The 106,936-nt window shown below is 43.4% G+C and overlaps 3 protein-coding genes across 7 annotated transcripts; all 3 read left to right on the plus strand.

Moving 5' to 3' along the window:
• The first annotated feature begins 1,350 nt into the window (after window positions 1-1,350).
• ATG16L1 (autophagy related 16 like 1) lies at window positions 1,351-23,102 on the plus strand. Of its 4 annotated transcripts, none has more exons than XM_080349756.1 (18): window positions 1,351-1,732; window positions 2,582-2,675; window positions 4,849-4,954; window positions 6,383-6,456; window positions 6,662-6,913; window positions 7,750-7,815; window positions 10,281-10,370; window positions 11,118-11,174; window positions 12,088-12,190; window positions 14,535-14,640; window positions 14,754-14,824; window positions 16,338-16,409; window positions 18,429-18,549; window positions 19,389-19,494; window positions 20,006-20,155; window positions 20,566-20,613; window positions 20,975-21,076; window positions 21,478-23,102. In XM_080349756.1, exons 1-18 carry the CDS (start codon window positions 1,618-1,620, stop codon window positions 21,569-21,571), a joined length of 1,827 nt encoding a protein of 608 aa, XP_080205882.1. In that variant the 5' UTR covers window positions 1,351-1,617; the 3' UTR covers window positions 21,572-23,102. The 4 variants fall into 4 exon arrangements, with proteins under 4 accessions (XP_080205882.1, XP_080205879.1, XP_080205880.1 ...); XM_080349753.1 differs by having other exon boundaries at window positions 10,284-10,370; XM_080349754.1 differs by lacking the exon at window positions 11,118-11,174.
• A 4,602-nt stretch (window positions 23,103-27,704) lies between these two features.
• SAG (S-antigen visual arrestin) lies at window positions 27,705-42,604 on the plus strand (the record flags this gene model as incomplete). The annotated part of the gene is made up of 14 exons (XM_080349925.1): window positions 27,705-27,803; window positions 28,363-28,423; window positions 28,505-28,549; window positions 28,822-29,015; window positions 30,200-30,259; window positions 31,416-31,483; window positions 31,677-31,812; window positions 32,156-32,240; window positions 33,507-33,579; window positions 34,492-34,629; window positions 34,841-34,918; window positions 35,817-35,840; window positions 36,257-36,321; window positions 42,251-42,604. The coding sequence occupies 14 exons, from the start codon at window positions 27,705-27,707 to the stop codon at window positions 42,346-42,348; spliced, it is 1,224 nt and encodes a 407-aa protein (XP_080206051.1). The 3' UTR covers window positions 42,349-42,604.
• Window positions 42,605-45,695: 3,091 nt separating this feature from the next.
• DGKD (diacylglycerol kinase delta) lies at window positions 45,696-102,413 on the plus strand (the record flags this gene model as incomplete). Of its 2 annotated transcripts, none has more annotated exons than XM_080349421.1 (30): window positions 45,696-45,857; window positions 61,241-61,351; window positions 62,042-62,122; window positions 76,338-76,442; window positions 77,244-77,376; window positions 78,247-78,353; window positions 78,906-79,031; window positions 80,911-81,013; window positions 81,503-81,665; window positions 83,684-83,792; window positions 84,534-84,673; window positions 85,358-85,442; window positions 86,006-86,100; window positions 86,200-86,299; window positions 86,454-86,727; window positions 88,545-88,706; window positions 89,486-89,614; window positions 90,599-90,695; window positions 91,642-91,752; window positions 92,487-92,583; window positions 93,300-93,407; window positions 94,036-94,149; window positions 94,541-94,675; window positions 97,528-97,679; window positions 98,463-98,574; window positions 98,741-98,833; window positions 99,194-99,313; window positions 99,656-99,773; window positions 100,980-101,110; window positions 102,280-102,413. In XM_080349421.1, the coding sequence occupies 30 exons, from the start codon at window positions 45,696-45,698 to the stop codon at window positions 102,367-102,369; spliced, it is 3,663 nt and encodes a 1,220-aa protein (XP_080205547.1). In that variant the 3' UTR covers window positions 102,370-102,413. The 2 variants fall into 2 exon arrangements, with proteins under 2 accessions (XP_080205547.1, XP_080205548.1); XM_080349422.1 differs by lacking the exon at window positions 45,696-45,857 and adding an exon at window positions 58,355-58,381.
• Window positions 102,414-106,936: the final 4,523 nt, after the last annotated feature.

Consider the following 106,936-nt stretch of genomic DNA (forward strand, 5'->3'; position numbering starts at 1 on the left):
TTAAAAGTGAAGCAATGAAGCAAGCTGTTAGGGATTTTTACATTTGCCAGAGAGCGCGTGGTTTGTTCTGATGCTGGACAGGATGTGCTAGTGCAGTGAAGGCTGCCCTTGTAGTTTATATTCCAAATAATTTTTCAAAGTAATTCTAACTAAAACCCCCAAACTGCACTTCGTTTCACAACAACCCTCCCTAAACAGCTGCAGAACTCAGTGAAGCTTCATCACTGATGGTCCGTATGTGCTGCTGGAACTGGAGGTCGTCTTGTGGTGGAGATTTGGGAAAAACAACTACTACAAAACTCACCCGACAAATACTTATTGCAGGTCGCTCTGGTTTAGGCGATGCGGTACATCACCCTTCTGCTAGCTGTGTAGCTTTTAGTAAGTATTTAGTGCTTGTTCACAGTAATTATTATACAAAGGTGTGAACGTCAGTCATGGCTGGCAAGCCAGCACCTGCCCCGAGTGCCACACGTGCACCTTTTGTTTCACTGAAGCCCCATCAAAGTGTCACGTACTTTTTGGCTCTGCCAGGTGACACAACAAGCTTTTGTCATTGTTTGAGGGAAGCTATTTATGTGTATTATGAGTCACGCTTTCTGAAACGGTGTCCTTTTCATCCCCCGTTTTACAACAGGAGATCCTGGTGAACCCCTGGCTCTCTCCACCCTTCCATCACTGGAAAGGAAAAAGCTGTATTAATTGTATCAACTTATTTAATTATAGCATGGAGGGTGTTGGTCTTCCCAGTAAGAAGCAGTAGGATGGGAGGAAATGGCCTCAGGTTTTTCCAGAGGAGGTTTAGGTTGGACATTAGGAAAAAATTCTCCCCAGAAAGGGCTGTGGGGCACTGGAACAGGCTGCCCAGGGCTGAGGTGGAGTCACCATCCCTGGAGGGGTTGGGCAGACCTGTAGATGTGGGCTTAGGGTCATGGGGTAGCGGTGGACTTGGCAGTGTCTGGTTAATGGTTGGACTGGATGATCTTAAAGGTCTTTTCCAAATAAAACATTTCGATGAATCTTTAGCGCTGCGGCCGTCGCCCCAGGGACGACAGGGGCCCCGCGCATGCGCCTCCACAGGGCTGGGCAGCGCCCTCCTAAGATGGCGGCGGGGGCTGGACGGCGGAGCTTGCCGCTCTCAAGATGGCGGCAGCGCCGGGACGCGCTTCCGGGAGGGAACACAAAATGGCGCTGGTGCGAGGTCCCCTCTCCTCAGAAGGGTGCCCTCCCGCCTGCCCGGCGGTGGAGCCCGACCCTGCGCTTGCAGCGCGGCCTCGCCGCGGCGCTGCCCGGTGCGAGGGCGAGGGCCGTGGGGTTAGCGGGGGAGGGAGGGAAGGAGGGCGGCGCCAGGCAGCGGCGGGGCGGCCGCTGTCGCCGTTGCGGTGCGCCGCTGAGGGGCGAGGGCCCCTGACGGAGCGCGGCCGCGGCGCCGTGGCGGGCGTGGGGCGGCGGCTGCGGGCCGGGCCCCGGCTCTGAGGGAGCGCTCCCCGCCGCCGCGCTCGCCCCGCCGGGCACCGGCCTCCCGCCGCCTCCCGCCCGCCTCCCCTCGGCCGCCCCTCGCGGGCTGCGGCCCGGGCGGCGCTCGCCCCCGCTGCCCTTTCCCGCCGCGCCGCGGAGATGGCGTCGGGGCTGCGCGCCGCCGGGTTCCCCCCCTGGAAGCGGCACATCGCGGCGGAGCTGCGGCGGCGGGACCGGCTGCAGCGGCAGGCCTTCGAGGAGATCATCGCGCAGTGTGAGTGGCCGCGGCGGGGCCGCTTCCCTTCCCCCTCCTCTGGGACAGTGCGGGGGAAAGGGCCCGCGAGGCCTCGCGTGTGGCGGCGTCAGGAGACCGGTCGGGACATGTTTGTTAAAACTGAGGGAAACTGGAGGTTTTCCATTATTGAGGAAAATAAGTAATTGCTTCTTTTATTCCCTCACGGGCTAAAATGCGTTTGTGCTCCGGACAGTGATTCAGTGTCTGAATTGTCTTTGCAGTTTCCGCACAGATGTTTGTGGGATTGAGAACAGTAGTGCTATTGATCGTATTCGCGATCTTTTGTAAAAATTGGAGCTGTTCAGGGGCCAGTGCTTTCCCTGCAGCGCTTGCGCGTCCCTCTGCTGCCTGAGCTGTGACAGGAGCGGATGGCAAGAGGGTCACCGGACACTGCTCACGCTGGGGTGCCCCATGTTTTGGGGGGAGAAGCAAGTAAACCTTGGCAGGGCTCAGTGCGGTGCTGGATGTGACCCGTTCTCTGGCAGCCATGGCTTGTTGCTATCACTTGAGGGGCTATAAAGAGTCTGGACTTTGAACTGCTTCTGTTTCAGCAGATAGCAATATGCTCAAGCAGCCTCTCGATTCAGCTTTCCTAAGACCAGTCGCACACAGCAGCCTGGTTAATGAGGAATTCTTAGATTTGTGGCTGAACGCTGCCTTAGCCTGCTGGCGTCAAAGAGGAGCACGCACTAGTGTGGTGGAGGCGCACCTAATGTTTGGTTGTGTCAGAATAACTAAAGATAATGGATCTTAGCTGGTGGAAGAAGAGGACGAGTATCTGGTTTTCCTTTTTGGTTATCTTCTTACTTGTGCTTTTTGCCCTTTCAGATAACAAGCTACTGGAGAAGTCGGACCTTCATGCGGTGCTGGCTGATAAGCTTCAAGCAGAAAAATATGACATGCAGAGCAGACATGAGATCAGGTATTTAAAATTCCTTTTCTGTCAGTCAGCTGTCTGTCACACACACTGTAACCTAAACCAGTTTGATGAATTGCACAAACAACTTCTAGGTTACTACAGTAAAGTGAAATGAAGCAAACTGGGAAATCTGTTGAGCTAAAAATAAATGATAACTAATTCTAAACATGTGATAAAGTTGCAATATGTTTAGGGTACGCAATGCAGAAAGATCAGACCGAGTTGTGGACAGAAATTAATTTATCACAAACTCAGGGTGTGGAGGTGGAGCAGAACGAGCTTCTGCCTCTGATCTGCTTGCCTTGTAATGCTGCTAGTGTTTGCCTGGTGTCAGTTCCTAGTGATTATGATCTGACTCTGAAATTGTCCAATCATATAAGCATTGCAGGGAAGACGCCACATCTTAGTTTCTTCTAATCTATGTTATCACACAGAAGGGAAGAATAGAGAAAATCATAACTGTGAAGCATCAGTTTTAAATAACCACCATATGCTAAAGTGAATGTGCCTTTTGTGTGCTTTCAGCAGGATTTTTTTAGGAAACTTCCTCTCTAATCTGGGAGTAGCACTGTAGTGCAGCAGGGATGGGTCATGCTGCTTATTCTGTTGGTGTTTGGATCCACAGTAGCTCAGAATTTCCTTCTTATGTAGGAATGGCTTCCTCTGTTGAAGCTCTTTTTGTGATATAATGCAAAACTGAATATGCATCTCTAATTTGGATTCAAACCAAATAAATATAGTTAAGGCTATTGTCTACTATTGCTAGTAAGGAAAGAGGAATTCCTGATTTTACAGGAATGTCAGGTAAAGGATCAGCATTTGGCCAGCAGGCTTGAGCTAACACCTGTGTGAAAGTTCTCAACGGCTTTCTTGGTGACTGCAGTTGCCCTGAGGCATCTTTAGTTTGTGGGAATCTGATTCTGGTTGAACACCCACTGTAAGAGATGAGGCCGGAGTAGATGTGAATGCGAAGAAATGCACAGAGACAGCATCTTCAAAGTAAATACTAAGCTGAACTTTGATACTGTCCTCAGTATCTGACAAGTTTTTGAAACAGAATGGATTCCCTAATCCTAGATAGCTGAGAAAATGCTTTTAATTACCTTAAGGCCAAGGAGGAGTATCTAGTTTTGGCTGTAGATGTGTGTATGGCCAGAGTTATTGGACATTACCACAGGACTTGGCTTCCTGTCTGTTGGGACACAGTTTTTCGGATATGCAGTGTCTTCTAGTACAGTGTTAGTTCACTGAGGTGTTGTTCCATTGTTTGTTTTTGAGAAGAACATTAAGTTACTGATACTGATACAAGACCTTTCAGCTTTTGAATGCATTGTCTGTTTCCCACTGGACTACTATAACACAGAATGGCTGCAGAAATGGATGCTTGCAGTTACCTTGTTCTGTCTGGTATAATAGTGATGAACTTAAAATTATTATTTTTAAAAGCTGGAATTCTGTGTGATATGTATACGTGTGTGTATGCTTTAAAAAACTTGACTTCTGTCTCTCTGCTTTCAAAGATGTGATAAATGTTACAGTGGTAGTTGTTTAGGGGGCGATATGTGTGTTCTTCTGGCATGTAGAAATTCCAGATTATGTCACGTATGTGCTGTAAAGCACAATTAAAAAACATCCCCAAACCTTTACACAATAAAGGCTAGAATATATTTGGAACATTGGAGGTGCTTGTAGCACCTAGGACTATAAACCCAAGGGCCTGGGAACATACCTGTTGATTCTTGGCTTTTGGTTCTGTGCTCTGTGTTATTCTGTCTCCAGACATCTGGCATCTTCACGGTCTGCCAGCTCCCACCAAAACAAATTTGAGGTGGTGAAATATTTGTAATTCTTCCAGAATTTGGAGGATGTAATTTTAAGATTCAGCTGTCTTGTGCAAATTTAAGCTAAGACTAGTTATCTTCCATTTGCATTTAGAAAGGTACAGAAAGGTGAATAGAGTCCTCAGTATTTTTCCAGTACTATATAAAGGCATTTTGGTTGGTGAGGAGTGTGTTGTGAGGGAGCTACCTGTGGTTTAGTTCATTAGGAGTAACCTGTATCTCTGATGTCGTATAGGAAATCCAAGGGAGTTTGTCCTGAGACAAAATGGTGAAAGGCACAGGAGCAATTGGCTTCTGGTTTGTGACATCTCTTCTTCCTCTCTCTCCAACTCCAGTCCAGGACATGATGGCACATGGAATGACGCTCAGTTGCAGGAACTGGCACAGCTGAAGATAAAGCATCAAGAAGAGCTGACAGAGCTGCACAAGAAACGTGGCGAGGTCAGAAATTCCTCTTGGGTTCTGGATGGTCCATATGTGACCCTTTGTGAATGTGACCTTAGTTTTACCAAGCTTATTCATCATCATTTGTTCCTCATTTCACGTACATCCTTTTTAAGCTCCTCATGTTGATGATTAAAATAAACCAGAGACAGTTCGTCTTTAAAACTGTCAGCCAGGCGATAAGAGCTTACATTGACAGCATAGTATGATTTTTAGGAAGTTCTTAATTTTGTTTTTCATGAATACGTTTTTAACTGTATTTATTAGAGGAGGAAAGAACTTAACCCGTTTACAGAGCTGTACATCACCACTAGTTCCACATTGAAAAGACTTTGAATGAGTGAGACAATAGGTGGCTGTGTGTGGTTTCATTTGTCTCTCTCAATTTGCAGGACCTCTGCTATAAAAGAGTGAACAAAATAAACAAGCACAAGCAAAAGTTGAAAGTGCCATAGTGTTAGACTGAAATGGGAGTTCTGGTTCTGCTGTGTAGATGCAGGAGGGAGCCCAGGAGTCCTGTAGGTTATGAGACTTGGGCCTGGAAGAGAGGAAAAGCTGCTGTCTGGGGGGTTTTGTTGTTGTCTTTTTTGTTTTGTTTTTCTGGAAGTGTGTGGATTGGCAGAACTGCGTTTTTAAAAACCACAGCAGTGGATTAGATGAGTCCAGGAGCAATTACCTGAATGGTACTGCACACTTTCACAGGGAGATGGTGGGTGTGACCTGGAAAACGTTGTCATTCTCACACCTCGCTGGAGTTGTGGGGAAGCTCCAGCATCAGTAATTCTGAGTTTTTCAAAGAGGAAGCAGCTGTCTATGGGAGGTGTGCACTGAGTAGTCAAAGCAGTGGAAGTTTCTTCTTCCCAGCCTGGTATCCTGAGCCATCCACCCCATCTTCCCACTCCCTGGCAGCCCAGGCTCTGTCCCTCTCTTTCCTACGCTGATAGAGACTCCACCAGCAACTTTCTTTGTGGGGGAACTCTTATTGAAGCCTGTGTTTGCAATATGTGAGCTGCATGCCTCCTGTAACAGCTGTCCTGGGCATAACAGGAGGATTTGGTTGTTAGTGCTTATATGTCTGTTTGCTTAATTGGCAATTTTTAGTTTCTTTATTGATTTTTCCACAACTTTAAAAAATTTTATGTGTTATATGTGTTCTGTTTGATGTGATTTTTATCAAAGAAACCTCTTGAGGGAAGGGAGTGAGATATCGAAGGTCAATATCTTTTTGAACAACTTGTATTTGAAAGTAGATTCCCTGATTTAACGACCTGTGCGATAGGGGCAGTAATCAGATCTGTATAGAAGGCTGTGAAAGACCTGAAAGGCATGTATCCTGCTTGTGATGTTAGATGGGTGGGTACCCTCAGTGCGTGTTATCCAGCTGGCATCTCTGCATTTTGTAATGTCATTTTCTCTTCCCTGTAGCTGGCGCAGTCTGTAATTGATCTGAATAACCAAATGCAGCAGAAGGACAAAGAGATGCAGATGAATGAAGCAAAGTGAGTAGGAACTGTTTCATCTGTGTGATTGATATGAGACTCAGACTTCTGTTTAAGTGGTTCTTTAGTTTTATAATACTCTCTAGGAGTCCAAGCTGTGGGCTAAAAAATTCCTTCACTGGGCATTATACAAATAGCACAATGGTGGATGGTGTAGATCCCAAAGGACATCCTCATTGTTTTGTGTATTTTTGTGCTGTTCTAGGATTGCAGAGTATTTGCAAAAGATCTCTGAACTGGAAACAGAGTGCCAGGAATTGCGTAGCAAACTGCAAGATCTGGAACGAGCTAATCAGACGCTGAAAGATGAGTATGACGCTCTCCAGATCACCTTCAACGCCTTGGAGGAGAAACTGAGGAAAACTACTGAAGACAACCAGGAGCTGGTCTCGCGTTGGATGGCAGAGAAAGCACAAGAAGCCAATCGTTTGAATGCAGAAAATGAAAAGGATTCAAGGTGAGATTGACCTCTAGTTGATAAACTACTTCCCAATGTATTTTTGAATTCTTTTGAGTGCATAGGATAAAACCAGATTTAGTTGTGATCTTGGAGATGTCTGTATTCTTGCACAACACAATGGGAGTCGAGAACTTGGTGTTCCCTCTTTTGGCCAAAACAGACAGATGCTTTGTGAAAACATTCCTGTCTTTTAAATGAATAAAACATGTTCTTTTGTTTCTTGAGCAACATTTAACTATGGCCTAAAGATCATAAATCAGATAGAAACTGGGTTTTTTTGCTGGTACTGGAGCTGGACTTCTCTTGTTCATATCGTGTCTTGATACTGCTCCTAGTTTTGTGCTTTTTTCACTTAACCAATTTAAGTGTATTTTGCATTCTGCTAAAAGGGGAAGCTGCTATGAGACTGAACTGTGTATAACTTGGAAAAAAATTAGTTTGTACTTTTTTTTTCCTTGCAATATAATTATTTTTCTTCTGAATTACTTTGGCTTAACATGCAAACTAACAATACTTGGAGACTAAGAGCTATAAGACAAGTCTCATAGTACTTGCCAGTTTTGCATTATTTTTACTAACATAATAGTTATTTTTAGCAAGTTTTTGCACTTCACGCAAATCCACATTCATATGGGTCATAAAGGGCCATAGGTTCACTTCACCTTATTGTCTCACTTAATTGAGCTTGTCCTTCACTATCCATAGCAAGAAAACTGCCTCTCCTGCACCAAGTATCTTGAAAAGCAGGATAAAATTAGGGAAGTGGTCTGATTTTTTTCAGAATGGCTTTAAGGAAGTTTTTTATTTAAGTAGCCTCATTTTCCTTTTCTTAGGAGACGACAAGCCAGGCTGCAGAAGGAGCTGGCAGAAGCTGCCAAAGAACCCCTGCCTGTTGAACCGTAAGTTGTCTTGATTTACAGTCTACTTCATCACTTCATGCTTCAGTTTTATGCAGATGCATGATAAATAGTGTCTTTGTCATTTCTAAATTTGGTGAAGTAGAGGACTGTTTAAACTTTGTTGTAAAGTCAGAAATGTACAGTAATGCTCCCTGCTCAAACTTCCAGGAGGAGCTGTGTTATGACTAAAAGTAGATGCTTGGACTAAAAGTCCTAAGAATACTTCATATGGTGAATATACTTATCTCAGCATTAAAACATTCGTTATATGGTGCCTTTGGTCTTTAAAGTGGTCCTTTAATCATGGCACAATATACTCTTGAGATGCCTACTTTTTAAGTGTTAGGGTATAAATATGTGTGACCAGAGATTTCCCGTATGAACTTAGTGAGTTAAGGTGGGTAGAAGTGTATTGATCACTTCCATACTGGGAGAGATTTCTATAGGGAAAAAAATAGATAGATGTGGAGTTACTGTCAAGCCTGAGATAAATACCTTTAGTCGTGTGTTCTCTTCAGCAGCAGTACATGGATATTCACTGCGATATTTATTTCTGGGTGATATTTAATCAGCTGACTGAAGCAGGCAGTTGATGGTAGAGGTGCTTTGCACCAGGCTAGTAAGGTTATTGGCGCTTGTGTCAGCCAAATCCAGAAAAACTACACCTGCTGCATTGGAAACAGCTGAGACAGTCCTTGGAGCACAGTGCCAGAGCAGTGTGTGGGCTTTTTCTTGATGTCTGTTATCATCAAATTAGCATCATGGAGTCCCATGAGGTCTCTGCGCTGTGTGTCCTTACACATGATAGGAGCAATGTGTCTGCTCTGGTTATTTGATCTCAGTGCACATGAGATATTTTAGAATATTAAACTCTTCAATAAATAGTGTTGCTCTGAGAGGGGAAACACATGTAATGTCTGTATCCACCTCCCATGTTAAGCTTCTTCCTCCCCATTTCCTAAAATGAGACCTTCCTACCTTGGAGCTGAGCTCAGAGGTGGCTGTAGCACAACAGCTTGAATATTTTGCTTCCTGATTTGATGGGCATGATGGTCTCAGTGTTTCATAAGTACTTGAGACACTGAGAGGTTAAAATCGCTTGTTTTTTTTAAAAAAGTATAAAAAATAATTGCTTCTGTAAATTGCTCGAACTCTGCTTCAGAGGTGTTTTTGATTTGTTCTTTTTGGTTTCGTAGTTTTAGAGGGTTTGTATTGTATAAACATGCTGCTTACTGAAGGGGAAAATTGCAGCATTTCAAGGTGTGTGCTTTGGTGTTTATATTCGCTTCAAAAATATGTTAAGTTCACATGGAAAGTTTTTTTTGCTTCATACAGTTTTAATAGCTCAAACTTTAGATTAAAAAAAAAATATCAGCAAAATTTGAGAGTCTTTTATTGAAGTATCAGCCCTTTACATATATACTGTCCTCCAAAATCTTAGAACTTAAAGTGCAGCTGTATTCTGGAATGAGAGATTAAAAGTGTTCCCATCAATTCTTTTGCAGCTGAGTGTTATCTGATGGCAGGAATTGGTTTATTCCAACTTAAATGCTGAATTTAAACTTTCTGCAGTCAAATGGCATCAGGTTAATAGTGTGTGTTTAAAAATAGTTTATCCTGCAAAATCAGTAGTGGAGGAAAAATCATAATTGAAGGAAAAAATATTAGACTGTCAGAGCCCATGATGACTAATGGGAACAAAACCTTTTAACATTAGCTGAGTAGTTTAGCTGAATTAATTTATGGTGTAGATATTGGAACCTCACACTCCTGCTGTTCAGTTGTTCACCAACACTTGAGAGTGAAATGTAGCAAAACAACATCCCTTGTACTTACGGAGCAGCACCTGAAGTACAACAGTATAGGAAGTACCCAGATGTCTTTGGGGATGACAAAGGAAAATTCAAACTCTTATGCTTTTTTTTTTTTTTCCTAATACTTCCTTGGTTCAGAAGAGCAAAAAAGGTGCTGTGAAAATAGGATATCACCTATATTTGGGGTTGCAATAACTCATGTTTTTGCTGTTCTGTAACTGTTCCAGCACCTGTAGTTCACTCTGTAGCACTGTTTTGCTCACATGTGATAGGTCCTTCTAATGCTCCAAGCTGAAATACAATGCCTGTAGTAAAGGGAATCTAGAAAGGATGCCTGTCAGCATCAGGGGAGAATCCAACCCTGTTGTCAGTGAAGAGTGTAGTTGGCAGCTGGAAAGGAAAAAAATGGAGTTTAGGTGCTGCATTCACTTGTTTTCAGGCATTATATATTGAATGTGGTATCTCTTGCAGTGACAGATCAGTGTTTGTGTTGTCTGGATTTACATACGTTACGACGCCCCTAGATGTGGGTTGGGTGCAGGCACCGACAGACTCTGGAACTGTGTCGGCTGTTCAGTTCATGCACATCAGCGGGTGGTTTCCCTGGGAAGCTCCAGCTCATTGACAACGGTGTGTTTTCTCTCACTTCAGCAGGGATGACGATATCGAAGTGCTGGCAGATGAAACCTCTGACGCAGCTGAGGAGACATCTCCAGTGAGAACCATCAGCCGAACATCCAGGTTTGTAGATCAAGAGATTTTTGTATCATGTCATTGAGAAAGAATGAGAGATGTAAGAGTTGGAACAATGTTGGGAATATTACAGTTTTTACTTGCCTTCAGCTGGAACGCAGTTTAGTGCTTCTACCAGAGCAGTACGAAACTCATGTGCTGGGTTCTCTGTTACAATGCTTTAGATATGCTTTGGTTTTCATTTGCTGTTCTAAATAAATTAAACTAGTGTCTGAAAAATCTGCATCTAGTCATAAAAAAACAAAGGTTTAAAACAAGAGACAATAAAATAGGTATTGCAATGCTTGTTGTATTATATCTGTTACTACACGAGATATCAATGTGATTTTGCAAATGGTTGTGTATTTTGATTTAGCTGAAGTGCTGAAAATGTCTTCACCTAGATTAAATGCATCTTTTCTTCCTCTAAAATAGCAGTGAGTGGAAAGTAAGAGGTAGTTACATGAGAGCATGGATTGAGTTGATTGAAACTTTGGACATGGCACTGTTATATCTAAAACCAGTAATTCAAAGGGTGGAGGTTGAGGGAAATTGAAGAAACTTGACTCACAAATTGTGTTCTGAGTAGTTCTGGTGACTTTTGAACTGATACCTGCATTTGGTGTTTTCTGTCTTCGGGCTGGGTCTGCAGGGGAGGGAGTCTTTCCAGAGACTTGTTGCTATGAAATATGTTTGTGTTGATCTTTGTGTGGAGAAGCTGCTCACAAGGTTTAAACCTGTCCTCCCCTCCTTCAGTAAGCGACTCTCCCAGCCAGCTGGAGGCCTTCTGGACTCTATCACTAATATCTTTGGGTAGGTTAGAACACTTTCGCCTCTTTGTTTTGTATATTAGTTTCAATGTACACCAAAATCTTGGTGATGCAGGGAATACAAACAAATAATTTCAGCCTTTCTTCTAGCTTCTGCCTTTCTTTTTTTTTTCTTTTTTTGTTCTCCTCAACTTCCTGTTTCTTCCATCTTGCCGTGTGCTGGCCTCTGACCTTTCCCTCCAGTCTGTCTGAGTCTCCCCTTTTGGGACATCAATCTTCTGATGCTGCCAGGTGAAAACATTATCCGCGCTTAGTCCGGCACGTGAATGTATTCCATTGAAATAACACGGAACCCAGCTGCGTCATTAGATTTCAAATGTTGATAACACTGGCTAGAAACTGTCTACAGTTAGAGAGGCAATGAGCCCCTCTTTGTGCAGAGCATACCTGGAATTTGCTCTTACTTTCCACTGCACGTCGCTCCTTAAATAGGGTTATTTAAGTTGTTGGGTTCCGTGCTTAGGATCCAGAGTGGAGCCAGACCTTCTAAGTCAAGCCCTGCATTAGGTGGATGATCTTTGCATAAATGGTGCAGCCTGAGCTTTTGAACGAGCATTTTGCTGCTTGGGATGTGGTCTCCCTAGACATAATGATGGAGTTGTAGTCTCTCCAACTGAACTCAGCTGCAATCACTCCCACATTTCTCTTTCCTATTAAAAAAAAATCCTAAGTGAGGTCACTGGTATTCTATCAAATACCTAAAGCCACAAGTGGATGTGGTGCTATATGACAAATGTAATTTTTGAAAGACGAGATAAAAGAAGGTTTAAAAACTCCTTCCCCCATTTTTTAATTGCTGTGCAGTGTAGTGAAGTGACAGGTGCAGATTTGGCTGAGCTGGAGAGAAAGAGCGTTCAATTCTCATTTTAAAATAATTGTACTCTGTTTCATCTCAGGAGGCGTTCTTTGTCTTCGCTGCCTGCTCCCCAGGATAATGTGGAGCCACATCCAGGTGCCAGCAAAGAAGTGCGAGTGCCCACTACTGCCATATGTGTCTTTGTAAGTACAGAAGGAATTTTCAGTGTTACTATTCCTTTTGCTGTCTTTGGAGGAAGCCAGTCCTGGGAACTGAGAACCTGAGACTCTTTCCATTAACGCTGCCAAACAAGAAGGAATTCTGCATTTGGTAACATAGTTCATCCCATTTAATTCTTAGCCCAAAAGCTTCTCAGAGCCAATATGCTTGATGTGTGTCTTGCTGAGGTCAATGATGACAAGTAAAAGGTCTGAGGGCACAGGGGAATTACACTCCATTACCCTCTGGGCTCCCAGCAGTCCCTGTTCTGTCATGCCACAGTAGAGCTATGATTGAGAAAGAGATTGCTGACAATTTGGGATTGATTCAGTTCCAGTTCTCCAGAGTGAAGGGAGTTGTGGCACTGGATGTCATCCAACAGAACTGGTTAAGAGGAGCTCATCGTAGTGGGGTGTCTACATTTGTTGTGTGTGATCTAAAGTTTTCAATCTGAGACCTCCTTTATGTGTTTTTTTGACCTCGCACGGTCCAACTTAAATTTCTATGAAGAACATTGCCTTCTGAATTAAAGATATTGTGGTAAATTGCTTTGTAACGCAGCTACTTGTTTTAACGTTCCTCTTGAGCTTTCTCAGGCATTCCAGTTTGGGATGTGGATATTTCATGGACATAAAATGACTTACATTTTTCATCCAGTGTAATGGAGTCACTCACTGCAGCATGGAGTCAGTCCTGTTATCATCTTCTCTAGTGGAAGTCGTGGGGTGGAGGGAGTAGCAATGTTACTTAAGTGAGAATAGGGTCATAACCTAAGTGAGGGCCTGGAGCTGACTTGAACGGGGCACCAGAGGAGGGGTTGATGGCTGCAGTGTGTGCTGCAACCTCTCTCCTCCTCTGGCTATATACAGCGAGCAAGGTTGAGCAACAGATGGCATACTGGCTAGGTATTACAAGGCTGTATATGGGAGGTTTTAAAGAATGCAGGAGGTTATGTTGGTTTCACCTTTCTCTTGCTCTTCTGTAATGTCTTCTGAACTTCCAAGAACAGCGCAGCCTGTCTTCCCCATGTGGAGGGGCAAACCACAGTAGGCTATGGTGACTCCCAGTCTTGGCAATATGGTGATGTGTGATGAGCCCTGCAGTATGAGAAGGAAAAAGTCCCTACTTGTTTCATGAGAATCCATCTGTTCCTTCTGGAGATGCTCCGTGTTACGTTTTAGCTCCTGTGTTTGGAGCCCAAATGGAGTGTGAGGACGTGTCCAGGTCCAGCAGAGCATTCCAGGAATGAGTGCGGGGACTCTGGGCCAGAGGTTTGGCAGATGTGGGGAGCAGACCAGGCATGCTGCTGGGGAGATGAGTAGAACAGGCTTGGGAAGGCGAAGAAGGCAGTTGCTCCAGCCATTGTTCTTGGGCAGAGTTTCTAGGCAAGGCCTTTGAATGGTTTTGTTCTAAATAGCTCTTCTGAAATGTGATGGCCCCTAAATATGTGCTGGCAGACCAAGTTTAAGCAATAAGTTCCAGAAAAACTGATTTTGAAAGAGCAGTTACTGAAAATACTTAAAAGGAATGCAGCCAATGAATTAAGAATGTGGTATTAATACTGTGTGGGTAAGTAGTAAGTAGTGTGAAATTAACAGAGGAAAAAAAGAGAAGGAATCTTAAAACTCTCATAGCTTTTAAAAAGTTAAGAATCACTATTATGTGGCCAACACAAGCTTTAAAACATGAAGCTGTGAGAAAGCAGGGGTGTCACTGCACCAGTGGGTAGGGACCACAGCTTAAATGCAAGTTCTCTGTGAGAGCAGGCGCCCTCACAACTGTGCTGGTACTACTTAATCACCAATACAAAGTAACATTATTACCATTATAATCTGTTACGCTGTTTTGTAGCAGTCTTTCCTACTCAGGCCTGACTTGAGTGTTCTGTAGTTGTATGAGCCGGTTGGATCATGTTCCATGGCTGGCTCTAGATGGATAAATGAAAAGTTAGTTTCCTCCCACAGCATATCACCTGTCACTGTTTTCTTTTGTTTCCTTTTTTTTTTTTCTGGTGTAACTTAAAAGCCTTACCTTCTAAAGCCTATACTTGTGAAGCATTTTAAGGCTTCTGACAGTTTGAGTCCTTGCTGATGTTTTTCTTTATGTGCTTTTGTTTTTTTCTTTAGATAAGGGTCAGCCTTTTTGCTCTGTTTGTACACCATCAACTGTAGTAGAGTTTCAGTCTGTGGCTTTGTTTCCTATATACTGCTGAAAGATCTACAGCTGTGGTTCTGTATAACCTTTAAGTTCTATAGCTTTCTAATCTGTGTATTTTGGGTCTGTGCTAATTCCATTTTGGGTGGCTGTTCTGTTCCTCCTGCTCCTCAGGACGCACATGATGGGGAGGTGAACGCAGTGCAGTTCAGCCCCGGCTCCCGGTTACTAGCAACAGGAGGCATGGACCGGAGGGTTAAGCTTTGGGAAGTCTTGGGAGGTAAATTTTTTTGCTTTGGGGTATGGTGGGATGCGAAACAAACTCATAGTTCACTTTGTGTCAGCTTCTGTTCTAATCCACTACTTAAGTTTTGTTCGTCTTTCTCTGTGCAGATAGGTGTGAACCTAAAGGTTCCCTCTCGGGTAGTAATGCTGGGATTACAAGCATAGAATTTGATAGTGCGGTGAGTATCTGTGCAACATCCACTGTTTGTGATTGGGAATGAATTAATTGAATTATGTTGTGATCTGCTATCAATTTTCATTCTTACACTTTGAAAAGTTACCGAAGAAATGAGTTAAAAGACTTATGAGAGTAACTGCAAATAGCTAAAAATTGTCCAGAAGATCTTTATTTGATATACTGTAGTCTGTAATTCTCGTTTTCTTTTACAATTCAGAGGATGATATGCAGCTCAGACGTGGGCTGTTACGGGCTATTGTGATAAAATTACAATGAAATATACCAGACTTTGTCTAAAGTAGGAAATTCAGCTTCCCACTAAAGCTGGCATAACAGCACAGAAGACACAAATACACTGAGGCTTTATTTCTGTGAAGTTGTTTTCCTTCTGTGCTCTGCCGAGGTCTGTGATGAACAGTAAAAGGTCTGATTTCCCCAAGACTTGCTCTTCCATGACCCCTTCTCCCAGCAGTTTCTCACCAGTCACAGCACAGCAATGGTGTGGCTGGCAGAGTGTTTGCTGACAGCTCGTGATGTGCTCGGTTCATGTCAACCTCAAGTATTGGAGACGTGACTGGGCTCAGCATCCAACAGCCCTACTTGAAGGAGTCTGGGGTCTTGGACAGTTAAAACTAGACACGTGATCTGACTTTTCTGCTGAGACCTCTCCCATAACACAGTGCTTTACTGCATAGGCAGCAGAGCGAAGCTGTCATCTTTTCTTCCATTTAGTGATTCTATGTGCTAAACTTTATTGATACACACCCAAAAGGATCCCTTCTTTGGACATTGACCAGCTCAGTAAAGATTTGCTGGTGCTGTTAATCTGCAGGAGAAACTATTTCTGATTTTTGGCAACTTGCTTGAACAAATTTGAGGTGAGAACTTCCTGAGGTGAGATGCTAATGGGCTTTAAGGATTTAGGAAAGCTTTTTGAACTGGACAGGTGACCATTCTCCATAATCCATGACTTGGAAGTACCCTCAGCCTAAGGCCATGAACAGGCCAATTTATTTCTCCTTGGACAGGTTTAGTTTTTTGAATCTCGGTTTAAAATGTTAGAATTGTAATGAAAATCACAAGAGTTGGGCTAATTCCACTCTGAGGCCTATCTAAGTAGTGGAGGTAGATGTGAAAAATCAAAAAAAGAGGAAAATACCCTACAATAGGTAAGGGTGAACCCATTTCCTCACTGCAGCAGAAGGGAAAGGCGAATGTCCTTTTTGGCCTGGTTTTTACTAGTACTTTATCTGTAGTTGTGATTCTACAAAAATCACTGTCACATTTTGGTGAGAAGAAAAAGCCGTAGCCTTTTTGAAAGTTGTTATGTTAGCCTAGTTTTCCATACTGGTATATGTTACTGTTTCTTACTGTTTCTTTCCTTTTTTTCCTTTTTTTTTCCCCCCTCCGGCAACATAGCACTAATATGGTTTTAATGATTTACTGGTAATACTTTGAGTTTAATTTGCATATTGACTTGCAGGAGTAGTTTTAAATTAATTTTGTGTTGACAGGGTTCGTACCTCTTAGCAGCTTCAAATGACTTTGCCAGCAGAATCTGGACGGTTGATGACAATCGATTGCGGGTGAGTCTCTTGAAGGCAAAACAGTGCTCTGGCAGTTTGTGTCTTGTATTTCCAATTCTGTCTAGTGGGGACATGGCAATATTGGAAGTTGGGCATTTACAGGATCTTTTTCTCTTAAGGGTCTTTACAGCAAGATTTAAAATACAGTATTGATCTCTGCACAGCCTTGCAGGAAACTCCAGTTACTGCATATTTTCACAATACAGCCCTCCCGTTAGCAGAAGCTTACCATGTAAATCCAATATGCTTTTGCATCCCCCTCTGTGGAAGTTTAAATGCTTCTTAGAGTTTATGGAGAACCACTTCAATGTTTTAGTGCCAGGAGAGGAGTGCTGAAGAAGTTTGTGGAAGACAAAGAGGGATTTGGTTTTAATTTGAGGTGAGCAGCATTCTTGAGGAGTCCTTTGCCTTACTGTGAAAGGCAGCAAGCCTGAAAGTGCTGGACTTCATTCTCAATGTGTTTTGAAAGATTCCTCACAACTCCTTTGTACTCGCATTCGTCTCCAACACTTAGCTCTAGTTTAAAGAAGGATTCACCTCTGACCAAAAGAAAAGTTTCTTTTCAGCTTTCTAAGAGGTCTGTGGATTTTTTTTTTTTATGGTCATTCCTATGTACATTTTTCCTCAACTTCTAATTTTAGGAAGATGCTGCTTTGGTGTTCTGAATCTCCTGACATTCCACATATCGGTTATAACCTACAGTTGCGTTTTAATTCCCTGGGTAGTTCTCAGTGTGGAGATGTCAGGTCTTGTTTAGGGAAGTGAAGAATATCAGTTCTTCTGCAGCTTCTGTTTGGCTGCAAAACCTACTACAGGATGTGAATTATAGTGAATAAAAGTTTAGCAGACTATAGATTACTCACTACAAAAAGTTAGTTATCCCTGCAAACATCCACCTGGCCTCACAATTTCTTCCTGTGATTTTTTGGTGTCTCTGATGGTCACCAGCTTTGAGTGAGTGCATTTAGTGTTTGCTGATATAAAATAGTGCATTCTTTGTTTCAAGTGTATGTGATACAGATTTGTCATATGCAGGAGCCAGTGAAGCTGAAAACACAGTAAATTTTTCCACGAACTCCCTACTTAAATGCAAATATCTGTGTATAATGACTGTGCAACAAGAGTAGGAGAGAGATGTAGAGGGGAAGTTTAGATCCTCCGTTCTGGGATTTGTGTCCTTTCTTAAGATGAAGTGGTCTCTATGGAATTTTTTTGTTTGTTTCAGAGTTTGTGTATCTATTTGCTTTATTTCCAAACTTTGCTCCCATTCCTTTCCATTCTTAAGGGTTTTTGTTCTGTGTTTCCCAAGCCCAGATTGCTTTGGTATATAGTTAGATTTTTTTTATTTTTAAATACTCAAAGGACTATCAAATTACACAAAGATTTTTCTCCTGTTTTTTTCACAATTCTTACTTCAGGCAGTCATTATCTTTTTTGTCATTTAGTATGTAAATATTGAGCAATTTGAAGTGAATGTGGTTCATGTTCTCAGCCCCGCAAAGCCTCCCCCCTTCAGTTATGGAAACTGCTGCAGGGAGTTTTTCTGAAATCTCTGCTCGTCTCAGCTTTCAGGCTTCAAGATGTAACAACAGTTGAGACTAAATGCTCTGTTGTATCCTTGAGAGGCTCATTATAAAAACCTGAAGGCACAGTTTCCATTTCCAGCATGCTTTAACCCCTTCTGCTCATCGTTCATGCAAGGCTGTGTTGCAGTTGCCATCCGTCCATGGAGCAGGAAGGGAACTCACAGGTTCCCCGAGTAGCTTGAGAAGCTGCAGCCAAAGGTGACCTGTGGCTCCCAGCCTCAGGCTGAACTCAGTGCCACTTCACACTCCTACTTGCTGTTAATCTCTGTTTAACAATAACAGATATTTTTTTTTTTTTCTCCAAGCAATGCAGTACACATGTAAATTATGATTTAAGATTGTCTTTGAGTTGTTAAACAGCAGAACTAGGAAGCTGGAAGGGAAGGAGCAAGCGGAACTGTGCAGTTTTACCATGTAAATCTCTTGTCCTCAGCACACCCTGACAGGTCACAGCGGCAAAGTTCTGTCGGCCAAGTTCTTGCTGGACAATGCACGCATTGTTTCGGGAAGTCACGACCGGACTCTCAAGCTCTGGGACCTCCGCAGCAAAGTTTGTAAGGAAACCCAACTTCTGTCTTTTCATCCACGTTCTGTGTTTCTGCTGAATGTAAACGCACGTCTGATGTAAAACAGATTATTACACCTTATTGCTAGTCTCAAAAAGCAAAAGCTAGCAGCCATGCCATCTTCTGTTGTTATTCAAGTAATTGGATTCTTTCTGCCTGTTACCTGGAGTAAGAATAAGAAATCAAGTGCATGCAGGAAGCACTGTTAATGCTATTACATTAACAGCAGCTGTGTTCTGTGAGTGTTCTTTGTTTACCGGTCTGGCGGTGGGTATTTTAGTCTTGCACTAAAAACTTGGAGTTCTAAACCCTGAGGGGGGATGGAAATGTCTCTTGGAAATGTAGTGGAAAATTTCAGCATCTCAAACAAAGGAAACACTAGGATCCAGATTTTTCTTTAAGAATAACACCTTGTTTCCTGGGCTCTTCTGTTGATGGCTCTTAAACCTGCTTGCACTGCCAGAGAAGTTGAGATTCAAGGTTACCTTGATACCTAGACTGCAAACACAGGTCAAGGAGACAGTTTCATGTTGTTTAATAGTAGGAAATTATAGTTGTCTAAATACAAAGTGGAAGTAAAGCAGCTGTTGTGGGGGCATTTAAAGGGATATTAGCCACAGCAAAGGAGATTGAGAAGGACAGAGAGGTTGTGGAAGACTTAAATCAGGATTATTCTAAGACAGAGTTTGTCTGCCCTGTGGTGCTCCTTGGACGCTACTCTGTGGGGCAACTGTATGTGTGTGGTGCAGTGATTATTTTCTGTCTCTATTTTCATCTGTTTGTACAGTATAGATTTCAGTATGTCACCATTGGTTTGTCATTTTTAGGTATAAAAACAGTGTTCGCAGGATCTAGCTGCAATGACATCGTATGTACTGAGCAATGTGTAATGAGTGGACATTTTGATAAGAAAATTCGTTTCTGGGACATCAGGTAAAACTCTTGTAAGAGAGCTTGTAGTGTAGGGATGGTTATGGGATTGCTGTCAAGTACAACCTGAACTGGGGAACTTCCTGAGCTTGGAAGTTAATGAGACTGTTAGAAATGTTGCAGAAGGCTGTTGAAACAGACTTCTGTTATTGCTTTTATTGCTGTTTGGTGTTTGAGATTTTTTTGTGGGGAGGGATCTGGTTTCTTTTCTGAAAAGGCAGTCTGCTTTCTTGTAAGTATTTTGCATTGGTCAGTATTTGCCATTCTAAGTGTTTAGTTTTTCAGAGGGTGGGATTTTGAGGAAAGTAGTATCTAACTATTGGCTGGAAATGTCCACAAAGTGAGATCTAGCTTGGGAAAGAGTTGAAATGTAGGAATATACCAATAATCTTTTTTTCTGTTCTTCCATATTGGGACAAGTCAAAGTTTTGACACAGTAGTTTGGCTTCTGGATCCTGGTTTGCTCTTCATTTTTTTTTTTTTTTTTTTTCTTTCTTTCTTTCTTTGTCTTTAGGACTGAAAGCATCGTAAAAGAACTGGAGCTGCTTGGGAGAATCACAGCTCTGGACCTGAACTCAGAGCGAACAGAGCTTTTGACCTGTTCCCGTGATGATCTGCTAAAGATCATTGATCTGCGGGTTAGTGCTGTCAAGCAGACATTCAGGTGAGTGTGTTCTCCACCAGAACGTTACGAATTTCAGAATTGCGGATTGCAGATCGCTCTTAGTGTTGGAGTGTTTTGCGGTTTTCTCCATGGAGAAAAGTGTCTTCTAACCTTTTTTTTCTACATGGATAGCTAAGTTCTCTGGAGTCTAACAGCAAAGATCTCCTCTGGTGGATCTTTTAGTTACCTCTTTAAAGAAAACAGCTTGACTTAGGAGCCTTTGGCCTAAAGGAAAGAATTTCTTCAACTGTAATTGAGAGGAAGGTGTAAGAGAAATGCAAAGGGAAATTACAAAGGGATACTGGAGCTTATGCCGAACCAAGTAGACATCCTTACCACGCTCTTTAGTGAGAACCTGGAAGTCCATCTTCTTATAAATGAATTTACACTTACATGATTCTTCCTTTCAGTGCCCAGGGATTCAAATGCGGCTCTGACTGGACAAGAGTTGTGTTCAGGTAAGGTCAGATATAAGCAAGATACCTGATAAATCTTTCCCCAGCATGAGTGATTCCTGATGGTTGGCTGCATGGTCCCTGTTTACAGGTAGAAAAATGGGGGCAGAGTTTGTGGTTTGCGCAAGGTCATGTCTGGTTCAAGACAGAGTATATCTGTAGACGTTGATCCAGTGTCTTGGAAGCTTTCCGATTTCAAAGTGCTTTCACGTCTTAGTGTTAGCAGCTGGTAGCACGTAACTCTTAAAAGACTTCAATGCCAAGTTGCTTGCTTAGGAAGTTGCAGGTGGAATGACGTTGTGTGCTGATAAATTGCTGACTTGAAAATTGTTCTCTGCCTTCTGCACCTTCTCTGTTCTCGTAGCCCTGACGGTAACTATGTTGCTGCTGGTTCAGCTGATGGGGCCCTATACATTTGGAATGTGCTCACTGGCAAGCTGGAGAGGATGCTGGCAAAGCATCACAGGTGAGGGGAAGCTGCCCATACAGTCTGAAATGGGGATCTGGGTTGTGAATCTTGCTGAGCTATGAAAGAATTGTACAGCTTTGCAACTTATATATATGAGTGTGTGAGAATTTTTAATATGCACATGCTTTGTGGATTCATGGCAGTATTCCCTCGATTGAATTAAGATTAGGTTATTGTTCAACTTCTTAAGCTGCAATATGATTCTAATAAAGTACAGTCTCCTCAGAATATATTCAATGTATCTCCCTTAGGCTTATTAAAAGCAGGAGTCTCCTGAGGGCTGAGGCTGAAAGTGCTTTTTCTTTGATGGTCGGAGTACTATAATATTTCATTCCAGTGTTGAGTGCTGTTTTGGAATTTAGCTTTTCTGTTAAACTTCTCCCTGACTTCCATTTCAGTTCTCCTATCAATGCGGTCGCGTGGTCGCCAGCGGGTGCCCACGTGGTCAGTGTGGACAAAGGAAACAAGGCTGTCCTGTGGTCTGAATTTTGACCGGCTGGAGGGCGAAAGGCAGAGCATCCTGCGCCCCGTGTGTGGCGGTTCTGGTCCGTGGACGAACAGAACGGAGACTTGAGCCCAGATCCATCCTCAGCGGGGATATTAACAAGTGCATGGGCTTCCCTTTCCAGAGGAAGGTTCTAAAGCAATGGAGAAGGAGCCTGAGTCAGAGACTTCTTGTGGCTGTAGCTGCACTGTGGCACTCAGACTGGGCAAGGGAGTAGCTGTTCTGGATGGAGAATGCTACTTAGTCGCACCTTTACGTGCGATATCTCTGCACCGAGTGGAGCTGAAGATACTAGCAGGATTCCTCACCAGACAGCTGTGCCAAATACCCTGTCACACAAATGTACTTACAGCACTTCTGAGTTGGAAATGTTGGATGGAGGTTACTGTGTATGCTGACTTCATACGTGTCCTGTCTCCTGTGTTCTGTTCTTGTGGCCTAGTTCAGGCTTGGGATGAGAAGATCCTGAAACGTGGACAGGTCCTGGACAGTCTGAAGTGTTGCAACAGCTTTTAAAGAATCTGCCGTGGCTCTGGCAGCTCTGCCTTTGAGTCACCAGCTCAATGCAGATCTGCTCCGATCCTGACCCAGGTTCTCCAGCACTGTCGTGTGAACTCTTTGTATCCGTTTCACCTGTCTGTAAGGAAATGGTCCTTTCTTCAGGACTTCTGCATCCTTTTGTTAAAATGCCCTTCAACAGCTTGGGTATCACAAAATAGGAGATTTTTAATCTTTTTATTCCACAGGCAGTTTGGTTACTGGGTGTGAGGAGAGAGAAGCTCAGCTTCTGGTGTGCTGCTGTGCTAAGGAATGTAGTCATACTGTGACTTCAGTACCAGAATGTAGATGTTTGGTCCCTTTTTCTGTTCATCCGTCCTGTCCTGGCGACTGTCAGTAGAACACAGGGGAGAAGCTGGGTTAAATCCCAAATCCATTCTTTTGGTGCTGGCAATTCCAGGCCACTTGCCCCCTTCTTGAGCACACGTGCAATATTTTTGTTGGCGCTGGAGCCCTCTCTGTGCTACGGAGCAGTGTCTTGGCTCTGTCCCTGTTCAAGCATCTGAAACCACAATATGGCTGGGTATGAGCTACCTGGCAAAACTTCATTCAGCCAAACCTTTCCACATCGTCTGGGCCTCAAGACAAGCCACCAGCGTTTTATTGCCTTTTTATTTGCACTTTATTTTCTTCTTTCCTGGTAGTGTTCTACTGAGGAAGTGTGTTCTTTGGAGGGCCTGGATTAGAGGGCAGCTGCTAGAACAGGTGTCTCTCTAACCTGGCCTTGTGTTCAGACACTTTCTCAGAGGGGAGTTAGAGCATATGGGGCAAAGTTTTTATTTATTCAGCTGCCCATACTTGATTGTAAATAAACCTGTGTTCTGCTTTTAAAACCCCACAATGCTCTGATTCATTTATTTGTGTGTCTGTGTGTGAGATCTTGCTCTGCATGAGCAAAGAAGGGAACCTGAAATGGGGTTTTCTGTGCTCTGTTTTCTTGATGAAGCGTGGATTTGGGTTCAGCCGCACTGTGGGATTTGGTGTAGAGGGGGAAAGAGGATAATGCTCTTAGCTTGAAGCTGGACATCCCACAGGTACAACCTGGTCTTGCCCTGTTTCAGGAATACCACCTTGAGACCGAAGGAAGTCGAACAAGTGCCTCTATCCTAAAAAAGGTTGATGTGTTCTTAGATGTTTTGGATAAATTGCTGAATTGAGGAAATTAGTATCTATATTTCAGGCACTGCTGAAAATAGAAGTCATTTTCTGCTTTGATACTTTACTACCTTGTTAAATATTTGAGCCAGTGACAGGAGTTGCAAGTTCTTGAGAAACACAAAGACCCTTGTTGAAGGTTCCTGCTCTGGTTCCTGCATCAGAATAATGAAGCAACATCTTCAGCTCTTCAGTGTGTGAGAAGGTCCTTGAAAAGGCACCTACCAAGAGTCCAGGTGCCCTTGGTTACTGCGGAAAAGCAGATCGCTGAATGACAAGTCAGCATGATGAAAGATTATTGAGAGATTAACGTAATAAAAACTCTGCAGGCTCTGCTGAGACGGATCAGAGTGGGTTTAGAATGTTTATAATTTAGGCTGCTATACTTCTGTTTTTTCTACATCATGGACACAGATTCTTAAACAAAGGGCTTTGTTTTGCCTGTTGATGCTGTTACAAAGTAGGTTAATAGTACTCGAGGATAATGGCTGGCTAGCCAAGACCTTTAGCATTTTAGATTAAAACTCCTTAGGACCAAGGTATGGAGGAAATTCTAGTGACCAATTTTAGCTTTTTAAAAAATGTTGTGATAGTTTATTTCTTTACTTGTGTTGCCTGCTTTTCTGCTTCAACCTGCGGAGGGAAGAAGAGAAAACAAAGGTACTTGCTGTGCAGGGGTCCTGTCGCGCTGTTCCGCTGCTGAAGGTGGAGCTGCCCTTCAAGTGGGTTAGGGAGGGAGTCGGTGGGTGGGTGTCTTTCTCCGGACACGAGGTGCGGTGCGTTTGGAAGCTCGTGTTATAGAGAAGCTGCTTCCAGCCTGCCCTGAGGGTCTTTGCAATGTGCGTGTACCCTCAGAGGAGCAGCATGTAGCACAGGAATGCTTGCTCCTCTCCAGAAGGACTAATAATCCCCCAGTGGCAGCAGCACAAACTCTTCAAACAACTCGGATTTCTCCTTTTTGCTTTTGCACTGTGTGACTGAATAGAACACGTTGGTTTTGTGGGTTGTGTTCTCTAATTCCCACAATCAGGATCTGTCTTTCCTTCAGCAACACAAGCACATGAGAATTGCTCTGCTTGGGGCTGGCTGGTTTGTGTTTGCCAGAGTCGATTAAACACAGCAGTGATTAAGGTCTCCAAATAATCCACCTCCAGTTAATAAAATGTTGCTGGAAATTGGAAAACACTGAAAGAGCTGTGGAACACTCACTCATTCGTGTTCAATTTTTTTTTTTTAATTATTTGTGTGCCCAGGCCACTATATTCAGGCAAATGTTGACGACTGCAAAAATCAAGCTTTGATTTGTGACTCAAGACTGCCTGAGATGAAGGGTGCTGTTCAGGCCAGCAAGTGGAGAGGATATTGTGTGATCTTTCTAATCAAACTCACAGATGCAGCCTGGAGGAAAGCTACAGCTGTTTGTGCAGCTTGCAAGCCAAAAATTACACACATTTTTGTGCATAATACCAAGACCAAATTCATGGGGTGGGAGCGGAGAGTAGGAAGCTATTCTTGGGACATTCATGAGCAGAAAAGCCAAATTGATTGGAGTCTCTGTTTGTGTGTCTTACATCTTGGATGTTGTGCCTCACTCTCTAAACAAATTAAAGAGGGGAGGTGTAGTAGCTAGGAGCATATTGTTTTGGATCAGCATGCCAATGGGATGCTGGTGAAGCAATAATGGATAAACTGCTTAGTGATTTTGAGAAGAATACATTGTTCTCAATGTTTGGTAGTCCTTCATAATGGCATCTATTTATAGAGAGACTCAGTTTGAGCTTTTATAAGCTTCTTTTTTCATAAATGACTCTTGTCTCTTCAGCTTCTTATTAGGCTGGATGGCTTGCAACCCTAGGAAGGAGAAGATAGAGACAGAGCTTTAGGATAAAGCTGCCTTGAGTAGCTGTCCTGGTATATGTACGTCTCTAGTCCTTACAAAGCATGTGAGCATGACATTGTAGACCTTTTCACTGACGATCTGGGCTTCCTTAGGTAATGCTTCATGTTGCTGACTTAACCACTTTCCAGTTGAATCTTAGCCCAGGTGCAATATTTGCTCTTAGAGGGAGATTAATTCTTGAAATCCTGGATGGACGCAACTGGAGACGTGCTTTCAAATCCCCTACAAATTGTCTTCCTTGCTTGATAAGAGGTTAGTGATTCTCTCTGGTAGATGTGAAGAAACAGAGGACACGGCTGTGTGGAAAATTCATCTTTCTTCAGTGGTTTAGGAATTCACATCTTCGTCCTGTGACAGCTCCTGTGGTGTTTGGAACACAGCAAGGTATTTACTGTTATATGCCGGATTGTTTATTTGGGTCTACAGCGTGATTGAAGTGTCTGTTCAGCAACAAATGCTATTCTGGACTTGAAAAACCTATCTATAGTTCATAAAAATAGAAACGCTTGAATGTATGTAAGGTCTGGCTCTAATCTCTACCTTACATTTTCTTTCAGCTTTCTAAGAGGGAAGTATTTCCTTTCTCTACGGTCTGTTGTCTGCATATAGGCCCTAGAAACTCTTCCTGTTCTTGAAACAGTTTTAAAATGGGAAAGCAAGCAGCAAAATAGAATGGAAGCAAAATGCAAGGATGGTCGTACCCTGCCAGAGCAATGGTCTGGCCAACACAGGGTACTCATTCACACAGGTCCAACAGGAGACGTGTAAGGACAGGGCATGTGTAGCATTGTCCTTTCCTGGGGCTGCTCCTCAGCTTTGGGGTCTTACAGGGTTAAGGTTGCACCTGGGTCATCCTGTCCAACATCTATCAGAAGCCTTTTCCTTGACAACGTGTCTAATCCTGTGAATCAATCAATAATGGTGATTTCTAGAGCCTTCTGCAGCAACACACTGTGCTCTTGGATCTTGTGTTGTATGGAGAAATGCTCCACTTTGTTTTGCATTTGCTGTCTGATCACTTAGTTGGATGGTCCTAGTTTGTGACTTATGACAAAGTGAAAAACGGATCTATCTTTGCTTTTTGTCCTTTTGGTTTTTATTTGTGGGTTGTTTTTTGTTGTTGGTTTTTTTAATTATTATTTTGTGTGTGTGCGTCCCTGAAGATTCTTATTTCATCTTTTTTTTCCTTGGATACAAGATGTTCCCTACTCATGGTTATATTTGTTACCTTTCTGTGCAGGTAGGTGGACTGTTATATTCTTAAGATCCGTTCTGTTTTGAGTTAAATTATACCCTGAAAGTAATGGGTTGCATTTGGTCCTGATTTAGGAAAATGCAGTAGGACAGATGACTTCTCATTTGGGGTTTGGTCTGACTCCTTATACATACCAGCTTTCTAGGTCTTAGACTGAGCATGCCATACTCAAGATGTGTTTAAGGGGTTCTGAAATGCTATAAATGGCATTCTCTGTTCTTGATTTATTTCCTAATAACTTCTCTGCTTATGCCAAGATGTTCTTCCTAAGTGATGACAAGTATAACTCTGCCTGTCAGACTATAGTTGTTTGTTGTTTGAGTGCAATACTTTCCACTTGCTGTCATATAATACACGGTATTTCATCACCTATGCAGTCCACATGGTGAAGAACTCATCAACTTAACACAGAGAGCTTTGGTTTTGGGAATCCAGAATATCTTTGTGTCTGTGGGCAGGCTGTGCACTCCTTACCTGGGCTTCTTCCCATTCTTTCAGGGATACGCTCAACAGCAAATGTCCCGGGACAGGTGACACTGCACTCTTGTGTACTTTTAATGGGGAAAACCAAACAAACCCAAAGGACAACAACCAAAAAAACCCAACCACCAATCAAACAAAACCACACAAAAAAGAAACACAACCAAGTACCAAAACCCACCAACTGCACACACACAAAAAAACAAAACCCAAAGCAATCCAAGCCCTGAAAGTAGCTAAACCCCCTATGTATTTATATTCTTTATGTACTATATTTTATCCCATTATTAATGAGATACCTTCCTTCTTATCCCATGGCAATTTAGAGCCTCTGATGCCAAATCTTGAGGTACCTTTTGAAAACCGAAGTACTTTGTGTTGATCAGATTACCTTTATCTCTACCCTTAGAGATTTCTTCACAAAATTACTCTCTGCAAAGACTGAGCTATGCCTTCCCCTCCAGATTTTTCTATTAATCTACTAATTTTTTAATATGACTTTAAAAGAGTTGTTGGTCATCAGTAATGTTGCAGATGATCTGTTTTTAAGTAGTTTTGTTTTGTTTTGTTTTAATGTGGAACTGCTAGAATTAAAAGAAAGCCTTCTGCGCTATGCCAGAGTATTGATTGAGATAATCTTTGGTAAACTGTACGTGGGAGTTGGAGGGCTTTTCCACTTTTATCTCTTCCACCTATTTTTCTGACATCTCTCCCAGGACCTTTTGGAGCAGAAAAGCTTCATTCATCTCCAGTCACATATTCGTCTTTTGCCATGAGCTGCCCCGAGTCTCAAAAGACAGGGATGAGTGGGAAGAATGCCAGTTCTCCTCCTAAACAAGTTATCTTCAAAAAAAGCACCCGTGACAAAGCTGTAAGTACCATCATAAGGGGTCTGTGTGAGTTTTACTCGTAGTCAGACTGGAGGCTTATTAGAAAGCTCTTTCCTTCATTTCCCTCTGAAGAAGGACCACGAGCTCTATTTCGTGCTAAGTTTGAGGGGATAATGTAAACAGTTTATAGGACAAGCTCCTCATATTTTGTAATACAAAATGAAGGCAACTCCCGTCTCACTCCTTCTGGGTTGTACACCTGCTGCTAAATGTTTAAAACAAAGTTGTTTCACTGTCTCTCCAACCAGATGGCACAAAAAATCTTTAAATCTATAGTTTGTCCCACACACAAGTATTGATGTTGTACTTTTGGGAGTTAATCTACATCAGATCTTCGATTCTGATGTCCTGAAGCATGTGAATAACTCTGAGCCTGGTGGGAATTGCATGCTTGCTAGGAAAAAAAAAAAACAAAACAACCACAAACTTTTAAAATGGAATTGTTTTGTTCCCCACAAGATTTATAGCTCTCTGCTGTAACCCCCCAACACACAACCAGGAATGTTTTGTAGTTCAACCACTGTCATCTTCTCCCTACAGCTCACCATCTATCTGGGAAAGCGGGACTTCATTGATAACGTAGGGAATGTGGAACCTGTAGGTAAGTCCCCAAGGGTATATGCTGCCCTACCTGCTCTCTTAGCCCTGATTATCCTCTGTTAATCTTTATTTTTTGTTTCAGATGGTGTTGTGTTGGTGGATCCTGCAATTATCAAGGGGAAAAAAGGTTTGTGGTTTTATGCAACGTATGTTTCAGAGATTGCTAGTCCTCTTTTGAAGGGAAATGCTGAGATAGAACCTTTTTATTATTTTAAGGGTACAAATATAACTCTCTTCTCCAGCAAGTGGGCTTCTTACTCAATGTAATGTTCTTACATATGGTATGAATACTAACTGGGTTATACAACATTGTTGAAATGGGCTTCCCTGACTCTGTAGTGCAGGAGGATTTTGCATCCCCCTTGCTGCAAGCTTTACCTGTCATCCACTTCTTTCTAGTGTATGTGTCCCTGACCTGTGCTTTCCGGTATGGCCAGGAAGACATTGATGTGATTGGCCTCACCTTCCGACGGGACCTGTTCTTCTCCAGGGTCCAGGTGTACCCGCCTGTTGACAAGCCAGAGACTCTCTCCCACTTGCAGGAATCTCTGCTAAAGAAGCTGGGGAAAAATGCTTATCCCTTTTTCTTTACGGTAAGTATCTCATAAGAGCCTCTGACCCTCTTCTCCTTGTCTGTTATTACTGGTCTGCTGAGATCTGGTGATGGGCTGAAGACAGGGATTAATAGTGAGTTTGTGCTGTATAAATTTCCATTTTTGAGTGGTAGGCAATTTTTTGTTTGTTACCATCCTAAGTGGTAAAGTACAAGAAGATCCTGACTGCACACGAGAAGTGCTTCCCTGGAAAAAGCAAATAAACGTGCAGTGGCTTTCTGCCAGCAACAGCCCCATATATCCTCATCTTCCCCATTCCTGAGGGGCTGGAATACTTTATAGCATTGCCCCAGTGCTCACAGAGGAAGTGCCAAATTCTTTCTCTTAAAAAATTCTATGGATCAAGCAAGCGAATGAAAAGCTCTTTACCAGATGTTGTCAACAAATAACAGCCCATTGCCAAATTCTGATTCTGACAGGATATGCTTCCAGTACTGTCAGTGACACGTCTGCCTCAGCATTCCCTAGGAAGTTCCAGGTTTGAAAAGCATATAGCAACAAATAAATCTTTGGATGATTCTGCTAAATGGGTTGGTACCTTCTGTAATGTTGTTGACCACACAAATACAATCTAGTGATCTTCAAACTGTCGGAGTCTCTAATGGGGTGTTAGTGCTTGGGCTCCATGAACTACTCTGGAGCTTTCCCAGCTGTTGCCTGGAGTTGCTGCCTCTGCCCAGGCGAGGAGTGAACAGACAGCTGGTGCCTGCCTGGTCTTTATGGCCTTAGTTGTGTTTCTGACACAGAGACACTTTGCTCAGGTGTTGAGCCCATGTAACCAGCGAGTAGCACTGCTCAGAGACGCATTGATGGGGAGCCAGATGCTCCAGTTTCTACTCTAAACTCTGCCTCTAGTGCTCTGTTTGGTTTTTAGACCAGCTGATTCATGTGCCTGGACTTGTTACACATTTTCTCTCTTTCTTTCTTTTTCCCTTGGCTATTTTTGGAAGAAGGACTTGTTCATACAAGGCAAGATAAGGCCCTGTGTATTAAGACTCCTGTCTTAGCTAGAGCTTCAAAGAGTTACTGCATTATGCCAAGTGACCTGTTGTCTTCAGGATTGTTTTGTATCTCTTGTGAGCAATACGTTAATGAGAGTATCACAGAGTTGGAAACCTGTGTAATATGGCCTTGGGGTATTTTTTCTCTTCTTCCTCCCACAGTTTCCAGATTACCTGCCTTGTTCAGTCTGTCTGCAGCCTGCACCTCGTGATGTTGATAAGGTGAGACCAATGGGACATTTGCGCTTATCATGACTGAGGAAAGTCAGATGGAAAAAGAAGTCATGCGGATAGATTGAGCTAGCTTGAGAGTAGAATGAGGTGATCCTGGGGACTACTGTGCCATGCCACGAATGTCGGGAACCTGACTGAAGAGCTATGAGTGTGTGTCCTCAGAATAAGAAAGAGAATCTAGTCAAAAGGCAACAAGACTGCTAAATCTGCAATGCTTGTAGTTTTCCTTAATGGTACCACATGATTTGTGGGTTAGCCACACATGAAATGGTTTTCATTGTCAGGCTACATGAGAGAAAATGAGACCAAGTGCCTAAAATCTCACAGATTGCTATAAATAGCATTTGTTAAGACCTGCTTCTGAATTAAAACAAATGCAGGGAATGGCTGGCTCGCACATGTGTTTAAACAAAACAAACACCCTGGAGGAAAAGTCACTAGATAATCAGATGTTTTGGAAAGTTTCTGACACCATTTAAAATATTCCTTTTATACTTCGCTGGGCACTTCTGTAAACAGCTGAGCTAGAGTAACAACCAGGCAAGATGAGATGTGTGTTCTGGCACCCAGTGTCACAAGGACAGGCTGGGTTTTTTTACCAAGGAATGATATTCCAGCAGAATTTCCCATATTACTCTGTAGAGAGTTATCTGGGACTCACACAAATGTCCCATGGTGGTATGAAACTGTTAAAGCAAATGCCATCTTGGCCCAATTGCTCCCAGTCCTTAGACGCTGGGAAGTAAGAAGTTTGGCCCTGAGTCAGGTATTGGCATTACAAAGCCAACTCAGAAATGAAGTTCAGAAGCGCAAGGCAGACTGGAGAGCCTTGCAGGCTTGTCAGCCTGATAACTTGTGGCATCCTGTGACCTCTACAGCACTGCGCTCACAGGAAGACTTTTAGGAGTAGGGATGTCATCTGTCACAGGCTGGGAATTAAGCCTCATATCAGAAGCAGCATGGAGCAGGTGGATGCTGCCACACCACTCACTTGGCAGGGATTTCTATTACAATGGGAGGAGGCCAGAAGAATGTGCAGCTGGCAGGAATCTGCCCGTTTCTGGTGTGCAGAAAGATACTTAAGCATTTGCAGATGTTCTTGGCTTCTGACAGTGATTTCACAGCTGTCTTCTCTCTCTGGCAGAGCTGCGGGGTGGACTTTGAGGTGAAAGCTTTCTCAACAGAGAATGTGGAAGAGAGAATTCACAAGAGGTAACAGAATGTGTGTCTGTCTTCAGCTTTGCCCTTCTTAAAGGGCATGGGTGGTCCGGTAATGCACAGTGGTTGCTTGTTCAGCTTTGCCCCACTTATCAGTGGAATTCTCATGTGTAAGCACATGGGAATGCAGAGCTGCTGCCTCTGCCAAGCACAAAGTACCACCATGTTGTCCTCTGCTGCTTCCCAGGAACTCTGCACGCTTGCTGATTCGTAAGGTGCAATATGCTCCCGAAAAGCCAGGACCCCAACCTTGTGCGGAGACCACCTGGCAGTTCTTCATGTCCAACAAGCCGTTACACCTGAAAGCTTCTCTGAGTAAAGAGGTGAGGAGTTTGCCAAAGGGCTGGGTATGTCACAGGATTGATAGGCCGATATGCATTTTGCTGCCTAAAGCAGCTGATTTGGTTACTGAGATGGGCTCAGCTGAGACTGACTTGACCCAGCACATGAGGACTCTAGTGTAATTTCTGTCGATAACTGCTGCTAGAGGAGGCTGAGACACATTTGAGGCTAAATAAGTCATTGAAGATAGGTCATGAATCATTGTGAATGGTCATCTTGCCTTATCTGGCATCTGTGAGGAGATTTAATCTGGGGGATGGGACTAGAGGAGGTTAGAGCTTGGGACAAACCTGGCTGGATTTCTGAGCATCAAATCCCTTCTAGGTGTACTACCACGGTGAGCCCATTCCAGTCACTATCACCGTCAACAACAGCACAGAGAAAACAGTGAAGAAGATCAAAGTCCAGGGTATGTATTTACTGTTGCTTGGGATTCTTTGAGGGCTAGAGGACTGAACGGTGGGAGGACTGAAAGAGTGCCAGAATTTAATGCTTGCTACAGTTCAAGCAGGCAGCGTGGGACAAGTCAGGAATTTGTCCCTCCACCCTTTGTTGCTGTTTCTTTGCTGTTCAAGTGAAACAGTGCAGCCTTTTTCCTGACTCTCATGGTTACTTATATGGCTTAATTTCAGGCCCCTCTAGGTATGTCCCCTCTAGTAAACAGAAAGGGTCCGGCACCTGCAGTGTGCAAGGCAGGTGCTGTGGGGAAAAATCCCTCTCCTTCAGGAGGCTTGTGGGAAGGGCGCCCCATCAACGTGATGTTCCTGCTAACTGTGAATGTGCCTAGAGTGCGCACAGTATGTTTGGTGTTTCAGAAACATCTGGCGATGTGAGAAACAGCCACTCTGCCAGCAATGGTGTAATTCCTCCTGAGGAAGCTGAGGGCAGGGGCTGAGTTTCAGAGGAGTTTCAGTGTTGTGCCTGTGTTTTATTAGTGGCACTGCACGTTTTCATCCAAATCCCGTTGCACTTGGACCTGCAGAAGACATCTGAGAGACAAAGGATGAGAAAGAGAAGGCAGGGAGGGAATGAGGTTGCTGAGGTTTTACAAAACTGTAGCAGAGAAGGCCAATTCAGTGCTGCTCTTGGATGCACTGGCTAGTGATTCCCAAATATTTTTAGTCTGACACGCCTCTCTCAGGCTTAAAAAGACCTTGTTGGTCCCCAGGTTCTCTCCTCGTCAGTGTTTCAGGCAAAATTACCCTGTTGTTTCTTTGGTGTTTGATTGAAGAGTATAAGCCATTTGTTACCATAGGTTCTTGGCTGCAATTTATATCCAGTCTGCTTGATGGTGATGTCTCCTGAATGCGAATACATTGTCTATAGTTACACAAGAGATACCAGTGACCAGAGATAAAAGCGGACACACTTAGAGAAGAAGAGGGAGATCTTTTTAGTGGAAGGAGCAGGCTTCTGAGGGAAACCAGGTCTTATTGACTTTTTGACGTTGCCAAATCAAGGCTGGATGCCTTCCATGGAAGAGACACTTGGGCCATTTGTGTGCTGTTGGTCTATATCCAGGTCAGGCTGACCTGGTAGTCCCTTCAGGCTCTAGGTGGATGGATTTTCCTGCTGTCCTTGTAATCTCTTCCATTCCTGAGACTCAGGGGGGACTGCTATGTTGTTTCTGATACATACGCACAACTGATTGTTTACTTTCTCCTTTCTTACTCAGTGGAGCAGGTTGCCAATGTAGTTTTGTACTCCAGTGACTACTACACAAAAGTGGTAGCTGTTGAGGAAGCACAGTGAGTAAATCTTCTGCTTACCTCTTCTTGCTCCTTCACATCCTTTCAATTTTCCTCTTCCTCAGTAATGAGAGGTGCTCCTAGCTGTAGTCTGGCAGTTGCCTGCTGTTACAGTCTCTACCCTCTCACCTCGTGTGTGTCCCCCACACTGCCTGTATCCCCGCTTTGCAGCTCATCTCCTATTCACGTAGTCAGCAGGTACCCTGCACCCTTTTTCAGAGAACAGGGGGAGTCTGCAGAAGAAGGGTTTTGTTTGAGCAGTAATTCCCTACTAGAAAAACTTGGCAGGGGCTGTGGAAGGCTCCTGATTGCTTGAAATCTTTAAATAGAGATGCAACCTTTTTCTGAAAGGTGCTCCTGTTGATTGGAAGTCATGGATGCTCTAGCTTGAGATCAATCTTTTTCATGCTGTTTTGTTTGATTCCTTATGGCCTTGGAAGCTCATGAAAGCCTTGAGTCTACCGACAGTGTGGAGAACCACTTGCTGTTTTGCACTGCATTGGCAGTGCAGCATTGACCTCTGCTATGTGAGGAGGACTGGGCACACCCAGACATCTTATATTTTTCTCAAGAGCTTAGGGACATGTTTTCTATTTGAGTACTGGTCTTCTAAACTAGGATTCATTTTGTCCAGATTTAGAGGTCTGCAGCATAGTTTGGACTACTTTAGAAGCTGCTTTAACGTGAAATTAATAATTTTCTGCAAGTGCTTGTCCCCCTGTGCTGATTATAAATGGAATTTTTCTAACTAGTTTAGATACAGACATCTGCATTGTAGACAACTAAATTTGGACAGATAAATTCCTCTGCTTTTGGATGGCTTTGTAATCTATTTTGAAATTGTCTTGGTTGGGTGTGTAATGCAAATCAGAGTGTGTCACCTTCCTTCTCTCACCTGCTGCTTATTTTCAGGGAAAAGGTGCAGCCCAACAGCAGCCTGACCAAGACACTGACACTTTTGCCCTTGCTTGCAAATAACCGGCAGACCCGGGAAATAGCTCTGGATGGAAAGCTAAAGGATGAGGACACCAACTTGGCTTCTAGTACCATGTGAGTGGAGTTTTAAACGGTCTTAGCTAGCAGAGGGTTATAAAGAACGGGGAAGGATGGAGGAGATGTGCATATCAGGAGTTTGTACCTGTAAATGTGCATCCTAATGGGTTGTGTTACTTACCTGTCATACTAATTCAGGGTAAATAGTGATCGCAGATCTGGAGAGTTATTAGCCATCCCTAATGCTGCTGTCTGTTTTCTCTGGTAGTATTAAAGATGGAATAGACAAGACAGTGATGGGGATTCTGGTTTCCTACAAGGTCAAAGTGAAGCTCACTGTTCCAGGGTAAGAATAAGACTTTTTGCTACATCTACATAGAGTTAAGAAAGGGGAGTGTGTGTACTTCATTGATGAGTGGGGAGAGGGCAGGACAGTCCACCTGAAGAGAAAGAACACAGGTTTTGGGGCATCAGGCTCCCTCTGAAGCATAAACTGCCTGGAAATCAGTCTTGACGTATCCAAAGAACTTGTCCTGAGCTAGAGGGGTTGAGTTACCTTCCTCAGATACCATTTGACTTTACAGCTGAAGTATGAACCTCTGTTTTGCATTGCAATTGTTTGTTTCAAAGCCAACCTTATTTTGTGAGAACTGAATTGCAACTTTGTGTGAGCCTTTATGTTGGCATTCTTGTTCTTCCAGAACAGAAGGCAGAGACATCTGCCCACGAGTCAGATCCTGTACGGATTTGCCACTCAGATCCTGTACGGAGCCAACTTTGTGGGAGAAGCTCATGTTACCAACATGAGTTTGTTCCCAGCATACAGTGCAAAAGAGGACAAGGTTAACAACTCTCCATTGGTGATAGTCACTGTTTACATTTGCATTTCACTCATCTGTCCTCCTTTCTAGTATTAAAATGAGCCAGCATTTTACCTAAAGCATGATAAAGGGGCTGCTGCCTTCTACGGTCCCCTAATTGGCCTTTGGCTCTCAGGAAAGCAGCCATGCCCAATACTTGGTCAGGAGTTCAAACACTTAAACTCTTTCTCTATAGGAAGGACATGAAAAATTAAAATTCCCTTTTCTAGAAGTGAGTTTATTTGGATGCTATGCTTTGTGGCAAGTGGGTGATAGATGAGGAAGGCAATTTCAATAGTCCACAAATAGAAAAGCATTTGGTAGATGACTAGAATGGAAAGGCGCTAAATATGCTTATGTTTTTCTCCTTGTTTTCTTCTGTAGCATGCTGGGAGACCTCACTTCCAGGTAAATGTCATCTTCCTTTTCAGACCATGCAGTCAGAGTTGTTAATTTGTCTTTTTATCCTCTTTCCCATTCCTTTTCCTGGCTCTCTAAAAAAAAAAAATGGCTATCCATTATGCTGATAGGAATAAGAAGTCTGTGCATTCAGCTGTGAAAATCAAGCAATTACAAAAATATCTCTGATTTTATGTAAATGCAAGTACATTCAGCACATGATAAGCCTGGTTTATTGAAGTGGATATGCCTGGGATATTTGTGGAGAAAACAGTTTAACTCTTTTTGAGGGGAAAGTTATGGTTAGAAAAGAGGAAAGAAGGGGTGAAGCTGGAGTTTGGGGCTTGGGCTGGCCTGAGGTGGGAGGGGGACTGAAGCAGGCTCAGGCAGAGCTGTGGATCTGATACGTTCTCTCTTCCCCAAAGTGAAGTGGGCACAGAGCTGCCGTTTCGTCTCATGCATCCCAAACCTGAGGAAAAGAACCCAGCAGGTCAGTTACGCCTGGTTTTTACCGTTCTTCATTAGCAGACTGATGTGAAATCTTACCATTGCAAGGCTTACAGTGGTTTGTTCTACAGAGAACTTTTAGAGTCTGCAAGACTGCAGTATGGGGGCTGCTTTGTGTATATACATATATCTGTCTATATATATGTCACAACCTCAAGGCACAAAATAACAGGGAGAAGAAGTGTTGCTAAGATGGGAGAAGGGGGAAATGTGTCATCTTCCCTTTTTGTCTTTCATCTATGGAATTGCAACTCAAAGCACAGGGCTTGAGGAAACACTGCACAGTTAAATCTCATGACTACTGTGCAGAATGTCCTAAATGAAGCTGTCAAGAATTCCCAGCTGCATTCTGATACAGCAGACAATAACCTGTCACAGAAAACACGTGACACGTGAGCACTGTAAAAAGCAAAACAGTTTTAAGCAAAGTTAAGAGATGATAAAACTACTCATGGCTTTGGAGTCCCTGTTATCTTGATCTGGCATTGGCAATGGTGTCTGTGGTATGGGCTTTATGTTCAGTATCTGTGTTCTCTTCCTGCTTCCTCAGGCCCTGGCTGGTTCTGTTCTTTCGTGGTGCACATACAGAAACTGCAAGGTGCTTGTGCTAAATCAGAAGCACCTGGAGCAGCGGAGGAACACAAAACATTTTGCCAGATTTTTGATGCTGGGGTTGGTTTGGATGAGTCATCTTGTCCTGCTGTCTGTGTTTGGACAGAATTGCATGGGCTTCAAACAAAAACTTGTGGCTGCTTCTGCACTGCTTTTCTGTTTCTTTCTTTTTCCTTTGGGCCCAAACTTACCTAAAACTGCTGTATCTAAAACATGACCACCGGAAGAAGATGAAAGAGGCTATGAAAGGGGTTATCCCAAGATAGCTTCTATACTGGAATATATATATTTGATAATTCTATACTGGAAGCATTAGAGAGGGGTGACTTCAGTCCTTATTGTATGAAATCGTTGAAGGAATCAAATATGAGTGATGAGAGACTAGCTATCCTCTCCACACTCAGTTGCTCTGGTTGGGAATCGGTGTTTGCTGATCACAGGTGTGCTGGAGTGGGCAAAGGGAGGTTTCCTCACCCCCCTGTGAGGATTGTGCTGCAGAAGACCCATTTTCCCTGGGAGAAGCTGTGCTGTGGGCTGTGCCACCAGGGCCTCTGGCACAGGGTTGGTGACGGGCTGGGGCTGGTGGTCCCAGGACCACCTGGTGCCCACGGGGATCCTTGCAGGGCAGAGGTGCTGGTGGGGCTGCTCAGGGCTGTGGAATCTGGAGCTTTCGTGGCTACAGAGAAAAGCTCGGAGACTTCGAACAAGGATCATCGATAGACTTAGGCAACTGTAAAGAATTTTGAATTTTTATAATGGTGTGAATCCTTTTACGTGACATCTTTTGGTGTTAACAGTGCTGCAACCCGCCATTTTTGTAACTTACATTTCAGGCAGATAATCCTGGCAGAAGCATTTGTAATATGAGGAAAAATGGAAGCTGGTCAGTTCTCCCTTCTAAGACCAATTCAAAGCACAGCTGATATACTCCTTTATATATTGTGCTCAGGAGGATGTGGGCAGAAGACTTTACAAGGGAAATGGAGAACTGCAATATTTCTCAGATCGCTTCCCCCAACACATCCTCTTACCAAAGGCACAGCCCACGTATTGTTTGTTACATCAAAGTCTTCTCGGAGCTTGCTGTCAGAGGACAGCTGTGCTTTGTGTCTTTCGTACAGATGGAAATCGTGAGTTTCTTACAAAGTTTAAAAAATACAGGTGGTTTCAGGAGCTTGTCCCATGGGAAAGCTCCACAAATGGTTAATCTGAGAAATAAATGCTTTCCCTTAAAAAAAGTTACTGTAACACGACATAAAATTCCTCTGAAGCCTGCATAGCTGACTTGAAAACTGAGTTGGAATGTGGTGCCTGAGCTCATTACAGAGACTAAAAGAGCCTTCCATACGAAGCTGGTGAACTAAATCTCTTTCCAGCTTTATTGGCTGGTAGTTTTCCATGCCCTGTGCCTAATCACTCTTCCCAGTTGTGAGTTCATGCTTTTAGAATCTTTATTCTACCACCTTAGTTCATAAACTCTGAGAAATAAGATGTGTTTCATTAGTGAAATAACATCTAATTTGGAATCAAATGGATCAAGACTTAATTGCAGAGATGGAGCTTCAACAAACAGTGTTTAGGCTCTCAAGGGCCCTGCAAGATGGAATTTTTCTTTGTTGGCTTGTTCGGCAGCCTCTGCAGTGGGTGTAGGCAGGGGTGCATGCACAGGGAATTTTGAGATCACTCCTTATCTTCTTTTTCCGTTCCCTTTTGTTTTTACTGATGAGTCAGTAGTAACCAGTTTGCCTGTTGCACCTCCCTGCTCACTTGACTGTCATTTCATCTCAAGACACAGCTGGGAGAAAGGAAAGAAGTCAAAGCAGCTGTCTTACAGAGTCAAAGCTAAACTGGGACTAAAAACCACCACATGTGATGATTTATTCCTCGCGGTAATATCCTTTTCCCTTCTCTAGCCAAGGTGATTTATGGCAAAAGTAAATAAAATGTGTAGCATCAGTATATTAATCATGCAAGGCTGATTTGAGTGTGGAGAACCTCAGAAAGACAAGCTTCCAAAGAACATGGTTTAATTTTGGGGGGGCAAAATGGGGCAAAGGAGGGCGACTGCTGTGTGCTTTATCTCGCAGCAGATCGCTTTGCCCTTTTTATTTGTCTGTGAGCGAGCTCTGAAGCACTCGGCATTCAGCAGAAAGCAGATCTGTCAGAGCACACGGCTAGTGCAGATAGCTTGATCTTTCTTTTCTGTGCCTGGAGGAGACAGAAAAGGAACAGCTTGCTACCTTTCCTTTCCCATGGTGATTTACAGCTTCCTTGCCTTGGACTTGTTGTAGGCCAGCATTTGCATGTTCCACGTCTGCTGGTTTTGCAACTGCTTTTTGGCCCCATGTGGTTCACAGGTGGTTATTTTTAGGCGAAGCAGCTCCTGTCGCATTGGCAGTCTCTTTTCCGCCTGTTGACAAAAATGGATAGAGATCTGTTTCTTTTAAAGATAGACTCAAACTGGGCTGTGTCTCTTCATGCTTCCAGGACCTTTCCCAGTCAGCAGTTAGACCAGAAGCTCCTGCTGGGTTTTTCTCAAGGCTGTGGTGTCAGCGCAAGTTCTTTGGTCTGGGGTTTTCCTGCCCTTCTCCTGATGTTTTACATTTTGTGGGCTTATATCTTGGAGACTGGCCTTGGTTTTGGCTGTTGTTCAACAAATGGTCCCTTGTTAAACCTGCATGAAAGGGCTGCTTTCAAGCAACCCATAAATGCTTTGTCCTTTTAATAGTAAACCTATACCTGCCCTGTATAGCTATTGTAACTTTCAGAAATTAGTGAATTTTAAAGCACTTGAATGTCTTGAAAATAACACAGCCTACTCCTTTTTTTTTTTTCTTTTTTTCTTCCCTGTAAGAGAGGTTAAAAGCAAGCTTATAATGAAAATTACCATATGCCACAACTTTAATTATATGGAATTATTTCTGTGGGTGCATAATAAAAGCTTACAGAAAACTCTCTGCAGAAAGTATGATGACATTCTGAGGCCTCGTTGATCCTTAAACGCAGCCCCCTCCCAACAATTGCAGGCATGCCACTTAAAAAAAAAGGAAAAGTCTACCCATTTTCAGGTTCCTGAGAAATTTTCAATGTTACAATGTTAAATAAACCACAGGACAGCAAGAGAACTAGGTGCAGTGACCCTAAGTCATGCTAGGGTGGAAATGTAGCCGTGTAGTATAGCAGGTACACTTTGTATGTAATCTTGCACCTGAGGTATATGATAAGTGTTAGTGCCACACTACCGATGTACTGATTCAGTAATCATTTATCTGACAGTAAAGTATGTGCTTAACTGAAACAATATCTGTTTTCCCCCTCAATCCACTTTGTAAAATTGGCTTCAAGCTGCATTGGTGGGTGTCTCAGCATCACCCACATCGTTGATGTTGCTGTTCCCATAGTAATGAGTGTACTTAAAACAGGGGAAAGAGAACAGGCTGTTTAAAAAATATTAATTGGAGGAAAAATGAAATGAGAACAATGCTTTATGTGTTGGAAATTCTTAAAGTTCTAAATTTTTCATTTTAAATCCATTTCAATCAAGCATGCATGCCCTGAGACTTTCCAGACTTCACCTTGGCTCCTGTGAGTAGAGGAAACCATCCTTTCCGAGTCTGGATAGACACTATCATCAATGTCTTTACATAATCCATCCTTTGAGGCCTTCTGGCTAGATTGGCCCTGTTTGGCACACTTTTAACGCTGACTTTTCCAGCAGTGCTAGTTACCACTTGTTGCCCTTGATTTCAGTGCATGTTGTGGGTGGGAATCCTCCAGGCAGCAAGTTACCCAGTCACTGGAGCATCCCAGATCCCTGATGACTCTGTAGAACGATGGCCTAGGTGTGCTTTGCCTTCCAAGTTAAACTCACGAGAAGTAAGCCAGTGAAGCAGCTGTTACTCGCTAAACCGTGAGAACCAAAAAACAACAAAAAAATATCCCTTCACCCATTTCATCACTGCAATACAGTCTGTTCTGCTGATTTTAAGCTGTGCTGAAACAGCTTCCAAGGAGTCCTGCTAGCAAGCAGGTTCATTACGCTGTGGTTAGCAGAGATCCCATTAAAGAAATGAAAGTGCCAAAGGTCTCAGGATTATATTTAGGGAAATATGAAACCAGGAGTATTGCTTCAAGTGTATAACCTATCTAATGAGAGACCACCTAGGCCTTTCTGTATTCTGGCCTCTGATTTTAATACCTTCATGTGACTTGAACAAGAACATTGTCTTCTCATCAGCTCACTACTTAAATTACAGTGACAGACCAATCAAGACCAACATTGTGTCACACAAGTGCTGTCATCTCTGAGTAGAAGTGTGTGCACAGATGTGTCTCACAGCTGTGACCACTAGCAAGCACAAATGCAAAAATCTGTCTTTGTTTCTCAGCCCTTCTGATATCTTGGGCAATGTTGCTAGAATGCTTTTCCATTCAGGAGATGAAGTTTTGCTTCGTCAGGTTCTTGTACGCACATTTTGAGACTTTCTGGAATTATCTTTGTATTGCTGCAAGTCCTACTGCTTGTCACTGTTTTGTCTTGTCAGTTTATAAATTTTTGCTGGTTGTAGCATCCACTGTTCTAACTACTTAGTGTGTCCTTTTTCCTCCTTTACTGCATGCTGATGACTGCAGGGAAGGATGGGTAAGTTTCTTTTAATGATATTTCACGCTCTAACTGCTGCGCATTGACTCTTTGAAAATGCATCAAAATTGTCTGAAAATCCACGGGGTCCACAGAGTATGAGCTTATGTCCAAAGTGAGCAAGTTACTGTGGCTTGATGAATTCTTGCTATCAGTTGAACAGTGATGACTGACCATGTGAAACCGGTTTAAGTTTTTACCTCACATTTGGAGGGAGATACGTGTTTGTAGTCAGCTGGTGCTCCGTAGCTCTAAGTTTCAGGAACTCAGTATATTTGTCCATGTGCCCCTGTTTTAGTACAGAAGGAATAAGGATGAAAGGTTTCACATTTTATTTCTAGACAAAGACCCTTTCAGGCTGCAGACTGTGCGGCTAGCTAATAGATATTTAGCTGGAATGGACATGATTCTTTACAGATGAAAACCTTCTTGGTTTGTGTCCTGACTTGCTCAATCAACTGCTTTTCATACCAGCTAGAACATCACGGATGAAGATGGTGCCTGTGGCAATGTGATCCAAATCTCTTTGAAGACAAAGGAAACGTTACCAGAATCTGCTCCGGGCTTCTCTTTTTCTGCCTGTGTGTTGCTTTTAGTCTGCTAGTGTTAAAAAAATTTCTAACATCATTTTGAAAAACCTGTGTTTCTTCCATTTCAGTGAAGCAGAGCTGGTATTTGAGGAGTTTGCTCGTCAACAGCTCAAAGATATGCTTGATGATGAAGACAAGAATATGTCCTCAACTGACGAGTGACTAAAAGAACAAGCTGCCAGAGAAGCTATGTAGGCTGGCATCAATTAGAAATTTAGGACCTACTTTTCTAGTAAACTGCATGTTCTCAGTGCATGCATAGTCTTCCAGGGATCAACCCTGAGGTCAGTGGACATAAAATCATGAATCTATTGCTTATTAAAAATTTTCAGCTCTAGAATGTAGGAAACTCAAAACCTGATGCTCTACTCAAGCTCCCAGAGGAGGACAGGAAGGCTGCCATGCCATGACTTCTGGTTTTAAGGCTGTCTAATAAAAAGGTTGGTTGTTTTCACCGCTGAAATTGTTTTTACTCGCTGTCAGAGTCTCTGACTTCAAAATGCTGCTGAACCAAGCCCTGGTCTGAAAGGCTGCCTTGCAGCCTTTGGTGATTCACTGAAGTTTCTCAGTGGACTGTACAAAACTGATTTTATTTCCTTTTTGTTGCTTTTTTGTTTATGCTTTACCAAACTGGTCTAGTGAATATTCTCAGTGTTTGCACTGAGTGGCTTACGTCTGCTTTCTGTACAAATGTCTTGCAAGTCATCTTCAAGAGCAGCTGTAGTGCTGAGATACAATGTTAGTTTTCTACCAATGTGCTTAACAACCATGTTATTAAAGATGAGAGAAATGTGCATGGATTCCTTAACAAACCTCCTCCCTGTATACAACCCCAATCAGAGAACTGCTAGTCCAGACTGATCCTGTATTTAATCTAGTTTCCTGTATGCAACAGGGCTTCAGAAAAGGGTGCAGTAAAATTAAAGAGGAAATTAAGGGACACCCTGCCCTGAGGAGCCTTTTTCAACATCCATCTGCCAGAGGTCCGTTTATGCTCCAAGAAATGCGATTGTATTCAGCAAACTTTGTTCCCTCTTGTTGATCTGGATATTCTCATTATCCATGTAAATGTCTAATCTCTTCCTGAATCTCACTTAGATTTTTGGCTGAAGTTAGTTGCATCAGCTAATTACATTTTGCATGTAAAACAACTGTGTTTTCTTTCTTTTTTTTTCCCCTAAATCCGCTTTTTAGAGTCTCTGTTTTAAATTCTCCTGGAAAGTCTGAAGCAGGGCTTACATCTATTAATAAAACGTACATTTCCCACCCTATGGACTGGAAAATGGAATTAAGAGCTTCCCACTCATGTTAGTTAACAATGGTGTCCTTCTAACAGAGAAGAAAGTGAGGGAGACATTTTTGAGGTGTCCATTTGGTCCTGGTGCCAGCCTGCTGCGAGCGTGTTGTTCTTCCATCCTGCTTCAGTCTGCAGAGACTTTGCAAGCTAAGCCTGCCCACTCCCTGCCTCAGGCCACCTTTCATACCTATAGCAAGCCAAAGCAGCCTGATTTGGAGAAAAGCATGTGCTGTGCTCTGCTATTTCTGCACAATCGTTCTATATACAGGCCTCGTTTTTTGAGCAGAGCTTTGTTTGTTTTTTTTTTTTTCCTTATTTGCACCATCATGGTTGCAAGCCCTGCTCTTACACATGGTCCAAAGGCTTTAACCAAACAGCTTTATATCTGGCCACTAACACTTACAAATAGCTTGGGTTAAAAGTAAATGCTTCTCCTGCTTTGCTTCTGTAAACTGGTCTTGGTTAAGATGCTGAAAGCAGTGAATTAACACTACAGCTTGATGTCGCAATTCCATCGGTGCTCTCACCTGCCAGTTGGTGTGTTTGGCTCCATCAGTCACAGCTATTTCAGATGAGATTGCAAGATCTTTGCTCTTTCTGTGCAACTGGGGCTTTGCTGTAAAGAAACCCTGTGGCCATTTCGAGGTGTTTGTGGTCAGTGTAATTTGTGTGTGATTTCAGCTGTGGGTCTAGGGGAGGGTTGGGCATTTGCACCTGGATTTCTGGGAAGGTTTTTCGAAGGATTGCCCTGGTATTTTTATTACTAACTTTTTGGTGGCTTGAGAACACACTGATACAGTGAGATTTAGCAAATTGCTGGTCCCAGAGAACTGGTATTCAGGAAATCATTTAAAGATGCTGAGGGGGAGAGGGGACAGTGTGTGACAGCCTTCCAGATTTGCTTCTAAGTGTGGCTGCCTCTGCACAGGGGTTTCCTTCAGTGTTCCTGGCTACTGCACCTGTAAATATGGGACTAGCAAGTGTAGAGGCCTGATTACTTTTTAATTTACTTTTTTATTTTCCTCTTGTATATCAACCTGGTGAGATGCCTCCATCACTGCCCCACTTTCCTCTCAAATTCATCTGCGGTGATGACTTCTGTAAGCAAACTGTATAACAAAATGACAGTGCGCTCTGCTGAGCAAAGGTTATTAAATCTGTTATTTTGCCAGGGCTCAGGAGAGCACTTCCAGGCTTTGACCGCTTGTTTAGCCCATGCTGGATGTTTGCTCATTTGATGGTTCCTTCAGCTCCTCATCTTGCGGGCCAGGCTGGAATTTTATTCTTCTGCCCTTCAGTCAGCAGATGCTGAGCTCTGTCAGCAGAAAAGAGGTGTCTAGCTGGAGCTGTTTGCCTTTTATATATATAATTTTTTTTTCCTGGTTCTGATGTTATGTTGATCTTCCACCAAGTCAGACCTGTACCCTGCTACTCCTATTTATGGGTGGGGGAGAGCGATCCCATTTCCTGACCGAGTGCCTTTGATGTGGTGGGGCTCCGTTTACAGAAAGGCCGCCGGCTCTGGGAGAGGGATGTGCTCTGGTAGCGATAGGATCTCCCAAAGTGCTGCTTTTGAACACAGCATTTATCAAATATGCGGCCTCTGTGCTTTAGCTGTGTGCTGGTGGGGCTGGTTTGGTGACAAGCGCTTTCCCCTTGTACATCTGCATTGAAGCCCAGCTGAAACACTCTGCACTGTCCCATGGCTGGAGATAATGGGGTGTTAGAGGAAACAAGCACTTCAGGGCTGAGCTTCCTCCTGCTAACGGAGCCCAGGAGCAGTGGATGGTGTGGGCGCAGGAGCGTCTCTGTGCTGGAACGTGCAGCAGGAGGCGGCTGCAGTGCTGGGGAGCAGCAAGCCCTGGTGTGATGTGCCACATGGAGCAGGTGCAAAATACCTTCTTGTGCAGGAGGTTTTTATTCAATTTAGTGCAACTATGGGAGTGCTGGAAGCAGCCACAAGAATCGGGACCGAGATCCAGGCTTTTGCGCTCGGCTCACCGGCAGGTTCTCTGTCTCCAAGCAGGCGGGGGGCGCTCGGTGCGGGTTCGGCGGGGCCGGGCGGTGCCTCAGCGCTTCCCGCCTCGCCGCTTCACCTCCCACCTGCGCGCGGCCGCCAGCAGGGGGCGCCGCACGGCGGGGCGCGCGGCTGCAGAGCGCGGCGCGCGGCGGGAGGGGGCGCCGGCCGCGCCGCGCGCCGCCCCGCACCGTGCAGCATGGCGGCGGCGGGCGCCGCGCAGCCCCAGGCCGGGGCGGTCGCCGCCGCCGCCGCCAGCGCCGCGGCAGAGGAATCGTCGGACAGCGAGCCGGAGCAGGAGCCGGGCTCCCCGCAGAAACTCATCCGCAAAGTCTCTACGTCCGGGCAAATCCGGCAGAAGGTGCGTGCGGCGGGCGGGGGCCGCGGGCAGGGCCTCGGGCTCCGGCAGCGCTGCGGCCGGTTGTGCCTCCGCGTCTCCCTCAGCGCCGCCGCCGCCTCCCCCTCCCGCCCGGCACGGCCTGCGCTGCCGCCGCGGAGAGCGCCTGCCGTTTGCCCCAACTCGACCCTCTAGGAGTTCCCAAAGACCCCCCCCTAACCTTCCTCGGGGGCCTCCAGGGCCCCCCCGAGTCCCCCTCCGGGAGAAGCCGGCCATTCCCCCTCACACCCCGCTCCTCAGGGACTTGCTGGGCACGCGCCCCCCAACCGCCTCAGGGACCCGCTCGCGCCCCCTCACACACTCCGCTCCTCGGGGACTTGCCGGCGACCCCCCAAACCGCCCCTGGGGGACTTGCCGGTGATCCCCCCCGCAAAACCGCCCCTCCGGGACCTGCCGGGGCTTCCCCCCAACTCGCCCCTCACGGACTTGCCGGCGACCTCCCCAAACGGCCCCTCAGAACTCGGCCATTTCCGCGCTCCCCCAGCCGCCCCTCAGGGACGTGCCGGCGACCCTCGAAGCGCCCCTCAGACCTGCTGACAACACCCCGCAACCGGGGACTTGGAAACACCTAAAAGCTCTTCAGGGAGCCCCATAACAGACTTGTTCTCCCGGTGCCTGTCAATAGCTGCCCCCTAAATGCCCTTCAGGGTCTGCCAGTGACCCCCTAGCTGTTCCAAGGGGCTCCTGGAATTGCCCCCAACCATCTAGCAGGTCCCATCGCCGAACTACCTCTCTGAAGCCACGTAGGAACCTCCCCAGTGTCCTCGTTCAGACCTGCCAGGGAGCCCCTCTACCCTAATGGTGATCAATGTGACTAACAGGACCCTGTCTTAACTCTTTCTTTCCTTACTCTCTCCCCCTATAATATTTTATTGGAGTCGTGGAAGTAAGATTTGCGCTCCTGCCCCCCCATCACCGCTCCCAGTTACCTGATATTTACATTTTAAGGGTATCCTGTTCTTCCCTCAGCCTGAAACTGCATCTCCCTTTTTCTCCCCCGTATCAGAGTTGCCGGGGGCTCCCTCCTCACCTCCCTGTGCTTTCACTGAGGGTCCCTGCACAGCCATATCCCCCGGACATATTGTGCCGCCCCCTCATCACTTTCCTAAACTACCTTCCCGTGGCCCTGTTGGACTTGGCAAAAGTAATTGTCCCCTATTCAGAGTATGTGTGCTCTGAAAGGCGCAGCCCCTGCTTTTACCCTACAGTCCGTGTATGTGTCCATCACCATCTTCCCATCCTTTTCATGGTTGCATCCCAGTTTTCCCCATCTTGTACTGTGCTTTTTTTCTTTCTGTAGCCATGCAGTGATGTTTAGCCTCCTGTCTGGTCAAACAGTGATCTTATGGTTGGTTAGTCTTTATTCCCAGCTTTTTCTGCCCTGCTTCGTCTCCCTGGTCAGGTAACAATCCTTTCCACCCTGATTCCCTTGGTCCAGTCAGATTTTACCCCTGTGTGGCTTGGTCTGCAACAATAATGCTGGTTTTAGGGGCAGTAACAGTATTCTGCAACTACAACTGTAGCTCCTCTGTATTGTTACTGTAGGAGAAAATGTGAAGATTTCCTTCAGCCTTAGGCTAGGAACCACCCATAGGGAGTTGCCCTCTTCTGTACTATTTTTACTATAGTGGCATGATTTTTCTTGGTAGCCCTTACGGTCCTCTATAACTTTTGGATTAGCGTGTGATATGTTTCTGCTTAGAAACACTAGATTAGTTATTTTCCTGCCATCACCTTCCTGTTGTCTCTGAAGCACGGGCAAGCTCGGTTGCTGTGTGGATGCAGGAGGCTTGGTCAGTGCTGACGCTGCTAGCTCGGTGTTGCTTATCTTCTATTCATAGCAAAGGAGAGTCAATGCCTCTGCATGGTGCAGTATCTGAAGCATTATTCATAGAGATTTTTTTTCTGCTGGCTAGTTTGTCCTGCTTTCAAATGCATAATGTATTATTATTCTGCTGCTCGTTGTTGTTTTGCTGCATTAGTCCCTGTTCTGAAAAGCCCTGTGGCAAAGTATGGTCATACGTGAGGACCTTGTGCTCACTTCAATGCACATGGTGGGGCTGCTTCCTTTGTCTGCTGAATGCTGCTGACACTGTCACTCACTTCTTGAGGCATTGAGGGTCTGGGCTGCATGAGTGAGATGGTTCTTTTGGCTGCAAGAGGAAACGGTGGAGCCCTCTAAATGGGTTGATGTTCAGTATCTCAAGCAGAGCTCAGCCGTGCTGTAGCACCAGGTGACCTGATCCCGTCTGTTGATCTTCTGTGAAAAAAATAGACCTTTTGAGATCTTTTCCCACACATGGGGTGCTGAATATAAGAAATTTGTCTTGCAGGAGATTGGATAAACCTTGTGATTTCTTAATACTACTTGTGGCAGGAGTGAGAAGGCAGGTAGGATGCCATAGTCTGAGTTAAATATCTACCTGGTGGTGTCTGTGATAAGAGCTGTGACTTTGTGACAGTGACTTTTTCAGTGCTGGACTGGGAACTCTTGGTTACAGCAGGGTGTTAGAGGTTCTAAGGTAAAAGGTGCATTTGATTTTACTTTTGTTTGAATATAGCAGAACATGTCCCCTGTCCCTCCTTAATCATTTGCCCTGTTTTACATCACTTCCTGCGTCAGCGTGGCTGAAAAAAGCCTAAACCAGCCACTTGTACTAAGCGAACATAAACATGTTAAGAACGAGGATTATAAACAGATATTGTCTACAGCTGTTATGCCTCCTGTGTGTTAATTTGCAGAAGACCTTCAACTAAACAGTGTCAAATTTTCCAAGTGAGCCCAGGTATTATGATATTAAGGACTGATTTGTTCTGTTGCTTGTTGATGTCTTTTTGTTTCATCATCATCTTTTCCGCGTGCTGCTGCGTGTGTACTTTTTCCTTGCCCTGAGGGCAAGGAGCAAAGAAAACTTTGTGAGTAATCATAGTTCTGATGAGATTTTGAAGAGCTTTCTTTCTCTATAAAGACAGACCTAATTCTGCATTTGTCTATTGAATGACAGAGTGCAGGATACTGTAAGCTGTAGAAGCTGTTGGACAGGTCCATCAGAGTGACAGTAAGGGATGCAGGCAGACTTTTACTGTGCCCTGAGGATATAAGTCTCTTTAACCACATCTTTTGCTGTAGTTAGCTCAAGACCATGTCTGTGAGTGCAGTTAAATCAACACAGAAGCTTACAGTTATCACAACTTGAGTGCAAATCTGCTGTAGCCATGGAGTTCCTCTGAATTTGCTTGTTTGTCACAGTCACACTTTGAAGATATGTTTTCCTTCCTCTGGGCCTGTCATCTGTTTTCCCAAAAAACACTGTGAAATAAAGCTACTTGCTTACAAGGCCATAATAAAACTTCAACGAACTTGTTTCTGAGCCTGCAGTTTGCCCAACTGCATTTGACTGAAATATGTTGGCGTGATAGTACTGAGGGACGAACAGAATTCCTGGATATATAGGTACTGTGACTTTGATGTGGAATGTCTGAAGGCAAACCATAGGTAACATCTGTCCAGCTGAAAAATTTGTCCCTGTGAAGATACAGGGCAAGGGAAGGAGGAGTGGAAAACAAAGAGTTTGGAAAGTGAAGTTCTATGTTTTAAAGTAGTTATTAGTTTTCAACTAGAAATAATTTTTGAGGAAGCGGGGGAGGTATAAGAGAAGTATGTTTCACAGTCTCTTAATGATTATTATTGTGGGAAAAGAAAAAACCTCGTGTGATCAGGTATAGCTGGTACTGTAGCTGTTGTCTCACCTGGCAAACGTGTAGAGGCTGCATGGAGTGCTTGATCAGCCATTTTGAGACCTGTTGGACTTGTACGCACATTGGGCTTCATAGTACACTGCTTTGAGCCCCTCTCCTGGGCTCAGACTGGCATTGGTGCAGCTAGAGAAACTTGATCAATTAAGATAAAGGATCTCTGAGGATAGGAACTAGGAAAGATGAAATAAGAGAAGGTTGACATGTGTGAGGAGAGGCAACAGCAGGAGCCTTGCTCCCACCTTCCAAATAGTGTTGAGGACTCAGCTGGAATCAGCTGAAGTGGTAATGTCATCTCAGTTGTCACCTGGCTTGGATGAAGACACGTTAATATCTTGGGAGATGAGGGAGTGAAATGGAGGAACACTGCACCTTCTATGGGCTCTGCCAGTAAAGCAACTTCTTCCCTTGCACTTGACCTTTCATTGCAAGTGGCACATAATAAACCTCAGAAAGCAGGAGTGGGGGTGAATCGCCCATCTTCTCATTTTGTTCACCAGTTAGGTGTGATTTCCAGCATGCCAACTTTGGTATGTTGAGATCTTGGTTTGTTTACCAGACAGTAATTGAGCAGCGTCCTTGGGTGGCATCAGGAGGACTTCTTGTTTAGACTAATTTGGTCTAACTTCTGTTTACTTTTATGAGCATTTTCTCTGTAATATTTTAATTTTTATAACCATTTATCTATCGCCTTCAACTTTTAAAGACAATTTTGCAGTATATATTTCAATGGAGTTGCAAACAGAGTGAGCAGCTCTCCAAACTTTCTGGGATATTGGAAGCTGTCTAACTCCAGTAGGAAAGAGGTACCAGGTTAATTTATACCATGAAAAGCAGGAGAAATTAACTGGTACCAAGCTTTGTGATGCGATGGAGAGACTTTGTTCTGTATCTGAACCAGCGAGTTTCCGATTTGTGTGCTGTGTAGCAGTCTGTGGTGTAGATAAATTTTGCACTATGAGAGGTTGCGATTCTCTTTCTGATTACTAGCTTTGAGATCTGGGAGCCACCCTGAAGCCTACAGGCAAGAAAAAACAGGAGGAAGCAACATGTTTCTCCTCATTTTGGTGCAGGTTTCCAGAGCAGACGGAGTTCTCAAACAGGTGGTAATCAGTGTGAGCAACTGAAGAAAGCTCGTTTTGTTTCATCTTGTATTGCCTAATACATAAAATGTGCTTTTTATAGGTAAAGAAGTGTTGTTTTTCTTTTTGGAGGACAAAAGTTATAAAGTTTTCTCAGATGGGATTACAGTGAGGAAACCAAGCAGTTTGTTAGTTTGATACAAAGACTGAAAGAAGTATTAGATAAGGAGCAATGCATTGCAGTAAAAAGACAATATAAAAGAAATGTGCAACAAATGAGGAGGGAATTTTCAGGAACTTATGGCTGAATTCTTGTTCTGTCTGTGGCATGTTCCACTAAAACATATTGAAATGCCTATCTGGTTTTATTATGCTGCCTTCTAACAGGGTGTCTAAAAGAAGACATTTTAGGAACTTCACGTGTCGTGAATTTTAGTAGCTCGTGCTTTAATCCAAGTAGAAACTAGAAACTCTTAACTTTAAAAGAGAGGTAAATGTTGCAAAAGAGAAGTTCTTGTGATTGAATTGAAGCTGAACATCTCAAGCATGAGTTTAAGGACATGAGTTTTCTTGGATTAACACCACAGAATAGTTTCTTCTCTGACCACTAAGGAAAAAGGTAGAAATTTAGGCCACAGTACATGGCTGTAAAAATATTTTTGTCCCCTAGTTCAAGCTATGTTATGTTTTGCGTGCTCTTCAGGCTCATCCATTCTGACAAAATTTGGGAAGCCTCCCAGCGCTGTGTTACCAGTAGTGTACTGTAAGTTTGCCTCGCTGCTGGAGAGTTTTGGATGCTATGTGAAAGAAACAGCTGTTACTTCCTTTAAAAAAAAACACAACCAAACAAAAAACCAAAAAAACCCCTAACAAACCCCCAAAACAAAGCACAAAACCACACACACTTGTAGCTTTTCTCATTCCTTCTAACTATAGTTCAGGTTCCAGGAACTAAAGAGCTAACATTAAACTTCTGCATGTTTTGAGAACAAGGATTTACTTAGACCACATAGCCAAAATGTACATCACCAGGCTGGTAATTGTCCTCTCAAATAAGAGACAAAATAAAATTGGTGTTAAATATTTTTTTTCTTTTATAAAATAAAACTGATATTTAGAGTATTTCCCTCTACCCAAAACCTGTTGTTACCAAAAAAAAAAAAAAAAAGAAAGAAAAATCATTGATACTTTACTTTTTTGTAAATGAATTGTAAAGCAAAACCATAAATGAAGACTGTAAAAGGTATGTCTCCAGATGACCTGAATAGAAAATTCAGTATGCCATGTAAGACACTAAATAACTTTATCTTCTTTAATTAGAAATCCAGTGTGATTCTTTCTAAAATTGCACATATACCTGCATACTTAAGAGAAAGCAGAGGTGAAGAGAAAAACAGGTTTTTGTATTCCCCGTTTCCTTGAAAGCTTGTGGTTTACACAAGATAGTGTCACAGCAGCATCGGAAATTTCAGGGCAAAATAATGTCCAAGTGAAAAGCATCTTCCTCTTAGAAGATGTTTTTTCAAGGTTTTAAATGCACGAACCACTATTTAAAGGATTTTTTTATTAACTCTCTGCTTAAACAATTAGTTCCCTGCTTTTTCCCCACTAAGCGGTTATTGCTTCTTGTTTCACTAAGGATTTGTGTGTCTTTTGAAGAAAGAAGTTGTTTCTGTTTGGTTCTGCAGCCCTGCATGACAGTTATCCAGGGACAGCTCAGCTTCAGGCAGGCAAGTTGCTGAGGCAGCAGCAGTGATTCACATCAGGTGCCATCTTCCATGGACCTTTCTTACTTGCTTTTTATATAAAACACTCTGGGAAGCAATAAGCTCTGCGGAACCATCCCTGTGCTTCTACAGGGTACAATGCTGTCTGCTGTCCCTGGGCTACACCTGGGCAGAAACACAGTTACACAGAGATCCAAAGCCTGCTGCTCTCCTTTTTATCCAGAGAGGAAAAAACACAGCTTGCCTGGCTAAAAGATTGTACTGCTGAGTTAGGTAACTGATAGGTGATTACTCCATTTGGGTTTTAGAGGGAATATCTATTTCCTCACAGTCTCATTGCTAAGTTGGAAAGTTTTACATCTGATAGGTATTCTGGTGTTGTGGTTTGCTTTTTTTGAAAAAGGAAACGCTGTCTCGCTTACATAATGTTTGCATTGAGCACATTGCATTCGAGTCTTGCAAGTTTTAATAGATTTAACCATGTAATATTCTAGTGAGGAGAGGTGGTACCACCTCAGTTTCCCACGTGGGAAAGACAGAAGTGTGGCTGATAATATAGGGAGAGTGCATCGCCTGGTTTTCAAACTGCTCTCTGCTGAGGCAGGTCAGAGCACTCTTTTATAACATGTAGATCGATCAGTAAGGTTTTAATAAAAATCACTATTCTGGGAACTCACACCGGCTCCTTCTGTTCTGTTTGGCTGAAAGTTAACAAAACGGTGTTCCCAGGGCTGTACTAATCTTCCTTGTTGTTACTGGTGCTGATCGAGATGTCTTGGCATGGTCAAAGGTATTTGCAGGACGTTAAAACAGGGAAAATGGAAAAACAAATTAAAAACTTTGGAGTATCTTTAAGAACTATGTTAAATGGATGAGAAAAAAAAACTTTAAAGCATAGGTTGTTTAATACATAAATATGGAAAATCTGATAATGGCAATTGTTACAGATGAGATAAAAATAATTCTAAGATACCTTAAGTATTAATTAAATGGCCAAAGGCCAAAAGCTGCTTTCTGCTTTCAACAGTGGAATACCAGTTGGAGTAAAAGGATCAGGATTTGGCCCTACATGTACCAGCCGCTACCAAATAAGGCTCCTTGCAGAATTCAGTAGCAGAGTTGATGGGAATCCAGACACAGTGGGAGGAAGCTGCGTTGTTCTCTCAGCCTCCTCAACACAAGGGCAAAGGATTCAGTTTTCTTCCTCAAGGTATAACTTTCACTTTCCCATGTCCTGAAGTTCTCGTACCAGTACTTTCTGCTGGCTTTTCCTTTCTACTTGGCCAAGATCTCCATGACATTTAGCTGTATGGGAAGGATGGGGTGGTTATGATTGTGAGGATGAGATCCGCAGCTGTATTCTGGATGTGCTTTCCCTTACGTTCGCTGTTCTTGCAATAGCACCGATCGTGCCTTCCCAACCTGACACTCTCATATCAAATGGCCCTGACTTGCCACTATGGTAAGTGCCTGGGTCATTCTACCTGCTGCTGAAGTGGATGGGTGGGCTTAGTTGGGCAACAGTTCTTTTTGATAATAACTTGGCTCTCTCTAAATGAATAGAGTGTTATTTAAGCTCTAGTGACACAGGCTGTAGTGATAGAGGGTTTTGCATTCAATGCTGTGATTTGCAGCAAGGTTATATTGCTGCATTTCAGCAGCAGGATGCTGTGCTTCCAAGTTAATATGGGGAACTCTGGTGCCAATGTGTAGCTGTGAGACAGGGATATCTCAGAGCTGAAGGTTTCACAGTAGGTAATGTGTTTTGACATATTTTAATGTATGGGGAAAATGCCCTAAGGAAGGGATATAGTTGTGTATGTGTAATTTAAGATGGTAAAAAAAAATAACAGCATGTTTTTCATGTTTGTCCTTAAATGGATAAAGTTCATGCTTAATTAGTATCCTTTAAAATTTTATTCCATTCCAAAGTTTTCAGGTAGCTTTGGTTATCTCTGTGGATGAATCTGAGTCCTTATCTTCCAACTTTCTTGCAGTTTGCTGGGATGACTTGAGCTTCATGCTCAATTCTTGTGATAAATGTGTTTGGGAAGGATGCCTGGAGCCTATGGGAAGCATACTGAGGGCTTAAACAGTTAGCGTGCCAGGAGTTGTCCAGCTACTAACTCATCCTGAATCAGAGTGTACTGGTGTGTTTTTCATTCTCTCTTCTAAGTAGCTGACCAGAGTATTAATCTATTTTAAGTACTTTGCTTGTAGCTCTCTAACCAAGCTCATTTTACCAGGGAGCTGTGTGATGATATGCTGGTATGTTCTATTTCCTTTCTCATATTCATACAACCTTTCTGCGTGTTTTCAGCTTTGTTTTTTCTTGTTAATTTATCCACTTGAGGTTTAAGAGTGCTTGTTCCTTTTAGAAGAGAATCATTCACAATAATATCAGCTGAACGTGGTATTGAAAAGAATCTGGTTCAACGATCTGTTCGCTGTTTACTGGCTGCAGCACTGACTAATGAAGAATGAAGTGTTTATCTGTGCCAAGGCAGATTCTAATTCAAGTAGTTCCAGTAGTTTATTTGATACAAACTCCTGTTTTTCACTGCTGGTCCAGAGAGTAAACTTGGCATTTCCTGTTTCAGTGGTATCTCTGCTACAGATTGCTGCATGCTGCTCTGTATTCTGCTTCTTTTAGTCATTGCAGAGAGGCTGTACGGAGAGTTGTCGGCTGAGCTCGCCCCTGGGCTGTCGCTGGGCATGCAGAGTCCAGCTAATTCAGCAGAGCTGGAGGGTTAGAAAAGAGGGAGGATTGGGAGGATGGTTGTTAGGGGAGATTTTGCAGGCTTTCCCGTGTGGTTGTATAGAGTTCTGTGCTATAACCTGACATGGATGCTTCCTGGTTTATAAAGCATAGGTTGTTAAAATAAAGTGGTATTAAACAATGTACACTAAAAGCCTAGACAGTACCCTCTTCTTCCGTGGAGAGCTCGGCTTCTGTTTCTGGATCATTGACTCACAGACCTAGCTTCTATTTTGGCATTTGATTCCTATGGCTGACCTCTGATTTACTTTTATTTTTCCCATCTTCTGGAGTCCTTTTGTTGCAGTGGGTTCACATAATGTTTTATCCTTCTGATAGCAGTGGAAGAAATCTTAATGCAATTTTCACTTTTGCGAGAGCCAAATGCATTTAATGTAGAATTCCCAAAAAGGACTATACAGCCTGTAAATTCCTTGTGCTCCCATATAGATTTGTACAGCTCTCTGTGTCCCATAGTTAGAACTGCTCTACTAATCCAGATTTCCCCCCTCCAAGCTTCCTGGAGTTAATTTCCAGGGTGTGACCACTGTCTGGTGGAAGGATGTTGCTCTCGGATTAGCTTGTTAACCCCCAGCCTTTTGACCTTTCCTGTCTTATTCTGTGGGGTGGGTTAGATTTATTCCTGTAGTTTCTTTGTTACTGTATTTCATTTGATTTCTAAATAATTATTAGTTCTGTATATGTGACCACAAAGAGCTGTTATGGAACCAGCTACTAAAACTGTTTTACCTACAGCAAGGTACAACACTCCAGATCTGTATGTGCCCTAGCGTGGCAAGACAAACTTGCCATGTTTAAGTGGCTGCAGATCTACACCCATCTTTTTTGCCACAGCTTACCCAAAATCAGTGACTAGGTGAGGTTGCTTGGTCCCTGGGGATCAGCTGCCTGTAAAATTCCTTAGTAAGCATATATAAAGATAGCCTGTCAGTTCCACATACGCTTTTTCATTTTGTTATTTCCTTCTCTGTGCATTTGGTGCTTGCTTTAGTCAGTTATGTCTTGTTTGGCCTCAGCACCCTGCTTAAAGTTTTATAGTACATACAAATAAAAACAGTCTGTGCTCTGAAGTTTTTACATTCTGAAGACACATGGAAAACAGAGAAATCCAGATGCTGAGGACTTTGGTATTTGGGATTCTTTAGTTGCTGTTGAAATAGTTTTGAATTATTTTGCTTTTACCTCATATGAAGTTTTTTCTGCATTGGAAAGAAGTATTGGTGGAACAAAATCCTTGTTTCAGATATGCTGCACTGAATAACTGCCCCTAAGAATATGTCATGATCTCAGCTGTAAAATAGGTTGCATTGTTCTTCCTCTGTCTATATCGAACACAGTTTGGAGCCTCCCTATGCCAAAGGACACTTGCCAGCCTGACAGCTGGGTACGCTTGATAGTTGCCTTCAGTCTGGCTGGTAGGCTCTTGTTTTCCAGATTAGGAAATCAGTTTTATCAAGGACCCTACTTCCAAATGGGGCAAGAGGCTTGAGCTTCAGGAAGAGATGGGCTACTCCTGCGTTTGACGTAGTAAGCAGTACTATGTGAAGGAGAACAAGGGATGCAATCTGAAAGTAGCTGAAATCTGGCATGATCGTTCGTAACTTTTTACTAGAATCATTCATGTTATCAGTATAGACAGCATTTCATCTGTGTAGGCTGGCTGTGATCTCCTGATGTGGGTTGCTGGATACAGAGATACAAGTAATGCTGCAAAAAATATGACTGTATCTTGTTGGTTTTGTGAATGACTACGATTAATCATTTGGCTTCTTGTTTTTATGAGGTGAGACTCTGTGAAGGGGAAGCACAAAGGCATAAGGGTCTTCCTATTTTAAGTCCTTAATTTAAGTCCTCTGAGTTGTTTGAAACTGTTCCCGTTGAGGTTGGTGGCAAAACTTTTCTTTCATCAGTTCAGGATTATGCCTAAACCCCGTACCCGTTTTGACAGAAGAAATCTGAGAATGTATTATTTCTCTTCCTAAATGTCAAGTTTTAAAAGGGCATGAGTTGGGGGGAGGGTTGTGTATTGCTTGCTGTGAACTGAATTTTTTTCTGCAGGAAGTCGCTTTTCTTCAAGGCCAAAGATAAATAGTGAAATGCTAGAAATTTCCTAGACCCTGCCTTTCAGCTGTCTAATCGTGTTTGCAGAGACGCTTAAGACTCTCTGCTAAGAGCAGTGTTGCTTTATATTGTCAGTTGTTCAGTAATCTTTATTACGCTGTCTTGTAATATGATAAAAGGGGGTCGCTGTTGAAACTAGTAGCACATCATTTTAGGCTTGACCGAAGAAGATACTTCATTTTTTCGCAGCGTTGTCTGCCCATGGAGTGCTGTGCCACAGGACACCATGCTGGAGAGAAGCTGAGCTGGGATAGAAAGCAGTCTGGATAGTTCCATCACAAACAATTTTTATATTTATCCCTGATAGAATGCATGTAATCAAACCTCATGATGTTTTTCACAGCAGTAGCTTTTCTCATAGGATCCAATGTATGACACTAAAAATAGATTTACCTCCGTTTCTTTTTATGAGAGAAGTAATTTCACTTTTATCTTGATCAATTACATGGCTAGTAATCTGATAGGAGTAGATTTTCAATTTAAAAAGCTACAGAGAAGCTGATGAGCAGAAATAACTGTTCAGCTCCCCCCCTTTTTATTTCATTTGGTATCGCTTTGTTGTCAGGTCCTTTCCCCAGCTAGTTTTCTTGAGCTGCATTCCACTGCAAGTAGCAAGTCCTTTGGCTGTAAAATTAAAATAGAGGAGGAGAAAGGCAGCAATGTCTGAATCATTTTATAAAGTCATCTTGATCTTATCTGCAACCCTTTCCGCCCAAACCCACCAAACTCTTTTCTGAGCTGTTCTATAAATAGAAGAGCCTCTCTCGTGCAGAGATGGGCAGCTCTGAACCAGAGGCTTGTTTTCTTTCTCTGAGCAGAACGTGCACGCGAGAGCTCGCTTCTCACTGGCCTTTCATGTCTGAGTTATGTAGCTGTGAGGTTTTCTATAGATAGAGGCTGGCAAATGACACAAACTGCTACTTAGGGAGGGGCAAGGTGACCTCTAGGATTGTTGCCTTTTGGTTAAAAAAAAAAAGGGTTCTGTTTAAAAGAGGAATGGAGGAATGCACATCTTGTGCAGCGGTGAGTGAGTCCTGCCGAGGTGAGGGGAGCCGAGCGTGGCAGGCAGGAGCCGTGGGACCCGAGGGAAGGCAGAGACGATGTTTTGCTGTGAGTTACTGTTCTGCTGGGCTGGGCAGGAGGTGGAACGGCCAGAATTGCCGCTTAGCAAGCTGGGGGAGTGTGGGGCTCTGGCTGAGCCCAGTTTAGGCATATCTGTGAATGAGCATAGCAACAGAGCTCTGAAATCTCCTCCTGCAAGTTGCTATTTTTTGGTCTGGCTCTTGGCTGACTTGATATCTCCAGGCTTTGCATCCTGGGAGTCTTCTCCAGGATTTTAAATTTTTCTCTGACTTCAGTTTAGGGCTTTGCAGAGTTCAGTAGCTATTTTCTCTGTCTCATTTTTAATTATATGTGTTTTTGTCCAAGGAATGCAAAAGATCACTCCAAGTTTCTGTCTTAATCTGGAAAATCTCTTGCCACTTTCCCATTTTCTTCCCTGTAGAAAGTGAACTGCAGAAATGTGTGATTTCTTTAGCGTGGTAATTCAGGTGCTGTTGCTTTACATTTCTCTTTCATACTCAGATGCTGAAGGTTAAAGTAAGTAATGGAATAGACACACATGTATTTATATGTATTCTATCAGGGCTCCATGGAGTTGGGTAGTGCTGTTTGTTCCCCTTGGCAGATGGAGAAATGCTGAGTGAAAATTGCTTTACTGGGATCTCATAGAAAGTCGGTGGCAGAGTAGGAGCCTGCAAGTACCTTTCCTGGTTCCACGTGAGTGCCTTCAGCTCTGGGCTCACCTTTGGGGCCACTTCAGCAAGGGATACTGCTGGGTCAGTCTTTAAACTCCATTTTCTTTTACACTGAAGCTTCAGATTAAGATCATGGCTGAGTTTCAGATTTTTTCCATAGCACCAGCTCTGAGTTAGTTTAAAATCTTGTTTCTGGGTATCACTATACTGTGTTTAACTTCCGGACCCTAAAGCCGCTCCCAGATGCCTTATGGCTTCTTAAAGTGTATTTCTACTGCTGTGTCCCTGCTGTCTCTTGTCGAAAATGGTTGCCAAGATGTCTCAGAGGTGTGGGGAGCGGATGTGGGACACAGCCATTTTTTGATATGAAATTAGTCTTTAATTGTGCATTTTCATTATCTCTCTGCATTCTGCTGGAAATGCTGTGGTGTTCGGGGATGCCTGGAAAAGCTCTTTTAGAGTAGATGGGACCTCACAGCCTTTTATTTTTCCAGCATGGTGGAGGAAGGTATATAGTGGCTCCTGTGGCCAGCAACTCTTTTCCAGATTTGGGGTGTGTGGTAGCCTGTTCCTCCCCAGCTGATTTGTGAGCAGAGGCATCACCATGGTGGTCCAAGCACTGCAATCTCTTGGGCCAGTTTGAGGATGGCTCAATCCAGTAAGAGAGAAGCTTGTAGTGTCAGACGGATGTTTCTTCTTATAGTCAGCATTTTTTTCCAAGGGCTTTTTGAGGAGACTTTGAGCTTGGCAAGGGCTAGTGTGTGTGGAAAGTATTAAAATCTGCAGCTGTTTCAAAAAGGAAAGACCCACATTAGAAATATATATAGCATTTTAAAAGCAAGTTTAATGCCCTGGAAAGGATTTCTAAAATGAACTAAACCCTGTGGATCAGTAAGAGTATTTATTTTGTGCTCTGTAGTAGCCTGGCAGTGTACCTTTAACACTGTTCGTAAATTAATTGATAGTCATCGGTGACCTGACTCTGTTACAAGCCTGAGAGGGCTGGTAGGTTAAAGCTGTGTCATTTTCCTGGCATCGAGATACAGAATAACCTGTCTTACAAGATCGTCAGACCATTTGTTTCCTGTGTTTTAACTGTGTGTTTATCACATTGGGCTCTCAGCAAGAAGTGGGCTCCTGGGCGCTGTTTCTTGGGGTGAGAAGTAGGTTTCTCATGGTACTGAGACATGACGTAGCACTGTTGGCAGTGCCTGGGCAATACCTGCAGTCAGTAATTTGGGGCCGAGCCCTCAGCTCTGACTTTTCTATTTTTTGTCTTTCTAAGCTGCATTTTTTGAGATTATTTTCATGTAGCTGTTGGTATTTGAAATCTGTCCTCAGTGAAGGAATCAAATGTATTTGAAAAAGTTGAATGAAGTGCATGTGGATTAAATACATACCCCTACGTATGCCTAGTATGCAAGTGAGCATATGTGACTGCGTATGCTGGTATGTCGATCTACTTATAAAGCGGTTAAAGGAAAAAAAAAGGCAGTGTGCGTAGACAGTTTTGGCACTGCAGCCCTGGGAAATGGCAGCCAGCCAGAGAGTACTGAGACAGGGCCAAGACTATCTGAAGAATACCAAATGCTCAAGTTGGATGTAGCTCCTTCTTTCGCTCTAGTTTCACTCTTCACCCCGTGGGCCTGCAGTTTGCCAGCTCTCTGCTAGGTAGATGCTGATAATTGTGCAAGGCGGAACTGGAGATAGGGGCAGATATACTGTGGTGTGTATGTGCTTGTCATCTAATGCCAATTAAATGAAACTCACAATTATCCATGACTGAAATCTGGCCTCAGTGAGTTTAACTGTTGTGCTCCCGGAGTCGTTGTTAGACTTTGAAATGCTCATTCAGTCATAAGTTATTTATCTTTTTTGGTGTCATGATAGCACTGGAGACAAGGATAAAACCACAGCCCAGTGTGGATTATGTGTTGTGACAGTTTTAATCTTGTTAAATTTGCTTGCTTATGTTGAATGAATTTGTTAAGCACTTCCAGCAGAGGGCACTAAGATTATTCGTCTCAAACTCCAGTCTTTTTTGGTATGGGTATATAGTGGGAGAGCACAGAAGATGCCTGTAAGTAAAATGTATGCTTCATCCCCTCCCCTCCTTGTTTTGTAGACTGTCATAAAAGAGGGGATGCTCATGAAACAAACCAGCTCCTTCCAGCGCTGGAAGAGACGATATTTTAAGGTGCGAGGACGAACGCTCTACTATGCAAAAACTGCTAAGGTAAGGTCTTGACAATACGTGTAAGTCCAAGGGAAGAAAGTCAGTGGTGGAGCATTTGGAGGCAGATGGGTGTCTGTGAGAAGACAGTCCTTGCTAGAGAAAAGAGCATGTGCTCTGAAAGCACCTGTCTTTAGGTTTTGTAGCGACTAGAGGATCCCTGTGTTTTGTTTCACACTTGGAAATCCTTGTTTTTTAAGTAAAGCATTATGTGAACCTGTGATACTGATTTTTCCACATTTTTTCCCCCTTGTTGCATTTTAGTAGGGAATGAGCTCTGAATCAATAGAAACTGAAAAACAAGGGGGAAAATATGAATGAAAAGAGGAAATCGAGGAGATAAGCAAGGCTAGAGTTTATCAAATCAGAGCTGCCATGCATCTGGTTTAGTACGTTGACAGTCATCTAGATATAAATCTGTCTGCTTTTACAGAAACAAAGCCTACGTTTAAAAATAATCTCGTAATAAAAAGAAAGTCATCGTTTTCACTGACTGAAAACAGGCAAGTGTGAACACCACTGTATGGAGCAAGACTTTGAAGTTGTTCATGTTGTTGGTGCTGGGCCTTTCCTTGAGATCACAAAAGGCTGTGATGGAGCGTGCTAGGCAGGCAGACAGGCACATCCCTTCAGGTCTGCTGCATCTGCATTGGATTCACTGACTCACTGGATTTTTGAATTTTTTCTTTACAGTCCATTATCTTTGATGAGGTGGATCTGACAGATGCCAGTGTGGCAGAATCCAGCACTAAGAATGTCAACAACAGCTTCACGGTAGGATTTTTTTTTTTCATTATTTACTATTCTTCTTGAGTCTTTCCCTTACATCCCTTCTCTTTTGCAGAGGTAAAACATGTGAACAGTCTTCACAGCCTCTTTCACTAAAAAAAAAAAAAAAAAAGAGAGAGAGAAAAATCATAAACTTCTTTTTCCTCACAGTAGTCGTAAGTCATCTCTGTGCACATGGGAAATTCCTTGGATTACTATGTATAGTGCTAAAACTTTGCATTTAGGGATTTTTTTTTCCGATAAGCTGGGAGGGTTTGATAGAATCCATTTAGACAGGGGGACAGAAAAATTTGTTTTGCTGAGGGTGTTAGGGGTGATGTTGGTGTTTATGTTGGAGACTTTGCTAAAGGAATTTATTTTTCCCTTTGGGCCTTAAAATATGTAAACTTCTACTCTAATTCATTTGTATGTGGCTGTATGTATGTTTATATATGCAGACTATATATAGTGGCAAGGTGAAGAGGGGAGCAGTCGGGTGGAGGGAGGAAGCTGATTCTGCAGGATGGTGACTGAGCAGTGTGCCTTGCTGTGCAGCAGTGATGACCCACCACTTTCAACTTCTATTGAAGGTGGTTTCTGTGATGTAGCTGGAGCTTTTTGCTTTGCCTGAGCAGCTACGGGATCCACCCTATGCCCAGATGAAACCCCAGTGCTGTCTCAAAAATTTGAAAATCCTTTCTATATTGATAACTGGACAAGTAGGAGGTTCCATCTGGGTCTAACAGTAAATAATTGGTATCAGATGTCAGTGTGTGTGCACAGAGGGAATGGTTGTGCAGTGATTTCAGTAGGAGATACATTTTGAGGAATGTGAAGTTATTTACCTTTTAATAAAGCATTTTCTCTTGGGTGTTGCTTCAGTTATCCCATATGTAAATAAAGACTGATTTGTCAGGTAAGCAAATGTACTGTTAGTGTTTTGCTTATTGTTATAGTTGGGAGAGATCTAATCTCCATCAGAGACAGTGGATATCAGGACAGGCGGAATCAGTGTGTTTGTTCTCTCAGATTGCCCCATCTGCGTCTGACAGTGACGAGTTACTTCCATGACTGTGGTATCAGGCTCTGCCTGTCTCTGCCTTCCCTAGGAGTTGAAAAGTATAGAATTACTCTGACACTCAAATATCGGATACAGTTTGCACCGTCTGCAGCTGATTACTGTGTTATGGGCTTCAGGTAAACTTCAGGAAAAGCATCTCTCCTCTTAATTTTTGTCTGCTCTGTCTATCACAGCTTGCAGAGGGGTTTGACTATGGTTTACCATGAGCTATAAAAATACTAGACAATCAGAAGGTTGACAGGTCTTGCTGCTGTTTGGTCTGCCACATCACTACCGTCAGTGCTTTGGATTCCTTGCAGTCTTGCCATTTTCTATTGGTTTTCTCTGAGAGCTCTGGTTTCCCACTGTATCTGCCCAGCTCAGTTCCTTCCTAAAATTCAAAGTTCTTTGACGCAATTTTTACCTGTTTCAAATCAGTGGTCTCACTATTGTGTTTTTATCCTAAACTGGAAACATCCAACATTTAGTTTTGTATAGCAGATATTCTGGAGTTTTAGATGTTCTGGTTTTCTTTTTGTTTCTGTGTTTTCTTCAGTTGAGAACTGGTAGTTTTGTATTTATGAATGAGTGGTGTCTTTCTGAGGAAACTCATCCCCTGTCTGGGCATCTGTACTCCCTAATGGATAGATTCTGCAGGTCAGGTTGTGAATGACATTCCTAAGGTACTAACAAAGGAGGTGGGAAACAAAAACACTAAATAAACCACTTAGGAGCAATATGGATCCAAAACAAAGAGGTAATAAGGGGTGACCAGAGAGAAACTGGTGAAAGGGCAGTGAGGAGCGTGCGGAGGTGGCACCATGAGAGAAGAAAAACAGAGCATGGAGCTAGCAAGGTTATGTTGCATAAATAGAGGAATAGGGTTAAAAAATGTAGCTGCCAGTGAACCTTTTACATGGGACATAAGTCTGTCAGCTGATTTGTTTACTGTCAACAGACAAGAGAGAGGGAAAAGAGAGTATTGAGACACAGACTTCTTCCTCTAAAGAATAGCATAGTAATATGGGTTGCACTGTTGTTTACTTGGTTGGTCTCGCATAGATTTCTTCAATGAGTGAATCCTGTTTGCAATGGTTACAGTTTTCAGGACTGCTACCCAGAGTTAATGGATATGTGATTATAGAACGGGCCGGAAGAGTGTGCCTAGGGACATCTTTGAGATGAAGATGTTGTACAGCTTCATCCCCTGAGAGGTGTAAGGAAAAGCTTTATGTGTAACTATTGTTCCTTTAAGTCAGGTAGTGTGGCTGCAGTTATTCAGCAGGAAGCCTTTGGGAACAAATACAGCAGCCCCATGCCAGGCCTCCTTTTTTTCAAGAGGACTGTAGATATAATATTTGCTAGTTCTTTCAGATCTCTACCATCTCTGTCCTTCTAAGTCATATGTCTACAGGGTAAATTCTTTCGGGATGTCTGGGCTGTAAGTGACCGGTTCTTTCCATTTATGATCCCATAGTACCTCGTGTGTAGATCTCTCACCAGTGAGTTTTCCTAGGGCTGCTGTCTTTCACTGGACCTCAGAGAGGATCTGCTGTGGTACAAACTCAAAGATACTATGTTGTTCTGGTACTTCAGAGCCATTTATTACAAGAGGGTGGTCATCTTTTTGCTTGGATTCTTGCTATCAGCGTGTGTCCGCATTTGTACTCCTTATGAAATAGAAATCAGCAGAATTGAATGGGTGAGGTCAAAGCCTGACCCTGGCTTCTGAGTAGAGTTTTCCCAGCTATACTCTCAAAACCATTCGTGATTCTCAAAAGTAGATTGGGATCACACTGTGCACATTGGGTCTTCCCAGTGAGACTTCATCTGTTTCGACGAACAGTTTTTTTTTCTTGGATGTCACAGTAACTTAATTGATTGTTGTGCCTGTCTAATGCGTTAGCTTGCAGTTGCTCCAGGAGCATTAAAACAAAATATGTGATGAGCATGAGTTGAACCTGGAATAGTTTTTTCTCTAGATCGTGCCAGGAGATACTTCTTTCAGAATAACTGCTTTACCTGTGCCATGGATCTGAACCATCCAGCATGCCCGTTCTCCCATACGAAGCCTGTAAGGTTTGGGGGCACACCAGTCGCTCTGTCTGTTGCTCAGACCAACACTTTTCCACCACAGCTATCCCGAGTGTCTTTGAAAGGACTTTGGGTTGTCTCCTTATGCCCGTTTCTGTAAATGTTTGTGTGGTGAACAAATTCTTACTCCTCAGTTTGGTGTGTTGGCTAAGGTCAGCTCTGTTCTAGAAAGTGTCAGCTGAATTAAGTCTGATGCCTTCAATGCAATTGACATAGCTGATAGCGGTGAGTCCTTATCAGTTCATTGACCCATTCCTGCCTTGTGCAGGATTTGTATAAAGCTAAAGAAGAAAAAAAAATCTAAAATATATGTGCTTAAATACTAAAAAAACCCTACCTCTCATCAACAGGACAGGGCCTAGGAAGGACATGAGGTGTTTCCAGGTACATATATTGTGTTTCAATATGATTCTTAGATGGTGTTTTTGTGAAGATTTTTCAATTATTGCTAGCAAGTGGTGTTGTGGACTTTCACCCTCATTCACGTAACATAGATTACAACATTCACTTTCTTATTCAGACCTTTGAGATCCCAGAGGAGAAAGCTCCTCTCTGTGGAAGGAGATGTGGGTGGTTTGATTTCTTCTTTCTGATGCTTTAGTGGAAGGGAAGCTCAGTCAGAGCATGTTGTTGAGCGCCAGGAGCCATGCTGTTTTCTCCTGTCTGTAGTTAAAGGCTCTTCACTGGAAGAGGTGGAGCTTGAACTTCTGAGCTCCTGTAAACCCTTTTTTGTTGGGAAGTACCTCTCAGCCCAGCCACAGACAGGAAACAGCATATTATTACAGTCAGTGCCTGCCTCTCCTCTGCCGTCAGAAGGAAACTTATCCCAGCTCCTCCTTAAGCAGACAGCTAATCAAGCTTGTGGCAAGTGGAACATAGCTCAGAAAGGCTGACCACAGAGGAGACTAATCTTATTAACTGCATGTCAAGCCATCTCTTTAGGTTTTTTCCTGAGGGAGTAGGCTACTCTGGACACTACATTAGAGGAAGATTGAACGTGAAAGGTAAGAAAGTCTGAGTTTTCTGGACTGAGCCCTGAGAAAATTGGCACCTGTGCCAGTATAATAGATCAGCAGGATGTCAGGTTCTTTTGCTTCAAGTTCCTACTGTTCAGGTGTTCTCTCCTGTGTGGATTTATATAGATAAGTTCTCCAGAATCCAGGGTAAAGGGGAATGTGCTCTTGGAAATGCTGCACCCCTCAGTTAAGACCTGCTGTTGATTAACTGATGATTCACCCTGACCAATGTCACAGGAGAGAGGAAATGTTGAGATTAGAGTAATACCTCTCTTTCAGAGCACTTGCATGTCTGGAGGCAACAGTGGTTGTGGTAGGTTGAAGAACAGGGAACTGCTGGTGCTCCTGAGCAAGAGCATGTTGTCATCTCTGGGAAGCAGCGTGGATGTCGTTCTCCAGCCGTATGAAACTGTGAGGTGTGCTACATTTTCCGTTATTACCTCCTTGTTACTAAGTGCTGTCTGTGTTCAGCAGCAAAGGTGCCAGTTTTTGTCTTGTGCAATTTTATGTGACTGTCTGATCTCCTTCAGACTGTATATTTTTGTTGTGTTGTCCCAGGGCTTGTTGACGCTGTGGAGAAATAGCATGAATCTTCATTTTTGATGTAATTAACCTTTCCTAAAAACACAGGGCAAAGTTCTTGAACTTTAATAAAAGATGAAAGTGCTGAGGGTGCTTCCTCATGGTGAGAATATGTTGTTGATGTCTGCAAATTCATTTCACAATGAAGTGAAATTACGTTTGTCTTTTCTGTGATTTTGTGTAAAGTTAAATTTTTTATATTAGTGCTTTTAATGTGAAAGTATATCCTTTTTAGCAGAGAAGGCAGTGAAGTCCTCTCTGAAGTGTCTGGTTTTGAAAGAGTGAATAGAGCTGCTGAAGCTACACATCAGGCAGCAAGTCTGCTGCTCGTGTCGAGCGCAGGAGCTGAGTGTCTGTAAGGCACTGTTTGAACAAGAGGAGCTCAGATCAGAGGTTACTTGTGCTGGTTTGAAATATAAGCTTCGAGAAAGAGCATGTGACTTATTTTTATGAGGAGAGAGAATATAAGAACTTTTGTTACAAGCTGTTTGTAGAAAGTCAGACTTGGACTTGGAGCTTGGGCTGCTCCTTCATACACAGCTGTGGATTGCCTTGTTAAGATTTGGGGAAGGGGAAGGTTAAAAAGAGGGTCTCGTGAAAGACATGGTTCTTACCCCTTGCTTTTTAAAGTCTCTTCTCTAAATTGGCCAAAATTAGAGTGCACATTTGTAAGTCAGGCTTTGCTGGGGGTTGTTGGCTCTTCCACACCCATGTGTGTACACGTTGAGGAACTGTACACTCTGCTAGTGCTCTTACTCTGTTTATATTGGCAGCTGTCAGAATTTCCTTTAGAAGCAACTGAAAATATGAGTGGAGCCATGAATTGCCATGTCCAGTATTGCTCGGCTGGTTTTCCCCCCTCCCTTCATTAAGTGCAGTTTGCTCCCCATTTCCTGTCAGAACCGCTGCATTTTCAAAATAGTTTGCTATTTTAGTAGTTTGTAATCCAGACTTGAGTGCAGTTTTTTCTGATTGAGAAAAGGCCCTTTGGTAAACAGACCATTCTGAGTCACTGTTAGTCAGTGAAAATAAGCATTTAAAATCCTTTCATATCAAGGATTTTTAAGACTTACTTCAGTCTCCTGCAGGAACTGGTTATTAGTCTGCTTGCAGAAAAGAAGGAAAAATCTGGAGAAAAGCCATCAAAAAGAGGATAAATATGGAAGAAAAGTTTGGAGTCTGGAAGAAGTTGCTGCGGGTGGAGAGGTCTGGCAATTGGTACTGTATGTTACAGAATGACCCCCAAATATGGTAGGAGTTTTTAAGAAAGATGAAGCTACTGTAAGAGAAAGGGGTCAAGACTGAGCTTTATGAATTTTACTGTGAGACAGGATAGATAAGAGAGCTCGAAAGTGAAGGCGACTGTTAGTGAAGAGCTTTTGTTTCCCTAGACGGGAAGTTTACCACTTTGAAATTAGTGTCTGTTATTGCCCTTGTGCCTGAACAGTAAAGCTTTTGTTTGATAATCCCTTTGCTCTTTGTAACCTTCATGCTGTGTTTGGTGTTTTATCTACATTCCCAAGCAAGGCTGCACATTCTAGCATCTCCTCTTCCCATTCAGGTGAGGATGAAAAGGCAGCACAACTTGTGGCAACCAGGACATTTCAGAACATGATGGGTTTAGTTTTATGTGGGAGTCGCTCTAGAAGGAAAAAGACTTATTTTTATGTACATCTTTGCTGTGGTCGTTTTGACAGGCAGGGAAGGGCTTGCTAATAGTATTTGCAGGAATGAGGTCTTCCTGGTTGTAGTGCTTGTGATGGTTGTGGTGCTTGTGAGGTTTTGCTGTTGCGATGTGTAAAACAGGACTGATCTTCGCCTGGTGACCCAGTGTGGAAAGATGCTGGGTTCATCAGGCTGTTGAAAGCTGTTCATTTCCTTTTGTGCTATTATAGCTACCAGCCTATTTTCAACACAGCTAAGGTTAGGGGAATGTGAGGAGCTGTTACTAACAATAAGCTGTCAGTAACAGGTCATTTTCCTACCGTGGACAAGGACTTTTATTGCTCAATCCTGTGATTTATTAGCTGCTAGCCTTGATGTGTATGATCCCACTGAGACAGCAGCTCTTCCACTTGGGAACGTTGACCTGCCCCTCTGTTCATGGTTTTGCTTCTGTTTGAGTGAATAGAAAGGTTACTCTGAAATATCCTTTGCCTTCCCAAATGTGCAGCTCTCTCTGAACAATGTTGTTCTGTTTGAGAACTCTTTTCCTGGCAGGACTGTGTCCTTTGGAAGACAGATGAAGTGATGCATGTGTGCATCTGCTGAATGAGGTGGAGGGTGGGTGGATGGCAGAGCTGTGCTAAGATGCTCTGGCACTTGGCATGGAAGCCCTGCTGGTTCCCATTTGGTGCTGCTCCATTCATGTAGATCTTAAGTGACTAATAGGCACAAATTACCAGGATTGTCTGCATTTCTTACCTGCTAACAGTGGCAGTGACTATCTTGGATGCTCGGGGTTTTGACAGCTAGTAAGTTGTTGCAAAAGTCAAAATCCTCTCGTTGTCTGTGCTCCTCTTACCAATTGCCAGGAACGGGAATGTTCCTTGTTTAGGAACAGAGTTTCCAGCAGCCTGTAGGAATGTGACCCTGGTATGAGGGATGATCATTTTCCCAGGGAATGCTCTGTCTGGTCTGCTTTCCTGCTGCAGCATCGGGGAAGATAGGGACTGGGAGAAAGCGCAGATGGAGGGTCACCAGGAGTTGAACTTGATCTTCAGGCACAGCATAGTGGTGGGAAGTGCCAGCGCTCAGACAGGATGTAATGTGTGACCCCGCGGCAGACCAGGTGCTTATCACAAGGTGAATGAAACTAATCATGTAAAAATGGTCCTGAAGAGACCTCACCACGTGCTGTACCTGCTTTCCTATGGAACTGAGATGTTATAGATTTTACATATTGAAAAATAAGATAAAACAGTCATGTGGAAGTTGGGGATAAAATACCCAGTATAGTGTGAACAGAGATTTGTACATTTAAGGCTTTGAGGAAAATCTTGTTATCAGTACTGAGGAAAAAGAAAAAAAAAGGCAGAATTTGGCACAACTATAAGAACATTAATTACTTATTTTATTTGGTGGAGAGTTTCCATAGGAGGAAGATGGTCATTTTAGCAGGAAGGAAAGATCTTGAACTATATAAAAAATAAAACTGGTACATTTCTCCAGTGTCCTCTGAAAAACTTCTTTTTCTTCTGCCCTTCAGAGTAGCATCCAGGTCTCGAGGAGAAAGACTCAGCAGTGAGTTTACTGGATTGAATTTGTGGGCAAAACTGGGTGAAAGCTGAATTGCAAATCGAAATGGGGATGTTGTCTGTGGAGGAAGGCAAGCCTCGGTTTGTTTTTCTGTTTTCCAAACTTTAGAGACCTGCTAAAGTCATGCTTACTTGCTGTCTAAGGCTTTGCTGGCCTGATGCTGAGCTCCAGATTGTTTCAGCAGCTGATATCAATGAGACAGGTTTTTAAGATTTTAAGTGTAAAAGACTCGTTTGAGTCTGAAACTCATGCTTTGATGTTCCTTCCTTCTCCGTTTTTCACAGTCATCTTTTAACCTTGTGTATTTTCTAAGGAAGTAGCACTTACTTGATCCACACTTAATCTTTTTTGCCCTCTGTGAGTTCAGCAGTCATGTTTGAAACACAAAATGACTTTGCTGGTTTGTGAATCTTATTAAGGAGCACAGGCAAGGTGTTTTAAAGTACAGCAGTGTGCATTTCACTACCTCTGTTGCTGGAACAGGAGCTGAAGTGGACAAAAGGGCTGGGTCCCTGTTACAATCTCACCCAGTTTTCTTTTCTGAGTTTTTGGGTTCACAGGATGCCCAGAGCTTACTCCACTATACAAAAGCAGATGTAGCAGTTAGCTGCAGGTGGTGGACGTTTTCCCTGCCTTTGCCATATGTGGTCATGCTGAAGTTTTTGCCTGCACCAGCACTGTTCTCACAGCTATTTCATTTTTTTCTAGTTGCAGTTCCTAGGTCTTTTGAGCTCCAGAAGTTCCTGCTTTCCCTCTACCCAAGGCATCAACTATTTGGAATAGTCTGGGATCTCTTTGAGGGGTTTGTGAGTAGCACCTTTGAACATAAGTCTATATTTGGACAGGATGTGAGTAAAAGGAAGCAGTCAGAATGAGCAGGTGTTCTCATAGCCTCACTTTTGGCCACTCCGAGAAATGTATCACATCAGAAAAACTATATTTAGCAAAGTTGTATGTCCCCTTTCACCCCCTCTCTCCCCACAGCATTTCTTCAGCCAGCTCTGTGATTGGGCCAGTGTGATCTTTAACTTGTTTTGCTGTCTTTTGTGGTCACAAAGCTCACCAGATCTACTCTGATAACAAACAGTCCCAACACATGTTTGGCCAGGCTGTCACTTTTTTGCTGAGAAGTTTCTGGGCAGCCAGAAAATGCTGAAGGAGGAAGTGAGCACAGATGATTAAGTTGTCTTTGATGGCAGCAAGACCAGAGAATGAATTTTACGCTGTTTGGTGGAGGGAGATTGCTTAGTACAGCAAAACACCAAAGGGTGAAGTGTAGCAGATATCCATTTAAAATTTGGTCTAATATAAGGAGTCTTTTTTGGACTGCCTTTCTGATGCGATTATTCACAGCTGTTCATTAGGGAAGGACATCCAGGGACATCCAGTCCGTTTTTAGAATGTGAAATGAGAAATTTTCTTTGGTTTGTTCTGTTGTTTGCCAGCTGGCCTGATTTGAAAAGTCAGTAAACTGGTGTTAGTTTTGGACAGGGGAGTGTGGGTCAGCATAAGGGGTGGGGGTTAACAGCTGGTAAGAGGGCATGTACTGTGAGGAGGAGGCAGCGGAGATGAAGCTATATTTTGGAGAAGTGTCAGGGGAGCATCAGTATTTGCAGAAATCAGCCAGTGAAGGCGTGGCTTTTTTTAGATATAGATTTTTTTTTTAGGTTTAGAGTGAGCAAGCTTGAAAATTGAGAGTTTCTCTGATGGACTTGAAATGGCTCATCTGCACAGAGGGTTTGCAACTGCCTGCAGAGAGGTGACTTGGTGGGTAGTTGATTGTCACCGTAATTGCCACAAAAGATATTTCTGGGGTTTCATATGCAGTGAGGAGTTTGTAAATGCAGCTGCATCCTGGTTTGAAATGTGTTTAAGCCTTCCTGCCATTCCCAGCTCTCCTAATAGCTTTTCAGGACTGATTAGAGGGATTGGCAGCTTTTTCCCCCCAGACATGTTGTTGAGCTTTTTTGCTGGTCCGTGTTAGGTCTCAGTATAAGTCACCATGTGTTGAGCTCTGAGCACATGGGTATGTGGGCATCCAGTTCCTACCAAGGAGCGAAATCTAAAGAACCTCACCCAAAAGTTCAATAGCATATAGGATTTAAAAAAAAAAAAAAAAAAAGAAAATAAGTTTTTAATATTGCCTTTTTAGGAAGAACAAGCACTTTTAATTTACGTAATTGCTCATATCTAGATAAAATTCTGAGCTGTTTCAGGGTGGGAACACTCACAGTTCTGCCAATCCCCAAACAGGCCAAAAATGTATGAGATTATAAATAAATCTTAAAACTTTTATTGTGTTTTTTTTAACTCCTAATAGGGCAGCCCCCATCCTAACTAAAAAGCAATTGGGTTGTTGTTTTTTTGCTCTCCATTTATATGAGAACAAGAGGTCACTGGATGACATTACTACTTTGTAAATTTAGAACAAATAAAAGGAAATGCTACTTCACCTAGTGCGTCGTCATCCTGTGGAATATACTGTTCCAGGATGTTAGTCAAAAGCTGGAACATAAAAAAATAGCTGGACTGTGCTGGTTTCTAGCCACGTTTGCCAATAGGGATAACCAAGGGATAGCCAAGCCTGGTGTTCCAGGGCATCAGCTCGGCGTGGCTGTAGCACTGGACTCCCTGGCTCGGAAAGGACAGCTTTTCAGGGGGAGGATTGCTGTGGCTTCTTTTGGAGATGACAGGATTTTTACTTGTGTGAGTGTGTGAGTTAGAGTGTGTTAGAGTGCTCATCAGTCTCGTTTAGCCAGCCCAGTGTATGTGATAGCCTTTCTCCTTCTGTTAGCATCCTTCACTGGGTGGGTGTCTGGAACTGAAATTACTGGCTCAGGCAGGAGGAGGTAAAAGCAGCAGGATGAGGGTTTTCCTTTCCATGTGAGTTAGAGCACGTTCCTGTCGTTCTCGCCTCTGTCCTTGTGGAGGAGGTGTTGCGATGCGCCTGTTGCACACCAGCGGCTGCCTGCAGCGAACACACTTACAGGTGCCCAGTGTCGGCTGTGTGAGGCTGTGTGGAAGACACTGCTCTGGGAAGGAAGTGTCCCTATTTACATGTTTCTGGATTCCCAGTTATCCTCATTAAAATGTTTAACTGTAACACCACGGCATGTTAATCAGAAAAACAGGTTTGTCTGGTTTCTTAATTTCCCCGAAGAACTGTTACACTAGTTACATTAAAATCTTATCTGTGCAGGCAGTGAAGCCTGAATGGTCCTGATTTGTCCTCCTTAGAACAGGACTGAGGTTTGAGATTGTATTCTTTGGTTTCCTGTCTCTGATGACACCATTAAATCCCAATGCAAATGTTGCTTTAGAACTGACTAATGCGAAATGCTCCTCTTAAATTTGTCTTGCACAAAATGGCACTTTATTTGCAGTTTTGTAGTTATGCAACAGATCCTTTATTTCAATTCTGTGACTTTGTCTGGATGATTCAAGTATGAAAATCTTCTGGATCTCTTATTTGTCCTTTTGTCTTATAAACTTTAACTTTTGTTCTTTGAACAGAGGATCGTCCAACACTGAATGTGGGGATTTTTAAGATGATGCAGTAGGTGACTTAAGGAATTAGTGGTTTTGTATATTGGACAGTCTCTCCAGTGATCCAGGAAGTCAGTAGCCTCAGAAATTAATTCTTATCAAAGGACTGTCTGCGTTTCTGTATTTTATGCGAGTGTTTTAAATTTAATGTCTTCCAAGGTACTTTAAAAATTATACTATGTACTTTGCATTTACCTCTTTGATTTTTTTCCAAAAAAAGAAAATAGGAAAAGAGAGAACACTGAATAGGAGTATTCTGAAATGGGATCGTGATGATAATAAATTAATATTAGCAACTGCTTTAAATTATTTTTCCCCACTGCCCAAGAGCGTGCTGGTGGCTTGTTGAGTGAACTGGTGGTTCCTTATGTAAACTGGCTGGTTTCAAAGCGATGAAAGGTCCTTGGATGCTTTGTCCTAGGATATTTGGTCTTTACATAGGGTACTGTTGTACGTATGCAATTGTAGATGTTCTTGGCTTTACCACCAGAAAAAAAAGTGTGGGGCTGTGTGCTGCTTGAACAAATTATTTGAACTTGGTTTTACTTTGAGCAAGAAAACTGCTTCCTCTTAGCTGGGCTCCTGAAGTGCTGCTCACTCTTCTCTAACTTCATGCTGATTTTTGCAGTAGTGTTTCATGCTATGTAAAAGTTTTCTCTTGGGTGGGCATTCTTGCATAGCAGAGTTTTTGATGGAAATATAGTTAACGGCCCCATTTTCCACTTTCCTAATGAAAAAGAAAGATTCCTGGGATTACCTTCTTTGGGAATAAATTTTCTCAGAGCTGGAATTGTTTAAAGGAAAAGTCAAGGAAGAGAAAAGGAGTTATTAGAAGTTTTATTTTTAGAAATTTGTAAATATTTATTTCTGTTTGCTTACAACTGATACAGATCAGGTAATTTTGTCCAAGATAGAATGCTCCATGCCAAAACTGTATTTCTGCTTTGAAAAGGTATTAGACTCCATTCATTGCCTGCTTAATGTGTCTGTAGTGCCCTATTCTAGGTATTGGTAATGCTCATGTGGGTAGAATTGGCATTATTGCACGTGAATGCTACAGTCTGTCCTATGGAGATAAATATATTTTGAAAATTGAAGGGCTTAAAAAAAACCCCAGAAATTTACAGGTGTATCTTTTTTGTTGACATTGCATACGCATTTCTTAGTGAATGCTCTGAGGCACCTCAAGGTCAGCTAAAAGTTTGATGTTCAGCTTCAGAGGGTTTTATTCTTCATCAGTTTTATGAATGATAATGAGACTAGTGAGAAGCAGACTGGAAAACTGTAATTAACAGGGGTCATGTATTGGGGGGATGCATGTGGATTTTTTGCTGTCTCTTAACAAAACTTCAATTGCTCGCTTGCAAGAGCCACATGAACATCAACCAGACACAATCCTAGTTTGTTTAAACTTATTACTTCAGATGTTAAGGTCCAATTTGCTGCAAAACCAGATGTTTAGACAAATTTTTCATATACAAAATGTAGAGGGAGGAACAAGAGGGTTTGGGCCGCTGGAAGTTTTTACAATTGACATAAAGGGGAGCCTTTTGATTTTTTATTAATGGTCCTTATAATTAATGCAGCTTTTCTTAAATCCAGATCTTGCAAACACTTCAATATCAGTCTAATTTAAGAAGTCAGTTGGATGGAAATCAGTACAGAGGTGTGCACAGGGAGGCAATAAGATAACTACAGTGTGGGAAAGAAAGATTTTTGTCTCTGGAAGAGAAAATGTTGATTTATAGCCCAGTCTGCACCCCAGCTGAATGGGGAACTCTATGGACAGCAGACGCGGTCCTTTGAAGAGCTGGGAGCTTTTATTTCTCTCTGCTGCCACCATCTGACAAAAGGAGAGAACATTGGTGGCAGGCTAGAGGGAGACCTGTCTGCATTCTGTCTTCTGCTGGTTTGTTAGAACACCAAACTCTTTGTTTAACACAGGGCAGCTAATGCATGGAAGTTAGCCCAGGGGAGAAACGCACTGAGGAGAGTATTTTTAGAGGAAGGCAAAGTCATCACAGCCTCAAGCTGCCAGTGGAACATATGGTGGCATGTCTTTTATGTAATAATGTAGGACAAACCCTTAGGAAACATGAGGGTTCGAAATACAGTGATTTCTCTTATAGATTTTTTTGTTCTGTTTGATTTCTTCTCTTCTCCCTCCCCACTTGTTATGACTCTAAACTTGTTATGACTCTAAACAGGTTTTTCATACGATGTTACAGAGCATGCTATCTAATTTATTAATTGCTAGAAACTGGTACATTATGGTGTTAACAAAATATTTTAATGTTGTTGCCAATTTTAAAAGTCATCAAGTACTTTAAAAATCTCACGTAAGTTTTGCGTGTGTAATATTTTACCTTTTACTGCTCTCTGTTTTGTGTTTTGTTGTTGTTTGGGTTTGAGAGTTTTCTTCACTCAGTTCATTATTGGGAATGACAGCTAATATCTCTGTGGTTCTGTACATTTATGAAGGGATTAAGGTATGTTACTGTGCAAGAGAAACGTGGTGGAATGGTGCAAATCACTTCTGCTCTGTTATGCGGCTCACTACCTCTGAAAATAGCTCCAATAGACTACACTGGTGATAACATATTCTCTTGCTGTCTCTCACTGACATGCCCAGAATACACACTATTAATTTTCTCTCACTCTTCAGATTATTACTCCATGTCGGAAGCTCATCCTTTGTGCTGATAACAGAAAAGAGATGGAAGATTGGATTGCAGCACTGAAGACTGTACAAAACCGTGAACATTTTGAGGTAACAAGAAATGTACCTTCTCTCCTAAATAGCAGCTTGTTTTGAAATCGGAGTCTGCTAACAGTTAAGTTAATGGAGGTCATTTTTATTGACTATAATGGGTATAGTGGTAGGCCTTCTGTGAAAACTATCCCAAAGTCAATTCTGCAAAGAATGCTTACGTTTTTTTGTACTCTCCCTTGGTAACATTGAGAGCACTTTCCAGACTATGGGTAGATTATGAAACACAATTATCCTCCTCATTGTCTTTTCACTCTTCAGTTATCCTCTCTGTCCTGATTCATGCCTTTCCTGCTTGGTGTTCTGCCCACTTCGGTGCACATTTGCCATTTGGGCTCTAGTTAGACCAGCACTGCCACTAAAGGAAGGTGTCTTGTGTTTTCCCCACTCTGATGCTTCTCTCTCTGTTGTCTCATCCCTTATGCTGGCACAAGCATTCCTCTGCTATGCAATAAATCAGGTTGGGGAACTGATCTTGCTGAAAATTGTACCTGACAAATGGGGAAGGATCTATTCTCCAGCAGATGAATTTTCCAGTTCGTTTCACTTGTAGTGAGACAAGGATGGGAGGTAGCACAGGAGCAGGAATGAAGGTGTGGCTGCTTCTTCAAGTAGTCTCTTCTGGCTTAAAGACCTTCTGGAGTTAGAGTGTTGTGTATAAAGTGCCTGTGGCTTACTCTTCCTTGGTAAAAATGTTCCGTTTCTGCCTTTCCTGGCTACTATGTGCACGTCTTTGTTCTAAGGAAAAACAAGTCTTGTTGCTCTACTTTAGGCTTTGCTGTAATACATTTATTTTATTAGTCTACCCAGTATAGCATGGACCATTTCTCAGGGATGCATAACTGGTACGCCTGCTCACACGCTCGGCCAACGTACTGCAATGTGTGTCGGGAGGCATTATCTGGAGTCACATCACATGGGCTCTCATGTGAAGGTAAGTGGTTTCTTCTCTCCTGTTTTTGGAGCATCATCTTTATAGCTCAGTGCCATGTTCCACAGATAATTTATGAGGAATATTGTTACCAGTCTGCAAAAAGATGTAGAAGAATGCTGCATAATGAATTTGAGAGAGCTAGAGGCTGTGTATGAGACTGGAGGTATTTTCTGGACCTGATGCTGAAAGCCTTTGCTGCTGAATCCCTTTCCCTTCACAGGGAATTTTCCTGCAGGAGTCAATATCAGGATCTTGGCATTTTGTAAAAGGATAATAGATGTGATGATGTTTTCATGCTGGTTTTAATGTTGGACCTGATAAGAATATAGCTGATTATTTTTTTCCTATATAGTGTCATCCCTTATTAAAATAATGCTTCTGAAGCGAACAGGCATGTACTTCTGAGGTATCAGATAGAATATTCATAAGAATACTCCTGTTCGTAAGAATAATCATATTTGTAAGAACATCCGTGTGAAGAGTTTGAATGCCAGGAGGTTATTCTTTGTCAGCTTTGACATAGCAGACATGCCTGGCTGCACACAGCTCATATTTCTAGTGTGAATGGGGTTACACCCACACTGTGTAAAAGGATGTAGGAGGTGTATGGCTATGTAAATCATGCCAAATTTAACAAGGTGATAACTAAGCTTTGTACAAGCAACTGGCAAAAGTGATGAGGCAAGAATTAATAGCTAGCTCATCTTACTCAGTATGCTTGGGGCTGATAGTTTTGGCAGGACTGACAAGGCCAGTGTGTGCCCATGCTTTCTTCTGGAGCCAAATATGGTCACTTGGGGAAGCTTTTGCACAGAATGCCACATTGCATGCTCTGAGGCAGGATTAATTTATTCTTCTCTTCCTCTCTAGTGTGCAAGTTTAAAGCCCACAAGCGATGTGCTGTGCGGGCAACCAATAACTGCAAGTGGACGACTCTGGCTTCTATCGGGAAGGATATCATTGAGGATGAAGATGGGGTAGGCATTAGTCTTAACTCTTCTGACCTTACCGTGATGTGGAAGCACTCGCACATGCTCTGCAGCTTTCTTGACTGCACAAATAACAGATTCTGCCTTTGTGTGTTACTAACGTGGGAAATGCCTTTACTGTCAGAGCATGAGATTCTGCATGAAAAGTCCAACCGGGGTAGCGAGGATTCCTTATTAGGATGAGGCTCCTGCTATGCACCAAGGAGTTGAGGTTAAATCATTGGAGGCATGTGGAACCTGGTCTGAGTTTTGGCAAAAGAAAGATAAAAGAGTGGTTGGAACAGTACCTTAACATATGGGATGTCTCATGCAAGTCAGTGTTTCCTGAGTAGCCTGGGGCGAATCACCTGCTCTTTTTGTGCTCAAACATGATGAAAATGTCAAAAATGCTCCTTGGGTGTGTTCTAGATGTTGGCTTTGCTGTCCTTGAACAGTGCATATAAAGACTTGCCTCTCTGTATGTCTCAGTGCCACATCCTGTGCGCTTGAGTTGGATTCTGGAAAGTCCATATTGCTTCTCTCCCTCTATACCATTTGCAGATCTCGATGCCACATCAGTGGTTGGAAGGAAACCTGCCCGTGAGTGCCAAATGCACCGTGTGTGATAAAACCTGTGGCAGTGTCCTACGTTTGCAAGACTGGCGCTGCCTTTGGTGCAAAGCCATGGTGAGCTGAGTAACCTTGGTGATTTCAGTAAAAGGGTAGTCTTTGATCAGCAATTTGGTGTGTTCTTTTGTTGACATTTACTTTAAATGAAATCTCTAACCGTGCTGTCAGTATTTGACATGAAAGACTTTATTGTTCTTTCTCTAGATGATAAACAGCCTGCAAGAGATAGAAATTTAAATTTGTGCTGAAAAGTATCATTTTGATGTGTAAAAGTAAAACCTGAAATAAATATGGCTTCTCTGCAAGCTCATTTTCTTTTGATAGTAAGTTTTCATAGAAGAGTCTGATTACACTAAATATGAATCAATGCCTCAGGCATGGGGGATGTTGGATTTTAAGGAGCCATTATTTTTCATTTCTATAAGTTGGAAAGGTACAACAAAAAAGGACAAAAAAGAATAATAAGCTATTCAAATAGTAGCAATTTCCCTTCCCAATTGCATTTTTCTTACCTTACCACTGCAGTGCTGCAGATCTTGCTGTGTTTCCAGTTGTCTATAATATTAATAAGAGAAGTATGACAAAATATGTGTTTGTAATGGGGGGGGGCCAGGAGCTCAAACCCCAAGCAAACCCTCTACCTTGCAATCTTCATATACCAGAAATGACAAGTGCCCTAGTCTACTTTGTATTTCATTTTTTGGGTGGCTTTATCAATCCCTTCTTCTCTTACCTCTTTATGTCCCTCATGTCCTAATGAAATTTAACAAGGGAAAGTGTAGAGTCCTGCATCTGGGCAGGAACAACCCCAGGTTCCAGTATAGGTTGGGAAATTACATATTAGAGAGCAGTGTAGGGGAAAGGGACCTGGGGGTCCTGGTGGACAACAGGATGACCATGAGCCAGCACTGTGCCCTTGTGGCCAGGAAGGCCAGTGGCATCCTGGGGTGTATTAGAAGGGGGGTGGTTAGTAGATCGAGAGAGGTCCTCCTTCCCCTCTACTCTGTCCTGGTGAGACCACATCTGGAATGTTGTGTCCAGTTCTGGGCCTCTCAGCTCAAGAAGGACAGGGAACTGCTGGAGAGGGTCCAGCATAGGGCAACAAAGATGATTAAGGGAGTGGAGCACCTCCCTTATGAAGAAAGGCTGTGGGAGCTGGGTCTCTTTAGTTTGGAGAAGAGGAGACTGAGGGGGTGACCTTATTAATGTTTATAAATATATAAAGGGTGAGTGCCATGAGGATGGAGCCAGGCTCTTCTCGGTGGCAAACAATGATAGGACAAGGGATAATGGGATCAAGCTGGAACACAAGAGATTCCACTTAAATTTGAGGAAAAACTTCTTCTCAGTAAGGGTGACAGAGCACTGGCCCAGGCTGCCCAGGGAGGTTGTGGAGTCTCCTTCTCTGGAGACATTCAGAACCCGCCCGGACATGTTCCTGTACGACCTCACCTAGGCGTTCCTGCTCCAGCAGGGGGATTGGACTAGATGATCTTTTGAGGTCCCTTCCAATCCCAAACATACTGTGATACTGTGATGTCTTCCCACTTTGTTTTTTGCTTTCTTGTTTTCTTGAATTCCCAGCTTTTTCTTCTGTTGCTACTTCTGATCTCTCAGCTGAGACTAGGATTTTGCGAACAGGATGCCTGAAAGCTCTTAAAGCCACAGAATCTCTTATCTGGTCCTCTCAGCACTCAACGTGATAGTCTCATAAATTCAACTGGCAGAAAAAGTAGATACTAATGGAAAGAGGAGAATTAGTAGAAGGTGCTGATTAGATAATTCTTAAAATAAGTTTATTGATTGACATTTCTTTGGACTCGAGCCCTCTTCCTTTACAGCCTCTTGTTGGGGGGCTTTATGAGTTACACCACAGTGCCCAAAAGAGTCTGGATAATTTTTCTTTTTTTTTTTTTTTTTTTGGTGGTGTTTTCAGGTACACACAGCATGTAAAGAGTTATTGCCAAACAAGTGCCCTCTTGGGCTGTGCAAAGTATCTGTCATTCCTCCTACTGCTCTTAACAGCATCGATTCCGATGGTAAGTATCACTAGCAAGTAGTGCTGCCTTTTTCTTCCCCTCAACCACAGTCCCTTCAGCTGAGGCTGGTAATGCCAGACTCTGACAACTGAAAATTCTGCTTTAGGTGTTGCTGAAGTGTGGCAGTGAACTGTTTGCTTTGCTTTTGCATTCAGTTTATTACCGCATAACGTCATTATTTGCTGAGCTGCAGCTGTTAATTTTTTTTGAGAACAACTATATTGCAGAAGCAGTTTGGGAAGGTTGGGGAAGCTGAAAATTTTGGCATACTGCTAGGAGATAAGTGTGACACTTGGCAGCGTGAGGTGTGGTTCATGCTGGATTCAGGGCTGTGCACATTTAGTGTTTGGTGCCACAAGCACCAGGAAAGCGTTGGCTTCCTCACAGCTCTGCTGGGTTGTGCTGTGTTGTTTTCTTCTCACTCTGGCTCCATGGGCAGCTTCACATCTCTTGTCTTTTCCTCCCTTGCCTTTCCCTTTTCCCCAACAGGTTTTTGGAAAGCTACTTGTCCCCCTTCTTGCACAAGCCCTTTGTTGGTATTTGTCAACTCCAAAAGTGGAGACAACCAAGGTGTAAAATTTCTACGAAGATTCAAGCAGCTACTGAATCCAGCCCAGGTCTTTGACCTCATGAATGGAGGACCTCACCTCGGGTAAGCAGATATTCTATTGAAGCACAGATTCCTTGTAAATACAAGAAAAGTATGAATGATTTATTTGATTATAAGCGCATCCTCAAGTATAACAAGGAACCTATTCCTCAGAGCAGACTGAACACATGTGAAGTTTAAAGGGGTTTTCCCCTCTCTGTGTTTAGTGCGATTGCTTAGATAAAACCAAAAATGTTGAAAAAGACTATTATTTCCATTCATCAGTAAGAGCAGAACAGCTTAAGGGGTTTTGGGGGAATTCCAGAAACATTCCCCTGGAAGAAGACCAAGCGTGGGAAGCATGAACCCAGAATAAAACTTGTCAGCAAACAGACCTGTAACAGGCATCCTGATATACTGTTAACACGAGTTAACTTGAATTAAATCAGGTGAACAGGCAAACAAACGTCATAGATAGCAAATGAATATTGTCAAAATTAGATTTATCCAGAAATAACTTACTTGGGAAGTATGTAAACCTTCCACCCCTTAAGTATTTTATGGTGATATTGGGAAGACACCTCTTAGGAATGCTTTTGCTGAAGTTGGATTCCAGGCTTGTTTTACAGATTACACTAGAATATCTCTGGATTTAAAAAAAACAAAGTGAGTGCTGTGGAATAAATTCCTTTAGTGTATTTCTGCAAAGCTGTTTAATTTAAAAAACCAAAAAGTTTGATCTCTAGTTTGCCTCCTTCCAAACATTTCTCTGTTGCATCATATTTGAGTAATTTTTGTCATGAATGGATGCTTCTTTTAATAAGAGTCATCACAATATGAATTTCCTTCATATTTTTCTAACTGTGACCCAGAAGTCTAAATCAGGGAGTGTCCACTCCTGGACAAGTGACCATTAGGGTCTGCTTTCCTGAGAACTGTTGTGGTTTCTTGTTGCTAAACACTGGCCTTTAAAACTGCAGAGTGCTGTCCAAGGGATGTGTTTGAGTGGTAAATAATTTGTAGAAAACTTTTAAAATTAAAGTTTTCTTCTTCCCCTCCCAAGTTGAACTGACGGTAGAGAGGATTTTTGCTTTTAAGCAGGAGAGAAGGGAGGGAACAAATTATTTTCTCAAGCTGTGGTACATACTTGTAAAACAACTGCTCTTGTTTGCTTTCTTAAAAAGGCAATGGTGGTATGGGGTAAAGGCTGCTTCTTCATAATGTAAATATTCTGAACTGGTGCCAGTCACACTGTACCATAAGGTGGTCTAATTTCTGACACATTTTTCGTGTGTCAGCAGTACTTTAAGAAATAAGGATTTTCATGTACTAGAGTAAATGCTGCTTAGATAATAATAATTTAAAAAAATATGTATACAAAACAAAAATAAGAGCAGGCAGTACTTCTGGAAGATGTTCAGTAAGAAGCACAATTTCCAAACGCTTAAGGAGAGGTTGTTTTTATATTCTAAAAAGGGTGAATAGAGAAATTCACACTTGTCTTGCTGGCGAGTTGTTTGCCTGCCTGCAGGACAGAGGAGGCGCAGGAGCACTGATTCGTTGCCTTCCCAGAAGGACTAAAGCTTGTGAGGCTTTACATCCACTCACTGTTGTCTGCTTACTGAGGGACTGCAGAAAGTTCCTACTCTTCAAGCTTTGCTTTAATCCGTGTGGCCTTGAGTGCGAAGGCAGTGACATCAGAGCACTCCGAACAGTGACAAATAACTGGTGCTGGGCTGAATACGGCAAATCTGCAAAAAGGAAATAATTCAACGGATAGTCAGCTGTCGAACGCTTGTCTCCTGTTCAAAGAAAAATGCCCTGCTTTAGTAGAGGATTATGTCTGGGACATACTTCTGTAGTGAATAGCCGTTGTAAATTGCTTAGCTGTATGTATAATTCCTTATTTATAATAATTTCAATGCATCTGTAATCTGATAATGGCCTGTATTCATTGCGAAATCAGAACCTACTTTAAGCAAATCTGCCATGTTTATTGCTTAGATTGGAATTGTTTATAATTTCTTTCTGTAACAGCTGATTATTCTTCTCTCTTGCTTTTTTCTTTCCCTCCTCTGTAGTTTACGCTTATTCCAGAAATTTGACACTTTCCGGATTCTCGTTTGCGGTGGGGACGGAAGTGTTGGCTGGGTTCTCTCTGAAATTGATAGCCTCAATCTTCACAAGCAGGTACCTGCCCAAAGAGTTTAGTGGGATGAAAGAATCAATGACAGCAGCATGGGTTAAAGAGGACTTTTTTTGGTCATACAGATGTAGTTTGCCCCAGGGCCAGAGCTGCTGAAAGCTCACTACAGCAGTGTTCTTGCAGTAGTGTTCTGCAAGAAGCGGTACTGAACTAATTAATTATTGCTTAAAAGACTCAGCTTTTGGAGTAGCTCAGAGTTACTCCTGCTCTATTGCCACTCAGAAGGGGCTGCAGTTAGAAAACCTCAAGTTCCACAAGTGTTGTGCTCCTCATCTCTTCCCTTTATTTCTCGTGATGTAGTTTCTGAGTCTTGGGATAGACAGAATCTTCATTGGAGCAGAGGTATCATACAATGTTTTATTGTTTTCCATTTTGCCTTGGAGAGGTCTGTGCTAATGTTAGAGAAAAAGCAATAGCACCACCTGATGGTTAAATAAATACATCTGTAGAAGGGGTTACTTCTAGCAAGGTGTTCCTTGAGATGGTAGGTGGTATTACAGTCCTCTCAATTAACAACTTCAAAGTAGAGGAAATTTTTCCTTACTTACATGTTCTTCTGACTGTTTTCCCCATCCGGTTACTTTCTCCGTACCCTGGGACAAACTGTTTCTCAATGACTGGTCTCCGTAAGGAATCAGTCATGTTACTTGTGGCTGTTTGTGGTCGTTTGTGGCTTTTTTTTTCTCATTTGAATCTCAGTTTTTATTTCCTTTTCTCTAACGCAGTGCCAGCTGGGAGTGCTGCCCTTGGGAACAGGGAACGACCTTGCCCGTGTGTTAGGCTGGGGGTCTGCGTGTGATGATGATACCCAGCTCCCGCAGATCCTGGAGAAGCTGGAGAGGGCCAGTACCAAAATGCTGGACAGGTGAGTAACCGTCACCCAAAATCTTCTAGGACAACTGGGCAGTTCTTGATTCTGCCCAGCTGCTGGACTTCTTACTAATGCCAGTTAGCCTTTTTTCTTTTATAACCCTTTAGCAACAAAAGGTAGTCTGGCTTTCTGTGTCGCTGCTGCAGAATAGTAATGAGTGAAATTGTCCAGTGTCCTCTGTTGTGTTCCAGAGTTCTCACCAATTGAATTTGTCATGATTTATTTTTTTAAGCTGATTTTTTTCTTGGTAAATTTGAACCAGTTTATCTTGAGTTTGGCTTAGAAATAAAAGCTGAATGCAGAAATTGACGTCTTGATGCGTAGTATTGATATCACCTGTATATATTTGTACATTTAAAAGGCTTTTTGTCTTTAGAGTTGCATCTTGGCATCTGTTATGGTCAATCAAGCAATGCCCATAGAACTTCTGTGAGAGAGGCAAGATGTACAGAGAGGTTCTGTGTGCTATAGGATACCTGTTCATAGTGTCATCCTTCCCTCCTCCCCCAGTTCAGCCCCTCTGCAGTTCTCTTGCAACTCTGTGGCTTCTTTACACCAGTTATGACCCTGCCAACGTGCTATTTGTTCTGCTTTGAGGTTCTAACCTGTTATGTCCTTTGAATAAAGGAGGAAATCATCTGCCTTGTAGTGACAAGTATGATGCCTCCTTTTCAACAGGTGGAGCATCATGGTGTATGAAACCAAACTCCCTCGCCAGGCCTCCACTTCCACAGTCACTGAAGATTTCAGTGAGGATTCTGAGGTACCTTGTGAAATGCAGAGGGCAGGGGACTGGGAACAACAGCCTCAGAACGGACAAGCTAGGAGACAGTGGTTGAGTTCAGATGGATCAGGTCGGAACCATGACTTGGGCATAGCAGGAGCTACAAAGATCTGGAGGCTTCAAGTCAATGAAGTATTATGGAGAAGGATGGAGGTTGGGTTACCAGAGTCAACGGCCATAATGAGGAATGAGAAGGAAATGCTTTGGAAGAGGACAGAGAGGAAATGACTGACTTTTATTTGCTGTCATGACATGAAGTTGTTCAAATGCTGGAAAGCTGCATGGCAGTCATAAAAAAAACCAGTTTTAGATCCACAGTTGATAAAAGCCTCTTAAGAACTACGCTGCTGATGATTTCTAGGTTCAGAATTAGATACCGATACAGGTCTTCAGTAAGTAACTGAGCCCTGGACTGCAGAACTTTTCCAGGGTAAAAAGAACCTGTAGAATGACAGGTACTTTCTGGGGAGCAGGTGGTACACAGTGTGTATTGTAATGCTGGGAAGCAGCACCCCCAGTGGCTTGTTTCTGATTGTCACCAGGTGCAGAAGATTCTCTTCTATGAAGACTCTGTGGCTGCTCATTTGTCCAAAATTTTGACTTCTGACCAACACTCAGTGGTCATCTCCTCAGCCAAGTGAGTACTTAGAGGACAGCTGCCATAAGTGAAAGTTGCACTGTGAACATCCTGAGACCATCCTTGCATTACCTTGTTTTCACTACCTGCTTTGTCTAGGGTGCTTTGTGAAACAGTGAAGGATTTTGTGGCTCGAGTAGGAAAAGCCTATGAGAAGGCAACGGAAAGCTCAGAGGAATCAGAGGTCATGGCCAGGAAGGTAAAATTGGAAACGTTGTTGGGTTTCTACTTTTGTAGTGGAAAATCGCTCTGTTTTCAGAGAACTAGGACAGCAGCAGTTAAGCAAGCACTGAAGTAATTGAGCTACCCAGTCTACTGTTATTCTTCCTCAAATGTTCTTCTTTGCTTTGTAGTGCTCTGTCCTGAAGGAGAAGCTGGACTCGTTGCTGAAGACACTGAATGATGAATCTCAAGCATCTTCATCTCTGCCAAACCCTCCTCCCACCATTGCAGAGGAAACCGAAGATGGGGATGGGTCAGGCAGTGCTGGTGATTCTTCTAGTGACCGGTCGGTGGGCTCATCATGTACTGCACGACCCCAGATATTTCGTCCCCGAGAACAGCTCATGCTGAGAGCCAACAGCTTGAAAAAAGCCATTCGTCAGATAATAGAGCATGCAGAAAAAGGTAACCTGTTAGAAGTCCTGCTTGTGAAAGTATAAATTTCCTTTATTCCAGAGGGGAGTAGGGTTCTTTATTGAAAAACAGCTTTCCTGACCTGGAGAAGCTATTCAGTAAGCCTGGCTGTTTAGTTTCAGCATCATTTATGCCAAATCCACCTGTCTGAAACATTTCTTTGTAAATAAGCCTGAATAAGCCAGAGTGTGTTCTCTCGGGGCTGATTTAGGAAGTAACTGCCCTCCCACACTCTGTTCATTTGCATTTCCTGTCTGTCCCCACCCATACCACAATTGTGTCAGTGCAACTGCTTGTGTGGCCTTGCTGTAAAACAGATCTGAAAATACATGGGAAGAAAGTATCTTAAGTATTTTAACTTGGATTGTTTCAGGAATCTCTTTATAGTAGAGCCCAGCAAAACAGTGCAGTGGTGCAACGGCAAGGGAGAGCAGGAACTTCTTAAACTGGCTTTGTCACTGGGAAAATACGTTCTGTTCCCTGTTAACTTCCTAGACAGGTGACCCTCTTCTCCATATGGTGACCCTTATCTCTCTCCAGCCACTCATATCTATAGCTCAAAGTTTCATTTCCTTCAGAAAGCATCAGTGTCCCAGATGTTAGTCATAAACTCAGTGGTTTAACTGAGACCAAAGGGAAGTACTTAACAGCATATTGCTGGAGATAAAAGCGTTGAAATTGCAGATGTGACATCCATGCACACCTAAGTGTGTGCTATGAACAACTCTGCAGTTAGTACTGATGATTGCAATGTTTCCAGCACTGCAATATTCTATAGAACCTATCTGGTTAAGTTATATGAGATGATGAAGTCGAGCATACAGTCTGCTTCTGGTGAAGCACAAGTCTTAACCTCACTGCTGCCCCATTTGCTGCTGCTTACCTTGTGCTGATTTAATGCTTGTTGGAGTTCTTTTGGAGCCCAACCAATTTGCTTAGTCCAGCAAGAAGAGTTTGTATTTCTGCTGGGCAAGTGTGTTGGATTGCAGCATGAGTAGTTTTGATGAACTCCCGAGTCAGCACAAGGGAGGGGAAGAGACTTAAAGACAGGGGTCTTGTCCCCCTGCAGTGGCAGTGGGCTGGTAGAGCAGCTCCGGGCTGTTCACAGACCTGTGCCCACTGAGGGGCTGCTGAGGAGGAAAGACCTCTTGATCACAAGCAAAGGGAGTTTTGATTTCTTTAGGCAACATGCTAGCATTCGATTCATACCAGCTCTTGGGCAAACTCCAGTTACATTTCAAATATATGTGTTCAGCTTCTCCAAACGATTTTTCTTCTTCTGAAGTATGTAATCCAATTATTTTCTCTGTTTGTGTTGTTTTTTACCAACTGCTATTTCTTCCTTCTGATGATATATGTCTAAGTGCACTTTTCAAGTGGCTTATCCTATTGCCCTAGTACAGATTAAGCAAACAGAAAATTCATTAAATGTATCATTTAATGTCTGTCTGGTTAGAATTTCTGGCAACACCTAAATGCAAATAAATGGAAGCCCATCACCTGTAGCACAGTTCGCATCTCGGGAGGCCTGAGTGCCTGTAACATTAAAGGTGGCCACTTCTATTTAGAGCCTCACTGCTAAAGAGCTTAGCGAAGAAAACAGGAGGCTAAGCCAGCCCAGTTCCGAAAGCTCTCCAGAACAGAGCTTAGTTGAGACAAATTATATAGGAAAGCTTTTTGTTATTTCTATTCTTTCCTTGAAGGAAACATGGCCTTTAGAGTCCCATCTGATTGTTTTTTACATCAATGGAAAGTGTTCCTTTCTAGAAGAGCTGTGAGGCACTCACCTACTTTCTCTCTCCTTACAGCCGTGGATGAGCAGAACGCGCAGACCCAGGAGCAAGAGGGCTTCCTCCTTAGTCTCTCGGCCTCTGAAGAGGGCAAGGAGCTGAGGAATGAGGATAAAATCTCCCTGCAGTCGTCCCACAGCGGCAGCTACGGAGTGTCCAAGGGGAGAAGCCAGCGGAAAGGTACTGCTCCCGGGCTACCACCGTGCAGATCTTGCCTGCAAGTTACCATTTTGTTAGTTGTAAAGAGTGGGAGGAGTGCCACACATATTACCTTCCAAGTTCAGTTTTTTTTAAATTTTTGAATGGTTGCTCTTCAGATGCCAGGCCTTGCAGGTTCCTGTACTCTACCCTCTGCATCGTAAACCCCACCTTTTGCTACATCTCTGGTGGCTGGTCCATGATCTTAGCCTAGGAGCCTGGGTTTCAGAAATTGTCTTGCACCTTAGCCACTAACCTGAGTTCTCTTGGCTTTCAGTGCTTGGAAGAGGAAGGTCTTGAGCGTTTTTCATGTCATCTGACTGATGACACTTCCCTGTAAGCTCTTGCCATCCTTTGCAGATGACAGAGAGCAGAAACCAGTTTGCTTTAACTGTGTTATGTGAATAATTTGTTAGAAATCCGTGATCACTGCAAATATATTTGGAACTTCCCTGAGTATTGATTGGAAGCCAGGTACCCTGTCTGTTGTGCTGCTGGCACCAGCTTTTTCTCATCTACACTTCTGATATTTGCTTGTGGCATTTTGGCACCTGCAGTCTGAGAGGTTTTCTGTCTGCACGCATGCACCATCTCTGTCTCTTAACGACTGCCTCTGTCAGCTCTTTGTTTTCTGGTGACTAGAGTGTTCTGTTGTTGAGTGATGCCTAACCCAGTCTTGCTGATTGGGCTGTGCTGCTGTGTGCTGGTCTGAATCACACTGTTATGTTTGTCAACAGCCGTGTCTGTGTTGTCTTTTACAGCGCCCAAATCTCCTTGTGAAAGATTAATAAACAAAGGAAGTTTATCACTGGGCAGCTCTGCATCTCTTCCTCCCCAGACAGGAAACCGGGACAACTTGCCAATGCTGAACACAAAAATCCTCTACCCAAGTAAGTGGAACACCCTCCACTTCCCATTGAGGCAGCCAGCTGAGTATGGGTGACAGCAGTACAGGCTGCAGCCTCCACATGAAAACATGAAATTGTCCTGCCTTATGTCCTTCTGTGCAAGGGCCAGCTTGGAGATAAATACCTTTGTGCATAACTTTCCACTAGGGCCAAAAAGTGGAGATTTGGAGGGAGTTGTAATAGTTTTCAGCTTGTAACTCAGACTTAGACACACATTTGTATTAACGCTGTGCAGTGGCAGAGTTTAGATGCCAATTACAAGGAGATACTGAGCTCAGAGTAACCTTGAGAAGGCTGATACGATGCTGCTGAGAGGGGTTTCTGAAGAGTGGCAGTGCAGACTGGGAGCAACAGTCCTTTCCTGTGAAAACCGAAGTCACTGGAGGTGCACAGAACCATCAGAATTCCCACCTCCTATGTCTTGTGTAGCAACTTCTACCCATCACCGTGGTGCTGTCCATCTCTTCCCCCAAATTACTTGTTCAAATTGTGTCTTCTGGAAGCAGGTAGTTTCCTTTCTGTCTGACAAAGCTGCTGTTTGTGGGTTGCCAGCTAATAGTTTAAGCATCAGAAGACAGTAATTCTTGAGCAACTTGGAGAATAACTTCAGTCCTCTTCCTCTGTCTTTACGCATTGAAGCAAGGACATTGCATGTCACCCTGGAACAAAAAAGCTACTGCGGTGACTACATTCCTGTTTCCCATTTCCCTGTGTCTGTACAACGGTGCTGCTGGATTTAGGTGGTATCTTGTCAGTCAGAAACTCTACAGGCAGCCCCAGAAACCCTTCTCCTAACTGAAAGAGCTAAGCCTTCTGGAATGAAAGAAAGTATTACTGCTATTTGCTTTCTCCAGTGAATGACAAGAGTTAATATATTCTGCGTTGTCACCTTGTCTCTGAGATTGAAGTTACCTGTTTTCTGCTTATTATTAATCACACTCTTCCATGTGGTCAATTTTCCTTTAGATATCCGTGCTGGCATGTCTGGTTCTTTGCCTGGGAGCTCCGTCATCAGCCGATTGTTGATCCATGCTGATCCCTTTAATTCTGAGCCTGAAAACCTGTGAGTATGTCCAGGAGGTTGAAGGGAGGGAGTGGGTGTTTCCAAATGGACCTCAGCAGAGAAGCAGATTAGGTTATAGAGGTAAATAATGGACTGCAGCAGCCTAGAGTTCTGTAAATGAATTCATACGCTGGGTGCCAGTCAGAATCAGCTTATGTAGTTATGTGTGTGGTGTCACATTTGGCTCATGGTAGGAGATTTTTTTGTGAGAATGAAATCTAGATCAGTCTTCTCCCTAGACTGAGAGATAGCTCCAGTTTCCAGTTAGTAGCCAGTAACCTGTGGAGGAATCGCCACCCTTACAGTATGGAGGCCTGAGAAAGGTCATGGGGAGGCAGCTGGGAAGTGTTATATGAAGACTTCCTCAGGCTGTTTCTGCTGAACTGTTCAACAGTAAAAATCCACTGATAGAGACTTCTAAGTTTTTTTCGTGGGATTCAGTGCCTCTGAGATGAGTAGCTGACACTTTGGAGGTCATTTGTCAGGCTCTTTAGGTAACACATTATATCTATATCTATATATCTATATCTATATCTATATCTATATCTATATCTATATCTATATCTATATCAGCAATTATCATTGCTAATGTTTTGTGGGACTTCTTACACTATGCCAGTGACCAGTAACATAGCTTTTTGTAAATTAAGCGTAGGCTTCTGAGTATGTTTCTGTGGCAAGGGGAGAATTCTTCTGCAAATCTTGTGGCTGTGAAGTCTTATGGACAGAGGCTGCAGGACAGAGACCTCTGCTCAGTAGCCACTTTTATGGTCTTTCTGGTGGGTTTTAGGCAGTTCCCAGCAGTGCTTATCAGAGCTGGCGCACAGCTTTCTTGTTCTTCTCCTTTTTATGCAAGAGAATCATGAAGTGTCAGAGGGTGCATGTGAGATGTATACCAAATGGTATGTAGACTTAGGAGTGGGAGTTCTGTTCTTTTGTTTGGCAGTGAATGTTACACAGAGAAGTGTGTCATGAATAATTACTTTGGAATTGGACTGGATGCAAAGATTTCTTTGGACTTCAACAACAAACGTGATGAGCACCCAGAGAAATGCAGGTAGGTTTGGCTTTGGCTACTGCCAGAGGTGATGGAAACGACTTCATGTTTTTGTGCGGTTTTGGAGCAGATTGTGTACAAGTGTGCTGAACAGGTATATCGTCAATATTGTTTGCATAATCCCCCTTCAAGGTTTGAAATAATGATGGAGGAGATTAGCTACTGAGTTATTACTGATTCATTGCACTGTTGTGGCTCATGTAAAATCTTTGAGTAGCTATGTCAGTGTGGTTTTAGTGTATTGGTTCTGTTTACTTCATGATCTTAGATTTTTCTACTGGGCTTTCTGTTCAGTTATAAGATAATCACATCTCAGCTCTAAATGCCACAGGGACCTTGATCCTAACTTAATACAAACCACAGGTTTTGGTCTTTTGAATACCTGGGCAACTACAGGATGTTTTGTGTTGCTAGGATTGGTCCCTTTGCTATAATTGAGCGACTACTGGAAAACACTGTTGATGTGGTGTACGAGATTGACAAGTTCTGTGCCAGGGGAATGTGTGTGTGTTTCTGGTAATGTGTGTTGGTCACTCTCAATTCCTACCTGACATTTACTTAAAGGAGAGTAAGTTCCTAGCACAAGCAGTGGCCATTTTGAGTGCTTGACCCTTTTGGAAGCAAAGCGCCTTTGCGTTTTAGGATGTTGGAGGCACCATTTCAATGTGTTGGGCTTTTCCCCTCTAGGTGAAAAGGTAAATGCTTATGCTGACTTTTTCAATTTTCCCCCTTAGAAGTCGTACTAAAAACATGATGTGGTATGGAGTATTGGGGACCAAGGAGCTGCTACACAGAACATACAAAAACCTGGAGCAGAAAGTCTTGTTGGAGGTGAGGAATTAACATGCCCTCCTGTTCCTAAAACTGGGATGCCTAATTGCGTCTCCTTCAGACATGGAGTTCTGTGTGGTTGGTCTGCTTGGTGATGTTGCGATGTTTCCCTTGCCTGCCCGATAGAATGTACTTGCTGTATCTCACCCTGAGCTAGTAGAAGTGGCTTTGCCTGGTTCTGAGAGATAACTTGTATTCTCAGCTTGTAGGGGAAGTGTTGTCCTGCTGGAAAGGATTAGCTGTAGAGGAGATTGTTATGTTATATGTGTTATCTCATATGAACGCATCATTTTAGAAAGGAGGTGTAGTGGAAAGCTCTTAATTTATGCTATAATGTACATCAAACTGGAAAAGAAATCTTCTTGTGTAGGCCATGTACAGCACAAACAGGTAGCTCATTGCAGCAGGCTGCTTAGGTGTTTCAGAAGTTTAATTTCCCCTTCTGGAGGAATAAACCAAGAGGCTTTGCCAAGCCTTTCAGCTGTCTCCTGTTCCTCTTTGGGGAAAAGAAGCAGTAGTATTTCTCTAAAATCCATGTCTACTAAAAGAAGAGACATGAGTGGATATGTTCTACAATGCTAGGCCAACAATAAATGGGAAGAAACCTGAATTTATTACTGAGCTGTGTGGGCTGTTTTCTGTTCTTAGAGCATGTGCTCTGGCAGGAGGGGCTCTCCTGCTGTGCTGAGAGTAACGTCACCCTCTTTTCTGTGCAGTGCGATGGGAGGCCGATCCCTTTGCCCAGCCTCCAGGGAATTGCTGTACTCAACATTCCCAGCTATGCAGGAGGCACCAACTTCTGGGGGGGAACCAAGGAAGATGATGTGAGTAATCTCTAAGGCAATCCAGGAAATGTTTCTACTTACTGTTGCTTTTGAAGTCATAGCCCCCGAGAGCAGTGCTTGGAAGAAGAGGGCAAGGGGCCTGTCTGCATGTACTTTCTATGTGAAGGGCATAAGATACTGAAATCCAGTCTTCAGCAGCTTCACACTCAAGCAGTCTGTAATGATTCAGGGGAAAAAAACCCAACAAAACGAAAAAAAACCCACAACAGGCCATTTGGATGTCCAGGAAGTATATTAGTTCGACCTTGTCCCCACAGACTGCCTGATATTAAAGCCCCTTGAAGGCCAAGGGAGTTAGATCTGCTCAGAAACGTATTATTTGTGATGAAAGGTGCCTACTCTCATAATTACTGCCTTGGGGCCTTATAGCTTTTGTGTTCGAATTATACTTCAGCTGCCCTTGGAAGCGCAGTAGGAATATCAAGGCTCCTCTTTCTCCCTTCTAGCTCTTTGCAGATCTTCACCTTCTAGTCTTGTTGTTAATTTTATACAGAGTAAATAGCACAATTGAAAGCCATCCCCCAGATCTGCAGCAATAGGGGGTAAAGGAAACCTCTCCAACAGAGCTGTATGTCAACTGAATTCTCTCTCCCTTGTATCTGGCTAGACATTTACAGCCCCCTCCTTTGATGACAAGATTTTGGAGGTGGTAGCAGTGTTTGGTAGCATGCAGATGGCAGTGTCACGAGTCATAAACCTACAGCATCACCGGATTGCACAGGTATCAATTGCTTTTTGTTCTTCTTGCCTCCCACTTCTCCAGCTTGTGACATTTTTGCAAGTTTCAGTCAGTACAGGCCTCCTTTGTGCTCTCTCTGGTCCGTGGAAAGAGCACCCACCATGGCTGAAAATGAGCATGTTCGGGGGCAAGTTGGGCATGGAATTGTTTGCTGCAGTCATTATGGGAGCTGGACCAGCAACTCAAATACAGATTAGTCCAAAGACACAGCAAATGGTCCCGGCTGCAGGTGTCCCCTGCCACTCAGGCACACCTGCTTCTAGCAGCAACAAAGCTACGGTAGCTGAGGAGGGGCTTTGGAAAGAAAGAGAATGATGCATGCTTTTGGAAAACCAACGTTTTAGAGCTTTTCTGACACAATCACTTCTTGCAGTGTCGGACAGTGAAGATAGCAATTCTTGGAGAAGAGGGAGTCCCTGTGCAAGTGGATGGAGAAGCCTGGATCCAGCCTCCTGGTTACATCTGGATTGTTCATAAGAACAGGGCACAGACCCTCACCCGAGACAGGGTAAGAACAGCCTTTGCATACACTGCATAGTACACGTGTTTTGATGTCACGTATACCTGGAGTGTGTGGCAATGGCCACATGTGAAGGCTTAGCACTTTGAATGTAAGAAGCATATTTTGCATAAAACTTTTTGGAAAGAATGTGACTAAACTTGAATTCGCCACTTAGGAAATTGCACAAATAAGGTTGTTTATGCAAGCTTATTTTGCTTCCTTTTCTAGGTGCCTTGTGACAGCGTTTGTTAACACGCTTGCATGCTGTTTTTCTCACAGGATGCCTGCTTCACTGAGTGCTGCGGATTGTCTAGATCCAGCTGTTCAGTATCTTAATTTCTCATAATTGTTCAATCTGTGGCCTATACCTCACTGACCAAGTAAAGCAGTCTCTCATGCCTTGTTCAGCAGTGTGTGTCTCTCATGTCATAATTTTTCAAATATATAATATCTGATGAGTACTGCCACATGAGGAAGTGTCCTTGCTGTTTTACTGTATTGCTGAATGGTGGGGAGCCAAAGAAAAGGATAAAGGCCTTGCTGTGGCACAGACAGGCTTTATGGGTCCTCCCAAATCTGTGACTGTCTGTGCCTAAACAGTCTTGTTGATAGCAGCTCTTAATACTTTCCAGCATAGCCTCCCTTTACCTAGCTTCCAGAGCTAATCAAAGTCCTCTGCAAAGGACTCACCTGCTGAGTAAAAGGAAAAGAGAGAACAGCCAAGAGGAAAAAGGGAAAGCAGCCTGTTACAGGCCTGAGGCACGTTGCCTGGCAGGAATTTACAAGGATGATGGTGTGAAGAGAAAGCAAAGGTGGGCACACAAAGCCCCTGTCATGGTAGGACACAGCAGTACCCAAGACCCATTGAACTGGGAGAGAACAGTGGGTGTGGTGTGGTGTGGTTTGGGTTGGAAGGGACCTTCAAAGGTCATCTAGGCCAACCTCCTGCCATGAGCAGAGACATCTTTACCCAGATCAGGTTGGTCAGAGCCATGTCTGACCTGGCTTTGAATATTTCCAGGTATGGGGCATCTACAGCCTCTCTGGGCAACGCATTCCAGAGTCTCACCTCTCTCATTGTAAAAAGTTTCTTCCTTATATCTAGTCTGAGCATGCTTGCTTTTAGTTTAAATCCATTAACCCTTGTCATATCACCCCTTGATGTGAATTTTGTGGAGAGGAGGAGACAGGAATAGTGCACACAGTCTTTCCTGAAGGGTGAGAGAGCTTCTGCAATGTCACACTGAGGCTTGGAGGGGGAATGACTGAAGGAGATTGCACAAAGGGCAAGGGGGAACAGGATTTGCTGCTGTAGAGGTGGGAGGGAGAAATGGAGAGGCAACCTACTTGTGGATATGGTGGGAAGGGTGGAGTGAAGCACAAAAGCTAGACAGGACACACAGGTCCCTAGGGAGTGTGCTGTGTGTGTTGAGCCATCCGAAGCCATTGCTACAATTGTGCCATCCCACTCCTCATTACATATAAACCTGGTTTTATAGGCATGGAAATGCCACTGAGGAAGAGGTTTCAGTTTTGCAGAGCAACATTCAGCTTTTGTCTTGACTGTGGGCTTCTCTTGATTTTTCCTGCTGTTCTTTTGATCATCATTGCACACCCCTTCCTTCACAGAGCAAATCTGTCCTGTGCAGTAGATGAAGCTGGGTCCTTTCTCCACCTGTGTGACCCTGCACTTTTGGTAGAATTTTTCTAATAGGATTTGGGATATTTAGTTTCCTAAACTGAAGATGGAAAAACTCAAATTCTGTCATCTGGTCTCACCTGGACCACTGAAAAGTCATCAGCAAGGCTGAGAGCAGTGGGTTGCTTGCGCTGAGCTGGCAGAGCTGGGTTTTGTCCTGTGTGAGGAGCAGCAGGGGCAGGAAGTGCTTCACCACAGAGCTTCACAGTATTTGCAGACACAGGAGAATTGCCTTCCAGAACTTTGGGTTGTCCCCAAAGGCACTTGTGTTCTAGGTGACACTGGCTTTTCTGCTCCATCTGTCTCCCCTCTCTGTTCTTAGTCCCGTGCTTCTGACCTAGTCTGTACTCAACTCATTTGACTTTACAGCCTCAGGATCCATGATACCGTTTTCTTCCTCCTTCCCATCCAGCTATCGGACTCAGTCTTCTTTTCTGGCTCTCCAAATGCTGATTTTTTTTTTTCCCACAAAAGCTTCACACCCTTGCTTGTTGCCCTCATCTTCACCTCTGAATTATTCTTCCTATTTCAGTCTTCCCCACGCATCGTCTCTTGTCTAACCCGTCTTGCCATTTCCTGTGCTCAATGATCCATCTCTCCTTGCCCTGAGCCTCCATGTTTCAGTTTTCATTCTCACCATATCCAGTTTTGGTCCTTCTGCATTGAATCTGTTTTACTTTTTCCTGTACTGGTAGCTGATGCCAGCAGGAATATCATTATGGGTGCAAGTGAGACAAGGTCCTACCTCTGAATTCACTTACTGGGGAAACCCAGTTTACTTCCAGATAAGGAGAAGCTTTGAACATTTTTAATTTCCAGCTCTGAGATGTCACTTGAAGAGGTGTGCAGTAATACTGAAGTGTAGAGGCGATTCAGCTACTCAGAGAAAAGGCTGCAACCAGTAGGGAGTTGGTAGATTTTGTTGGTCTGGCCCTCAGAATTGGCCTAGCAATTTTGACTAAAACTAGGCTTAAGCAAAAATTAAGGCAGGGCAAGCATGTGGCAGGGAAACCTTCAGCCCAGGCAGCTAGTTAGCAAAGGAGCTGAACCACTGGGTGCTGCAGTGAAAAGTGTCCCTATTGGATTTGTGTGGTTTGCATCCATTGTTTTTTATAGGAGCTTTATGAGGTATCTTACAGTTTGCTTGCTGTGTTTTTAGGCATTTGAGAGCACGTTGAAGTCCTGGGAGGACAAACAGAAGTGTGAGTTGTCCCGACCCTCCTCTTTCTCTCTGCAACCAGAGATCATGTCTGAAGAAGAATCCACCCAGATCAACCAGTTTGGTCAAGCTGCAGGTGCTCTGATCCACAGGTGGGACTCGATTTGCTTTTGGTGAATAGAGCCCTCCTTCAATGCCTGAAGTTCTTGTCCTGCTCCCTGTTCCTGGAGATGCTTCTGTTCACTCTTATCTTCTGCAGTGCTGGTCCATGTCACTGTGGGTAACATTGTTCATTATGCACTGTCTCAGCTGCACAAGGACTGAAGTTGAATAAACATTCTCAGGTCATTCTGAACAAAAAAATGTTACTTTCATGTGCAAACGTGGATCCTTTAATGCTGAAAGAACCCATTATCTTTGATCATCAATTATTTTTATCAGAAATGAAACAAAGGCCTCTCTAGGAGCTCAGATGACAAGCTGGGTTCTTATAATCCTGATGCCCAGCAGCGATTTCTGGAAGAAGTCACTATGCTCACCTGCTCATCCTTTACTCAGATCTTCAGCTCCTTAGTCTGGACCTCTCAGAGAAAATGCCCAGAGTCACATCAGAGAAGATTTATTAAACTGTCATATGTGCAGCTGCATTTCACATCACTATGGCCATACTGCAATGTTTAAGTTGTATTTCAGATTGTTCCTAACTTGTGTGCAGAACTGAATATGCACCTGGAGTTATGCATGTGAGCTCTGCCTTGCTTTGCCTGTGCATGCTCACCCTAGCAGGGAGAATTGCCCTGCTTTGCCAGAGGCTGTGCCCCTCCTGTGCTTTGTTCCCGCTCTTGTCACTCAGATGGGTATTACAGGAGATACCCAGTCAGGAAAGATCACCTGCTTTGAGCATATGCTGATGCAATCTGTAATTCTCTCTTTAGCATTCGGGAAATAGCCCAGTCCTATCAGGACATGGAACAGGAGCTTGCCCATGCTGTCAATGCCAGCTCCAAGTCTATGGACAAAGTCTACGCTAAATCCAAGTCTACAGAGGTACTTCACTTACTTGGCATCTCCCATTTTGTCCTTGTTCTGTTGCTCTTAGTTTTCCTTTCTGATTCATCAAAAGTAGGCCTTGCTTGTCTAAGGCTTCTTCTGTTTGAGCACTCAGACCTCAGCTTTGCCAGGCTTAATTTGCACATGAATTGCTTCCCTGCAGGGTCTGAACTGCAGCCTTGTTGTAGAGATGGTGAATAATGTCAAAGCCCTGCATAATGAGACAGAGCTGCTGCTGGCGGGCAAGATGGCGCTGGTAAGAAGCACAAAGCACGTGTAAAACAGCCTCTTCCTTTCCTCTCCTACTGTTGCCTTGGCGAGCAACATTTTGCTGGTTCTAGTCTTCTTTGTAACAAGTCATTTTAAATATTATCATTGAGGAATTAGGATGGTGTTGCTCCATGGGCAGGATGAGCAGTCAATCTAGCATGCCCAGAGTTTGGAGCTCAGAAAAGGTGAAAATCGTTAACTTGGCATCATCTGGGCAGACAGTCCACCGTGCACTCCCTTTTCAAAGGAGAAACTGCTTTGTTAGCTAGGAATTTCAGAACAAGGGCCTGTCTGTGTGTTCCACCATGTGGCTTTTAACTCTGCTTTGCTTCCATTTCTGATCCAGCAATTAGATCCTCCACAGAAAGAGCAGCTCCAGGCAGCCCTGGCAGACATGGACCTCCAGCTGAGGAAACTAGCAGACATCCCTTGGCTGTGGCAGCTGATGGAGCCCTGTGATGACGAGGTGAGGCAGACCGAGGCTGTATTTCCCTAGCTCTTCTATTCACTACTTGGCTGTGTTTGACTTCTGGCGAATATATGACTGATGTGAGAAAAAAGTCCTTAAAAAGGAAACTTGGAAACTTGACCTCCCAATGGCTAAAGAAAGTAATTTCCTGCTAAGGTCGCTTGCATGACCTGGGATCAACTTTCTCTGTTTCCTTTCCTGTCTTGATCAGAATGAGTTTCGAATTTTTTTTCCTCTCTTACAAGGTCATGGAGCTGAGCTTGACAGTAGTTGTTGCTCTTGGTCCGTTCCAATCAATTTATGGCTGTTTGCCTGATTTTTCCCTTTCTGTTCTTACAGAACCAGATGCTGGATTATTCTAAACGCAGCCGCAGTGGCAAATTCCGGCTGGTGACCAAGTTTAAAAAGGAGAAGAACAACAAAAATAAGGAGACTCATAGTAGCATGGCATTGCCGGGTACCAACTCTGCTCGTTCATTGTGTCTCTTTGTCACATCAGTGTGCTCACACCATTACCTATACCCTGTCTCTTTCCTCTCACGTTCTTTCCTTCTTCTGTTTCATGTGCATCTGCCTTTTCTTGGAGGTCTAGTCTGTCTTTTTCACGTGGCAAAGTAGCTTATTGCTCATTTCCAAGTCATTGTCCCCCAGTACCATGCAAATATTCCTGAGCAGAAACAGGAGGTACCCTCTGAAGAATTCTGCCTACATCCAGACATTTTAGGGGTGCTTAGTGAAGTGAATTTGAGGATTTTGGCATTTTAGATATCTAAACGACTGCGGGGCCCAAGTCCGCATAACTCCGATCTTTTCACTGCTAATTCTCTGTGATATGGTTAATGATGTTTTTCTCATTGATTCACCCTCAGGCTTTAATCAAGTTTCATGTCTAATTGGCTGGGGATCAGCATCACCACAGGTGCACCCTGACCTTTAATCCTACTAGTCAGTAGATAAAAACTGTCCATGAATCAACAAATTGCCATTTAAGACACTTTCTCTCCAATTGGGTTAGTTGATTTTTTGGTGTATGCTCTCCTTATGAAGACTTTCTTCTAAAATTCAGAAGTACTACCTATTCTGTGGGCTCTTGGGTCCTGTCCTCTGCCATGGACTGTCTGACAGGCTAGTGCTCATTCACTGCCTCCTAGAACCTGGGAACTTTATTGTTCTCTTATGTAGAGGTTGTGCAAGAAGGTGGAAGTCTAAAATCCTCTCTCTCCTTCAGACTTGGGGGAGAGGGGTTACCATTTTGTTTACTGAGCACAAGTGCTTGTACCTAATAACAAACTGATCTGTGCTTGACTTTACATATTCTATGGACCCACTGTTTGGTAAGCAGAGGAGTATCAATGAACTACCTCTTCTTAAACACGGCAGTAAACTTTAAAAAGAAGTTTATCCAGTCCCATGGAAACAAGCATGCACTTCCTTTTGGTTTTATTGCAGCTAGCCTCTGCTTAAGAGAACACGTCTTACCTTTGTCTGCTCTACCTCCGTTGTTTGAGACTAGGTTGTGCTCCCAGTCCTTGCCCTCCCTTTGGTTTGAGGCTGTGCTGCTGCTGGCCCCTCTCTGGCAATGAGTGCTGGTGGTGTCCTCATCTCTCACTGTCTTCTGGGGTTCTGGGTACTCAATGCACTCCTGCTTTTCCATCTCTAACAGTTCACCTCTGGGGAACGGAGGAGGTTGCGGCCTGGCTTGAGCATCTCAGTCTTTGTGAGTATAAGGATATCTTCATCCGACATGACGTCCGGGGCTCTGAGCTCCTGCACCTCGAACGGAGGGACCTCAAGGTACTTTGATGATCGGCTCATGAGAAATAGCCAGCTGCATCTGCATGACCTTCTGTGCTCAATGTGCTTGGAAGTGGTCTGCCCGCTGTTCATTCCACGTGCCTTGGCAAGATGGATGGGTTCATTGTGGCTTCATTGTATTTTCTCACTGTTTCAAGTCACCTGATTTCTAGTATCAGGGAGGTGGAACAGCTAGTTGAGGGACCAGCTGTCCAATTCTGCCGCAGCTTCCTGGAGATGTAATGCAGTCCGGCACACGAATTGCAGAAAGTGTTCTTGAGAGCCTCTGATTTTAATGATGGAATGGAAGTTTGCAGCTTCTCAGCTCTCGTACCATCTTTGCAGAACATGCTGTGATTGGGAAAAATTGATTCTTATGTTGTAGTCGCTGGAAAAATAGAACATCACACTTCTTTGTTACAACAAGAAAAATTGTTGTGGTCTTTGATGGGGCTGCTAGGTGGAGAGAATATTTTAAAATAGTGCTTAGTAACCACATGGCAGAACTTCACATCTCCTCACTAGGAGATGCTTTCTCTACAGAGAAAATTGAAAGTGGTGGTTCTTTGCATGTGCAGGAGGCTCGTGTCATCGTTCTAGTGACTTCCACATAGCAGAAAAATACTTTGTTGTAAAGTAGTGCATGGCATTTGCTGAATGCCTCTTGGATCTTCCTTTGTGATTTTCACCATCTTCCTGTTTTGAGGTTTGCTGTGATCTGTGTAGCCGATTCCTTTGCATGCCACCCAGGTGCGGCCTGTGCTTTGTCACATGGTACCCAAGTGTTTGCACGTATATTTGATGTGACCAGTGACAGACTGGTTCTTCCTGCATGGTTTGGCTACTAGCTTAGGTCCTTGAGTTCTGTATGCTCTATCTGTTCTCTTGCTGTGGCCTTTGACAGTCAAAGCAATTTGCATTTCTGGCCAGTGGTCCACAGTTTATTCTGTCCATTGCTCTGCACCTGCTCTGTGTTTGTTACCCTGTGATGCTGATAGCTTTTCAACGCGGGCTTTGAGGTTGCATGTATAACGCTCAGTTTGTAATCTGTCTGATTGGTTTCCTCCTCTCTTTGTAACTGGCTGACTGGTTTGTAACCTTTGCTTGGCCACTTGGAATTTCCCCCCCACAGCCTTTCTCCTAAGGAAAGGTTTTCTCTTTTCTTCCAGGACCTGGGTGTGACCAAAGTGGGTCACATGAAGAGAATACTGCACGGGATCAAGGAGCTGAGCCGGAGTACTCCTGCCAGCGAGGCTTAGCCTCTGTTTTCACAGCCTGTGTCTACCATTCCCCCTAACTGCACAGCAGTCACCTCACAGAGCAGATGTGCTCATGACTGTCGCTGCTGAACAGCCAAACTGTAGCTGTTCAGAGCTCCTATCAACCAAGCATGGTGCTACCTTTTTTTCCTGTGGGGTACGGCTGCATCCAGTTGAGAGGCACCTTGTCTGTGCTCAGACAGAGCCTTCCGGAAGAAAAATCGCTTGCTGTTTGAAGAACCGTGTCCTCTGACGTGGGAAGTTCTGGTTCCAGTGACAGTGCAGGACTCCTGAGAATTGCAACACAGCTACCTTTACTGGATAACTTCATCATAGTAGAATTATTCAGGGCAAAAGATTTATTGGCCAGTCTTAGTTCAGGAGCATCTGACAGTCTTTTCAGACCCAAAACGTTCCTGCTCATCTGTGTGTCACACTTGTATCTTAGAACATTTAAGTGGGACAAAGCTTATCCTTGCGTCTTACTAATCCGTTTTTAGTTCACCTGTAGGTGCATGCGGTTTGCATCAGAAATTCAAAGCCAGTCCAGACCTCTTGCCGATGAATACCCACTGATTCTCACTCACTTATGCCTTGCAACAAACAATGCATGTGGTTCAAACAGTGGTTTGCACCAGCGTGTGGGGTCTTCCGCAGGGCCTGGCTCTCCTCTTCCAGCCAGTGGCGATGGTACAACCTTTAGGTTTTCAGGCATCACAGACAAATGTTCAGAAATTCCTGGCAGTAAGAAAAAATTCTGGAGAGCCAAAAGGTGACAGGAGATCAGCTCTGACATTTCCCCTTCTGAACTTCATCTTCAGGAGACCAAGTGGAAGGGCAAGGAACGCTAACTAGCTGTTTGGGCTGTGTGAGAAATGTCACGTAGTGGGGTGAGATATAGAACAATTTGTTCTGTCTTGGTGGAGGGAGCAGCATGACTGGCAGTGGCCAGGAGCTGCTTCCTGCCTGTTCAGCGCCACCTTCCTGGCCTCAGACAATGGAGCTGTTTCTTTACTTCCACTTTAAGTGCAGAAAGCTATATCTGTCACAAAAGATACAATTTATCTGTAGTACTTGCATCTTTTCACCTGGCTTGGTTCTAGTGGCTTTTCCACCTTGCTTCTCTCTCTTGCTGCCTTGCTACTTCACTTCAAGGTGGAAACCAAAATATTAAGGTGGTTGTACCCTGTAGAGAGATATCGTGTGCTGTCAAACATCAGGGCTCTTGTATGAGCACTGAGAGAAGAGGAATTGTTACTGAGTGTATGAGCATTGTAAGGAAAACCAGAGTATGCTGGTAAATTACCTTTGGTACCACCAGCAGTGGAGCATGGAAAAATTAGTGCCTCTGAATCAGAGTTCTTAGACGGCCTTCAAATTTCCACTGTATTGCCTGACCCCAGCTGGGTGACTGTTGAAGCCTGAAGACCAGCATGCATAGATACATTGCCATGTTTATTACTGCAAAGGGAATTTGGGAACGTTCAGTACTGCAAAGCTGGAGAGACAGCAGGAATTTTTAATTACTTTGTCATTTTGAATGTATTTATTTTTTTATTATTATAGAATGGCACCTGTCTGGCTGTGGCTGCAGACAAAAAAATGGCCACATACACAGTGGCATAGAAGATAATTTCCTGAGGACATCATTCTTCTTTGTTATTTGTAAGGATTTTATCAAATTGACATCAGATCTCCAGTCTAACAGTCAGACAAATTATGTGAAAGCTTGACAGCTTTAAAAGGTTATGGGCAAACTCAGTTGTGTTCTTTAAGATTTCACCAAGGATTATTCAGACTCTCCCTGTTTTTAACTAATCATTCACCCACCTCTCCTCTCAGCCTAGCGAGTGACAGGGTTTGTTCATGAGAAATCAATGGAAGACTAGATGTGCTTGAAACAACTAGCAAAATTTCAGGTATAAATTCAGTGGGGACTGAGCAAAAAGTATGTTCAACTTTGCCCTGAATTTTTTTCTCCTATCTATAAATTGCCAATTCTTTCCGTAGCCATATTTTTTCTTCATCAGTACAGCCCCCCCCGCCACTGTATTGAATTCCTGGAGTATCAGATCAGTAAGAATTGTAGACATACTGTATTTTGCCACTTGCTTGTTGAGGCAGAGAGCAGTGTCTGCATGAGAATGAGGAGAAACCTCCAGTAAGGAGAGCTTCAGGATGCAGGCATCCTCGCTGGTGACAGTGAGGTGAGCCTGTCCCCAGGGCTGTGTGTGGCTGGTACACTGGTGTGTCTGCCCAGGAGAGCACAGGATGCCGCAGGCAGGGGATACCTGAGAGGAGGTGAGATTTGTGTGTGTTCCTGTACCTGCTGAGGGAGCTGGTCTCGCTGTAAAGTTTCTCCAGGCAACCTCATGGTGAAAGGTGTGTAAATAATAGCACTTGCCTTGCTTGCATAATTCCTGTGGTATTAAATTCTTGCCTCGGTAGGAACAGATCCTCTCTACTCTTCCTACTCAGAGTAACAGGGGAATCCAAAGGGTTTTGACATTCAGGCATGTTCCTTAATTCGTGCCATATCTGTAGCCATCTGCTGTGAGTGATGATGCCTGCACAGACCAGTCTTCATTTCTTTTACTTTCATGGTCTATCGTGTTGAAGGGTTCAGATCCTTTTTGTGTACGTGCGTGTTTTATCAAAAGGTTCATAGCCAGTATATTCCTGTCTGTCACTTACTGGAGGCGGAGAGGGAGTTCTGCCTTCTTTTAAGAGCTAGAAAATGAGATCCACATTTACCCTGAGTGCCTTTGAATATGTATTAAGGTTTCTATCTAACAGAAGGGTTGTAGCTCTCTATGTCTCACTGGGAATAATGCAGATTTCTGTTACAGTGATTTTGTGAATAGATGACGACAATTTGTGTCAAACGTCAATGAGAGCTATCTGCGAAGTAGGGAGCCAGGCTGAACTCCTGGCTACATTATTCTGAGTTCCTCCTTTGGCATTAGATCATTTTTTGTGGGAGAGAAACTCAGGAAAGACAAATACTAAAAAAACCCCTGCTGCTTTGCCAAAAAAAAGAGACTCTCCTGCAGTCTCAGGTAAAATACCAGCTTGAGAGATGCTAGAACTGCATGTATTGGGCATATGTTTAGTTTCTTAAAAGATGCTACTCATGTGAAAGCCGTGTGGCACCTTCTGTTCATCATCACTCACCCTTGGCAGTGATGCTGGGGCAGTGTCCTCAGTGCAATGGGCATACGGTTTCTTCTGCTAGGAAGAGATTGCAGTGCGTTAACTCCACGTTCCAGCACTGCCCTTGATGTTCATTGGCAAATTCTGGGGAATAAGATCCCCCGTGTTGCAATGTCTGCGTTCAGTGGGAGGGCATGCAATGGAGACTTGAGTTGGGTCTGGTTGTCGGCAGGTCCTGCCCTGGGGAGGGCTGATAGTGCCAGTGCAGCCTTTCCGATTGGGTTTGTGGGATCCCAGCACTGAGCGCACAAGTTCCCGCGGCGGCAGGAGCCGGCTCCACGCTGCGGAGGGAGCTGTGCCACTCGGATGTGCCGGCCACCCGGGAGCGCCCAGCTCTGCGGAGGCCTCAGTGCTGGTCCCAGGGACGTTTCTGCACCCAAATCGTATGGAAAGCTTTGTTCATTGCTTTAGTATTATTTTAAAATGTGCATACTATCTATGTGATTTAAAAAAAAAAAAAGACTGTTTACACGAAATATTTTGTATCTTAATATGTGTGTACTGTAAAAAAAAAAAAAAGGAAAGGATGAAAAATGATGTTTTTCTACAACCATCAGCAGTGACTGCATGTCTGTATCATCATCCACCGACCGTTGTTCCTCAGGGGTCTCCCCGCCATTCCTGTGATCCTGTCGGAAGCATAGGGAAGCAAGTGAATCCCTGTACAGTCTTGGGAAGAAGGTTTTGTGCCTTAAGAATGGGACCTGCTTCCCTCCTATTTATTGTGTTAATTTATACAGTGATTACCATGGAAACGTCTCTTGTATTTTTTTTTGTACATAGTTTACTGTTGGTTGTTGTAAATAAGTTTTTCTTGTATATAAAGTAAACATGTTTCTGAGCTTCCAGTAAAGATTCTCTGTTACTGATTTTGTCGTGTGAGAGGGCTGTGGTGCCCGTCTGGTGGGAACTAGCTAATAAAAATCTGTGCTGTGATAAAATGGCTTTATCCTGAGTCACATCAGAACTTCAGAGTTCTCCTTAGAGAGGAGTGAAATGGTAAATGTGATTGCTGTAGATTAGATTGGTAGCATTTCTTTGCTTTGGTTTAGTTGTTATGGAGTAGGAAGCATCATGTAGTTAATTTTGATTAGCCATAGCTGTCTCTGCAGTGAACAGCAGATGTTTTAAACACAGTGGTTGTACTGCTGCTCATGCTGACCATAGCTTCACTGTCTGCAAACCTACAGCTCGATGGGGAGACACTCTCAGAAGCTCAACAGGGTATTTTTTAGCTATCTCCATGTGCTTGTAGATGTCTCATCACATGGTGTGACCACGTCTTCCTGGTCACAATGGTGCGGTGCCATGGTGAGAGGGGAACAGTTGTTCTCTTCTGCATGTGCCTCTGCAT

The sequence above is a fragment of the Nesoenas mayeri genome (assembly GCF_963082525.1).
Source record: "Nesoenas mayeri genome assembly, chromosome: 9".
Classification (NCBI taxonomy): domain Eukaryota; kingdom Metazoa; phylum Chordata; class Aves; order Columbiformes; family Columbidae; genus Nesoenas; species Nesoenas mayeri.

Excerpts from the sequence above, each read along its gene's own strand:
- ATG16L1 (XM_080349756.1), top strand. The coding sequence starts at position 1,618 with ATGGCGTCGGGGCTGCGCGCCGCCGGGTTCCCCCCCTGGAAGCGGCAC. Across the intron at positions 4,955-6,382 it reads TGCACAAGAAACGTGGCGAG|CTGGCGCAGTCTGTAATTGA; the intron begins GTCAGAAATTCC and ends TCTTCCCTGTAG. Across the intron at positions 11,175-12,087 it reads TCTATCACTAATATCTTTGG|GAGGCGTTCTTTGTCTTCGC; the intron begins GTAGGTTAGAAC and ends GTTTCATCTCAG.